At 47.8% G+C, this 138,907-nt stretch overlaps 9 protein-coding genes, 1 non-coding gene and 1 pseudogene across 22 annotated transcripts; 3 read left to right on the top strand and 8 right to left on the bottom strand.

Moving 5' to 3' along the window:
* Positions 1 to 8,875: 8,875 nt before the first annotated feature.
* On the bottom strand, positions 8,876 to 8,955 carry Trnav-uac (transfer RNA valine (anticodon UAC)). Its single transcript has one exon. It is a non-coding gene; the product is annotated as a tRNA-Val (tRNA).
* Positions 8,956 to 19,610: 10,655 nt separating this feature from the next.
* Positions 19,611 to 24,606, bottom strand: LOC124980911 (uncharacterized). Its single transcript, XM_047546969.1, has 3 exons — positions 24,037 to 24,606; positions 22,078 to 23,556; positions 19,611 to 21,777 (listed from the first exon to the last, which is right to left on the bottom strand). Exons 1-3 carry the CDS (start codon positions 24,604 to 24,606, stop codon positions 21,430 to 21,432), a joined length of 2,397 nt encoding a protein of 798 aa, XP_047402925.1. The 3' UTR covers positions 19,611 to 21,429.
* Positions 24,088 to 26,770, bottom strand: LOC124980924 (extensin-like). The gene is made up of 3 exons (XM_047546991.1): positions 25,600 to 26,770; positions 24,816 to 24,950; positions 24,088 to 24,221 (listed from the first exon to the last, which is right to left on the bottom strand). Exons 1-2 carry the CDS (start codon positions 26,755 to 26,757, stop codon positions 24,921 to 24,923), a joined length of 1,188 nt encoding a protein of 395 aa, XP_047402947.1. The 5' UTR covers positions 26,758 to 26,770; the 3' UTR covers positions 24,088 to 24,221; positions 24,816 to 24,920.
* A 451-nt stretch (positions 26,771 to 27,221) lies between these two features.
* Positions 27,222 to 80,057, top strand: Zdhhc18 (zinc finger DHHC-type palmitoyltransferase 18). 11 transcript variants are annotated; one of them, XR_007107897.1, is made up of 13 exons: positions 27,339 to 27,934; positions 28,022 to 28,143; positions 28,305 to 28,846; positions 28,891 to 29,105; positions 46,636 to 46,785; positions 48,198 to 48,335; positions 48,451 to 48,499; positions 49,013 to 49,115; positions 50,874 to 50,986; positions 51,806 to 51,905; positions 64,662 to 64,729; positions 67,912 to 68,070; positions 78,364 to 80,057. XR_007107897.1 is itself a non-coding variant. In XM_047547015.1 (12 exons), exons 3-11 carry the CDS (start codon positions 28,488 to 28,490, stop codon positions 54,247 to 54,249), a joined length of 1,269 nt encoding a protein of 422 aa, XP_047402971.1. In that variant the 5' UTR covers positions 27,341 to 27,934; positions 28,022 to 28,143; positions 28,305 to 28,487; the 3' UTR covers positions 54,250 to 54,285; positions 54,837 to 55,562. The 11 variants fall into 11 exon arrangements, 8 of the variants coding, with proteins under 8 accessions (XP_047402997.1, XP_047402961.1, XP_047402971.1 ...); XR_007107896.1 differs by having other exon boundaries at positions 78,268 to 80,057; XR_007107898.1 differs by lacking the exon at positions 78,364 to 80,057 and having other exon boundaries at positions 67,912 to 68,072.
* Positions 59,099 to 61,286, top strand: Sfn (stratifin). Its single transcript, XM_047547103.1, has one exon. It carries the CDS (start codon positions 60,037 to 60,039, stop codon positions 60,781 to 60,783), a length of 747 nt encoding a protein of 248 aa, XP_047403059.1. The 5' UTR covers positions 59,099 to 60,036; the 3' UTR covers positions 60,784 to 61,286.
* On the bottom strand, positions 72,062 to 78,880 carry Gpn2 (GPN-loop GTPase 2). The gene is made up of 5 exons (XM_047547089.1): positions 78,466 to 78,880; positions 77,569 to 77,725; positions 75,644 to 75,804; positions 74,497 to 74,627; positions 72,062 to 72,443 (listed from the first exon to the last, which is right to left on the bottom strand). Exons 1-5 carry the CDS (start codon positions 78,874 to 78,876, stop codon positions 72,371 to 72,373), a joined length of 933 nt encoding a protein of 310 aa, XP_047403045.1. The 5' UTR covers positions 78,877 to 78,880; the 3' UTR covers positions 72,062 to 72,370.
* Positions 79,717 to 87,641, bottom strand: Gpatch3 (G-patch domain containing 3). The gene is given in 8 exon segments (XM_047546981.1): positions 79,717 to 79,933; positions 80,691 to 80,818; positions 80,948 to 81,069; positions 81,871 to 81,930; positions 82,773 to 82,947; positions 83,431 to 83,468; positions 83,471 to 83,854; positions 87,183 to 87,641. Coding segments are annotated over 8 exon segments (1,575 nt in total). The 5' UTR covers positions 87,634 to 87,641.
* A 4,226-nt stretch (positions 87,642 to 91,867) lies between these two features.
* Positions 91,868 to 92,471, bottom strand: LOC124965713 (putative tripartite motif-containing protein 61; annotated as a pseudogene).
* A 3,808-nt stretch (positions 92,472 to 96,279) lies between these two features.
* On the bottom strand, positions 96,280 to 99,115 carry Nr0b2 (nuclear receptor subfamily 0 group B member 2). Its single transcript, XM_047519911.1, has 2 exons — positions 98,475 to 99,115; positions 96,280 to 96,838 (listed from the first exon to the last, which is right to left on the bottom strand). Exons 1-2 carry the CDS (start codon positions 99,013 to 99,015, stop codon positions 96,597 to 96,599), a joined length of 783 nt encoding a protein of 260 aa, XP_047375867.1. The 5' UTR covers positions 99,016 to 99,115; the 3' UTR covers positions 96,280 to 96,596.
* Positions 99,116 to 107,021: 7,906 nt separating this feature from the next.
* On the top strand, positions 107,022 to 122,762 carry Nudc (nuclear distribution C, dynein complex regulator). The gene is made up of 9 exons (XM_047564705.1): positions 107,022 to 107,216; positions 111,272 to 111,349; positions 119,272 to 119,475; positions 119,568 to 119,633; positions 120,102 to 120,221; positions 120,317 to 120,511; positions 121,751 to 121,834; positions 121,929 to 122,047; positions 122,491 to 122,762. The coding sequence occupies exons 1-9, from the start codon at positions 107,136 to 107,138 to the stop codon at positions 122,540 to 122,542; spliced, it is 999 nt and encodes a 332-aa protein (XP_047420661.1). The 5' UTR covers positions 107,022 to 107,135; the 3' UTR covers positions 122,543 to 122,762.
* A 275-nt stretch (positions 122,763 to 123,037) lies between these two features.
* On the bottom strand, positions 123,038 to 133,254 carry Kdf1 (keratinocyte differentiation factor 1). Of its 3 annotated transcripts, none has more exons than XM_047564688.1 (4): positions 133,184 to 133,254; positions 126,168 to 127,235; positions 125,576 to 125,650; positions 123,038 to 125,092 (listed from the first exon to the last, which is right to left on the bottom strand). In XM_047564688.1, the coding sequence occupies exons 2-4, from the start codon at positions 127,201 to 127,203 to the stop codon at positions 125,010 to 125,012; spliced, it is 1,194 nt and encodes a 397-aa protein (XP_047420644.1). In that variant the 5' UTR covers positions 127,204 to 127,235; positions 133,184 to 133,254; the 3' UTR covers positions 123,038 to 125,009. The 3 variants fall into 3 exon arrangements, with proteins under 3 accessions (XP_047420644.1, XP_047420637.1, XP_047420652.1); XM_047564681.1 differs by having other exon boundaries at positions 133,124 to 133,234; XM_047564696.1 differs by lacking the exon at positions 133,184 to 133,254 and adding an exon at positions 128,257 to 128,279.
* Between the last annotated feature and the right edge of the window lie 5,653 nt (positions 133,255 to 138,907).

Genomic DNA, 138,907 nt, shown 5'->3' with positions numbered 1-138,907 from the left:
TAGTTAACTATTCTTCCCCTACCCTTACTGCCCCCAACCTCTGGTACTGGGGATTTAACCCAGGGACTCTCTACCACTGAGTCACATCCCCAGCCCCTTTTATTTTGAGACAGACCTTGCTAAATTGCTGATGCTGACCCCAACTTGCAACCCTCCTGCCTCAGCCTCCCGAGTTGCTAGGATTACAGATTTGGGTCACCACACCCAGCATAGTTAACCATTCTTTATATTAAATTCTCTTTGTCAATAATTGGTGTGGTTTCTGTTGCACTGACTAGATCATGATTGATACAGAAATTAGTACTAGGATTGGTCTCAGGAAATAAATCCCAAAAGATGAGATTAGAAAACTGTCTTGGTTGGGTCACCAGATTTGAATGTGCTGAGCTCTTTGTCAATGAAAAATGTGATTCTATCAATTTGTGTCATGCTATGGCATTACAATTAATCAAATTAACACCTGTGATTATTTGTAATGAAGTGCCAATCAAAGCAAGTGCCTTGGGGACCCAAGTAGTTATATTTGACTATTATGGCAGTGATAATGACTATAAAGACTATGGTACGGGCCAGATTCTTCTGACTATGTCAGGTTTCTTTCAAAAAGAAAATGACAAACCTAGGTCTTTAAACTCTAAACTCGTCATGGTCAGAGAACTGTAGTGCTTCTATGTATTAGGAGTTCAGGGACACCTAGATGGTGGAAGCAGGGTACAAGAAAAATGCTGAGGAAGGACAAGAAAGGAGATGAGTCATCATGGCCCTGTTTACAGTCAGACCCATCACCATGACAACTCCTACCACTGAGGACTAATTGCCCATGATAACTCCCAACACAGGTTTGGCATTCCAAAGTAACCATTGGGGGAAAATTGGGAAGTATTCTAATCAGGTATCATAAGGTAACCAATGGGAGCAAATGGGGTAAGGGCTTCAATGAGTCCTCATAGGGAAGAGAACATCTCACAGTTCAGCATATAAGGTACCAATTTTCAGACTTCAGGGCCTTGAGTCTCTCTCTTGCTCCGCCCACTCTGCTCTACCTTGCGGGGTGCTACGTTCACCTTCAATAAATTTGTTCTTTGCCTGTTACTTCTGTGTGCCTTGCTCAGTTCTTTGCTCTGTACACCAAGGACCTAACCCCAGCTGGATACCCCAAAAATAATGGTGAGTCAGCCAGGAGGTAAGCCCCTCTTCAGGCACCCCCACATTGCAACCACCTAAGTCGACTTCTCTGTTCTATCAGGCTCTCGGATACTACTATATGTAGTCTGAGGAGCAGCTGATGGTCTCTCGGGGCTTCGAAGGGTGGAGACCCAAGACTTTACTGAACTCTAGGCACTGCTCAGCCTCCCCACCGGGGCCTCGACCTGACTTGTTGGGATTTTCAGTTTCATTCTTTGCGTTTTTTAACCTCCTGATAGCCTCTGTGCTCTTCTTCCACTTCTCAACCACTTCACTTGCTCATAATGTCAAGTCAGGACTCTTGGTTCTTTGCCACACTCTCAGTAGGCACAGTTTGGGCAGGTAAGTGCCACTAGGGAACCCCCCACTTGAAGACTCCTGTGACAGGATAATCTGGTAGTGAGCTGCAGTTAGACTTAGTCTGTGTCGGACACAAGACAAAGCTCACCAATGCAGGCACATTACGCAATCATCCAGTTACCCCAATCCTGTGGCTTCTCCTGAAGGAAATTAGCTGAATCAGAGTTCAACATGGTGCTGGCTGTCTCTGTTCCCACTCTATTTCCAGCCTTCTTCCACCTCCTGTGGGCTTTTATTCCTTTTCTGTCAATTAATCCTTCTTGCTTGTGGGTGTCACCTTCTCCAAAAATCTATGGCTCTTTTTTTGAAAGGTTTATCCAAAATTCTTCCCTATGAAGGATGGGACCTATTGGCTGTGGTCATCACCCATATCATTTATCATCAACCAAGAGACAATAGGCCAAGATTAAATTGGTATTTTCTTTTTCTGGGTTTAGGATAGGGACAACTGGGATGCCATTGAGTGGCCCTTCACAAATAGGGTTTCATTTTGGCCTTTGAGTAAGAAGACTAAATACCACCGGGAAAGAAAGAATAATTACCAAGATGCTAGGAGCAGAGGAAAACATCCAGGAGTTACACAGCCCCTGGAAAAGAGCCAAACCAAAAAAAAAAGAGAGAGACTATATTCCTATATTCCAAAGGGAATGAGGCAAATTGTGTCCCCAAACTGGTAGACAGGTGGCTCATGGTTCTGGTCATAGGAACTCAAAGGAAGTGATATGCGCCCACCACAGGGGTCAGAGACATTCATCTACAAAGGTTATTGCAGGGTTTCTATGCCGATGCCTGGGAAATACACAGTCCCCAGGTCCCCAATTCCTCAGAGTGATGCCTCAGGCAGAATTCAGGGCCCTAATTATAGGATCTAAACTGTAACTTCCAGAATAGCCGACAGGGGCGGGACTACCTCCATTCTGTAAGACTCTCCACTTGGATATATTCTCCATCACTGGAAACACTTCCATCCTACAACTGGAGGGGAAAAAGGACTTTTTATTGTAATAATACTTGCTCCAATATGAGATAGGGGATTCAAATTGATGGTTTCTGAATGGAAGTCAAAATTACAATACCATTCTGTAACTAGACATCTTCTGCAGAAGAGAAAGCAAGTGATCAGAAGTCCCTTACACCCAAACCTCCATGGCGCTATACAAAACCCACTCCTATGCAATGACAAGATCCCACAAGGGGCTCCTAAGGCAACTGGCCCAAATCACCACATCCTGGATGACCCATTAGTAAATAACCCTCCTGTTTCTCAGGGGAACAACTCTGACAGCCTCCTTTAGCTCTTTGGGTCAGGATGCCCTAGTTAATGCTCCTTGCCTCTCACACTCAAAATGGCCACTTTCCTTACTCCTTAGCTTTCTGCCAGGATCTGTCTTTCCAAGGTTTGCATCTGGAATGTAAGCTGCACAGGCAATTGCCCAAAACCAGTTTAGGAGTGTCACTTTTAAATTCAAATTGCCATGAGATATAAATGGCTATTTTTCTCTGTCCTTGTACTCTGAAATTCTGCTCTCTCAATAAAATCCTCCCTAAATGCTAAAGCACAGGGAGAGATCATGGAAAGAGCCTGTGTGTATAAGTCTTCCTTTTCCTTGAGAACTTTTTCCTGAGGAACTCATGGGCTCCCATATTCTTTAAATATCTGGACTGACTCTAATCTGATCCAAAAGTGCACCTTGGTCTGATATAGACATTCCATGTGATCCTTTACAAGAGTAATTACAGCTGCATCCTTTTTTTTCAAAACCTCTTATCTTTTTCTGAACTCATGTTTTTTTGTGTAAATTGACTTTTCATCTTGCATACCTAAATTAATATATTTTGTTCTGCTCAGTCATGTTTTGTCTGACTGGAGGTTTTTTTTTTCCCCTCTGTTTTTCCTTTTGTCTTTGTTCAGAGGTCAGTAATCAAGGGTTAACTCTCAAATGCACTAGAAAAGGAAAGAGATGCTCCCCTTTGGAGAGTCCTAAGTAGGCAGATTAACAGTGGTGATGGTGGAAGTAAATCTGCTCCCATGGAGGATGAATGGCCACCTGAACCTTTGATTTCAACATCCACCATGGTTGACAGACTCTACTCCTGACGTTCCCCAAAGCACAGGCCCTATTTCTGAGTCATACTGTAAAAATCTGTGACAGGCTCTATTTTATTTTCTAAAGGGTTAAATCTGATAGTAGTTCTTTTGTCTCCTACCTGTAGGAATTTAATACCTGGTAAAAAGCTATAATATCCCTGTTTCTTGTCTGCTTTGTGTATATTTGTCACATCTGTGTATTGTATGTTGTGTCTACATGTGTGCTTGTGTTTATATATCATTTACATGATACCAAAATTAGCATAAAAATAAATGAGCACTCATACATTTTTTTAAAAAGGAATGAATGCAAATGCCTTTTGGTTCACAAGTCTTAAACTGGTTAAATAAGAGTAAAGATGTCTTTAAATTAACCCACAGTTTTTCTAGGAGGTCAGCTAATTGAGAGAGCATTGGTTTCTATAAAGTGTTTCAAGTGTAATGTTTATTGCATCTAGGATTTTTCTTTCTTTTTAAAAAAAATTTTTTGATTCATTGTACACTAGTGGGGTACAACTTTCATTTCTCTGGTTGTACACTGTTTGCGTAATCATACATGTACATAGGGTAATGATGTTTGTCTCATTCCATTATCTTTCCTTCCTCCTGCACCCTCCCCACCCCTCATTTCCCTCTATATAATCCATCCTTCCTCCATTCTTCCCTTACCTCCCACCCCCATTATGTATCATCATCAACTTATCAGAGAAATCACTTGGCCTTTGGTTTTAGGGGATTGGCTTATTTCACTTAGCATGATATTCTCCAACTCCATCCATTTACCTGTAAATGCCATAATTTTATTCTTCTTTATGACTGAATAATATTCCATTGTATATATATGCCACAGCTTCCTTATCTATTCATCTATTGAAGGGCATCTAGGTTGGTTCCACAATCTAGCTATTGTGAATTGAGCTACTATAAACAATGATGTGGTTACGTTACTGCAGTATGCTGATTTTAAGTCCTTTGGGTATAGGCCAAGGAGTGGGATAGCTGGGTCAAATGGTGGGTCCATTCCAAGTTTTCTAAGGAATGTCCATGCTGCTTTCCAGAGTGGCTGTGCCAATTTACAACCCCACCAGCAATGTATGAGTGTACTTTTTTCCCCACATCCTCGCCAACACCTATCGTTGCTTGTATTCTTTTTTTTTAATTTATTTTTGTTTATTTTTATATATTTATTATTATTGTAAACAAATGGGATACATGTTGATTCTCTGTTTGTACATGGAGTAAAGGCATACTATTTGTGTAATCATACATTTACATAGGGTAATGTTGTTTGATTCTGCTTTTATTCTTGATAATAGCCATTCTAATTGGGGTAAGATGAAATCTTAGGGTAGTTTTGATATGCATTTCTGTTATTACTAGAGATGTTGAGATTTTTTCATATATCTGTTGGTTGCTTTTAGATATTCTTAGAATTTTTTCTTCAGCAAAAAAAGATGACTTAAAATGTTAACTAGGCTTGATTTTCATGGGTAACGTAAGTTAAAAATAGGTAAATTGGACAACATAATTTGGATTAATCTTCATAAATATGTTTGCTAGAAGAGACATTTGATAAATTTGCAAAGTGAAAAATATTAAAACATCAACTTCTTAAATTCTATAAGACAACATACATTTGGGTCTATTAAGTGTGCTTTTATAAACTGTTGGTAAATAACAATTTAAGATTGCTTTGTTTTGGGGTCTGCAAAAGCAAGCTTACTAAGAGTTAAAATTCTACCAGGTGTAATTCTGTATGCAAAGAGTAAAAAAGTTTCAGTTATGCTTTGATTAATGTACTATACATAAATATTTCATCTTACTAAAAGGGAATAATTTGTCTAAATTCAGAAATTTCATAAGGATTGTTTCATAATGTGAATCTTTTTTTTTTTTTTTTTTTTTTTTTGGTATCAGGGATTGAACTCAGGGGCACTTGACCACTGAGATGCATCCTCAGCCCTATTTTTGTATTTTATTTAGAGACAGGGTCTCACTGAATTGTTTATCACCTCACTATTGCTGAGGCTAGCTTTGAAGTCATGATCCTCCTGTCTTGGACTCTTGAGCCACTGGAATTACAGGTGTGTGCCACCATGCCCAACTCATAATGTAAATTTAAGAAAGAATCAGCGACTTGGACAAAGGAAATATAAGAATGTTAAGCTTGTAAGATGGAAGCTATGCAGGTTTAATACAGGCGAGGTAACCAATAAGTACTCTCTTTTATACATTGCCTCTGACATAAAAGGGCCACACTGCCATTTGAAATTTTGGCTTACATCTGTTTGCTTTGACTAAGTCTATTTCTAATCATTAACATTGTTTCCTGAATTTAAGAGATTTAATATTATCCTTTGATTTTTGTCAGTGTTATTAACCTGTGCAGACCTATGATTATAGTTATCCTACACTATGGATTCTAAATTTTTCTTTAAAAGTTAAACTTTGGGGCTGGGGAGATAGCTCAGTTGGTAGAGTGCTTGCCTGGCAAGCACAAGGCTCTGGGTTCAATCCCCAGCACCACAAAAAAAAAGTTAAACTTTGTTAATATAAGGACATCTATATAAATGTGACACTTGTTACTGACTTCTTTGTGTATTAGATGTATTTATGTCCTCCAAGTATACAAGTCCTTTAAAATGTAAAGCTTAGGAGAACACTTTGTTAAGCTGGTCTTCTCCAAACTAAAGTTTCTGTAACAACAATTTTTTTCAGACATATAAAAATAACAAAGTTAGCTGGGTACAGTGGTGCACCCCTGTAATCCCAGCAGCTTGGAGACTAAGGAAGGAGGATCCTGAGTTCAAAGCCAGCCTCAGCAACTTAGTGAGGCCTAAGTAACTCAGCAAGACCTTGTTTCTAAATAAAATATAAAAAAGGACTGGGAATGTTGCTCAGTGGTTAAGCACCCCTGGGGTTCAATCCTCAGTACCAAAAAAAAAAAAAAAAAAAAAATCAAATTTAGTTAGAAACTTACTTATGTTATTTTAATGTTTTGTAACTGGATAAAAATAACATCATCAGCAGGAGCAATGGCACATGCCTGTAATCCCAGCAGCTCAGGAGGCTGAGGCAGGAAAACCACGTTTAAAGTCAGCCTCAGCAACTTGGTGAGGCCCTAAGCAACTTGGTGAGACCCTAAGCAACTTGGTGAGACCCTAAACAACTTAGTAAAAGCCTGTCTTGAAATAAAAGTGCTAGGGATGTAGCTCAGTTGGTGGGGTTCCTGTCTCGCATGCACAAGGCCCTAGGTTCAATCCCCAGCACCATTAATAAATAAACAAGTAAATAAAAGATAAAAAGGTCTGGGGATATGGCTCAGGGTAAAATGTCCTTGGGCTCAATTCCTAGTATCAAAAAAAAAAAAAAAAAAAAAAGCAATGAGGTTTTTTTGGTTTGGTTTTGGTACTGGGGACTAACCCCACGGTCACTTAACCACTGAGCAACATCCCCATTCCTTTTTTATTCTTTATTTTGAGGCAGTGACTCATTAAGTTGCTGAGAGCCTCACTAAGTTGCAGAGGCTAGCCTCAAACTTTGGATGCTCCTATCTCAGCCTCCTGAGCCACTGGGGTTATAGGCATGAGCCACCACACTGGCTCAATTGCTCTTTTAATGTAATTTAAGATTACCCTTGGGGGCTCAGTTGGTAGAGTGCTTGCCAGTATGCATTAAGGCCCTGAGTTCAATCCCCAGCACTACCAGAAAAAAGGGGGAAAAAAAAAGATGCACCCTTGTATCAGCCCTACCAAAAGTAAAGCTGGAGGTTGTAAAGAAAAGGTTATTAGACAGGAGTGCTTGATAAGTATCACAAAAAGACTGTCAGAGTCACAAGTTTGTTTGTTTGTTTGTTTTGTCCATTTGAGACCTACAAATCTTCTTAATCTCCTACATAGTTGGGCTCGATCTGTGTTTCTGTGTTTTGCTGGTATGATTATGTAGCCTCTATATTTATCACTCAGATTGATCTAAAAGATGCAATGTGGCACATAAAAGCCCTAACTAACTACCAAGAGAGCCCTAAATGACATAGTTTAAGGGATTCCTCTATTAACACAGAGGTAATGCCAATGAGAAAGCTAGTTTACAAAAATAAGATGGCATTAGCTATTTTAATTACAGCTCAAGGAGATACTTGTGACATTTTAAAACTAAATGTTGTTACATGTTTCTAACAACTCTGCTGATGTGTGTCATGGCCTCACTCACAAACCAATACCACATTGGACTCACCTTAAACTTTAATGAGTGGCTGTCTTGATGGTTTTCAGAGACTGACCGATAATATTGCTTTTGTGCTAATTGTTTGCAAGGAAAGGATGTTTGCTGTCTTGTTTGTTGTTGTCCTACCATGATCTCTGCTTTGTGTGCACCTCACCCAGCTGCCCACCTGCTGCCTCCATGGACCTCTGTATTCTCCTGATGCTGAATGCCCTTAACTGTCCATGTCTCACCTGATAGAGAATCATAAAAAAATCTGGGTCATCAAAATCCACTTGGTACCAAGGCCAGTCTACAAACCAATCCCACAAATGGACCCCAACACCCCGCTGTTTGATCTTTACCAGATAGGGCAACATTTCCGTGAAATCCCAAATAGGCAGGGACAACAGTCCATTGCCAGCCTAAAGCAGCTATAAGAAGATGAGATCTCTAGCCCCTCAGCCACCCAAAAAGAATTGGGGGATCACGTCTCTTAGGGGGAAATGTTAGGTAGGAGCTCAGGGTCAAGATGGTGGAAGCAAGGTATAAGAAAAATGCAACTGAAGGACAAGACAGGGAGATGAGTCATCATGTCCCTATTTACAGTATGTCCCATCACCATGACAACTCCCACCACTGAGGACTAATTGCCCATGATAACTCCCACCACAGGTTTGGTATTCTAAAGTAACCATTGGGGGAAAATTGGGCAGTATTCTACTCAGGTTTCATAAGGCAACCAATGGGAGCAAATGGGGTAAGGACTTCAATCAGGAAGAGAAGGGCCCACAGATCAGTGCGCAAGCGCTAAACTTCCAAACAATGGGGCCTTGAGCCTCTCTCTCCTAGTTGGCTACTCTGCTCTACCTTGTGGAGTGCTACTTTCACCTTCACCTTCAATAAATTTGTTCTTTGCCTGTTACTTCTGTGTGTCTTGCTCAACTCTTTGTTCGGGACACCAAGGACCTGGACCCCAACTGGACATCTCAACAATAACACATGCTATGTCATTAGAGAATCTTTTTTGTTTTTTTCTGGGCGGGTGCTGGGGATTGAACCCAGGGCCTTGTGCTTGTAAGGCAAGCACTCTACCGACTGAGCTATAACCCCAGCCCAAAATAATCTTTTATTGCTTGTAACCAACATTTATTTGCTGTGAACAAAACACAAAATTGTGTATGTTGAAGAATTATATCAGTGGAATTCATAGCTTAAGTTTTTCCTGTGAATGAGAAGGAATAGATCCTGAAACTTGGAATGGGAACATCTGATTTGACTTGGACAAAACTGAAAACCTTCAATTCCATTTTTCTCTGAGCTTCCCTTGCCAAGGAAGCATCTTGTCTGCTTGTGTCTTAGAGACCAGCCTGCCTTTGCTTGAAAACTGTAATATCCTTTCTGGGGCCGAAGACATGCCTTGCAAAGATCCCCTCACGGTCTAGCTGGGTCACCCTTTGTTGCCATCGACCCACAGCTAAGGTCAAATATCAATATTCTCCAAGGTGACAAATACAAAATCTGACTCATGAGAAAGTAACTTATACACTAGAATAATTGCAAGTTTTCACTGACACATAGTGACTTCATAGCCATTTTAATATTGCAGCGCATAGCATTATGTACTTGTTTGTAGTGATGTTGGTGTAAACAAAGCTATTGCATTTCCAATTTTATAGAAGTATAGTACAAGCCTGCCATGGTAGCTCATGCCTGTAATCCCAGTAACTCAGGAGGCTGAGGCAGGAGAATTGCAAGTTCAAAGCCAGTCTCAGCAATTTAGTGAGACCCTGTCTCAAAAACTAAGAAGGGATAGGGATGTGGCTCAGTGGTTAAGCCAGGTTTCAAGGACTTCCAGGACAGGATAATAGTCTTGTTTGAGGGTAACATTTCAGGCATTGCAACACTGAAACTTTTTTGGCAAGGTGGGAACCCCAGGACTTTGAAGTTCATCACTAAGCACAAACTGCCGGTGTACTTCAGGAGCAACAGGAAGTCACGGAAGACCCAGCTCCTCTTCCAAGATGCCCTCGTGAATTGCTATGCCAGTGAAATGAAGAAATAATGTTGGCAGTGCTGAGAATGAAGCCCAGGACCTTGGGACTGGGGATATAACTCAGTGGTAGAGCTCTTATGAGTCGCTCTGTGTTCCATCCCCAGTAACTGCAAAATAAACAAACAAACAGCAATAACAACAACAACAAAAACCCTAGGGCCTTGCACATGCTAGGCAGGTGCTCTACCACGGAGCTACACTCCCAGCAAAGTACTGTTTGGAGAATAAAATACCTTTGTAGATTCTTCTCATTGTTGATATGCTCCCGCACATCCTCCTTTTACTAGTGATCTTCATCCCAGTATCAAAATGGTGCTTCCTATAAACAATACCGCTCTGATTCAACAATTGGGTCAAGGCGTTATAGCAGCTTTTAAGGTCAATTACCCAAAGAGGACCTTTGCCCAGGCTATTGCTACAACTGAAGAAGGCACTGAACAGACACTGATGTAATTCTGGAAGGATTACAACATCTATGACTGAATCAAAAAAGTTTCTTAGGCTTGGGATGATGTTACCAAGGACTGGCATCTGGAAGAAGACACTCAAGACTCATCTGTGACTTCAAAGGATTTGCCAAGAATGAGGAGGTTGCAAAAATCAACAAGGTTGTGGTTGAGATGGCAAATAACTTTAACTTAGGTGTCAATGAACATGACATTGAGGATATCCCAGAGGTTTTTTTTTTTTTTTTTTTTGTACTGGGGATTGAACCTAGGGGTGCTTAATCATACCACAGAGCCACATCCCCAGCTCTTTTTTTATATTTTATTTCAAGACAGGGTCTTGTTGAGTTGCTTAGGTCCCGAGGCTGGCTTATGAACTTGCAATCCTCCTGCCTCAGCCTCAGAGCTGCTGGGATTACAGGTGTGCACCGTTGTGCCAGCAGAGAGGTATTTTTTGAGGAATTGATTAATGAAGCATTGTTGCAACTGCACATTTAGTACAGTTGAAGAAGAGTCAAGAGAAAAGAAAACTGCAGGAGATGATAAAGATGAAGAACTGGGGCTGGAGACGTAGCTCAGTGGAAGAACTTGTGTAGCATAGCGTGTGTAAAACCCTGAGATTGATTCCCAGTCACTGCAAAAAACAAACACCCAACATAACATAACTATTTAAGGAGACCCCCCCAAAAGAATTCACAGTGAAGGATTTAGTAGAGGTGTTTTAAATATATATATGTGTATATATATACATATATATATGTGTGTGTGTGTATATGTACATATATAAAAAATATATAAATATTATATATAAAATATATATAAATATTATATATAATATATAAATATTATATATTATAATATATAAAAATATATCTATATATTATATATAATATATGTATATATATTATATATGTATATGTATATATATGTGTGTGTATATATATATATTTTTTGGTTCTAGGCATCAAACCCAGGACCTGAAGTGTGCTAGGAAAATGCTCTACCACCGACCTATACTCCCATTCCCCTCATGGAAGCTTTAGGAGACTTCATCAAGCTCCTTAAAAAGTTCAATAACATGACTGGGCATGGTGGTGCACACCTGTAACCCCAGCAGCTCAGGAGACTGAAACAGAAGGATTGCAGATTCAAAGTCAGCCTCAACAACTTAGTAAGATCTATCTCAAGAGCCTACAGAGTGGGAGAATATCTTTGCCACTCATACTTCAGATAGAGCACTAATTTCCAGAATATATAAAGAACTCAAAAAACTCTATACAAGGAATACAAATAACCCAATCAATAAGTGGGCTAAGGATATGAACAGACGCTTCACAGAAGAAGATCTACAAGCAATCAACAAACATATGAAAAAATGTTCACTGTCTTTAGTAATAAGAGAAATGCAAATCAAAACTACACTAAGATTCCATCTCACCCCAATTAGAATGGCGATTATCAAGAATACAAGCAACAATAGGTGTTGGAGAGGATGTGGGGAAAAAGGTACACTCATACATTGCTGGTGGGGCTGCAAATTAGTGCAGCCACTCTGGAAAGCAATGTGGAGATTCCTTAGAAAACTTGGAATGGACCCACCATTTGACCCAGCTATCCCACTCCTTGGCCTATACCCAAAGGACTTAAAATCAGCATACTACAGAGATACAGCCACATCAATGTTCATAACTGCTCAATTCACAATAGCCAGATTATGGAACCAACCTAGATGTCCTTCAATTGATGAATGGATAAAGAAACTGTGGTATATATATATATATATACAATGGAATATTACTGAGCTATAAAGAATAATAAAATTATGGCATTTGCAGGCAAATGGATGAAATAGGAGAATATCATGCTAAGTGAGATAAACCAATCTCAAAAAACCAAAGGACAAATGATCTCGCTGATAAGTGGATGATGACACATAATGGGGGGTGGGAGGGGGGCAAGAATGGAGGAAGGAGGGACTGTATAGAGGGAAAAGAGGGGTGGGGGGAAGGAAAAAATAACAGAATGAATCAAACATCATTACCCTATGTAAATGTATGATTATGCAAATGGTATGCTGTTACTCCATGTACAAACAGAAACAACATGTATCCCATTTGTTTACAATAGAAATAAATTAAAATTTAAAAAAATAAGATCTGTCTCAAAATAAAGAGAGCTGGGGATGTCACTCAATGGAAGAGTGCCCCCTGGGTTCCATCTCCAGTGTGAGGTCAGGGCCAGGGGATGAGAAATGTTCATTGTATATTGTTTGTTTATATCAAATCTATGATGAAGGAAAGAAGCAACCAACTGGACATACTTATAAAGAGTGATACTTCTTCAAGAAGAGCCTTGGGACTGTGCACAGTGGCACACACCTATAATCCCAGTGGCTCGGGAGGTTGAGGCAGGAGGATTGTGAGTTCAAAGCCAGCCTTAGCAAAAGTGAGGAGCTAAGCAACTCAGTGAGACCCTGTCTCTAAATAAAATACAAAAATAGGGCTGTGGATGTGGCTCAGTGGTTGAGTGCCCCTGAGTTCAATCCCCGGTACTCAAAAAAAAAAAAAAGAAGAGTCTTGCATCCTTCTGCAGATATTCCAGAATCATAGGAGATGACAATTTTATGCAAGATATATATGGTATGCAAGTAGTGTATACCTTCCAGTGGGATAAGAAGTGGATATGGAAGGCAGGAATATTAATTACTCTCACCCTGTATAGGTCTAGGCTAATGCATATTAATGTCTTGATTTTTAATGGAAAATTTTTATAAGTAAAGAAATAAAAAATTGAAAAAACTTACAGAATAATGACATAAAGAAAACAATTTTGTAAAACTGCATCATATGTTTTTTTGTTTTAGTTCTGGGGATTGAAGCCAGGAGTGCTTAACCACTGAGCCACATCCCCAGCTCTTCTTATAATTGTTTTAGAGACAGGCTCTGGCTAAGGTGCTTAGGACCTCACTGACTTTGACCTTGCAATCCTCGTACCTCAGCCTCTCAAGTCACTGGGATTACAGGTATGTGCCACTGCACCTGGCTATATGTTTGTTTTAAATGAAGTGTTATTGCTAAAGAGTCAAAAAGTTAAAGAAAATTTAAAAGTATGTAAAGTAAAAAAGCTAAGATTAATTTATTATTGAAGAAATAAAATGTTTTTAAAAAACTTAGTGTAGCCTGCCAGGTGTCGTGGCATATGCCTATAATCCCAGTGGCTGGGAAGGCTGAGGCAGGAGGAGTGTGAGTTCAAAGCCAGCCCCAGCAACTTAGTGAAGCCCTGAGCAACTTGGTAAGACCCTGTATCAAAATAAAATGCAAAAAGGACTGGGAATGTGGCTCAGTGGTTAAGCACCCCTGGGTTCAATCCCCAGTACTAATAAATAAATAAATAAATTAGTGTAGCCTAAGTGTACACTGTTTATAAAATCCCCAGTAGTGTACAGTCATTTCCTAGACCTTGACATTCACTCACTCACCCACAACAACTTCCAGGTTTCCATACTCCATTGATGATAAGTACCCTATATAAATCTACCATTTTTTATCTTTTATTCTGGATTTTTCTATGTTTAGATACATGAATACTTACACTTACCTACAGCATTCAGTACAGTAACATGCTATACAGGTTTGTGGCCTAGAAGCAATAGGTTAATAGCCTAGGTGTGTAGTAGGCTATTCCATTTGTTTGTATAAGTGCACGTACCCTGTGATGTTCATGCAATGGCAAAATCACCCAAAGATAAATTTCTCAGAATGTGTCCCCAACATTAAGCAATATATGACTGAATTTTGCAACTAATGTAGTCAACTAACCTGTTGAGTAAGAACTATTATGACAGGAAGGGCTCAGTGGATTCCTCTGGAACTTCCTCTCTTTATGAGGACAACAAACCAGAAGTAAATTGAATACTGGGGTGTTATGGACCGAATTTCGCCCCCTGCCCCAAATTTATAAGTTGAGGTTCCAATCCTTCAATCAATAAAGGCCTTAAAGGAGATCGTTAAGGTTAAATGAGATAATAAGCATGGGACCCTAATCCAATAGTCCTGACATTTTTTCTTTTTGTCATGCTAGGGATTGAACCCAGGCCTTGTGCATGTGAGGCAAGCACTCTACCAACTGAGCTATATCCCCAGTCCTAGACCTGATATTCTTATGAGAAGAGGAAGAAACATCCAAAGTGTGTGTGTATAGGAGAAAAGGCGGTATGAGGACACAGCGAGAAGCCATCCATCTGCAGACCAGATGGACGCCTCATCAGAAACCAAGCCTGCTGGCACCTTGACCTTGGACTTCTGGCCTCCAATACAGAGAAGCTGACTCATACATTAGGGGAAGTGCAGACAGTAGTGTCAGATCAGAGATGATATAGACAGGTGTAGTGGTACCCGCGTGTAATCCCAGCTACTTAGGAGGCTGAGGAAAGAGGAGTGCAATTTCAAGATCAGACTCAGCAACTTAGTGAGACCCTGTCTCAAAATAAAAAATGAAAAGGACTGGAGATGTGGCTCAGAGATAGAGCACCCCTAGGTTTCCCACATGGTTGGTTTGTAGACAAGGCAACTGGATTGTGGAGAATGACTATGACTTATCAGACAATGCCTCCAATTCAGCTGCTGTCGCAGCTGCAGTAGTACTACTGGCATTTGGTACTCAGCTACTGACCTGGCAAATGATGTTTTTCTTTGTATAATTTGTAAGAAACACCAGAAGTTTGCTTTTACCTCGCAGGGCCTGAAGGACACCTGCATAGTGTGTTAATGCTGTATCAAGTCTTCTGTTCTCTGTCATAATATAGTCCACAGAGATTGTGTGTGTGTGTGTGTGTGTGTGTGTGTGTGTTACTGGGGATCAAACCCAGTAACACAGGCTAGTCAGTCTTTACACATACTGGATAAGTGCTCTAACACTGAACTACACCCCCAGCCCCTAATCCACAGAGATCTTCATCATCTTGATCTTGATCTTGTATATAACATCACTACATTGAGGACATTTTGCTGATTGTGTCTGACAAACTAGAATTAGCAAGGACTTAAGACATCTTAGTCAAATATGATAAATAAAGGACTGGATGACAAACACCATTAAAATTCATGGAGCTATAACTTCAGAGAAGTATCTGGTGGTCCAACATGCTATAAGCCCAAACTATAGTACAAGCTGCTTGAACTTGGACTTTATGAACCAGTCGATTCAATGAAATTCAGTCTTTGTTAAATAGGGTTGTTATATGGAGTCACCAATAGGTGAATCACAGCACAGACCTCTAGGATCTTGGAGTAAATCCACACCCTTTTCTCCAGATAACCATTCTCTTTGTGCTTCTGGGCCTTGGTAGAGGCTGAAAACCTAAATACAGGATATCAAGTAGCCATGAGACCTGAGTGTCCCATCAGGAGTTGGTTGATATATCTCCTCCACCAAGCCATGAGGTTGGGCATTCGCAGCAGCAATCTCTCTTCAGGTGAGAATGGTATGTAAGAAGTAAGGCTCAAGCACATCTGGACGAGGAGGAGTGAGTAAGCTGCATGGGCAGGTAATTTTCCCTAGACCCCAGCGCCTGCTGCACTGCCTCCTCCTGGGGAGTTCCTTGTGACAACAGCCTGGTTCACAGATGGTTTGGCACCACATGTTGGCACCATATGAAGGTGTATGGTTGACACAAGACAGCTCCACTCACAGGTGGCCCTGAAGGACAGTGGTGAACTCCTGCTGAAGACCCAGATTCCTGAGGAAAGATTTGGATCTCCCTGCCAGGTGAAACAACAACAACAACAACAACAACAACAACAACAACAGAAACCTTAAAACAGCTGAGACCCCAGCAGAGGGCAAAGGGAATATGAAAAGAAGATTAGAGAAATAAAACCGTTAAGTATCAACCATGGCCTTGTGACCTGTTTCAGAAATAAGAAATGTTAAAGCAATGCATCTTTTCTTCCATTTGTTACGTAATATTATAATTATAATTTACAAATAATATAATAATAATTATAAATGTAATTATAATTTATAATTACATATATAAATAAAGTATGCATATAATTTTTCCTCTTTTCCCTCCTATTATTTCATGCAGATTTTGTTCAAAGTTAATGATACGATTCACTTTTTAGGTAACATAATTTTTAAGAAGAAATGTGACTGGTTTTGAGGAATTATTAACATAGCCCAGATATAGATAGAGTGATTGTTAGGATTTTGCATCTCCTTATTTTGGGGAGTAGGTAAGGACGTATTTGTACAAAAAATAATTATACCTCGTTAGGTGGAAAAACAGAGTTGTCTTGTATGGAAGTTTAAAAGTAGGGATACAAGTACACATGGATGCTGAGTAGTAACAGAGGTACAGCATCACAGAACTCTCCCTCCATCCAGCCTGTTAGATCTGTTTCCATGTAGTCCACTGCCTCAACATTAAAGCAGTGCCATATATTTTTGCTTTTATTATACGGGCACCCACCTCCCAGTACCAATTTCTATTCTTATAAGGGTCAGCTAGTTGGGCCGGGTAATCCCAGCAACTCAGGAGTCTGAGGCAAGAGAATCACAAGTTTAATGTCAACCTGGGCAACTTAGTGAGACTTTGTCTCAAAATAAAAAACTAATAAGAAGGGTTGGGGATATAGCTCAGTTGGTAGAGTGCTTGCCTTGCAAGCATAAGGCCCTGGGTTCAACCCCCAACACTGAAAAAAAAAAAACAGCAACAACAACAAAAAAACAATTAATAAGGGCTGGTGGTATAGCTCTGTGGTAAAGCACCCCTGGTTTCAATCCCTGGTACCACAAAAAAAGGGGATTGGTTAAGTGTTATGGTAAACAACCTCCCAAATTCAGGGACTAATACAACAAAAGTTTATGTCTTGCTCACATCAGAATTCAGTAATCCTGTAGGGAGAGCTCTGCTCTCCACAGTTATGCAGGGACCCAGATTCTTTTCATCTTGTGGTTCCACCCTCTTCTAGGTTCTTGGAATCTTCTCGATTCTGCTAGCAGAGGGGATGGAAAGCAAGAATCAGCACCTGGAAGTTTTATGGTCAGGCTGGGAGTAGAACCTATCAACTCCACTAGCCAGAATTCATCACATGGCCACACCTATTGGTGACAGGGTCTAGGAACTGTGGTGAGAACAAGTAATTTTTACTACAGCAAATGGGTCATTGGTACCGTTGAAGGTAGAAATTTTGGGGGAGTGATGTAGACAGAGACCATATTGTAAAAAGTTAAGAAGTGACAAGACAGTGGGCAGCTTTCTTCCTTCCTTCTTCCTTCCTTCTTCCTTCCTTCTTCCTTCCTTTCTTTCCTTCCTCCTCTCTCTTTTTCTTTCTTTCTTTCTCTCTTTCTTTTCTTTATTTTTGTTCTGGGGTTTGAACTCAGTGGCCCATGCACTCTAGACAAGCAATCTACCCCTGAACTACACCACCAGACCCACATCCTTCAAGTTGGGAGGGAAGAACAGATAAAAACAGAATGTTGAGACAGGAGGAAACTAAAAATCAAGTAGGATAACTTTGACTTCTATAAAGTGACAAGGAGCAAGACAAGCTTTAGAGTTGTTAAGAGGACCCAGTTGAAGTGGGACAATAGAAAACTGCTGTACTACAACCACTAAAGTCTAGTTTTGTGACTCTGCTTCACAGCCAAAGAGTGGAAAGAGAGGAAGCTCATACAAAGTGGTTCACTTCAAGGTGGGGCTTATCAAATCCAGAGCCTTTGGCACCAGGGATGTGGCCAGGCAGCCTTCGGCATATGTACAAATTAGTAATCCTTGAGGTCACTGTTGGCTTCCTACCTGTCCCCAGTGTGTATTCTGCCTTCCTTAGTCTCTCTTAGTCCCCAGCTCTCTTACTATTCTTTTCCTTAGGGTATTGAGTGACTCTAGTGTGATGGACAGACCCCCAATGATTTCTGCCTCTTGATATTCACATCTTTGTATAAACCCCTCCTCTTGAGTGCAAGTGGAACCTGTGACTTGCTTCTAACCATAGAATAGGGAAAGACAATGGCATGTTATTCCTGTCATACATATAAGGCGTGTCAGGGCTGAGGGTGTAGCTCAATGATAGAGAGCTTGCCTACTATATGAGGTCCTGCGTTTGATCCCCAATACTGCAAAACAAAACAAAACTAAACCGGGTCTGGAGTTAGAGATCCTACTTGTTAGCTTCATGAGCTAAGTGGCCATGTTGGAGAAGCCTACATGGCAAAATAAACGTGTTCTCCAGGAACCCCAGGTGGAACTTGAGGGAAGAGGCCTCCTGCTGACAGCCAGCAAAAATCCCAGGCCCTCATTGACAAAATGTTAATTCTGCCAACAACTTGAATGGACTTGCAAGTGGGTTCTTCCCCACCCCCCTTTGTGTGTGTGTGTGTGTTACTGGGGATTGTACCCAGGGCCTCATACAAGATAGAAAAACTTTTTACCACTGAGTTACATCCCCAACCCTTCTTATTTTTTATTTGGAGACAGCATCTTGCTAAATTGTCCAGATTGGCCTGGAACTTGTGATCCTGCTTCAGCTCTTGAGTAGCTGGTATTACAACCAGCCCACCACGTGGGGCTCTGGGTTCCATCTGGATTGGACCGGTGTGAGACTCCAAGAAAAGGATTTAGCTCAACTGTTTCTGGGTTCCTGACCTGGAACCCATGAGATAATCGGTGTGTTGTTTAAGTTTGTGGTAATTTGGTCCACAGCAGAACACGAATATATCCAGAATTTCTGCGGGGAGGTGAATCTCCGAGGCCCTCAGGCATGACCCCTGCATTATGGGCTGAAAGACCCTCCGTCCCCCTGTCCAAGGAAGATCACGCGAAGACACTGGCTGCAAGAGCAAGAGACTGTTTATCGATACACAGGCGCCTGCAGGTGCTCAGCAAAACCTCAGCCGGAGCTTCGGTGAACTGGCACACCGGGCTTTGGGGTACAGGTTTTTTATAGGGTAAAGGGGCAGGTTTCGCGCGCACAGTAAGCAACAGGTTTCTTATTGGCTATTTTGAATCCAGCACATAGGTCACCTAAAGGGTAAGGTTGTTTTTCCTACTATGTTCCCAGAAATTTTTGCTTGACATCTTCATGGTTCCCGCTTATCAGTTCCTGTTTGTTCAGACGATGATCTGTGCTTTCCCAACCGCCCTGTTCTTTCTCAACCTGTTTATCAGTTTAACGACCTCCGGGTAGGTCGTGCAACCTTCCCAGGGGGGTTGGGTGGAGTGACCTAGGTCATGGGTTTAAGACATGGAGCTGGGGCCTTTCATTCCCCCCTTTTTCTTTATCATGGATAGAATCCTATATCCATTTGTCCATCCTGCCTCGGTTATGGAGAGTATTCATCAGTTTGCTTAATCATTTGGTACTGTTGAGTAAGGACCATAGTTTGGATTGTGGAAAGACGGTCCCTCATAAACTGTACTAGTCTGTTCAAGATGCAGGGCCCAAAGGTGAAAATTAGTATTAAAATTATCAGAGGGCCAGCTATAGTAGATAGCAAGGTAGTCAACCAGGGGGACTTACTAAACCATTGTTCAAACCATCCTTGTTGTGCCTCAAATTCTTTCTGCCGTTTGGCTAATCTTTCTGTTACCTTTTCCATGGTTTCTCTGACTACTCCTGTATGGTCAGCATAGAAACAGCATTGTTCCTTTAGGGCCACACAAAGACCACCTTCCTGTAGGAACAGTAGGTCTAATCCCCTTCGATTCTGCAACACAACTTCAGAAAGGGAAGTAAGAGATTTTTCTAGGGCTGTAATAGATTTTGCCATAGCAGCTAGGTCCTCATTCATGGCGGCCTGTAGATATAAGTATTGATTTCCCTGTACTATTGCAGCTGTTCCTGTACCGATTCCTGCAGCAATTCCCCCTACTCCTAGTAACAGAGCTATGGTCAGGCTAATGGGTTCCCGGGGGTACCTCTTTTGGCCTTCTAGGTGACCCAGAACATACTCTGATTGTAGGTAGGATATCCTAGGCCATAGCTGGACTAATACACAGAAATCGGTTGTGACATTTAGAATGGCAGTGGACACACAAGGGGTCAGTCCTGTGTTACATGCCCAGTAGGTCCCATTAGGTCCCCAGATATATTGGTGGCCGTCCTGAGTTGGGAGGGTCTGATTACAAAGGGAGTGATGTGACCTAGGTACCTTGCCTATACATAGGCCTTGCCCACTGACTTCAGGGATTGTAAGTTTAGAGCTAGGTAGGGAGGAACACTTACTATTAGGGGTACTACTATTTGTCCAACTAGCTGTAGTGGCAATTCCCTCATAATAAGGTGGGCTAGAGGCTAGACATAACCATCAGTCTAGGGTTTTGTCTGGACTAGTGGAATTAAGGGCTTGGAAAGCTCCTTGGACTAGGCGCAACAGCCGATCCCCAGGGCCTGGAGGAGGAGATTCAACAAAGGGGGTTCTAGGAAGGACGCTATCTGTTGGTGTGGACGCAGGGCTAGTAGGTGGGGGTACGGCCTTGGAGGGTTCTTTCTGTTCGGGGACTGAGGGTACCCGCTGGTCTCCAAGAACCAAATTGGGGCCTACTGGGGTTTTTGTTTCTTTAGCCTCTACCTGAATTCGGAATAGGAGCCCTGGATCGCCTTGCCGAGTGTATAGACGAACCCCCCATAAGTACCCTTGGAGCCATGCTATCTGTTTCCTTCCTTCCTGGGTAAATCTGATAGTTACATTAGATTCACCTGGGATTGTCTCTGAAAATTGCACGTAGTCATTTCTAGGTTTTCCCTTGAGCCAATACCCATTTGAACTAGTCTCACAACCCCATGAGGCACAATAGTAGGCCTCTGGCCCCCCACATTGATAGGTACGGGTGCGCCCGGGGCAAAAATACCAAGATCGGAATCTGCAGGGTGGATAGGAGTCCCCTTTGGTTTTCTGAGTGTGTTCCCAAGATCCTTCAGCTAATTTACAAAGATCAAAAGTCAAGTCCGGCCACCAGGTATTTAGGGCATGATGCCCTTGAGCCAGGACCAGTTTCTTTCCAGTTTCAATATTGTGAATAAACCAAACTAGATTTCTGGATACATGTGGACTGCCATAGGACATCATGGGAAACAAAGCTAAGATAATTAACAGCGTGAAAGTCTTATCTTTAGTGGGTTTTGGGTGCGTTGTAACCTCCATGTTGATTTCTGGGGTGCAGGGGTGGAGTCTTGTGGATGTGCAGCCTTCGCGTGGGATGCGTGGACCCAAGCTGCAATGCCGTCTACCTTGATGGCGGTAGGGGTGGTCAGCAAGACGGTGTAAGGTCCTTTCCAGCGAGGTTCAAGGTTTTTGTTCTGATGCCTGCGGACCCAGACGGTGTCCCCTATCTCGAAGGAGTGTGGCACTGTTGGTTTCTCCAGTTGTTCCTTGTAGGCTGCCGCTAGGGGCTTCCAGACTTCATTTTGGACTAACTGTAATGCGCGTAAGTGGGTCTGCAGGGTAGGGGTAAATAGAGCAGAAATCTCAGTTTCATAGAAATTTACAGCAGGTGGTGGTGCGCCATACAGGATTTCAAAGGGGGTTAATCCCTGAGGACCAGGTGTGTTCCTGGCCCTGTACAAAGCTAATGGCAGGAGTTGTACCCAGTCTCTAGTGCCAGTTTCAAGCGTTAATTTAGTTAAAGTCTCCTTAATGGTTCTATTCATTCTTTCTACCTGTCCTGAACTTTGGGGTCGATAAGCACAATGTAATTTCCAATTAATCCCCAATGTACTGGCCACTAATTGACTTACCTGAGAGGTGAAGGCAGGCCCGTTGTCTGATCCAATGGTCCCTGGGATACCATACCTCGGAAAAATTTCTTCCAACAGCTTCTTTGCCACAACTTTGGCCGTTTCATGTCGGGTAGGGTACGCTTCTACCCATCCAGAGAAGGTATCAACAAAAACCAAAAGGTACTTGTATCCATACATACCAGGCTTGATCTCCGTAAAGTCCACTTCCCAATTGGTCCCAGGTTTATGTCCTTTGGCCCGTACCCCAGCTCCTGTGTTGATCTTGCCTGCATTCACCTGGGCACAGGCTTGGCAATTTTCTACTGCTTGCTTAATAAGAGAGTCTCTATGGGGCAAGTATAGATTTCCTTCCCCTCGATCCAAGAGGTTTTTCATTTTCTTTGTCCCTAAGTGTGTGAGCCTGTGCAGGGACTTAATCAATTCCTTGGCATTCCTGAGTGGCATTATTGTCGTCCCTTGGTATTCCCAGGTGTTCTCTGCTGAGTTATAGTTAGCCCCTAGGTTTTGTACAATGTCTAGGTCCTTGTCCTCGTACACCCATTGTTCATCAGGGTCAATGGAAGTCTTTGTGGCCTTTTGGGGCAATAGAGTAGTCACCAGGAGCTGGGGGCCTAAAGCTGCATTCCTAGCAGTTTCGTCTGCCAGTCTGTTTCCTTTTGCCTCTAGATGGTCTCCCTTTTGGTGACCAGGGCAATGTATTATACTTAGTCTCTTTGGCAGAAAGAGGGCCTTTAATAAGGCTAAGATTTCAGTCTTATTCTTGATCTCTCTTCCCTCTGAGGTTAATAACCCTCGCCGCCGATATATTTCTCCATGGATATGGGCGGTAGCGAAGGCATACCGACTGTCTGTGTATACACTGAGTTTCTTCCCCTCAGCCAGTTTTAATGCTTGCGTCAGAGCTATCAGCTCTGCTCGCTGGGCTGATGTTCCTCCCGGTAACGCGCTCGCCCAGATTACCTCTGATTCAGTGGTGACGGCTGCTCCCGCTCGTCGTTCCCCATCTAGCAAATAACTACTCCCGTCAGTGAACCAGACCAACTCTGCGTCCGTCATGGGTCGGTCTGACAGATCTGGTCGAGTTCCTTGGGTCTCTGCAAGAATCTGTTGGCAATTGTGGGGGACGGGTCCCCCGGGGAGGGGCAGAAGCGTGGCTGGGTTTAGAGTTACTAAAGGACCGAACCGGATTCGGTCCGTGTCCAGCAATAAAGATTGGTAGTGGGTAAGCCAGGCATTGGAGATCCAGCGGTCAGGAGGTTGCCGGATTACTGCTTCGATGGCATGTGGAGTTAACAAGGTTAGTGGTTGTCCCAGAGTCAGTTTAGTAGCATCCTTAATCAAGATTGCTACTGCCGCTATCATCCGGAGGCAGGGAGGCCATCCTGAAGCCACAGGGTCCAACTTCTTTGACAAGTAGGCGATTGGGCGTCTCCATGGTCCCAATTTCTGGGTTAGGACCCCCTTTGCATATCCCTGCTTTTCGTCAACAAAGAGGTCAAAAGGCTTGGTGACGTCCGGTAAACCCAGGGCAGGGGCAGATAGGAGGGCCTGTTTGATGTGGTCAAATGCCCTCTGATGTTCATTTGTCCAGGCGAAAGGGCTGTTCTGCTTTGTCAATAGGTACAGAGGGGCTGCTATCTCTGCAAACCCAGGAATCCATAGTCTACAGAAACCTGCTGTCCCCAGGAATTCCCGTAGTTGTTTGGGATTCTGGGGAGTGGGAATACTCGAGATAGTCTCTTTCCGGGTGAGCCATCTCTGACCATTATGAAGCTCATACCCGAGGTAAGTAACTTTCGTCTGACAGATTTGTGCCTTCTTTGCAGAGGCCCGGTACCCCAATTGCCCTAGAGCCTGCAGTAATGCTTTGGTCCCTTCAGTACATTCTTCTTTGGTAGGGGCCGCCATTAGAATGTCATCTACGTATTGGAGCATTATTAGGGAGGGGTTTCTTACCCGGAAATCAGCTAAGTCCTGATGTATGGCTTCATCAAAAAGTGTTGGACTGTTCTTAAATCCTTGTGGTAACCGGGTCCAGGTCAATTGTCCTGAGAGTCCTTCCTCAGGATCCTTCCATTCAAATGCAAATAGGGCCTGGCTCTGGGGACTCAACCTCAAGCAGAAGAATGCATCCTTCAAATCTAGGACAGTATACCAGGTATGGGTGGGAGGCAAGGTACTGAGGAGGTTGTAAGGGTTGGGTACCGTGGGGTGGATGTCTTCCACTCTCTTGTTTATTTCCCTTAAGTCTTGGACCGGGCGATAGTCTTGAGTCCCTGGCTTTTTGACTGGGAGTAAGGGGGTGTTCCAGGGTGACCGGCAAGGTATCAGTATGCCTTGATCTAGGAGCCGCTTGATATGCGGTTTAATGCCTAGGTAAGCTTCCCTGGACATGGGGTATTGTCTAATATTGATAGGTATTGCAGTGGTCTTGAGTGAGATCACTATGGGGGCTTGGCGTATTGCCATTCCCATTCCCCCAGTTTCAGCCCAGGCCTCTGGGTAGGAGCTGAGCCAATAGTCCATATCTTTGCCAAGTTCGGGGAGTTTGTCAAATAGTCTATATTCATCTTCCAAGTTAAAAGTCAATATGTGGAGAGGCACCCCGTTGGGCCCACTTATAGAGGCCCTTCCATTCTCAAAACAAATCTGGGCTTTTAGTTTGGTTAGTAAGTCTCTTCCTAGTAATGGGTATGGACAGTCGGGCACATGCAGGAATGAGTGGGAGACCTTACCTGAGGCAAGGTGGACTTCTCTTTTAGTGGTCCATCGATACGGTTTGCATCCGGTGGCCCCCTGGACCCATGTTGTCCTTCCACTTAGGAGTCCGGGGTCCTGCGTCAGCACTGAATGTTGGGCTCCTGTGTCCACTAGGAAGGTTACCGGTTGCTCCCCCACTTGTAGAGTTATCCGGGACTCAGCGGGGAGCTCCTGGCCCTGACGTCCCTAATCTTCATCATCCAAAGTTAGTAGTTGAGGGGTTTTGTTGGGGTACCTCCTTGAGTCGGGCAGCCTTTTGGGATTTTTTGGACAGTCTTTTACCCAATGTCCTTTTTCCTTATAGTAGACGCATTGGTCGCGTTCCACTTGGGGCCTGCTTCGTCCCCTTTCTTTCCCTGGCCTAGTCTCTTGTGGCCCTGTCTGAGCTATTGCGGCCAGTACTTTACTCATTTCTTTATTACACTTTCGATCCCTCTTATCTAATTCCTCTCGGTATCTCAAATCCCTTTCCTCCTGCACTTTCCTAATCCTCTCTTCTTTTTCTTCTGGAGTTTCCCTCTTATTGTAAATCTTTTCTGCTTCCTTTAGTTAATCTGCTAGGGAGAAATCCTGCAGATTATCCAACCTTTGTAACTTGCTTCTAATGTCAGGGGCAGATTGCCAAATGAATGCCATAGAGACATTGCCTTTCTGTTCCTCACTATCTGGGTCGAAAGGAGTAAACCTTCGATATGCCTCCTTCAATCTTTCTAGAAATGCAGTAGGGGTTTCGTCCGCCCTCTGAACAGTTTGTCTTACCTGAGCCAAAATGGTGGGCCTTCGTTCAGCTCCATGGAGACCCGCTATGAGTAACTGGCGATAGAGACGTAGGTGGTTCCTACCTTCATCAGTGTTGTAATCCCAATCAGGCCGCGTCAAGGGAAAAGCCTCATTAATCAGATTGGGGAGTTGGGTGGGACGCCCATTGTCCCCAGGAACATTTTTACGGGCTTCTAATAAGACTTTTTGTCTCTCCTCGGAGGTGAGGAGAGTCTGGAGAAGCTGCTGGCAGTCATCCCAGGTCGGTTGGTGGGTCACTAGAATGGACTCAATCAAAGAGGTTAAGGCTACAGGGTCACTCGAGAAGGAAGGGTTATGGGTTTTCCAGTTATAAAGGTCAGAGACAGAGAAAGGCCATTGATATTGACCGTTGGGGCCTCCAGTCTGTCTCAAGGGGAAAGCCTTTGAGGTTTCCCCAGAAGTTGTAGGCTCCTTGCGCCCCCGGAGTCTTCCCACCATCGGAGAGGGGTCTGGGAGGGTCCCGGCAGTTGGGGGTTCCTCATCCTCCTCGGAGGAATCCGGATGAGGGTTGGGGTCGGGGAGAGGTTGAAGATGGTAAGGTGGGGGTTCCTCTGTTAGTAGGTCTATCAAGGTATTCTCCTCGGGTGGAAGGACAGTCCGAGGTTTTGACTTAGGAGGAACTGAGGGCTTGGATTTATCCAGTATAGGGTATAGTCTAGAGGTTTGGGCGGTCTGAGGAGGGACTGGAATAAGAGGAGCGGAAGGGGGAAGGGAGGGCTCATTAGGAAGGGAAGAGAGGAGGGGTTTTGGGGTAGAGAAGGGGGTGACCCATGGTGGTGGGTCAAAAACCAGGTCTTCCCAAGTCACGATGTATGGAACTTGGTCAGGATGTCCTTTAGGGCCTGGAATGAAGATGTGGGATTTGACCTGTGAAACAAGATCGGGATTAAAGGACCCTTCTTTGGGCCAGCCTACGTTGAAGGTTGGCCATTCAGAGGTGCAGAGGGTTACCCACTTCTTCTTTTTGACCTCGACCGACAAGTTGCTGGCACGGTTTCGGACGTCTTGCCAATGGTCGAGGGTGAGACTCAAGGGGTGTATGGAACATTGCTGAAGTGAACCAAACAACTTCCATTTTGCTTTCTGACCCCATTTTGTGAAACTTATAAGAAACATGTTGCTTGCTGTGATAGATCAAAACAAATTGTGTGTGTAGTGTTAAGATAAGTAAAGTGACGAGCGGTGACGCACATAGTGACTATGCAGCCGCTGAGGAAAAACATTTGGCAGTTTGTTTACACCAAATTTACATTAGTTTTAATGGTAAAACTGGTAAAAATATTTACTAGATGAATTTGCAGAATCCAGGACTTGAAAAACAAATTAGGTAATGTGTGAACTTGTTTTGATGTGACTATATAAACTGCAGACTGATCAGGAGCGAGCGGGCACTACTCCACCGACAGAGTCTGTCACTATGTCCCGCTGACAAGTGACAAGATAGTGCTCCCCAGCTCGAGGCCCCTGGTCGCTGCATGCTGTTACTCCGATGACTGATTGCTGTTTGCTGTGAACCGAGCATCAATAAAACCTCATCTGAGGACCAACAACCGGCTACGTGAGTGTTACCTTATTCCTACCCGGTTCCTGATCCAGCACAGGCCACAAGTGTTGCGACGTGCTTGTGACAGGGGGGTTACCATGGATTGCCCCATTTCAGTCTCGCTAGCGGAAAGGAAGTTAAGGAACAGGCACAAGAGAACAAAGACAAGATAACAGATCACAAACGCTGCGCCTCTTCGGCACAAACCGAAAGTACCAAGTGGTGTCGAAGAGCGTAAGTCCCTCCGGCCAAAAAAACAAGGTGACGTATCCCTCGGATATGTGTGGAATCCCGAAGAATCGGGCACTTAGGTCCCCTGGGACGTCTCCCAGGGTGGCAGGGGAGAAGTCTGAGTTCGTCAACTCCTTCTCGGGCTGCCCAAAGTACAAAGTGACCACGCGTGATCAGACTAACGCTGCGCTCAAGAGACGTGGAAACAGACATGCAGAGATTCAAGAAATATGACAATACGACAAGGAGCTCGAGCTGGCCAGCTTACCTCCCAGTAGGTCTTCCAGAAGTTCCTCGGGCAGGGATTTGGGGCAGCAAGAACACCGGTCTCGGTGGGACCTCCAGATGAAAGACCCTCCGTCCCCCTGTCCAAGGAAGATCACTCGAAGACACTGGTTGCAAGAGCAAGAGGCTATTTATCGATACACAGGCGCCTGCGGGTGCTCAGCAAAACCTCAGCCGGAGCTTCGGTGTGGTACAGGTTTTTTATAGGGTAAAGGGGCAGGTTTCGCGCGCTCGGTAAGCAACAGGTTTCTTATTGGCTATTTTGAATCCAGCACATAGGTCACCTAAAGGGTAAGGTTGTTTTTCCTACTATGTTCCCAGAAATTTTTGCTTGACATCTTCATGGTTCCTGCTTATCAGTTCCTGTTTGTTCAGACGATGATCTGTGCTTTCCCAACCGCCCTGTTCTTTCTCAACCTGTTTATCAGTTTAACGACCTCCGGGTAAGTCGTGCAACCTTCCCAGGGGGGTTGAGTGGAGTGACCTAGGTCATGGGTTTAAGAACTTCAGTCTGGGTCGGGGCCCAGGACAGAGCTGGGTGAGGGTAGCCAGAAAGTGGGCCTATTAGGTCATTTGAACTTTCGATGTGTCCCCCACTCTCAAGCATGCCTACCCCCGGAATGCCTTCCAGTCAGTCCTCAGGGATGGGCGAAGCCTGGCTCTGGAATTATAAATTGGGCCACCACCTGAATCTCGGCGCTTGGCACAGTGCCTGGCACACAGTGGGCTCCTAACAAATGGTTTGATTGCAAAAGAAGAGAAAGCGCCCTCGAGAGCGCATCTGCTGATGGCTCCCGGTGCAGAGCTGCAAAAGGCGGCGCAGGGGCGCAGGACTCGCCGGGGTCCAGCTGCGGGCCGGGACCGCCTCGGCCGCGCCATCCCGGGCCCCGGCGGAGGGGGCGCTGCGGCGGGAGGCCGCGGCGGCGGCGGCGGCAGCGGGCCGGGGGCGGAGCGGCGGCGGGGCCGCCCCCAGCGAGCCAGCGAGCGAGCGCCGCGCGCGCCGCCGCCGCCACCTCCGCTGCTCGGCCCGGTCCCGGAGCGGCCCGGCCGGCCCGCGGGGCGCGGAGCCGAGGCCCGCGGCCGGCCGCATGAAGGACTGCGAGTACCAGCAGATCAGCCCCGGGGCCGCCCCGCCGCCCGCCTCCCCCGGGGCGCGCCGCCCCGGCCCCGCCGCGCCCCCCGCCCCGGGGCCGGGGCCGGCGCCCGCCGCGCCGCGCTGGAGCGGCAGCGGCAGCGGCAGCGGCAGCGGGAGCCTGGGCCGCCGCCCGCGGCGCAAGTGGGAGGTGTTCCCGGGCCGCAACCGCTTCTACTGCGGCGGCCGCCTCATGCTGGCGGGCCACGGCGGCGTCTTTGCGCTCACGCTGCTGCTCATCCTCAGCACCACTGTCCTCTTCTTCGTCTTCGAGTGAGTTCGCGGCGCCCGCCGCGCCCCCTCCCCGCCGCGCGCCCCTCCTCCCCCGGCACCACCTGCACGGCCCCGCCGGCCACCCGCCCTCTCTCCCCTGAGCCTGCCGGCAGCCGCCGCTCCGCTCCAGCCCGTCCCGAGGCCTCCCCTGGCTCCCGCTCATCTCTTGTCTGCCCGCCTTGGTCCCCCTCCGCTTGCCAGCCACTGCCCTCGCCCGCTCTGCCTTGGTCCCCTGCCTTTGCCGGCCTCTGAAGGAACACCACCCTCCTGTGTCCTTTCACCGCCCCCAGACTCCCAGAATCAGCCCCCCAGGCCCCCGTGGTTCCTTCGGTAAGTCCTGCTCTCTCATCCCTGGACCGTCTCTTGCCTTGCCCTCGCTCTCTCTGACCCCTCAAGGCATCTTTTCTTTTTAACCCTTCCAGACAACTTCTACATTTCTGTGTCCTTTGGCCGTGTACATACCACCCTGAATTTCCTTTCTTACTTCCTGCAGCAACTCCCGGGGTCCCCTCTCCTTTCAGGCCCCTCCCTCTTTGCTTTCCCTGTCATGCTCCCTAGACCCCAAGGCATCCTCCCTCAAGCATCTCTGGGCCCCTCCGGCTGCCCCTTTCTTTTCCCTTTTCTTCTTCCCTTAGCTCCCCCAGAGCTTCCTGTCCTTCCCTCAGCCCCCTGGACCCCCCAGATGTCTTCCAGGCCCCTGCCCCCATTCCTGACCTCCTGGCTTTCTTTCCCTTCCTAGCATTCTGGAGCATTCCTGTGGTCTGTTCCACATCAGGAACAGCTGTGTGCCTTGTTATTTTTTTAAAGAAAGAATCCAGAGTGCTTTGGTGTGACAGGTCCTTTTTGCCCCATGGGCTTTTGACCTCTTTGTCTCCCCAGTGACCCGGGATTGTCCTGCACAGGATCTCGGTTTTGTGGATGAAGGAGTTGGTGTTTATAACTTTACCAGGACCACATATGTGATCGGAAGTTTCCACCCCATCCTCAGTCTCTAGCTGGAGCCACCTGCCCCTTGATTCCTTGCGGAGTCCCATGCATGCACACCCACTTCATGAGCCACACCTTCCCCCCAGCTCTTTTTATCTCTTGTGGTCCTCTTCCTTTATTATATATATAGTGTGTGGTTGAGAACTCTGTCTCTGGGGCCAGAAGCTCCACCTCACACTAATTGGGTGACCTCAGGGCAGTCACTTCACTTCTCAGAATCCCTGCTTCCTCATCTGTAAAGTGGGGCCTTTAATAGTACCCACCCAGAAAGTGAGCATGAAATTGACTTGAGGTTACACATGCAGGCTTTAAGCCCAGTAACACACACCTGATGTTGGCTGCTGTTAGTATTTGTTGTCTTCACCAGAAAAACACTTCCCAAGGGCATGTGGCCATGGCGAGGCTGTCACAAAGACGCCAGTTCCCAGGTCCTTTTCCAGTTGCCAGATCATGTAACTGCAACCTCAGATTGCCCCTTGAAGCAAGGTGAAGACTTCCTATAAATTGGCTTCTTCTTTTTACCCACTGAACACTCTGCTCTTTCTTTTTGAGTCTTTGTGGATAAAAGTTCAGGGATGATTTAGAAGCAGAAGCGCTGGATTTCCAACCCACAGAGTGGCCCCTGGGCTGAGTTTCAGATCTAGCTCTCTAGACCAGACACGTGGATGCTATGAAAGTGCCTTTTCCAGAAGCCCTGGGCTGCTCTTGTTGCTGTTGCCCAGGGCCGAGGCCCAGGCAGGAGGAAGCAGTGCTTGTTGTGGTTGGCCCTGTGACCTACAGTGAGATTCAGTTGTTCAGAAGCAGGACCTTTGCTGGCTGAGTGGGTAGCTTTGCTGGTGACTTATTTGTCCCCTGCCAGGGAGAAAGCAAGGACTTCAGACTCATAGAGCACTTGTGAATCATCTTGGCTTTTGTCTCTGCTTGTCCTTGTCCTTACTTGAGGTGGTGATTTGGCAGCAGGGTTTGGTGAGGACCTGGGTCTGGACCAGAGTGAAACCTTAGTAAGAACCTGGAGTGGTGGAAGTGCCCTTAGTGAGGACAGGGAAGGAATGTGGAGATGCTCAAGCGCCCCCATTGCTCTGGGAAAAGGTACAGGTGGCCATCTCGGGTCTTTTCTGCTGTAAATGGTTGTGCTTTCTTGTTTGGTTTGGTGGATCGTTGTGCCCGCCTCCTGGCTTCTGCCTACTTCCCACCCCTACCTAGCAGCTGGAGTGCCCCTTTGACTCCTGGCTTTCTGGGTAGGAGCCAGAGCTCTGATCCCTGCTCCCCTTCTGTCTGCTTCTGCCGCACTACCCTGGTGTGCATTCCCATCCTGGCACCTCGGGTCCTTCACACCACTTGGAGTGTCCTTCCTTCAGGTAGCCTCGTGACTTACTTCCCTTTCCACACCCTTGCCTGCCATCCATACTAGATGGATACTTGTTTGGTAGTGTCCTGCCTGTCTTTATACATGAGAGCAAGGTTCTGGTCTCACTGGTGTGTCCTCAGTGCCTAGGACCAGTGCCTGGTGTATGGCAGGTAGTAAACACAGCAGCTACGGCTTGAATGAATGAATGGGCAGATCATTTTTTGGGAGCCCAGAGACTGTCTGTCGCTGGCTGGCTGAGTGACCTTGAATCTAACTGTGGGCCCAGGAGTCCCCCTCTAGAAAGTCAAGAGGCTAGGACTTCCTGTTTCTTGAAGGTTCTACAAGCTCAGGTCTTCTCCATCCCCCAGAGAAGTCTGGTTGTGCATGAGCTGGATGAGTTGCCAAGTAGGTGACACCGAGGGCCTGGCTGGTTCTTTTTGAGAATCAGACCTGGGAGTACTGAGATTTGTGGAGTAGCGCTTGGGCCTCTTGGAGCCCATGTCCTTGGCAGTCCCTGCTCCTCACGGGAAAGGCCTCCGGGGAAGCCACAGCACCTGATGCTAGAGGCTTCAGAAGTCATGTGCAGATGGCCACAGTTTGCTCCCTGCCTCTGTGCTGGCTCTTGGACCATTGGCTGTCCTCAGGCCTCCAGCCTCCAAATAGCTGCTCCCCACTCCACTAGTTCACTCTGTCTCTAGGAGGGAAAGCAGCATATGACAGTGATTAATATAGTATGGGCCTCACAGTCAGTTCTGACTTGGTCCCCATTTAGCCTGAGCTGTGTGACCTAGACAGGTTACCTAAGTTCTTTGAGCTTTAGTTTCTTCGTCTGTAAAGTAAGAAGCATAACTTCAGAGGGTCGCTGTAAAGATGTCTGTTTGTTTGTTTGGTACTGGGGATTGAACCCAAGGGTACTGTACCACCGAGCTACATCCCCAACCCTTTTTATTTTTTATTTTGAGACCACATCTTGCTAAGTTGCTGAGGCTGGCCTTGAACTTATGATCCTCCTGCCTCAGCCTCCTCCTGCTTGCCCTCCTGCCTGGTGGAGGAGGAACATGTCCATCTAGCAGGGCTGGGCTGTTTTGAGCCAACTAGGGTCAGGGGGCCTGACAGGTTCCCTTGGAGTTACTGTCCCTTGGGTGACCGTGGCCATGACTGACCGTGCTGTTGCCCCCAGCCCTTTACTCATTCTGGTTTCAGCTTCAGTATCTCTCCTTCAGGGAGCCTCTCCCTTCCCCTGTTAGCACACACAGCACTCTGGTGGCCTTTCCCTGTTTACGTGTTTTTTCCCACTAGACCATAAGCCTCATGGGATAGGGACTCTTGTCATATTTATGGCCATCACTCCTGCTGTTTATTAAAGTGTTGCCTGGCACAAAGAAGGGCTCAATAAATATTTGTGGAGTGAGTGACGAGGTGAATGAATGAACATGGCCGTGGGCAGTTCATCAGACGGGATGGTCCACTTAATTCTTAGTGCTGCCTGGAGCCCTGTGTTTCGAAGGATCCTGAGGCTGCAGCTAAGCACGGGGGTTCAGAGTGCTGGGATCTGAGCTTGGTGTAGTAGCACGACTGTAGAACCAGCATCTATAGTGGGGGCATCACTGGAGCCTAGCCAGGAGTTCAAGGCCCGGTGGGGCAATATAATGAGACCCTGTGTTAGTGGGAAAAAATAAAAAGGTGCTGGGATCTGTTGATCACATGTTGCATGAGCTCAGCGGGGAAGTGCAAGAATCGATTAGTGATGTCTGTTATGGGCACTCAGATGGGAATAGCTGCACTCACCTGGGAGCCATGCCTCAGCCTCAGCCTCAACTCTATTCAAGAATGTGATACCTAGTGCTCCAGGGAGTTCTTGGGGTATCTGCTGATCTCTCTCTCTCCATCTCTCTTTCTAGCTGTCCCTACCTGGCTCGCAAACTGACCCTGGCCATCCCCATCATTGCTGCCATCCTCTTCTTCTTTGTCATGAGCTGCCTGCTGCAGACAAGTTTCACTGACCCCGGGATCCTGCCCCGGGCCACTGTCTGTGAAGCAGCTGCCCTGGAGAAACAGATTGGTAAGGCTCATTTATACTCCCAGCTGAATCTGTGTCTTCCCCAGCTCTACGTTCCCGGACTCAGAAGGAGGCTGTTTCTCTTCTAATACTTTGCTAGGAACTGGGGATACATTAGTGAGCAAGGCAGGTGAGAGTGGACACTAGAGTAGCAAGAGCCAGATGATTAACAAGCAAGAAATGCTAGCTAGCCAGGGCTAGGGATGTGGCTCAGTGGTTAAGTGCCCCTGGGTTTAATCCGCAGTACCAAAAATAAATAAACAACAACAACAACAACAACAAAAGAAATGTTGGCCAAGAAAGACTGTTTTGGCAGCCAGCATGGAACTGTGCTTCCTCAGGCCCAGGCACTATTTTAACCTCTTCATATGCATGATCTTATTGAATGTCCCAATAATCCTATGAGGTGTACTATTGTTATTCCCCTTTTACTGATTGGTTAAATTGAGTCACAGATAGATTAAGTAAATGGTCCAGGATTACACAGCAAGTGGGAGAGTTGGACTGAGAGCCCAGGCAGTCCGGCTAGAGCCAGGCAGTCCGGCTACAGCCCTCCTCTTAAATAGTCACATATCCATTCATTTATTCATCAAACATTTATTGAGCTCCTGCTGTGTGCCAGGCACTTCTAGATGCTGGTGCTACAGTGGACTTAACCCTTGTCCTCATGGAGCTGACATTCCAGGGGAGGAGAAAGACAGTAAACAAATAATTAAATGTCCAGGATTCGGACAGAGAGAGGAGGAAGAGAAGACGAGAGCTGGGGGAGGGAACAGGGTTTTAAACCCTGGGAAGGAGGTGACAGCTGAGCAGAGATATGGGCCTGTGGAGATGAGCCCTGGTGAAAGGACAGCAGAGGGGCACAGTAGACGTGGGGCTTGGGCTGGTCAGGAGGCCTCTAGGTAGGAGTACGAGGATCTTCAAACAGTGAAGGGAGAAACCCAGGAGGGTGAACAAACTGAGTGGATGTGAGGGACAGCAGGCCCCTCAGGAGGCCCTTAATTCCTCTTAGCCTGCTGTCAGGTTCCCCCGGACTGTTAGGCCCTGGAGACAGGGCCTTAATCTCAACTTGCCCCACCCCACCTCCTTCCTGCTGAGAAGTGACGTGGGTGTTTGCACACCTTGGGGGTTTCCGGTTTGTGGCTGGTTCCTTCCTCTCACTGGGTAGCATTCACACAGACTTTTAAATGCCCAGCTGGCCCTGAAGAGATCTAGTGGCCTGCAAATGTCAGAGCCCTACTGCGCCCATCACTGGAGATAATTTCACTAATTCTCTGGAGCAGCTTGGGAGGGCTGCAGGGAGAGAGAGGGTGTTCTCTCCAGCTTTTGTCTGTAGTCTCATTCCCTTGCCCAGGCCTGTCCGCAGCCACACCCAGGGCTGCTGCCTGACTGTCATCTCCATCCAGCTTCCTTCCCTTTGTACCCCCAGCCACTGGCCACACAGTCTCCTAGATCCAGCTCCTTCAGTATCACTAGATCTGACCCCGGCTGGTGCACCTGGCAGCCAGGGGGCCCAGCACCTGCTTTCTCCTTTCCTGCAGGTCAGGGCTAATCATAAGGCAGGATTATTGTCCTACTCAGCTGGACTCAGAGGTCTGGCTGCCTGGAATCCTCTGACCTCCTGTGAGTTGCTCCGGTGATAATGACAACAGTAATCCCTGTGTTTGGGGAGAGTGTGACCATTTGCTCAGTGCTTTCCCTCCATTATCCACACAATTCTTCACAACATCCAATGAAGGTGACCCTGTAGGCCAGGAGTGCCACACGGACATTGAGCAGGTGATCACAAGGCAGAACACAAGGTGAAGGAACAGAGATGAAGTGTGTCCTCACCCCCGAGCCCCTTACTTTGTCTTCTGACATGGAGGTGGAGACACATTCCCTCCATCCTCTGCACTCTGGTGTCCTGTGCTTTGGGAGCCTTGCTGACCCTGGCTAAGCCAGACCATCCACAACCTTCCCACGTGCTGTGAGATACACAAGTGGCTTGTTCACCTTGTCATGTGGAAGGGTCAGTGATGTTGGCTGACAGGGTGGGTGATCCACTAAGAATGAGCCTCCAGGAAGATGCTTCTTGCTGCCCGTGGGGCCTGGTCAAGAGATGGTTGGCATGTCTCCCACGGAGGCACTGTGGCTTTGTGCCTTTGTGTGGGAGTTCTACGTGCTGCCTCCTTACAGCAGAGGGGTGAGGAATCTGAGGTGTGCCCTGGCTGGTGGTTTCCAGTGTAGGTCAGTGCACAGTGGAAGGCCTGCCCACCACAGGCAAGGTCAGGTTTTGGGAGAGGATCGCAGGAATCAGATGTATCTTCCACCTGAAGGACTTGGAGAGGCTTCCTGGAGAGGTTGACATTTGAGTCAAGCCTTGAAGTTTGGGTGGGATTCAAGCACAGGAAGATGGAGGAGAAGGGGCCTCCAGGAAGATGGAACAGAGAGAAGAGAGGACAGGAGTGGGAAGGAGGAGGGACGGGGTCACTGAGCGGGCTGTGTAGACCATAGCAGGTGAGAACACTGCAGTTGGAAGGATGGGGTGGAATTGCCTTGTGGAGCCCAAGGCTTGCTTTTGAGAACAGTCGTCAAGTCTGAAAACAGTATCTTTGGGACCTTTGAATTCTTAAGCTAGAACCGAAGCCAGATTTGGGGGTGTGGCCAGGAGGTTTCTGATCAAGGTGGAAATGTTTTCTTCCTAAGGATTAAGGCTGTGGGACCTTTCTGAGAGACTGAGGGTCTACTCTGAGGCGGTGGTCATAGATGCACCGATTCCTGGTCCGAGGCCCACGCAGACAGTGCAAACTCCTCCTCCTCCTCTCACCCCTCCCCCAAACTGGGGATTGAATTCAGGGACCCTTCACCTCTGAGCTACTCTCTAGCCCCTTTTTATTTACATATTTTAAAGTTTGTTTTGCAGTCCTGGGAATTGAACCCAAGGGCATTCTATGACTGAGCTACATTGCCAGCCCTTTTTAGATTTTATTTCAAGACAGGATCTCACTAAGTTGCTTAGGGCCTCACTAAGGGCCTCAGCTGAGGTTGGTCTCCAACTTGCAATCTTCTTGCCTCAGCCTCCCAAGTTGCTGGGATTACAGGTGTGCAGTACTATTCCTTGCAGCAGTATAAAGGTTTTTCCCAGTGATAAACCCAGGGGTGCTTAACCACCGAGCCACACCCCCAGCCTTTTTTTTTTTTTTTTTTTTTTTTAATTTTGAGTCAGGGCCTTGCTAAATTGTTGAGGCTGGCTTTGAACTTGAGATCCTCCTGCCTCAACCTCCTGAACTGCTGGGATTACAGGTGTGTACCACCATACCCAGCTAGTATAAAGTTCTTTCTTCTGCCCCAGAGACCAGCAGCTTCCATCCTATAGAAGTCCAGGGCACCTATCCAGCAGGGTAACCAGCTCCTTCTAGTGTGTCCAGGATGGCTATGTTTTAGCACCAAAAGTCTAAATCATCCCAGGCAAACAGGGGCAGCTGGTCACCCAAATCCGAAATCTGGACTTGTCACCTGGTGGCCATGTCACTGGATCAGCCTGCAGGCTCTGAGCAGTTGGAAGAGGTAGAGTGTGGGACTAATATTCCCGAGAAGCTCCTGATCTGATGAGAAACAGCAGAGACCTCTGAGTTTGAGGGACAGACGCACACCTAGACCCAGCTAGACCCAGCTGCACTCGTGGACAGATGTGGTCTTTCCCGTGCGCTCCTGCGTGCCAGCTCACAGCCATCCTGTCTGACTCCCTGTCTGGTCCTGAAGGCCGCTTCCCAGGGCAGCCCCCCTCACCTTCCTCCTGGCTTGACCCAGGCTCTGCTGGCCAGGCCCCCAATCCTGGTCTCACCCTTCAGTTGCAGTTGTCTCTCAGAGACCCAAATCTGTCCCCCGCCCTCCTGGACTGGGCGCATGGGTGACTCCTGGGGCGCTCAGCATTGTTTCCTGTCAGTCATGGGCTTCAGCCTTCGTGTTTCTTGCCCTTACTACATCCACACGTACCTTCATTTCCCTAGTATTTTCCTTTAAATGGCTGACTTTTAAATACAGTCATACCACATTCCATCGTTTTGGTCAGTGACATACTATAAAGGACTGTAGTCCCATAAGGTCCTATTGCCTAATGACGTCTTGGTCCTCTTCGTTTGTGTAAGTACACGGGATGGTGTTCTCACAGCGAGGAAATCACACCTAGTGATGCAGTGACACACTTCTTGGAATGTAACCCTGTCCTCAGGCAGCATGGGGCTGTATATTTTGAAAGGAAAATGTCTGTCACCCCTGTTAAGTGGTGAAAAGCCAGACTCAACTTCCTCTTCATAGAAGATAAATCACATAAGCAAAGGCCATAATGCTAGGGGTTTCCTGGTGGTTGTCTGTGGAAAGCCGTCCCTTTGAAGTGCAGGAGGTTCAGGGTACCAGGTATTAAGAGGTGAGGCGTTCCCCTTGATGGAGTCTAAGGCTTGAAGGAGTCATGAAGGGAATACTTTCTCATCACGTCATGCGTCCTGGCAGGAAACAGATCATCCATCTTCCTGAATGTTCGCTGGCAGGGGCGGAGCCAGCAGGAGGAAGCCAGCTGCACCCCTCCCTGCCCCTCATTTCCTCCCACTCCCCAGTACCCGCAGCTTTGCCTGTGCTCAGGCCGTTCCCTCTGCTCTCAAGCCTTCTCGCCCAGTGAGCCTACGGCCTCATTCTCTCTGGTCCAGCATAATCGCCACTTCTGTTGACTTGCAGGCTGCCTCCTGTCTCCATTCCCTGCTGTATTCTCAGGGCATCATGTGTAGACAGCAGCATCAGGAATTGACTGGTTGTGGGTTAGACCTTGCCGTTATGTCATCTCATCTGCGTAGTCTCACAAGGTTGATATGATTGCCCATTTTAGAGGTAAGGAAGCTGAGGTTCCAGGTGCTAAGCAGCTTCCTCAAAGTCACAGGCTGACAAGTGGCCATACCAGGTTTCAAAATGAGGGGGAGAACATGAGATGAGGCTGGTCCAGAGTCACTGCGTGGGGCGTTGACTCAGTGCTTGCTGCGCACTCCTCTACCTGACTGCCCTCAGGCCAAGCTCTTCCTGTATCCCCAGGCCAAGCACTTCGCTTGTAGGTGACAGGGCCTCTGGGAATGAACAGAGTGGTCTTATGGGGATTACGGTGACCCAGCCCTAAGACCTGGGCACTGTGGCTGACCTTGAGCTGGCTCTGGGAGCTGGGAGACCCCAGTCCTGCAGCTGTTACCCCCGTAGGTGGTGACAGTGGGGCAGTAAGGCAGTCAGGGGCTCCCCTCACTTAAGCCTTCTCAGGGGTTGGGGTGGAGCTGAGTGGTAGACAGCTTACCCAGCATGCCTGAGGTCATGGGTTCCATCCCTAGCACTGAAAAAAAAAAAAAAAAAAAAAAAATCCTTTCCATTAATCTAGTACCAGCCCTGAGTGGCTTCCACACCAGCTCTGGGCTTTAATAACAACCTTAGCCATTCATTACTTGCAGCATGTCCCTTGGTCAGGAGAAAGGTATGAGGAAATACATCTGCTTCTTGCAGCCATTCGCTAGGAGAGGATGAGTCCCTTCCCGCGTGATGAGATCCTCAGAGACGTTAGATACCCTTGTAGAAGGGGCAAGGGGCCTTGCTAGCACAAGAGCACCTATTTGGGGGGTGAGGGGTGTAGGAAGAACCTGACATGGCAGAAGGAGCCCTGGAGCAGGCCTTAGGTTCCTTAGTGCAGAAAAGCATCTCTCATGATCAGTCCCTCCTCCTTGAACAAATATTTTTTGAATACCTGCATGTGCCAGTCAGGCACAGGGTGAGCAGATATCTTTGACTTATCTCTGTGTACTTTCTCCTTACCTGTCACACCCAGGCCTTACGCAGTAACTTGCACAAAGTGGGCACTCACGTTTAAAAGATGAACAAAGAATGCCTTGGGAGGCAGGGATTCTAAGTTCAGCACTGCCTTACTCTGCTGGAGTGAACTCTCCCATCAGCAGAATGTGGGCACTTGTCCTCTTGCCTAGCCTAGAGCATTCTCTGTGATCCAGTGAAACAGGGAATGTCGGTACACCTTGAAGTCATGTTTGTCTATCAAAGCTCAAGACTTGGGGTGGGGGTGTGGCTCGGGGGTAGAGCACTTGCTTAGCATGTCAATCCCCAGCACCCTATGGCTATGCACACACAAATGAACCAGCTACAGGAAAAAACCCCACGATCCTACTGGAAAAAGAGAAAACTACAAAAGAAATTGACGAGCAATTTGTTGAGAATAAAAATGGCATCGTTAGAAAGAAAGAAAATTAGGAGGCTCAGCCTTTTGGTCAGGAATGGCCCAGGGACTTGCTACAGGTGCTAATAAGCTGCCATCGGCCATAGTCACTGGGAGGAGGCCCTGGAGGAGGGTCGTGAGGCTGAGTCTGGGCCAGTGAGTGGTCAGCACTGTTTGGCCTGAGAACAGGCAGCAAGACAGCTGCCCCTGCAAAGCCTCCTTTGACCCAGCTCTAGCGACCTCTGTTCCCCACCTGGCTGGTACCCCACCGCGCTCTGCCTCCCTGTCTCCAGACTGTCTAAGGCAGTTGTGTGAATAGAGCTTTACTTCCTCTTTCTCAAAGTTTAGATGGAAAGAGGCCTTGTTGCTGGAGGCCAGAACATGCTGGACAGAGCTCCCTGCCTCCCCTGGGGAAGAGTCGCAGGCTCCCCTCTCTCCTGGCAAGGACCACTGGGAATCCAGTGAGGATTCTGGTAACTTCTCTCAGGGCTGAAGAGGGCCTGTGGCTGTCCTTCACTCTCAGATAAGTAGTACTCTGAAGGTCTCCTCGTGACTCCATGTGTGGAATGTAGAGTTTCATAGAAGAATAATAAGAGTAATGGCTAAGCCAACCCAAGGCACACTCCTGTAATCCCACCATTTGGGCAGCTGAGGCAGGAGGAATGCAAATTCAAGGCCAGCCTGGGCTACTTAGTGAGGCCCTGTCTCAAAATAAATTATGGCTACTCTTTATAGGTTGGGCATTCCTAATCTGAAAATTCAAAATCCAAAACTTTTTGAGGCTGACATGAAACCAGGGTGGAAAATTCCACACTTGACCACACTAAAAATATTGTGTAAACTTACTTTGAGGATGTGTGTATAAGGGACATATGAAACATAAATGAATTTCATGTTTAGACTTGGGTCCCATCTCTAAGAGATCTCTTTATGTAATGCAGATAATCCAGAATCCAAAAAGAAAAGAAATCCAAAGCAAAGATTCTTCTAGCGCATCTGTGTGGTGATTCTGGGCCTGCACTTGTGTTGGGAATGGAGGGTGAAAGATTAGGAAGGAAGATGACAACCAGACCTGGAGACTAGTCAGGTAGGGATGAGGAGAAAGAAGATGTCTGCAAAGAGATTCCAGACTGGACTTTCTGCTGCTGCCACTCTGTGACCTTGGGCAAATACCCTAACCTCTCTGTTTTCTCAGCTCTAAACTGAAGAGGTTAGAAGAGCCAAGCACAGTGGTACACATCTATAATCCCAGAGACTCGGGAAGTAGAGGCAAGAGGATGGCAGACTCCAGGCCAGCCTCAGCAACTTAGTGAGACCTGGTCTCAAAATAAAAAAGACTGGGGATGTAGGTGAGTGATAGAGTGCCCCCAGGTTTAAAAACAAACAAACAAAAAAAGTCAGCAAAAGGGTGTTTACCAAGTATATACTCAGAGGCTGTGTTAAAAGCCCCGCCAGCCCTTGGTTTGTGCCATTGGTAGAAATGAGGAACCAGGCAGGGATAAATAGCACCCTCTAAGACACTTTAAAGTCTCCCAAAAGACCACAAACCCAGACTTTGAAACTGGTTCACATCCGGGTTCTGCTGTGGACTAGCTGTGTGGCCTTGGGCTCGCCACTCGACCTTGCTGAACAAGTGTCAGCTGTGACCTGGAGATGACGAACATGGTCTTACCTTGAGGGGACGTTTTCCGGAGGGAAGGAGGTATGTCTGCAGAGTGCTCGGCACATAGCCCTCAGTGAAGTGTCCCTTTCCCGCGCCGCTTCCCTTCCTCCTCTCCGCCGTTCTGGGAGCTGACAGTGGTAACCCACACTTAATCTTTGTGACAACCCTGCGAAGTGGGTACTTCTTTCAGCGATTGGGTACAGGGAGGCTAGATGATTTCCTCACACGCGTATCAGGAGAAACCCAGGCAGTAAGAAGTGGAACCAGGATTCGTACACCATTCTACCTTTTATTCCTGTTCTACAGATGAGAAATGGAGGCACAGAGATGCTCACCTGACTCAGCCTCACATACCAGTCAGTGACCAAACCAGGTTCCCCAGGGTATCCATTGACCTCTAACCCCTGCCGTCTACTATGCTGCTTTTTGTTTTTGAGAAAGGGTATTACTTTGTTACCCAGGCTGGCCTCAAACTATGGACTCAAGTGATCCTCCCACCTCAGCCTCCCCCACAACTAGGACTGCAAGTGTGCCCCCACCACGCCAGGCTCATGCTGCTGGTTTTAAGGAGGTGCACAGATGCTGGGTTCCATTTTAAACGTGCCGTGGTCAAGGGGGTGGTGACTAGCCAGGAGCAGTGACACACACCTGTAATCCCAGTGACTCAGGAGGCTGAGGCAGGAGGATTGCAAGTTCAAGGCCTGCCTCAGCAACTTAGTGGGGCTGTAAGTGAGAACTTGTGTCAAAATGAAACACTAAAAAAGATTGGGGATGTGGCTCCGTAGTAAAACATCGTGGGTTCAATCCCTTATGCAAAAAAAATAATAAGTGCTGGTGAAGCGACCTCAGGAAGTCTGTCTGGTAGCCGGCAGCGTGAGACTGGAGTCTCTGTGGGTCACCAGTGCATACCGGGCACTTAGAGTGGTGCCTGGCACATGGTGGGCACTCAGCGCATACTCATGGGAGGCAAGCCGCCACGCTGAAGGCTGGAGGTGGTGACTGGGGGCACAGTGACAGCCGGGGGTCCCTGGCTGCCCCGCGTGACTCTCAGGCTTCTGTCTGGGAAGGAGCCACTGCTCTGGGACTTCGTTCCTCGGTGGCCTGAGGTACCTAGAGGCTTAATGGGTAGAACCTTGGACTTGGCACATGGCAGACCTGGGTTCAGATTCCTGCTCTGCTCATACGCCGACTGTGGGACCTCCAATCAGTTACTTCAGCTTTTCTTGTTTTCTTGTTTTTCTCTTTATTTTTTTATGGACGTATAATGAGTTTAGCAAAAGTCTGCTAATTATAAGTGTTCTTTTGGGTGCGTGTGTGTTCACAAGCCGAACACACGAGATCAGTGCCAAAATAAAACACTGTATGTGACCACCACCTCAGGAGCCCCCTTTGTGTCCCTTTCTGACTACTGTCCCACCCCCAAGGATAACTACATCTTGATTTCTAATCAGTAGTACTGATTACTTTTGCCTGTTTTGAACATTTTGTGATTTGAGGTGTCTGGTTTCCTTCTGTTCTTTCCCTTTCTTTTTAAAGAAAAAAAATTTTTTTAGCTGTTGATAAACCCTTTATTTTATTCATTTATTTATATGTGGTACGGAGAATCGAACCTAGTGCCTCACATGCTAGGCACACGTTCTACCACTCAGCCACAACCTGAGTCCCGTTTCTTCCTTTTTTTGTGATTTGAACCTAGAGTGCTTTATCACTGAGATACATCTCCAGCCCTATTTATTTATGAATTTATTTATTTATTTATTTATTTATTTTGGACATCAGGGATCGAATTCAGGGGCACTCGACCACTGAGCCTCATCCCCAGCCCTATTTTGTATTTTATTTAGAGACGGGGTCTCACTGAGTTGCTTAGCGCCTCGCTTTTGCTGAGGCTGGCTTTAAACTTGTGATCTTCCTGCCTCATCATCCTGAGCGACTGGGATTACAGGTGTGTACTACTATGCCCAGTGTAGTGTCTGGTTTCTTTATGTGATATTTATAAGAGTTGTTTATATTGTACATAATAGAGAATCATTCATTCTCATTGCTGTTTAAAATTATATTGTGTAAATATACTTAAAAAAAAAATCTGTGGGGGTATTTGGGTAGCTCCAGAGTTTGCCTGTGATGTGAATTGTTGCTGTGAGCACCCTTGTACACGTCCCTGGGCACCTGTCACCTCACGCACACCTCTTTCTGGTGGATGGAGCAGAGTAGATGAGTGCATCTGCCAAAGTAGAAAGTAGTCATAGATGTCAAGTTGCTTTGCTTTTTTTGGGGAACATTTTCTTTTTCTTTCTTTTTTTTTTTTTAATCTTTATTTTTATTTATTTATTTTTTAAAATTTATTTCTATTGTAAACAAATGGGATCCATGTTGTTTCTGATTGTACATATGGAGTAACAGCATACCATTTGCATAATCATACATTTACATAGGGTAATGATGTTTGATTCATTCTGTTATTTTTTCCTTCCCCCCACCCCTCCCACCCCTCTTTTCCCTCCATACAGTCCCTCCTTCCTCCATTCTTACCTCCCTCCCACCCCCCATTATGTGTCATCATCCACTTATCAGTGAAATCTTTTGGATTTTTGAGATTGGCTTATCTCACTTAGCATGATATTCTCCAATTTCATCCATTTGCCTGCAAATGCCATAATTTTATTTTCTTTATAACTGAGTAATATGCCATTGTATATATATACCACAGTTTCTTTATCCATTCATCAATTGAAGGACATCTAGGTTGGTTCCACAGTCTGGCTATTGTGAATTGAGCAGCTATGAACATTGATGTGGCTGTATCTCTGTAGTATGCTGATTTTAAGTCCTTTGGGTATAGGCCAAGGAGTGGGATAGCTGGGTCTAATGGTGGATCCATTCCAAATTTTCTAAGTAATCTCCACACTGCTTTCCAGAGTGGCTGCACTAATTTGCAGCCCCACCAGCAATGTATGAGTGTACCTTTTTCCCCACATCCTCTCCAACACCTATTGTTGCTTGTATTCTTGATAATCGCCTTTTTATCAATACTTGGTATTTTTAATTTTTTTAATTTTAGCCATTCTGGTACATGTGTAATAGTAGCATATTATGGTTTGAAAATTGTATTTCCCTGCTGATTCATGAATATAATAAGCACCTTTTTATGTGCTTATTGGCCATTAGGACAACCTTGTTTAGGAAATGCCTGCTTATGTGCTTTTCCACATTTGTATTCTGTTGTCTGACTTTTCTTACTGACTTACTGGAATACTTTATATATCCAGATAGAAGTCCTTCATGAGATAAATATTTTATAAATATTTCCTCCTACTCTGAAATTGCCATTTCATTCTTTTAATGATATCTTCAAGGAAAAAAAAATTCTTTTTTCTTCTTCTTTTTTTTTTTTTTTTAGTTGTCAATGGACCTTTACTTTATCTACATGTTATGCTGAGAATCAAACCCAATATCTCACACATGCTAGGCAAGTGCTCTACCGCTGAGCCACAACCCCAACCCAGGAACAAAAATTCTTAAAAGTGCTTTTTCCAGGCACAGTGGTGCACAACTGTGGTCCCAGCTATTCAGGAGGCTGAAGCACGAGCATCATAAGCTTGAAGCCAGCCTCAGCCACTCAGTGAGACCCTGTCTCAAAATAAGGGACTGGGGTTACAACTGTGGTAAAGCACCCCTGGAACCAGTCCCTAGTACAAAAGAAAAAAAATTAAAAATATTAAAAAAATAAAAAGGTCTTGGAGCCAAGCATGGTGACACATGCCTATAATCCCAGTGACTCCAAAGGCTGAGGCAGGAGAATCACAAGTTCAAAGCCAGCCTCAGCATCTTAATGAGACTGTGTCTCTAAAAAATAAAAAGGACTGAGGTGTGTCTCTGTTGTAAAACGCCCCTGGGTTCAATCTTCAGCACCAAAAAGAAAAAAAAAGAAAAAAAATTCCTATGCATTAACCATCTAGATTCAGTGACGTAATTCTTAATAGTGTCTTATTTATGTCATATGTATGTATTCTTTTTCTTTTTTAGTTATAGATGGACACAGTACCTTTATTTTATTTGTTTATTTTTTTATGTGCTGCTGAGGATGGAACCCAGTGCCTCACACATGCTAGGCAAGCGCTCTACCACTGAGCCACAACCCCAGCCCCTGTATATTCTTATTAAACCATTTCTCAATATGTCATAGAGAGTTTACTCATAAGTATTTCAACACACATCTTCAAAATTTAAGACACCTCCTATACAACCCGTTATTCCATTGTCATACCTAGGAAAATTAATAGTTCCCTTTTTTTGGTACTAAGGATTGAACCCAGGGGTGCTTATCACTGAGCTACAACCCCAGCCCTCCTCAAGCCCTTTTTAAATTTTTTAGTTTGAGACAGAGTCTTGCTAAGTTGTTGAGGCTGGCTTTGAATTTATCATCTTCCTGCCTCAGCTTCCTGAGTTGCTGGGATTACAGGGGCCACCACTGTGCGCAGCTAATAATTCCCTAATTTTTAACCCAGTCAGATTTGCCTACTTGCCCTCCAAATACCTTTTGTTGCTGTCGGACTTTTTGTTTTGTTTCTTTTCTCAAAAGAAGATCCACTCAAAGATCATGTATTGCATTTATTTATGTCTTTTTTAAAAACATTTTTTAGTTGTAGATGGACACAATATCTCTTTTCTTTTTATTTTTGTATGATGCTGAGGATGGAACCCAGTACCTCGCACGTGGGAGACAAGTGCTCTACCACTGAGCTCCAGCGCCAGCCCTGTGTCTTTTCTTAATGTTGAACCATTTCTCCTCTTTTTATAAGTGATATTGACTTTTTGTTAGAGGCCAGACCAGTGGTCTGCTAGGCGTCTGGTTTTAGATCTGATTGTTTCCTCGTGGTGTTTACTTTGTTCCTCTATCTCCTGAACCTCCCGTGAACTGGGACCTAGATCACACTTGATAGGATGTGCCTGAACTGATCTCACTCAACCTTCCTGGGAACTCCATCTCTGGTGGCCCTTCTCAGAGTTGAGCAAGGCCAGCAGGAGTGTGAGGAGCTGTGTTAAGCATCAACAGAGTGCGTGGTGCATGAGAAGCCTCAGGACCTGGTAGCAGCTCTTCATATTTGTCCCTGCCTTAGGCCAGGGACAGACACACCTCCATTTGTTCCTGGGACACAGTTTCCCTGAGGCTTCTGTTGTGGCCAGGTCCTGCCCTGGGCTGCCTGGGTACCCTCTACCTTTCTCTCTTCCTGCCCTCAGACAACACAGGCAGTTCCACATACCGGCCGCCCCCTCGGACGCGGGAGGTGATGATCAATGGGCAGATGGTGAAGCTCAAGTACTGCTTCACCTGCAAGATGTTTCGGCCGCCCCGGACCTCACACTGCAGCGTCTGCGACAACTGTGTGGGTGAGTGGGAGGCCGCGGAGGGATGCAGGGATGCCTGAGACAGACTGAGTCCTGGGGACAGCAGGTCATGTGTAGGGCACGGTGGGCAGTGTCTGAAATCCAAGGCAGGGCAGGAAGTCTGGTTTGCTCAGATTTGCCGTGACGGAGGATGGGCTCTGAGTGTGACCAGTGGCATCAGGATTGGCAGGTCCCTTAACCCCCAGCTCTGAAGTGGGGGGCAGACAGAGACCTTGAACATTTCTCCTGGCTTCGGTTGGTCCTCAGTCATCCAGCTTCTCACACTTCATACATTTGGACCGGAAAGAGAATGGTTTACCACCCAGCGGTCCAGGGCCAGCGGTACTGTAGACTTTGCTGTGATTCCCAGTGTTGGGGAGGGTCTAGGGTCAAGCTGGTGAAGTGGTGAGGATGTAACTGCGACTGGAAACTGCACCCCTGACCCCCACTTTAGTGCTTGCTTTGTCTCCTTGCCCTGCTCTCCAGAGGCTGTGCAGCTCTGATGGGGACCCAAGGAGGTCCCCTGGGAGTGGGCCATAAGGGAGACACTGTGCAAGGACCCAGGCGAGCTGAGCCATGGTGACAGTGCACAGTGCTCAGGGCAGTGAGCTCACTGTGCCAGCTCAGCACGTCCCACGCGGGAGAGCAGTGGGGAACACCCATGACGGCAGGCAGCACAGGGGGTGACTCAGTGGGCGTCACTCACCCCTGAGAGTCTGCCCCACCCGCCTCCTCTAAGGGCACTAGTCTTGGCCTGAAGCCTGCAACGGGTTTGTGACCCACATTCCCACAGGGACTTTCCTCACCAGTCTGGGTGTGGCCCACCCCAGGGACATAGCCCCAGTGTGAGCTCAGCCCTGGCCCAGATGCCTGCTCTCTGAGAGGTACATAGCGGCCCGGCCCCTCCCTGGACCTCTAGTCCTAGAAGAGGGGACAGGGTCATTGGCTGATGGCATGTGGCTGAAGTAGCAGGTCAGGCAGCCTGTACTTTTTGTAGGTCATTGTCCCAAGGACAGTGATGAACCCTGGGGATTCAGCACTGTATGAGGTCACCACAGCCCCTCTCAGGGCTTATAATCAAGCAGGACCAGTTAGCCAGTCTGGTGATCATGAGTAGGTATCTAAACACACATGGGCCCAGTGCTGTGAGAGGAGCAATGGAGCAGACAACAGGGGGCCTCCACCTAATCTGGGGGCCGAGGGGACTTTTTAAGGAAGTGGCTTTGCAGCCAAGGCATGAAGGAGGCATCACTGCTCACCAAGAAAAGAGAGGGACGAACGTGTCAGGCAGTGGGAACCAGTGCGTGGCAGACCCAAAGGGACGGAGCCTGCTGGTGCGGAGAACGCGGGGGTTGAGGACTCTAGACACCCGAGTGGAGGCCAGACACACTAACCCATCCCCTGGCCTTTTCCAGAGCGGTTTGACCATCACTGCCCCTGGGTGGGCAACTGTGTGGGGAGACGGAACTACCGCTTCTTCTATGCGTTTATTCTCTCCCTCTCATTCCTGACGGCCTTCATCTTCGCCTGCGTGGTCACTCACCTGACTCTGCGTGAGTTGGAGGGAGGGCAGAGGGAAGCAGGAGGGCCTGAGCGGCAAGCTCAGTGGGGTCAAGGCCTGGGGACACCGCCCCTCTGAGCTGTGTCTTCTTCTGTTTCTTCTCCCAGGCTCTCAGAGAAGCAACTTCCTCTCCACTCTGAAGGAGACACCAGCAAGATATCCTTTGTTAGCTGGGTGGGAACCAAGGCCCCTGCCCTGGAGCAGGTCCCTGGAGGGAGCAGTCAAGTCTGTATCTGACCTCTAGAATCCCATGGACCAGCTGCTTCTGTTCATGCCAGGCTGGGGCCCATCCTAAATGGGGTGGCTTGGGGGCTGAGTTGACTGAGAACTCCCAGGAAGCTCTGTCCCATCTTCAGGGTCCTGAAAGAAAGCACACTGAGCTCCCTGGGCTGTGTTATGTCTGAGGCTCCACATTTGGGATCCTCAGTTTCCTCTGCTGTCCATCATCCCACTCTTGTCTTGTTCTGGAGGAAACTCCCTACCCCTCCTGGGGAACAGCAGGTGATCCTGCTGAGAAGTGGTGACTGGGCCACAGAAAGCTTCCAAAACTTGTCACCTGTCTGGGAAGTAACTCCAGAGAAGGATGTTGAGAAAGGAGGAGTGTGGCAAGCTCCCAGGCCCAGGGAGGCTCCCACCCCACTCCTCCGTGTATGTCCTTGACTGTCCCACTGTGCTGGAGTTGGTGATCTGCTTCTTCTCCATCTGGTCCATTCTGGGCCTCTCAGGGTTTCATACTTACCTCGTCGCCTCCAACCTGACAACTAACGAGGACGTGAGTAAGGCGGAAGCTGGGCCAAGGGAGCCTGGGGTGGCCAAGGGCAGCCCGGCCTGGCAGACTGCTGGGGCAGCCTGGGTGGAGGTGAAGGGTGGCCAGACCTGTTCCCCGGCCTGGAACTCTCGATGCGGGCTCCTGAGATCCCCATGTGCTTTGGCCCCTCAGAGCAGCCTCCTGAGTTCCCCAAGTTCTACTCAGTGCCTCACAGAGGCAGCACTCATGGCTGGCCAGTGCGTGGCCACTTATGGAGTCCCTGAAGTCCCCATCATCTCTTCAGGTCCTTTTGCCTAGCCTATGCAGAAGCGCAGGAATGCCTTTCCTCTACTGGATGGCTGAGAGATGTGCCTCAGGGTCACACGGCCTGGAAGGGGCAGAGCCAGGGTCGGTGCCCAGAAGTCACAGCCCTGCTCTACTCTGCCATGCCGCCCCTGTAGGCAGCAGCACTGTGACTGTGGCTCCCTGAAGGATTCATATTGAGAACTGCAGAGAGACAGGGCAGTGGGACTCCACTGACCCTCCCTACCCAACTCCAGACCTGCTCTCCCCTCCCCATCCTCCAAACAATAAAAAGCAAACCAGAGCATGTGCTCCCTGGTCCACCATCTGATACTGATCAGAGACCATTATCCAAAGAAAACACATTCCATGACCTCGGCCTCTCATCTGGGGAAACAAAATTCAACACGCATGATGGTATCCTGTGCTGGGTGATTGGCAAGAGCAGAAATGACATCAGCCAGCATGTCCCAGAGTGGTTTCCTGGGTGCTGATTCTGTAGGGTATTTCCAGCTTAAGCAAAAGGAAGTGCTACGGCACGATAAGTTTAGGGCCGTTTGGGTTTTAGTTAGGCAGGTCTTCACTGCTAAACCCCTCAGTGCCTTTGATAGCTGACTTCACAGGGTTAGAGATCGGCCAGATTTTGTCTAATGATTCACTAGTCTGAGAATTAGTAGTATTAGCTGAGAATTAATATTGTCCCTGTTTTTTCAAATGATGACAGACTGAGAAATGATCTACCCAGGATTAGGTAGCTAGTGAGTGGCGGGGTCAGGGTTCACAGCCAGGTCAGCCTGAGCCCTGTGCATTAAATACTACCCAGAGGAGGGAGAGATTGACCCACAGACTTTCCTCTGGAGACTTCTCTTTGGTTCTATTGTCTTCTGTTCTGGTTAAGACCTTCTGATCTCTGCTGGGGACCCCTGACATCTGGTGATCTCCCACATTGTCATTGAATAACCTGTGTTAAAGACATGTCCCTCTAATAGTTCAACCAGAACTGGTTTGACAGTTGGTAGACTTTCCCCAGCCTCTAGAAAACCAGACATTCATACCGGTGATCTCAATTACTTGGGATGCTAAGGAAGGAGGATCACAAGTTTAAGGCTAGCCTCAGCAACTTAGTGAGAGCCTATCTCAAAATAAAAAATAAAAAGGACTGGGAAATGTAGTTTAGTGACAAAGCACCCCTGGGTTCAATCCCCAGTATTAAAAAAAAAAAAAAAAAAAAAAAAAAAGCAAGCAAGAAAAATGGACCCCAAAAAGATAGCTGTGGGCTCTAGCTCACTGGTAAAGCACTTGCCTAGCATGCATGAGGCCCTGACTCCAATACCCAGTACTGGAGGGGGAAAAAAAAAAGGTAGGGGGAGGAATCTAGGGTAAAGTGTGTGCTTAACATGCACAAGGCCCTGGGTTCAATCTCCAGCATCATGTTTAAAAAAAAAGTAGAGCTGACCCAGGCCTCCTTCATGCTTGCAGATCAAAGGCTCATGGTCCAGCAAGAGGGGCGGTGAGGCCTCTGTCAACCCCTACAGCCATAAAAGTATTATCACCAACTGCTGTGCTGTGCTCTGTGGGCCCCTACCTCCCAGGTAAGCCACAGGGTACAGGAGAGAGGTCCCCGTGGAGGGAGGCTCTGTAGGTCCACAGATCCACGTCCTCACAGAGGTTCTGGACCTTGACAGACTCCTCCCTACACTAGACATCCTCTGCCCACTGTCCTATGCAGAATGCATTCCGCCTTTGTCACATAAAGAAATTTGTGCAAGTTTGTCATTTTTGGTCACATGAACTCTTTGTAGGAAAAAATTAAGTACAAAATATTAAGGACTATTAGATATTCTATATAATCCTACCCTCAGGGATGATCACAGGGACTGTTGTGGCCACACTTGAACAATGCTGCCTTTCCAGTTGGCACTGGGTGGGGTGTCTATCCTGCTGGGAAGTTCCCTGTCCATCTTGACACCAGGGGGCACCAGAGCTCCAAAACAGGAGTGAAATTGCTGAGGACACTCTGTTCTCCCCCATCCTTGCAATGCTTGGTCCCATCCAGTATTCCTGTGACCTGGCCTGCATGGTGGGGAAGGGACAGTAGGAATTTCACAATTTCCAGATGCTTATGCCTTGCTTTTCCCTCACTTGCAGCTTGGCTTGTTAGCCAATCAGACAGGTGGGTCAGTTTGAATTAACAGTGGATAAATGTTGTGGCCAAAACTAGGTGTCCAGAGACAGAGAGGCCTTTCAGAGGGAGCACCTTAGCCCCAGACAGAGAGCAGCTTCCCTTTCCTCAGCCTTGCTAGGACCAGTCTTTCCCTGGCCAAGTGTTGACGCTGCCATCTAGCTCCTGGCCTGGAGCTTTGGCATTGGACGCGGTCCTCATGTATCATTGTGCCCTTGTGTTTTGGAAGCCTGATTGACCGGAGGGGATTCGTGCAGTCTGACACCGTGTTGCCCTCGCCCATCAGAAGTGATGAGCCAGCCTGTGGAGCCAAGCCAGATGCCAGCATGGTAGGAGGCCACCCTTGAATGTGGCTCAGTACTTGGTGCCTGCTGGCCTGTCCACCCCTCCGTATTCGCCTGCCGCCCTCCACACCTGCCAGGACCCTCCCCATTCCATCCAAGGGAAACAGAGCTGCCAAAGACTGAGTCTTTTCGTATTTATTTTCCACTCTGCGTGGCTTTTCCTGAACCGTTCCCTGGCTGAACCCTCTGCTCCCCAAACCCAGGTTCCCACAGCCTTGGGCCCTAGGTCTCAGCTGATCAGTGGCAGGAATGATAGGAGAGCCAGAGCCTCAGGAGGCCACAGGGGACTCTGTGAAGTCTCCGCCAGTGCCAGGGTGAGCCTGTGTGAGAGAGGCGTGAGTTAAGCGGGAAGCCTCCCAGGTGGGCCACTGCCTGGGCCTTGCTGAGCTGGGGCCTCAGGTGAAACAGGACTACTGAGCAGCAACTCTGGACCTGAGACCACAGAGAGGAGGTGTCAGTGGGCTGCTTTGGTGTGGGGGCTCCTGCATTCTCTTTATGATGATCATTGTTCTTTCTACTATTGGGGGTTTGGTCTTTTGTTTGTTTGGAGTTGACCAACAGGATAGGGCTGGGGTTCCAGTGGGCAATCGGGGGGCAGCCAGCCAGGCAGCCAGAACCTCAGCTCCTGTAGAGTCCTGGGCAGCACAGTAGGAAGGGGGTCCTGGCCCTTGCCCTGCCCATGGAGGCTCTCTAAAGGATCCCAGGCTGCCCTACTATGTCTCTCCCGAGTCAGGGCTGGGGATAGGCGGGTTATTCTCATGCTGGCAATACTTGAAATGGGTTTATTACTGCTGGATATTTTGCACAATTTTATAGACCTCTTTTCTACATAGCCTTTTTTTAAATGGAAAAAGTAGTCAGTCGTGTTGCTATCTGTGTAGTGGCCAGGTGAAGGGGTATCAGCAGGCTAGTTGGTTTTAATAAGTTTACTACAAGAGACCTTCTGGCTGTGAGTGCGTGTGTGTGTGCGTGTGCTCGTGTGCTCTTGTATGAGTGTGGCTGGCTCCCACATCCCCTGGGCTGCCCCTTTTCCCTGCTCCCCTTGGATTCAGGAGCACCTTAAGCCATGGGATAGGGAACATGCATTGGTCACAGGAGACCCCTGTCCTCCCACTGGGACTCAGACACCATCCTCTTTTCCTCCTCTATGGACTTCAGACAGCCAGGGACTGGAGACTCTACCATCCCATCTCTTGCCACTCAGCCCCCAGGTTAGGCTTCCAGCTAAGACCTGTCCAGACTGGCTGAGGCTGGGTGTGGTGGGTGGGGTGATGGCTTTGGGGAGTGGCCGCCATTCATCCTAAAGCCACACCCCCTCCTCAGAGCTCTAAGTGTGGAACCCAGTGCCAGGGACTAGAGGACAAGGTGTTTCTGCCAGCTGGGGGCTTCCACCCAGAGAATAGGAAGGAAGGAGCAGGATGGGCCAAAAGGCCTGTGAAGGGTGACCTAAATCTGGGCCAGAAGCTCCGAGGATGTCCCTCCTGCTGGAAAATGTAGTTTCTTATCAAAATAGAGAATTACTGAGAGCTGGGGAGATAGCTCAGTTGGTATAGTGCTTGCCTCGCAGGCACAAGGCCCTGGGTTCAATTCCTAGCACCACAAAAAAATAAGAATAAAGAATTATCCCCTAGTCTCCTCCTTGTCCCTTCAAGTGGGCTGAAGCCCTTGGAAAGTGACATAGGAAGTCACCTGATCTTGTCCTTCCTTGCTCCAGAGGCCAGTGGGTCACAGAACTGGAAAGTGGGCCAGCAGAGGGCCCTTCTGGGAGAACCAGCTTCGCCCCAGCCTCAGGCCCCGGGCCCTCATGCAGTGACCCTGGGAGGTGGGGAGGAAGCTGGCTGGAGGATGGGGCTCCCACCTGCCTTTTATTTAAGCCAGTATTCTTCTTTGTTTCTGCTTGTAATAAAACTTTTGTTTTTAAGAGTTGATTTGCTTTGGTTTGGTTTTTGTTTGCTTTTCCTTTGCGCAGGCAGCTGGCAGCCCTTGGTTCGATCTTGTCTTCCCTGGGGAGACAGAGAGAAAGGTCTGACTGAAGTTCCCCTCATGGAGCTCTGTCTTTGGGAGGCAGAGTAGAGGAGGCTGTGGCTAAGCCCTCCTGTCCCCTCTTCACCCCCTCCCCCTTCCCCTGCCTCAGAGACTTGGAGCCCTCAGATGCTAAGGAAATGTTTGAGATGGTCGATTCCAGTTTGTGAGCAGAGCCTCCCTGGCACCCCCAACCCCCGCCTGGGCAGTAGGGCCCAGCCAGACAACTCGTAACCCTGGCCCACCTCTCTGGTATCTCCCCCAGGAGGACACCTGTCAGGATTTTGCCATCTCCTGCACAGCCTGAGGGGAGCTAACAGGCCTCTTTGCAGAGGGTTAGCTGGTAAGACGTATCTCGCCGGCGGCCAGCACTGCCCGCTCCCCTCACACACCATTTCATCTTCACCGCATGCCTCGCCAACCCCATGGAGCCCATCCATCTGTCCGTGTGTGGTGCGGTGTGTGTGCTGGTGGTGGCAGGTCCCCAGGGCTCCCCTCGAGCGGAAGGATCTTAGTCCTGCCCTGGGCTGGGCTGAGAAAGTGACTTCTCAGAGCAGCTGTCCTGCTGGACAAGGAGGTGAAGGGTGAGGTTGGGGAGGATGCGGCACCTTCTCTGAGGTGCCTGGGCCTGTCACGGTGGTGTCCTGATGTACAGGGGCCCTTGGTCACTAACACTCCTGGTCCTGGCTTTCTGTCCCTGCTGAGCTTTCTCTCACCTGCCTGTTTTCTCTCCTGCTTGGTTGCCTGCTGCCCAAGCCCTGGCCCTTCTCTGATGGAGAGGCAGGCGCTGTGGTAGCCCCTGTCCCCACCATGGGCCCCTTAGGTCCCCTCTCTCCTCCCATCCTGCTAACCCTCTCTCTTCTCCTTCTTTGCCGTCCTGCCCGGGATCTCCAGTGTGTGCAGGGGCTTAAGGACCTCCTGAGGACCGCTGCTCTCTGCCTCTCCAGGAGTGGCCTGGGGGGAGCCAGGCACCCGGCACCTCCACCTGCCTAACCTGTGGCCCACCTGCCACCATCTGTGCCTACAGGCTCTGCCCCTGCCTGCCCTACAGTGTGTGCTCTCTAGGGCCCCCAAGAGGGGGCGGGGTTGGCCTCTTTGCCCCGCCCCCACTCCACGCTGGCCAGAGTGTAGGAAGCCATAATGCAGCCGTCAGCACAATACCTGTAACATGATGCTGAAACTCCCTCCCTTCCGCCCCTTCCTTCCCCTTCCCCAGATTTGTGAAGTGTCAAGACTCTTCAGGAATCTTGCCTTACAGCCTGCACCCCCCCGCCCCCCAAATCAGGCATAGCCATAGTCAAGCTGAGCAGGTTTCATAAGGAGCCGTCTGGGGTGTTGATGACGCTGCTGAACAAGTTGGGTGACTGTTCTAAGCACAACCAGATTGACACTGTTCCCACGGCCCCATCCCCTCCCCCAGTAGGTAGGATGCAAGGAGGGAGCCTGTATCCTTTGCCCCAGGCACTGAGGGATGGAGCTGGCTCTGCACAGCACCGTGTTCCTTAGAAGACCTAAAGGAAACCAGGCCAGGTGTGGGAAAACCAGCTGAGCCCAGGACTGGGGGCTGCTTGTCTTGCAACCTTTTATAACCAAAATAAAGATTCCCCTCTTCTTGCCATACCCTCGACTGTGCTGCTTTTTACTTTGGGGCTGTGGGGAATGCAGAACATTTTGGCTGACCCTCACTTCCAGCTTTGTTCCAACCTGTCCCCAGTGCTCTGGAAACAGCAAAACCAGGAGGGAGGTGGGAGAAGTGGCCTTACAGCCTCTACTCTATCCCCCAGACACCTTGGAACTTCAGCTGACCTCTGAACTCTGAAAGGCCCCAACCCAGACCAACACAGGAGTTAACTCCGGTCTGGAACTCACACCCCCTGAACTGAGCCCAGCCCAGTGAAACAGTCTCATGGAACCTTCCTCTCCCCAGCTGCTATCCCACATGGAGAGAGACACAGGCATGCACACCGTACCAGCAGCCGAAAACTACTAAACCAGGCACAGTCTCATAATCCCAGCAACTCACAGGAGCTCACAGGAGGATCACAGGTCTGCCTCAGCAGCAACTTAGTGAGGCCCTATCTCAAAATAAAAAGTAAAATAAGGGCTGGAGGTGTAGGTTGGTGGCAAAGCACTCCTGGGTTCAATCCCAAGTACCAAATTAAATTACAAACTAATTACTGCTGTCATTCAGCAAGGGCTTGCCAAGTGCCAGGTCCCATTTTCTCACCGTAACCCAAGAAGATGTCAGCCTTTGTTCTGTTTGTCTTTAGTACTAAGGATTGAACCCCGGGATGCTTTACCACTAAGCTACATCCCCAGCCCTTATTTGACTTCATTTTGAGACAGAGTCTCATTAAGTTGCTGAGGCTGGCCTTGAACTTTTCAATCTACCTGCCTCAGCCTTCCAAGTAGTTAGGATTACAGTTGTGTACCACCGGCGCCCAGCTGATTTCAGGCTTTTTACAGGTGAGGGAACTGAGACTCCAGGAAGGTGCAGGAGCTGCTTAAGGTCACCCAGCTGGCAAAGCACCAAATCCAGGTTTGGAACCTGGTCTATGCCCCAACTGCTAACCCTTCTGCATACCCCAGGAATAGATGGGGTCTTGGAGAAGCCCTAAACTCTACCGGGGTTTGGAGCTGGTATGGGCCACCTCCTACTAATGGGAAAGTTGAAGCCTAGGGGCAGGAAGGGACCTGTCCAAGGCCTTATAACAGAGCTGGAATGCAGTCCAACACCCTGACCTCATTCCATTCTCCTTCCATAAATTCCACATTATCTCCTAGACCAGACCGGAGATGTGGGGTACTTTGAGCCACAGCACCTTGAAGAGAAAAAGACTCATGACGGCTGAATCACTTAAAAGTAATCTAGGATCCATTCCTAAAGGCAACTAGTAGAGAGAGCCCTTACCTACATAACTGGACTCTTACTCACAACTAGCCAGGAAAAGGTGTTAGAGCCTTCTCTGGTCACCTGTTTAATTTGATTATTTTAAAGACTGAGAAATTTACTTTGAAGGTCTTTCTGGAAGCTAACTAGAATCCCTCTAGTTGCAAACAGAAAACTCCATCTCTGTTCTCAGAGAAGGTAGATAGCAACTGGCTGCTGCTTTCTCAGTAGCACGGCTCTTCAAAGTCTGTTCCTACCAGTGAAGAAAGGACTGGTTGAACGTGGACCTGGGCCTTGAGTACACTGGTAGGATGGATGCTCCAGAAGGGTGGGACGGTGGCAGGCAGGATGAGGAGAGCCCACTTGGGCTGCAGCCCCAGCTCCTGTCCTGCTGACTCAGGCAGCTGATGTAGAGCTTTGTGCCCTGCTAGGTAGGGCCTGCTGCCTCCTGCCCGCCTGGGCTCCTGGACTTGGGAAATGGAAGCCTGGAGGCAAAGGGAGGTAACAGACAGGAACTGAGTCAGGATCGACAGGCCAGAGCTGGCAGGAGGTGTCAGGCAGCCTGACTCCAGATTCATCCCTGAGCCTCAACAGAGGAGAAGGGGGATGAGAGGGTTTCCTTTCGTCTGCTTGGGTGTACTCAGGGCATGGAACCTGTGCTATGACCACCAGGCCGCCTGGCTGAAGCATGGGAAGGGAATGCTTCTTGGATTTAGAAGAAACTGAAATTCCTAGGCCTGCCAGGCTCTCACTGTCCTGGGATCCCCAGGTTTCCCCCAGAACTTGGGGAAACCCAAGCTGGATGATAGTGCAAAAGAAGGTCCTTAAGGGCCCAGGGCCTGCTGAGACCAGAGGAGTGTCCTAGATGGATAGGAAGGAGGCAGTGCTGAGGGCCTCCCCATTCATGGATCTGGAGAGGAAAGGCTCTGGGAAAACTGTCCCCCCCTGCTGTGGACACCCACCTGGGCAGGATCTGGTCTTCAACTAAGGACTGATTTGGGGCCCTTCCTCTTTTCATAGACCTTGGCTCTTGGTTAGTGCTTTGTTTGTATATGTTTGTAATAATAAAGTTGGCTGGCTTTTTCACATAGTAATAGTTACCATCCACTCTACTAAGTGCTTTTCATTAACTAATTTAATCCTTACTAGCCTCATTTTACGCCTACAGGAACTGAAACTCACAGAGGTTGTCATTTGGCCAAGGTAACCATGACTTGTAAGAATTGAACTCTGGCAGTTGATTCTAAAGATACTAGTTTCCTCTGTCTCATGGAAAACAGGACATATTAATAGTTTGGAGATAATAAAAAATCAAAAGTCTGGGAGTCTGTCTGCTTAAAGACATTCTCTGTAAGTTGGTATTCTAATATAATTCCTTCCTATCATTTTCTATCCGTGCTCTGATTAGAGCAAAACCCTCAGGGTGTCAGGCCTAAAATCCCTTCTGCTTTCTTGTAAACCCTATAACATTAGCCCAGAAGTCCCTACTTTTTCTTGTGGCAAAGAGGCAGATCTCAGCTTCAATTCTCAGAATTCTGGCCTCCAGGTGGGCAAAGTGAGTGCTCAGACACTCAGAGAAGCTGGGGAGACACAGGCCTGCGAAGTGGCCCTGGCTCAAGGATCAAACTAGCTGGATCCCAGAGGGGAATTTCACCTCGGAGCCCTCTGAGCCTTGGGTAGGGCAGGGCGGGGCGGAGAAGCCGGCAGCCACTCTCATGGGCTCACTGCCACACTCTTAGTTGATTCTTGGTGAAACCTGAAGACAAGACCCCTGACTTGCAATGACAGAAGGTTGGCAACAGAGGAGTCTCCATCTCTGAGGCCTTTCTGCCTCTCTCAAGGGGTCAGGGGTAGGGCTATGGTCAAAGAGAAGGGACAGGGAAACTTCTAGAAGATAAGCTGGGGGGAGACATCACTCAGCTAGAACTGCCGCCCCATAAAACAAAATGATATGTGTCATTGCCATCTTCTTTTCCTCAGCCCTGTCTCTCCCCAGGTTGCTAGCGTCCCCCCCGGGGGACCAAACTGGACTGAGCACCCCGGTGGCCTGCTTCCCAGCCTCTGACAGAAGGCAGTCTGAGTCAGGCAGGAAAGTGGGACAGCCAACCAGCCGGGCCCCCACCCTGGGTGAGCCTGGCTGATACATGATAGTAGGCAGCTCCAAGGGGGCAGGTGACCTGGCGTGGAGAGCCAGAGGGTAAGTCCTCAGACAAGTGGCAACAGGCCACCAACTTGAAAGGGAAAATTGTGCTGTGATGGGGAAGGTGTTGAAGGAACCTACTGGGTGACTAATTACAAAGGCTGGGCCTGAGCGTCAGAGGCCACTTGTTAAACACTTCATTAAGTGGCAACCTGAAAGCTGCCACCTATGCATTCTGGGAGCTCAGAGGGTACCCGGAGAGGGAGTGAGGACCAGGGGTTGGGATGATTTTCAGGTAGACTCAGGAAGAAGCCTGGATCTCACTTCCAAGTAGAGGCTGACACTCACAGGTCAGAGGCTTCAATGGGAGAAGAGTCAAAGGAAGAAGGGTGTGGGGGAAGCATCTTAGGGAGTTGGTAGCTGTGTGATCTTGAGCAAATTTCACCCCTCTCTGGCACTTAGTGTTCCCATCTCTGTGGACCTGTGTACGTAGACAGATACCAAGGGAATGAAGTGAGATCGGGGATGTGAAAGTGCTGGGGAAACTAAAATTCTATGGAAATGAGCTATCTAACCTGAGCCAAGGAGGAACCACATCCTCCTACTCCTGGCTCACGGGGCTCTTCCTAGAGTGAAGTAGCAGGTAGCTGAGGCCATTCTTAGCCCTAGAAAGATGCTGGGAAGGAGGATCCGATTCGGGAATCCGGGCCACTTCCTAATGTGGGCACTCTTGCATTGCAACCCCGAACAGCAGGAGGCAGCCTGGAGCCCCCATAGGTGCCTGCCCAGGTGGGGCCCACACCTGCATTTCTCCTGCTGACTGTCCTGATGACTCACTGACACATCCCAGCCCTTTTACCTTTAAGGAAGAGCCGGAAAGGGTGTGGGCAGAAATGGAGAAGGAGGCAGGTCCTGCACCCCAGTCCCGCCCCTGCTCCTCCCCACCCTACCCTGGGCCAGGCCACCCAGCCAAAAGGCAGACCGAGAGTCGGAGAGGCACAGAGTCCAGCATTGGTCCCAAGGCAGCCAGTTAACCCGCCGCCAGTCTGTCTGTCCCCAGAGCCATGGAGAGAGCCAGTCTGATCCAGAAGGCTAAGCTGGCAGAGCAGGCCGAACGCTATGAGGACATGGCAGCCTTCATGAAGGGCGCGGTGGAAAAGGGTGAGGAGCTCTCCTGTGAAGAGAGAAACCTGCTCTCTGTGGCCTACAAGAACGTGGTGGGCGGCCAGAGGGCTGCCTGGAGGGTCCTGTCCAGCATTGAGCAGAAGGGCACGGAGGAAGGCTCTGAAGAGAAGGGCCCCGAGGTTCGGGAGTACCGGGAGAAGGTGGAGACCGAGCTCCGGGGCGTGTGCGACACCGTACTGGGCCTGCTGGACTCCCACCTTATCAAGGAGGCCGGGGACGCCGAGAGCCGGGTTTTCTACCTGAAGATGAAGGGTGACTACTACCGCTACCTGGCCGAGGTGGCCACTGGTGACGATAAGAAACGCATCATCGACTCTGCCCGGTCAGCCTACCAAGAGGCCATGGACATCAGCAAGAAGGAAATGCCGCCCACCAACCCCATCCGCCTGGGCCTGGCCCTGAACTTTTCCGTCTTCCACTATGAGATTGCCAACAGCCCCGAGGAAGCCATCACTCTGGCCAAGACCACTTTTGACGAAGCCATGGCTGACCTGCACACCCTCAGCGAGGACTCCTACAAAGACAGCACCCTCATCATGCAGCTGCTGCGAGACAACTTGACCCTCTGGACAGCCGACAACGCCGGGGAAGAGGGTGTGGAGGCTCCCGAGGAGCCCCAGAGCTGAGCCTGCCTGCCACCTACCTGCAGCCCTGTCCTCCAGTCCCCGGCCCTCCAAAAGGACTAGTATGGGGTGGGAGGCCCTGCCCTTCCAAACCCTTTCCAGTGCTCTGCCCCGACTCAGAAAGCCTTGGAGGGAGCAGTGGAGCGGAGCCCGCCGTGGGCTGGGGATCCCACTCTTCATGCAGCTGTCAGGTGCTTCTAACCGCTGGTGGTCCCACCCACCCCTGCTCTCTGCACCCTTTTCCCTCCCGACTCCACCCCTGACTGGGCTACCCGACCCGCGCTGTCTCTTAGGAATTGAGGAGTGTCCCACCCACCCCTGGCTGAGAATGGACTGTGTGGCAGAGGCCAGAGATGAGAGGAGAGAGAGTGTGTGACTGTGTGTGAGATGGAGAGCGAGAGCGAGAGCGAGAGCGAGAGAGCGAGCGAGAGAGCGAGAGCGAGAGAGAGAAAGAAAGAGAAAGCATGTCTGCTGGGTGTGACCTTGTTTCCTCTCAATAAAGTTCCTGTGACACTCCTCCTGTCTTTTCTAGTCATTGGCCATGGGCTGGGAGGACTGACTTTGGCCTTCTGGTTTAGGGCATGACATCCATTGGGGCTGGCTCGCTGAACAGAGACCGGGGGACCGGTGACTCTAGGTGAGAGGCGGGGGTCCAGCTCTCACTGGAGGGGCCCCGAACTGGTCTGGTCTGGGGAGAGTCAGGTGAGCGCTGCTGAGGCTCCTCTGCCCAGCTGAGAAGATGAAAGGGTGCTGCGGGGCAGGGGAAAGAGAAGCTCAGATCTGGAGGATCCGGGAACCAGTAAGGTCCCAGGTGCGAGGTGTGAGGGCAGCGCCGCGCACCCCAGACTCGAAAGCGGGGAGCCTTCCCCTCGATGCACAGATCTGAGGTAGGGGTATGGTGCCATTAAAAACCTAGATCTAAGAAGGAAACGCACCCAGCATATGGAGCTGGGGATAAAAGAAAACGCGCGGGCAGGGAGCAGGGCTAGCTGGGTGGGAAGGGCCGCGGGGAGCCCGGCCGGCCGAACCCGCAGCCTCCTAGCCCCGCAGGCAGCAACACGCCGAGACCCGTTGCAACCGAGCTCCCTCACTCCTTTGCATTCTCGAACTGGAGGCGGGTCCTGGGGCCGCTCCCACCCAATCACAGGAGGGAGCCGCCCAGGGTCCCGCCCCCGGGACCCTCCTGGCCAATCAGGGAGTGAACCGCGGTGCACAAGCTGCTAGTGGTTCAGCCGCGATTCCTGCTCGGCAGACGCTAGACGAGCTGACTGACGGAGCGGCTTCCCAGCCTCCCTCCGAGCGCCGAGGGGCGGTGCTTTCCCGGTTTCACTCAGACAAGTTGCTACCTGCCTGGACCAAGAGCTCGGCTACCTCAGAGCAGCGGGATCCGGCGAGGCCGAGCGCAAAACCTAGTCCCCGCCCTTTGAGTCACCCGTTCACCCGGCGGTGCCTGGGCCAGGCTGGGCAGCAGGATCGGCTGGAACAAAGCCACCAAGACGCCCCCACCACACTTTAGAGGCAGCTCTGTACCAGTCTCCTGGAAGCTTGTGGCCCTGACTGGCTTTGCCACCTTGGAAAAGCCATTATGCTTCCGTGGGCCTCAGTTTCCCTTCTGTATCATAAGAGGCTTGAACTAAAGGCTCTCCAACTGATAAAAGCAAAAATGTGGGGTTCTGGAGTGAAGTTGCCTGGTCTTGGTTCCCAGCGCACTTTGCCCAAGCCTCTTGACCTCGCTTGCCTTTGGGTCCTCTTTAGTAAAGGGTTGGGAGTGGTGATTAAAAAACAGTACTTTCGAAACTCTTAAAGTTGCTGTGAAGTTTGAGAAAAGAAATGTGTGTAAATGGCTCAGGATATGTGCTCAACAAATGTTAGCTATTAATCCTTCCAACATCAGTGAGTCTAGGCTTTCTGCAGCATTTCTGGGCCCAAAGCAGAATAATCAGCCAGGGCCAGCACTGAAGAGCAGCTTTAATCCAAAGTTGACTGATTGCTTTCTTGCTTGCTGGACCCTGCAGAAATGCAGGCCTGGCAGGATGAGGGAACTCAGTCCAGCCTCATCAGGTTCCCCAGAATCCAAATTTGACCACATTCACAGGACTCAAATCTAAAAGGCTCTTGTCACAGTCCCTAATTCTACAGGGGATGCTTTGGTACATTGATACCTTCTGGATTTCCTGTTATCTCCCCTCCTTTCCTGGTGGCGTATTGAATTTCAAGGTTCCAAACCTGACAGAGACTCTGTGCTAGGGCAGGTGACTCCCCTTAGCGCTGGAGGTGACCTGATTTCTCTGACCAGACAGGTCTGGTGACTGTCTCTTAATGGTGTAGGTCCTGGGAAAGGAACTTCTTTCTTCTTTTCTCTCAGCCTCTGACTTTTCATCTTGGCTCTGGCCACTCATGGTTGCACTATATATGTGAGAAGAAATGATGTCAGGTGTGGTTGTGCGCATCTGTAATCCCAGAAGCTCTGGTACCAAAAAGAAAGAAAGAAATGAGCTGTCCTAAGGTAGTGTGTGGCTGTTGAAGGATTTTTTTTTTTTTTCAAAAACAGCAAAAGCAGATGCTGTGGATCACCCAGTCAGACACTTACTAGGGCTGTCTACAATGGTGCAGACCTCTTTGTCTGTGACATATTTAACCACCACCCCAAAACCTCAACCAAACCAAAAATAAGATTTACTACCTTCTTTTCCTGGTCTATATTTGACATTTTGAAAATTTCAAGTCATGTATAATGGCACATACCTGTAATCCCAGCTATTTAGGAGGCTGAAGCAAGAGGATCACAAATTCAAGACTAGCCTCAGCAACTTAGTGAGACCCTGTCTCAAAATTAAAAAAATAAAAAGGGCTGGAGATATAGCACCCCTGGGTTCAATTCCTGGTACCAATAAATAAGTAAATAAAAACTTCAGTCCCACTGCTAATAGGTGCAGAGTGTTTTTGGTTTGGTTTGGTACTGGGGATTGATCCCAGGGGTGCTTAACACTGAGCCATATCCCCAGCCCTTTTTATTTTATTTTTAAATTTTGAGACAAGATCTCATTAAGTTGCTTAGGGCCTCACTAAATTGCTGAGGCTGGTCTGGAACTTGTGATCCTACTGCCTCAAGTCTCCCGAGTTGCAAAGATTATAGGCATGCACCACTATGTCTGGCAATACAGGGTTTCTTTGGGGGTGATAAAATGTCCTAATTTTAAATACTGTGGATAGTTGCACAATTTTGTGAATTATGAATTGAGCTGAACACTGTAGAAGGGTGAAATTTATGGTATGTCAGTTATTTCTCAATTGAAAAATCTGTTTAGCGGCTAGAGGTATAGCTTGCGTAGAGTGTTGCCTACCATGTGCAAATCCCTGGGCTCAATCCCCAGCAGTAATTAAAAAAAAAAAAAAAAAAAAAAAAATCTGTCTTAGAAGGCAAAACAGATAAAGATGCCACGTTCCATTGGAAATTTCATGGTGGCCATTCATTCCTTTCACTTGATCATGTTTTTTAAAAAACTTTTCCAAATTTCAAAACCATGTTACATCAAAATTTGACTAGCCACCTTCCCTTTCCCATTAACATATAAACAGAGACTTGGATATGCTGTTTTACCAATACAGTACATTATTATTATTATTATTATTTATTTATTTATTTATTTACCATACTGAAAATTGAACCCAGGGCCTCATGTATATGAGACAAGTGCCCTGCCATTGAGCTACACCCTTAGCCCTAACCCCTTACATTTATGTACGTGCATTTATTTAATTATAATTTCATATCTACCTGATTCTACCTCTGGGTTTGCAGCTATGTCCTGGGTTTATTTCTCTCCTAGAGAGTTCCCTAAAAATGGTAAGTGTGTCCCATTATTCCTTTCTTCCCACAGTGACTCTGGCAAAATTTGTACCAGAAGACAGAGCTGGAATTTAAAACCCTCTTAAGGCCTGGAGCCAGGTAAGTGCCAGAGCCTCTATTATGGAAAAAGAGATAGTGCTGGTCCTAAGATGAGACAGGGCTGTCTAGACAGAACCAGGCTCACAAAGATTCAAGCAACCCCAGGCCCATCCTTTCTACACTGCTGGATTCCCTCCAGGAATTTGAGACCCAGGGCTTGTGAACTTGTTACTACCCAAGAATTTGAGAAGTAACAGGGAAAATTTGCAAACTAAAATTCTCTAGCAAAGGTACTATATTTTCTCTCCTATATAGTTACTTCAGAGAAAGAAATTCAAACTGGCTCAGTAGATCCAAAGGCATAGTTGATGAATGCCAACACTGCCTTCTTAGAACTAGGCAGGTACTTCAGGTAAGGCCAAGTCACTGAGGTCAGGCAGGCCACTGTGGTTCCTTCCAGAAAAAGCAAGGTACTCCTCCCAACTGCCCACACACACACACACACACACACACACACACACACACACACACTATTCAAATATCCCTTGCTTTTTAGGAAAACATTTCAGATGTTTGCACCAAGATTGCTCTTTTGACCATCAAAAAGAGCTGCACTTTTCCAGCTCTTTACTAGAGATCAGAGATAAGAGCAGCTAGCATCATTTATATGTGCCAAGCAATTTTATACCTTAATCTTCACAGCAATGTATATGACCATGTTTTCTTCGCAGAAACTGAGGCTCAGAGCAGCTAAATCACCTAATAATCAAGATCACAAAACGGTGTGCTGGGAGGTGGAGGGGGCTGACTTCAGCCTCACGATCTTTAAGCAACTACAGCTATTTTCAAACTGTTTAGAGAGCGTTCTAGAAGCTGTCATGGGGCAGAAGCACAGGTTGTCTGGGTTTCCTATTTTCACACAACTTTGGCTAAAATAGCCACACATATGTCTGTTTTGTATATTGGAGTTTCATGAGTTAAAAATAAGTTTGAAAAGAACCACATCATGCTGTGATACCCTGCTTCTGTTTTGGACTTTCTAAGAATCAAGAAAGTCTTTTTCTTATACTACTCTCAGTCTAATTCCACTCCAGAGCATGGCAGAAATTGTCTTAAATGATTTTTCAGTGTACCAGTTTTCTGGCTCTCTCACCAAGTTTAGGTTTCCTTGGCCTGGTTCCATTTCCTGTTCCTTTAAATGCTTCACCCTGTTCACAGGTCCCACTCATCTCCACATCCCTGCTTTGCATGGGGTAGAGAAGGAAGGTTTCTGCAGGGCAGGTTCCCCTCCCCTTAGGACCCCCCAGCCTCACCTACTCACTGAGTCAGGGGCCAGGAATGTCTGTGGGGGCAGCAAACAGGTATGTCAACCTGGGGGTGCCAGAAGATGATTCATTTCTCGTCTCCACCCAATCTTCTTACAGCTCTGGGAAATTTAACTCTTTGTCTAGAGATAAGAGAAATCCTGGACTCGCAAAAGCACGGAGGCTTCCAATCTGAGTGGCAGAGCATTTAAAAATCAGATTAGGGTATCCAATAAACATTTATTATAAGGGAAGAATGGAAAGATGGAAAGAAGAAAAGGAAAAGAGGGAGGGAGGCAGATAGGAAGAAGGCAGGCACATTTTCTCTTTTATTCTCCACAGTGAAGCTGAAATCTCCTTGTCTGACTACAGCGGGGACTGACTTTTAGCTCAAAATAGATTATTTGACCTCAGGTGTGACTTACAAATTGGGGGAAATCTTTCTCACATCCTGATTTCCCTTCCTGGCTATTTCTGTGACTCCACAAAGCAGTGTGGAGGTGCCAGAATTAAAATACTGGAAGAATTTAGAGGTGACAATCTAGTGCAAAGAGAAGCACCGTGAGATATTTCTTGAGAATTGATGTTTATTTGGGATTTTAAAATTTTATTTAAAATTTTTTTAAAGACATGGTCTGAGCTGGGTGTAGTGGCACCTGCCTATAACTCCTAATGACTTGGGAGGCTGAGGCAGGATTGCAAGTTTAAGACCAGCCTCAGCAACTAAGCAAGGCCCTAAGCAACTTAGTGACACCCTGTCTCAAAAGATAAAAAGGGTTGGGGATGTGACTCAGTGGTAACGTACCCTGGATTCAATCCCCAGTATTGGGGAGGAAGGGGGAAAGACAGGGACAGGGTCTGGCTGTGTTACCTGGACTGTCCTTGAACTCAGGCTCAAACAATCCTTCTGCTTCAGCCTCCCAAGTAGTTGGGACTACAAGCTTGTGCCACATGCCCAGCTCTTTTGGGGATGTTTTTTAAGGGGCCTCTTATTTCCCTCCTCCACATCTACTTTGGGGTTTTGGAATGAAGGTAGAACTAAAACCCTTCTGTGTATTCTCATCAGAGCATTTTATCAGTACTTATCTTTTTTGACCTCAGAGGTGCCGAATGCCCAGCCCATCCAGAACCCTTAGTCTTAGCCAACCTGGCACTTGGGCCTCTGGAACTGTCTGGAGCTAGTTCCCTGGCAGGAAATTAAGGGATACAACTGGTGGGAAGTGAGACACATGGCTTCCCTCATCCTGGGGAGGCATGAAGCCACAGGAGATGTATGCTAATCTGGGGTTCTCTTTTCTAAACAGGACAGGACGAGGGAGTGGGCAGCCCAGATCAGGCTGGGTAAGGGCTTAATAGCCAGGGGTAAGAGAAGAGAAAAAAGATAAAGGAGAGGAGGGAGTCGGGAGTCAGTAGGGGACTTAACAGTGTTGGGTGGGTCTGAAGTCATGCCCTCCCCATCAGGGTTTTTTTTTTTTTTTTTTTTTTTTTTTTTTTTGGTGGCATTGGGGACTGAACCCAGGGGCCCTCTACCACTGAACTACATCCCCAACCCTTTTTATTTTTTTGGTACCGGGGATTGAACTCAGGGGTACCTAACCACTGAGTCACATCCCCAGCCCTTTTTCATATTTTGAGACAAGGTCTTGCTAAGTTACTTATGGCCTGGTTAAGTTGCTGAGGCTGGCCTTTGAAACTTGCAATCCTCCTGCCTCAACCTCCCGAGTAGCTGGGATTACAGGAATGCACCTGGCCCTTTTTATTTTGAGACAGGGTCTTGTAAATTGCCCAGGCTGGCCTCAAACTTGTGATCCTCCTGTTTCAATCTCTCCAAGTAGCTAGGATTATAGGTATGCACCACCCCACCTGGCTCCCTCTCAGGATTCTTGAGAAAAGGACAGAAAACCCCTCAAATCTACCTTCCCTTTCTTCTTCCCACAGGCCTTCACCGGATCAAACTTCTATTATCAGCCAACTGTTGGTGAGCATTTTGTTAATTCGTGCAGACTGGATGTGCTTCAGCACTGTGGGCTTTAGGACTCCCTCCCTCCTAAGCCTCTTTGTCAAGCTGGGAACCTTTCCAAGGACCTGTGATCCCTGGTGAGTTCTTCCAAATTTTACACTATCTTCCCAGTATTGGAGTCTCCACTTCAGAGTCAAGAAATGCACAGATTCTAATGGCGATTGTCAGCAGGGATATCAGGATGGATGACTCAGTGAGACATAAAGTGGCACTCTCTTAGGAAGTATTTCAGTAATATGAATCCAGAACCTGGAATATGTAAGCTATTTTACTTGCAGGACTTTATTATAAGTTAAAAATCAGAGACTCAGACAAAGATCAGGGTACAAAGATGTTAATCACAGCACTATTTGCAATAACAAAAACTTGGTATATTAGCCTTGTGTTGCTGTGACAAAATACCTGAGAAAGTCTACTCTGAGATTTACTTTGGCTTATGGTTTCAGAGGTTTTAGTCCATGGTTGGCTGCCTCCACTGTTCATGGGCCTGTGATGAGGCAGTACATCATGGCAGGAGTGTGGCAGAGCAAAGCTGTTTACCTCATGGTAGCCAGGAAGCAGAGAAAGGGAAGGGGCCTGTGGACAACCACACCAAGAACTCCCTTCAACTGGGTCCCAACTCCTACAGTTTCCACCACCTCCCAAAAGTCCATTTAAATTATGAAGTCATAAATGGACCAATCCATGGATGAGATCAGAGTTCTCATAATTCAGTCACTTCCCAAAAGCCCCACCTCTGAACACTACTACATTGGGGATCAAGCCTTCAACCCATAATCCTTTGGGAGATACTTCAGACCCAGCATAATACTTGGTAGTGACTTACAGGCTAACCATGGAAGTCTGGATAGGTAAACAAGGTTATAGCCATACCACCAAATATTACATACACATTAAAAAGGTTTTTATATATTTTTTAATTACATGGAATAGTGTAACACAAAAAAGTGGGCTACAACTGGGTGTGGCAATCCCAGGTACTTAGGAAGCTGAAGTGAGAGGACTAGAAATCCCAGGCCAGCCTGGTCAACTTAGCAAGACCCTGTCTCAAAATAAAAAAGTGTGGGGATATAGCTCAGTAGCAGAGCACTTGCCTCAGCTTGCACAGGTCCTGGGTCTTATCCCCAGTACCAAAACAAACAAGCAGCAAGCAAGCAAAGCAATTATAAAATATCCCACTTATATGTTATCACCCTTATGTACGTATAGTAAAATAAGACTGAAATAATATATAATATGTACAACATTTGAATCAGAAGTTTATTAATGGCTGGGCATGGTGACCCGTATCTGCAATTTCAGCTACTTGGGAGGCCGAAGCAGAAAGAGGGCAAGTTCCAGGCCAGTCTCAGCAACTTTGCCAAACTCTGTCTCAAAATAAAAAATAAAAAGGGTTGGGGATGTAGTTCAGTGGTAGGGAGCCTCTGGGTTCAATTCACAGCACCCTCCCTGGCAAAAAAAGGAAAAAAGAAAATTTATCATTAATTATAAATACTAATGATTATTTCTGAAATAGGATTGTGGGTGACTTACTTTCTCTTTTCATTTTCCAAGTTGTTTTTTTTTTTAACTTTTCAATCAGGAAAAAAAAAAAAAAATCCTTGCACATTTCACACTGAATGAGCCTCACCGGGCGCCCAGACACCTCTCCCTCTCCATACTCTGCTTTTCCTACCCCATCTCCTCAGTGCATGCACAAAGAACTGAAAATCATTTTTCTCAGAAACTACTTTTTTTTTTTTATTTTTCCCCTCCCCCCACCCCTCCCACCCCTCTTTTCCCTCTACACAGTCCTTCTTTCCTTCATTCTTACCGCTCTCCTTAGCCTAACTCTAAACCTAACCCTAAACCTAATGCTAGCCCCTCCCACCCCCCAGAAACTACTTTTTTTTTAAGGAAAATTTTTAGTAGTAGATGGACACAATGTCTTTATTTTATTTATGTGGTGCTGATGATTAAACCCAGTGTCTCATGTATGCTAGGCAAGCACCCCCAGCCTAGAAACTACATTTATTGAGGAAGAAAATATACTTGCTGATATACTGAGGCCTGAAAATAAGGTTGTGGATTATTTTCCATCCATCTCTCTCCATGACTAGAGAGAATAAATGTGTAGGGACTTGGATATGAGGCCATAAAGTTGTAAATGATGCCTTTTAGCCCCCACGCCTGGCTTGTTTTGGAGGGAGCTGGGGCTTCTGATGGGTAAGCATTAAAACCCATGACCACAACTATTAGTACTGTTTAAAAAACACAGCACCCACCTCATGCCCTGATGAAGGACTTGCCAGCAGCCTGGGCGTCAGGATTCCTGGGCTCTAGGCTCCACAGGTGACTCATAGTCAGCCCCAGGCTGTGCCTCCTGGCCTCAGTTTCCCTGACTTGCTCTGTTGGTAGTCCCCACCTACTGTGCAGGATATTAATAGAGGTGAGGTGCTTTGAACTCCTCAGATGAAAGAGGCCAGGGAGGGAGCACCCAGTTATTACCCCTCTAAGGTCAGGCGTGGGAGCTGAGGCCGTCTGCTTTCATACTGTTCCAGCTACAGGAGCCTCCTCATAGCCCCCCAACTCTTCTGCTTTCAGCTCTAGCTACCAAAATTGGGAAGCAAAGATCAGTTGCTTGTTTTAATGCCAATTCAGAATAGATTTTCCTAAACTGAATTATCCAACTGTTCAAACCACCAGTGACCTATCTTCTCCTTGACTTTCGATTTAGCAGTATTAAATCATTTACAGATGCTTAGATTCTTTTTCATGTTTGGCCACAAACATTGTGGTCTAAGTGGTTATCTAATTCGTCCCCTTTGAAGTCTGGGGATTGAATGTGGGTCCTCACACATGCTAGGCAAGTGTTCTACCACTGAGTTATGTTCCAGTTCAAAGGCTGCGAGTATCAGTTTCGAAAGAGAGACACACACAATTCAGTCAGAAAAGTGGAAGACAGCAAGGCTGACTGAAGTTCCAGCTCATCTTTCTGTTTTCTCCTTGTAAAATGGGGTATTGGTTTAGTGAGAGTCCCTGCTTTGTCAGTCTCCAGGGACTGCCGTGAGAACCACATGAGAATGTGTGTGGAAGCACTTCGTAAAATGTCAAATTATTCATAGATGTTAACTAGCTTGAAGACCTACAAATGAGACTTCTGGTACAACCTTCCCTAGGCTGAGTCCCCTTCAGCCTCCAAGTTACAACCACAAAAATAAATCTTGGGTGCCACCTACTGGTTGAAAACATGAATCGCATTCTCAGTCAGCAGTAAGAATAGCAAAGGAAGCACACAAAACTATTTCCTAGCTGCAAACCATCTTAATTTTTTTATGCCATCATAACAATTTTTTTTTTTTTTGTACTGGGGGGTTAAACTCAGGGGCACTTTACCACTGAGTTGCATACCCAGAGGTTTTTTTTGTTTTTTTTTTTTTTAATTTTGAGATAGGGTCTCGCTAAGTTGCTGAGGCTGACCTAAAACTTGCAATCCTCCTGCTTTAGCCTCCCAAATTGCTGGGATTACAGGTGTGTACCACTGGCTATTATTTTTATTTAAACAACTCACTTTGCGTACATTTTTCATATCTGAAGCAAACAATCTTTCAAACTTTAAAAAAATTTTTTTAGTTATAGATGAACACAATATTTTATTTATTATTTAATTTTTTAGTTTAGTAGATGGACACAATGTATTTATTTATTTATGGGTGCTCAGGATCGAGCCCAGTGCTCTACCCATGCAAGGCAAGCGCTCTACCACTGAGCCACAATCCCAGCCCCTCAAACTTTTGACTAGCTAACACTTGCCAAAAATAGAGTAAAGTCATGAAATAAATGCAATGGAAATTAAAAACATTAAATAAGGTCTAGTCAGGAAGTGTCACCTGTGAGGATTTGAGTGTGAGGCTGTTAAAACTGAAGACTGACCGAAGCATGTGACTGGGGAGTAGATGTCAATCCTCTAGTATGACAGATCCTCTGGGAAACACTGACCTGTATGAAAAAAGAGGAGCCTCTGGAGGGTCCTTTGTTCTGCCCCAATTCCCTGGGCCTGAAGGATTGAAGAAAAGTTTGGAAGCCACAAAAAGTAGAAAATAAAATCTATTATAGTGCATTTTTCATCACAGCCCAAGTGGAGCCAGTGCTCAGCTTCCTGGTGGTGACTTCTGGTGTGGCAGGGCACAGACTCCAGGCATCACTGAGGGCACTGTAGGTGCTCTGCTCTTTGCCATGCTGGCTTTTTGTCCAGAAGTCCTCTGTAGAGCTGAGTGTCCCCTTGCCAGCTGGGAGGTCCCGCTCCTGGGTCTGCAGCCTGCTGAGATGTCCGCTGCTGCTTACCAGGAGCCTCTGCTTTCCCCAGTACTGGATCACGCATCCTGGGCCCACTTGTTGTTATAGCTGCATGGCTTCTTGTTCCACTGACTGGTCTGAGGGTGCCAGGTACTTCTCCTGGATGCCCAGTGTGCTGAGGAAGGGTGAGTCAAGGCTGACAGGAGGCAGAGGATGGAGGACTGGTCTGGGCAGTGTCTAATCTCTACTGGTGCCCACCCTCCAACCATGTCTAGCAGACTCCTCCCATCCCTCTCTCTCCTCATAAATGTAGTATCAGGTCACAGGTAAAAGGGACCAATTGTGTCTGAGAAGCCTCCGAAACATCCAGATGTAAAAGTGTCTATATTTGCTTCTTCCCCACACAGCTAAAGATCAAAGAACGAGAGAGTACTAACCTTCCAGCTTTGTTATGGCACATACTACGCAGCCAGAGAGAAGGGGTACAAATCCTGATTTCTGTCATTCCCTTTTCCTTTTCTTTTTTTTTTTTTAATTTTTAAAATATTTTTTTCTTTTAGTTGTCAATGGATCTTTTAATTAATTAATTTATATGTGGTGCTGAGAATGGAACCCAGTGCCTCACACATGCCAAGCAAGTGTTCTACCACTGAGCCACAACCCCAGCCCTTGCCATTCCCCTTTTCTGCTCTTTAAAATATCCCTTGAAAGCTGTTGTGAGGATCAAATGGAGACTGTGAATATGAAGTTCCTAGGAAACTTCTGGAAAAGAACTTATGGCGGCTCAAAGAAAATGATGCATTTCTGCTTGGGTGCAGAAAGTAGCTGCATGTGTGAAGCAGCTCCTTAGTCCTGTCATCAAGGACTGCTCACTCTACTGCCATAATGAATGAATGAATGAATTTTTTGAGACAGGGTCTCACAATGTTGCCAGGGCTGGGCTTGAATTTGCATTCCTTCAGCCTCAATCTCCTAAGTAGCTGAGTTTACTGGTGTGTGGCACTACACCCAGCTTACTGTCATCATTTATAACTCATCTGCCCTTGTGTTTTGTTTTCTACAAGTAAAATGGCCTCAATAAGTACAGCTAGAATTACTTTCCTCTATACCTATGAACTCTGGAGTCCTCTTTGTCTCCAGGATCCTATGTAGATGCTGAATCTCTCAGACCATGGCCTCTGTGACCTGGGGCACATCCCCCCACTGGACAATATCCAGTTCCAAAGGTCTAGCTGTCTCTTAGACAGCTCTGGACATCCAATGGTCCCCTCAAACACAGCACATCTGCTAGTTCCCATCCCTTCAAATGACAAACCTGCCCCCTCTTTTTGTGTGTGTGGGGATACTAGGAAGTGAATCCACAGATGCTGAATCTGAGCCACATCCCCAACCCTTATTTTTTTATTTTAAGATGGGGTCTTGCTAAGTTGCCCAGGCTTGCCTCGAACCTGGCAGTCCTCCTGCCTCAGCCTCCCAAGTTGCTGGATTACAGGGGTGCATCACCACACCCACCCACCCTCCCCCTCCTCCTCCTCCTCCTCCTCCTCCTCCTCCTCTCCTCTTCATCTCAGTAACTGGCACATCCTATAGTCTAAGTCAGAAACTTGGGGGTCCAACTCTTATAGCCTATCTCATTCATATTTTTCCAATCCATACCCTTCTTTCTCTTCTCACTATGGATATTTCACCTTCTCTCACCTTGCAAGATTGTAAAACCTCTCCTATCCATAATCGAATCCCTTAACTGCATTTTCCATGCTTGGAGGAGCTTATCTAAAAGGTGCATCTGATGGGCCATAACTTGTTCAACAGTACTGACCGAATGCTGGCTCTCTGCCCTGAGCTGAAGTCCACACTCTAGTGTGGACTCAAGCCCTCCATTGCCAGTCCTGCCCACCCTCCCCAACCCCAGCATCTCCCTTGCCCCACTTCATACGCAACACACCAGGCACACTGAACCCTTTCGCACTTTTCTCCACTGATCAAGTGCCCTTTCATTTCTAGGCCTCTGTATCTGCCACACTTCCAGTCAGTGTCCTCCCTTGTTCTGAGTACAGCCAACCCTGAAGTATTCCAGGGACCCGTCTTTGCATGTAAGAAAGAGAGTCACCAGAGAGCCAACTGGTCACCACCAGGGTGGTGATGGCACCCCCCGTGACCATTCCTGCACCCCATGCTTTACCCTCTGACGTAGCCATGAAGCAGGTGAGGCTACGGAGCAAGGATACGAGGAGAAATGGAAGTCAGCTCCCACTGCAGCAGACATCATGGCCTCCAGGCTTCGCTGCTCTTGGATCCCAAAACAGTAGCCATTGGCCTTATCCACAGCCTGTAGGACCCGCTGGATGCTGTCCTTGTCCTGAGCAGGGAGGATAAATAACTCAGTGAAAGAGAGGTATGCAGAATTGAGGCTACACCAAACTGCCTACAATCTCCAAACACACCCTCCTCACTCCCACCTCATAATGCCCTTGTGCATGTAGCTTCCTTGGCCTGGAGTAGTTCTGTGTGTCCCAGAGACCTGTCTAAATCCCATCTTTCCTGACTACCAACCTACTCAGATCAGAACAGATAAGCTCCTCTGCACACTCAGTCCACTGGGTTTATTCCAGCTACCTGAGAGGCTGAGGCAGGAGGATCACAAGTTTGAGGCCAGCCTCAGCAACCCACTAAGACTCTGTCTCAAAATAAAAAAAAGAAGCTAGGTGCTAAGGCACACGCCTATAATCCCAGTAATTCTGGAAGCAGGAGATTTGCAAGTTCAAGGTCAGCCTCAACCATTTAGCAGGACCCTCAGAAACTTAGCAAGACCTTGTCTCAAAATAAAAATAAAAGGGACTGGTGATGTAGCTGAGGCCTGGGTTCAATCCCCAGTAACTAACACAAACACACCGCCCCCGACCGAGAAAAAAAAAAAAAGGAAAAAACACATTAGTTCACGTCTACCAACTGCAAAGGAACCTAACATGCATCTGTGTCCCCTACGTATCTTTTCAGAAGGCAAGGTGAGAGGCACAGGGGTTGAATACTGCTTTGCAATGTCAACATAGTTACCCAGATGAATGGGCCTAACATGCTTGTTCCTGGTCAAGTCCCTTGTTGATAACTTTCTGCACTCATCCATTTTCACACTGAAGAGAAAACACGTAGAGGATCCCAGTGATAAGCAACAGATAGGGCAAAAGTTTAGTCTGCCTTTTTTACTGGAATCCTGCTCAATACAGGCCCTGGTACAGAATGCAAGGGAGTCCAAAGATAGACTCAGGATAGAGACCACTGCTTAAGCTCTGAAAGCTTTATACACCCTTGGCTAATGAATCCCAGGCATGTCAGAGCCTATGGCCAAGGGGAAGAGAGGTCTCTAAGTACCAGTACCTGGATGTTCAGAGGGATAAAGGAGACCAGGCTGTAGTCTTCGATGAGCTGCACCAGTTTCTCGTTGAGCTGGCGGTAATGGCGGAAGAAAGGGTCAGAAGCCAGGTGGTCAAGCAGATAGGAGAGGTCAAGGACCTCTGTGTAGTAGTCCAGGTTGAAAGCTAAGGGGAGAAAACAGGTTTCAGGAGCAGCCAGCATCAGGCTAAAGACCTGAGGACTGGAAGGCTGAGGATGTAGCTTGGTGGTAAAATAGGCATTTAGTAAGCATGAGGCCCTGGGTTCCAACACCCAATGGGGGCGAAAAAAAAAAAAAAAAAAAAAAGGTCATGATATATGGGCTGTGAGTGTAGCTCGGGGATAGTGTTCTTGCCTAACATGTGCAAGGCTCTGGACTTGACCCCAGTACTGCCAAAAAAAAAAAGAAAACCCTGAGGACTGGGACAGACATATTTTCTTCAAATACTTGTTGCTGCAGCAAAATGAAGTTAATAAGAAATACCTGGTTTCACCAGCTGGCTCTCCCATTTCCTATGGATAGGTCTCCATCTTGTGGGACCACTGCAAGGATTAAATGCTATAAACCTCGGCAGCTGGTACACAGAAGCGCCTGATAATGGCAGTAAATAAATAACCATTTCAAACAGGTATTGAGAACCATGCTCAATCCCTGCCTCGTGAAGCTCAGACAGGTAGGACCTCCAGGGCCTGGAACACACACTGCAAGGACTCTGTAAGTGCTGGTCAAATTGAATTACTGCTACATTTTAGCAGCATGGCCTCTTGGGTAAGTCACTTCCCTTTCTAAGACAGTTCCTTCTTCTTTTTTATTTATATTTTTAAAATTTTTTTTAGTTGTAGATGAACAAAATATTTATTTTTACATGGTGCTGAGGATCGAACCCAGTGCCCCACACGTGCAAGGCAGCCCCAGCCCCTAAGACAGTTCCTTCTTAATATAAAATGAGGAGATGCTCTGAGGTCCCTGGTTCAGCTCTATGAATAACTTCCTACTGAAAGAAGGAAAGTAGGTTTCCCTATACAGCCTATTCTGCCCAGAAAAGTCTTGCTCCTTGGCAAGACTACCCTAAGCTGAGATGAGGTGGCTCCTCTCAGGTGCTGACATCCCTTCATGTCTTAAGTAGCAGTTAGCTTCCCTGAACAAAGTCAATGTCTTATCACTTCCCCAACAACCTCCCTCCCTAATCATGTACTGATCATTTTAGCTTTTCTTCTGTAAGTTCCTTTATGGCTGGAGATGCTATTTAGGGAACCAACACCTCAGGTACAACAAAGCACTAATTTGCAGGAGAAAAATGCTGGCCTTTAGGACCTGAAACAATAGACTGCCTGGAACCAGTCTATTTCTCCCCCAAATTCCCCCACCTCATGCCTGTCCCTCCACCTGTGTCTCTGCCATGTGAGGATAACACCACAACATGGCTATCCACAAGCCAGGAGCAGGTTCTCACCAAACCTTGGATCTTGGACTTCCCAGCCTCCGAATCTGAGAAATAAATGTTTGCTGTTTACACCACATGGTTAATGGTATTTTGGTTAGTGCAGCCCAAACCAAGACGAAGCCTTTACCCCTACTGGACCCTCTGCCTAGAACAGTCCTCCTTCAGTTGGCTCTTCACCATTCAGGTGTCAGCTCAAATATCACTGCCTAAGAGCACTAAGGCATTCTTCACTCCCAGCCACTCCCTGTCATATCACCATGTTTCCTTCACACATCACCATGTGTAGCTCTCTTATCTCCAAAATCTACAACAGCATGTGGCACAAGATAAATGCGCAGGTGTCAGGACCTGCTACAGCTGCTACTATGCATGGTCCTGGAGGCAGTGTCCTTCAGCTGAGATCTATTCCTCACTCCAACCCAGTTGCTGCCCAACTCCTTGCCAACCCAAAATAGGAACTCTTACCCAGCTTCCCATAATGCTCGATGAGGTCCATCTTGGAGAGGAGGTTGACGTGTGGCAGCTCCACATGCAACATGGTGGCCAGAGAGGTACACAGTACTGAGATGAACTTGGCTGGGTCTGTGCAGTAGTGAGAATCCACAAGATGGACAGCTGTCAGCTGGGAGGGGAAGAGACAGGGTGTGACCTAGGGAGACAGGGAACATTTTGGCCTGTTCCCTCATCATATTAGAAGCTTGAGGACAGACTGTAAGCCTTCTCTAATAGTGTCCTCCTGGTTCTGTTTTTTCTAACAACCATCCTCATGTCCTTCGCCCAGAAGATATGGAGGCACGTTTTCTCTTTCTCTGTTCGCAATATTGGGATTGAACCCAGGGATGGTTTGCCACTGAGCTACATCCACAGTCCTTGATTTTTGGACAAGGTCACACTAAGTTTCGAGTCTGGCCTTGAACCTGCAATCTTCCTGCCTCAGCCTTGTGAGTGGCTGGGATTACAGACATCCTTGACTCTCTTTTTTCTTTATAAAATGCCTGGCACAGAGCTCTAAGTGGACAACAAATTCAAATCCCACTACATCTGACTTCATACTTTCACTTACTTTTGCCCACCAACTTGCGACAGTTACCATGCCACTTTATACATAACCCCTTCCATATTTCCCGAAGTGTCAAACTAGATACTAACACATCTGTTTTACAGGTAAAAAACTGAAGTTCAAAGAGATGATACCCAAAACACACAGCAAGTCAGTGGCAGAGACAAAACTGGAACTCACAACTGTTTTTTTTTCCAAAGCAACCTGCCCCTGGCTCACTGTGTGACGTGAGGGCGTGACACCTGTCCTCCCTGTCTCAGTTGTTCCACCTGCAAAATGGACCTGCTCAACCTGAGACGCACCCTGAGGTCCCACTGAGCCATCTGAGAGAAGATGCTGCGAAGGGCGCCATGGTGCGTGCAGAGCTCCACCTGGCCTGGGCAGTCGAAGAGGAAGTAGTGGCCGCGGAGGGGGTCAAGCTTGGCCCGCAGCCAGTCCAAGTTGGCCTCCAGGTATTCCATGCAGTAAAGTAGGCCGCCGTTGGGTCCCAGCCTCAGCGCATCCATCACATCGCCCAGTCCCACCAGCTCGCCCACGTCCACAGCGCACTCGTAAGGCAGCCCTTCGTTGGCCGGGTCCAAGTTCACCACTGCCACGCGCCGGCCCAGCGCGCGCAGGAACTCACTCATGCCCAGGCAGTACGTGGTCTTTCCTGAGCCGGGAGGGCCGATCACCGCCTGCCCGAAGGCCGTGGCCGGAGCGGCTCCCGCCATGGGCAGTACGTGGACCAGAACCGAACAGGTGAGCCCAACGGGAAAACAGGGCGGACAGCCGCACGGGAGATGTCGACAAGGGTGGGAGACCACCGGCGTGCTTTTCGCAGGGGATGACGACCGCGACCCGAAAACCGGCGCCAGGAAAGGGAAGCAAACGGGCCGGCATTGATGGCTCCAGCTCCCGACTTCCGGACGGCGTCAGAAGCAGCGGGTCGGGGAGAGGAAGTCCCGCCCCACGGCAGTGACGCTTCCGGACTGGGCGTGGCCATGGGACGGCCTTTCTCCGTGGGAGCGTGGGACTCCTTTGGGACTCCACCTGCCAGACCGCCTCAGTCCCGGTCCTCCGACTTTTCCCACCCCGAATTAGAAGAGAAAGCGTCGTCCGGTCACAGACCTCTTTATTCTCCCCTTACGTCGCAGGCCCCGGCCACCTCCCGCGGGCTCTCCGTTGCTGGGCCGCAGCCAGAGAGGGTACAGGCGGTGAAGGGTCCCGCCCAAGACCTTCTCTTCCAGGAACCACAACTCCTCTCCTTTTCGTCCTTTTGCCTGCTCTCTGCCCTCCAAGGAGGCGTCCTTCAGACCCCCAGGGAAGACTGTGCTGATGGTCTCAGGCAGTCAGCGCAAGGTACTGCGCAAGCCCAAACAGGGACTAGGGGTAGGAGACTTCGGAGGAAAGGTCATTAAGCCCTAATATCCAAGGAATGGGGGCTGTAAAAATGCCCTTGAGGTAGAGAAACGGCAGGCAGCCGGGGACTGCTGATCCCAGATTCCTTTCTGCTTCAGTAGTAGACAAGGCCCAGGCAGAGGGCTGTCATCCTGCAAGAAAGCCTCCAACTCTCACTTAGGCTCTGAGGAGCTCTCCAAGGCACAGGTGGAACCCTTCACAAAGGCCATGTCTGTCCGAAACTTCATGCTGGTGGGTGGCTGACGTCGGAGCAGTGATTCCCTCTGGTCCTGGGGTAGAGGCTCATCATATATGGTGGAGATGAGTCCCAAGCCAGTTCTACGGGGTCTCTTCTGTTGTCCGAATGGCTGTAGCTTCTCTCCATGGTACCTGGAAAGAGTTTTCAATAAGAGAGCTGCTCTCTCTCTCTCTGAAAACTCAGGAAAGGGGTTGGAAAAGGACAGGAAAATCGCCACTACATATCTGTGTCAAAGACAGAGTTGCCTTTTTTTTTTTAAATGGGTTCTCTTAATTCTTTTTTTTTTTAATTTTATATATGTGTGTGTGTGTGTATAAATATATATATATATATTTTTTTGTTGTTGTTGTTGTTCATGGACCTTTATTTTATTCATTTATTATATGCGGTGCTGAGAATCTAACCCATTCCTTCACACATGCTAGGCAAGCGCTCTACCACTGAACCACAACCCCAGCCCCACAGATGCCTTCCCCTGCCCCACTGTGCTGGGGATCCAACCCAGAGCTTTGTGCATGCCAGGCAAGCGTTCTACCACTGAGCCACACATCCAGCCCTAAAGACAGAACTTTAAATCTGGAGTTTTGCTCTCTAGCCTCCAGATCTGTCAGTGCCAGCAACCTTCTATCACATCACTACAGACTCCCTAAAGTTCTCAAGTCCAAACTCAAACTAAAAGGAAAAACTCTCCCAGGGGATCAATGACTACATAGGGCTTGGTCTAAAATAAAAATGAATAGGGCCAGATCCACTTTTTCCTTCTAATTCTGCTTTGAAGTTCATCCCCTAGGAGTACCCAGCACCTATCCCAAAACCATTGGAAAGAGGAAAACCAGGTCACAGCAGAAGGCTGGCTGGGTACCTGGGAAGTCCCTAAGCCACACTTACCCCAATCCATGCTTGCATCTGGGATGCTGGCCATCACCATCCAAGGCCTCAGGTACCCCCGAGCATCTGCTGCCCAGGCCCTGGCCCTCTGCCCAGCCCTGCCGCTCCATCACCCTCCGGCCAATGCCCTGCAGAGGGAAGAGACAAGACTCAAGAAATGGAGCTCCTTCCTGGGGCATGGGGATTGGGGATGGGAGAAGGAATGGAGATAAAGAAGGAAAAGAGAAGGGTCAATGGACCGGGCAGTGTTTACTCACCTTGGTGTGGCGCTCAAAGGTGCCGACCTGGTGTTCAGTCACAGAGCCATGTTCCTGGCCATCTCGGAGTCTCTGTTCTAGACGCATTTGCACAGAGTCTCGGGCATCCTTGTCTCCACCATCTGAGGAACCAGAACTGAGTTTGCAGAAAGGTCCTTCTCAGTGGAGGGGAGGGGAGGGAGCAGGTTTCTAGGATCCCCTCACAAGACTTACTGATGTATTTTCTTGGTATCCTATATATTTCCTTCCCTCTCTCTCATTAGAGGGAGCTTACCAAGAGTAGGAACCATGGCTCTCCTCATCATACGGATAAAGAAACTTTGGAGCGAAAACTCACAGAGTCAACAGAAGACAGAGATGAAATCAGAACCCAGGTCTCACCCCAGTCCCAGATCAATTTTCACTCTAGAGCTATGCTCTGACCAGGGCCTGAGTAACTGATTATCCCACTCCACCAGCACCTACCATCACACTTGGACCTCCCTGAGGACTGTCCTCACATGTCCTTTCTCCTCACACAGAAAGAAAAAAGGCTTTGATCACAACCAACACTTAATATACTCATGACTTCTTTTTTTTTTTTTTTTTTTATGGTGCTGGGGATTGAACCCAGGGCCTTGTGCTTGCAAGACAAGCACTCTACCAACTGAGCTATATCCCCAGCCCTGACTTTATTTTTTTAAAGAGATAATTTAAAGTATTCCAAAGGATGTGTGTGGACTGTAAACAAATACTGTGCCATTTTAGTACATAAGGGACATGAGTATCTGCAGATTTTGATATCTGTGAGGATCCTGGAACCAATCCCCTTGAGGACAGCAAAGGACAAGGGAGCTAGTCTCCTGTCTCAGTCTGCTAAGCTCATCTGGCAAACTGTCACCCCAGGGCCAGGACAACCTCCCTTACCACCCCTTGCCCCGTACCTCTGTCATAGTACACACTCATGTCCACATCCCAGTCATCAGCTGTCTGTTCATCAAAGTCTGCAGAGATATAAAAGCACTCAGCAGTGAGTTAAGGATTGCCAGTTCTGTTGAGAGCTAACCCTAGAGTCAGACACATGTTCCAGAACCTGGGGCTTTTGTTTGTATTTTTAGGTCTCTCCTCTGGGAAGGTAATTCAGAATTGGAGTTGAGGCATTTTTCTGCCCATTCCACTGATCCCTCACTCCAAAAAGGGATGATGACTCTCTCATATACAATAAAAGTAAGTCTATTCCCTAGCTTTTTGTTTGGGATCAATCAGGGAATCCACCAAGTGGAACCAAGAACCTTGAAAGAGCAAATAGTCCTCACCCTGCCCTTGCCTGGGTACTAGCCTCCTATAATTTGGAGCTTGTTTCTCTCCCCAAAACCCATGTGTGAAAATTAGCTCGATCCCCAGCTTGGTCTTACTGGAAGGTGATGGAAACTTGTAAGGGTAGAGGGCCTATGGCACAGTGGCATGTGCCTATAGTCACAGCTACACAGGAGGCTGAGGCAGGGAGATCACCTGAGCCCAGGAGATTGAGACCAGCCTAGCAACACAGGGAAACCCTACCTCAAAAAAAAGAAATGGGGCCTAGTGAGAGGTTTTTAGGTTATCTGGGGTGTGCCCTCAAAGAGGACTGAGACATCCTGGTCTCTTCTTTGCATCCCAGCCATGAGTGAATGGGCTTGCTGCACTATGTGCTTCTCTGTCAGTGTGCTGCCTCACCACAGCACTCCCCTCCAAAAAAAATGACAGGGTCAACTGACCTTGTGAGCCAAAATAAACCTTTTCTCACTAGAAGCTGATATCTCAGATGCTTGTTATAGCGACAGGAAGCTGACTAATACCCCCTTACCTCCTTCTTCCTCCTGCCAGAACTGGGCATCTGTGTAGAATACCAGGCCAGAGCCACCCTTTTCCCACTTAAGCTCAATCTCCTCCTCAAAGAGCCGTTCAGTAGTGCGCTCCTGCCTGGTCACATCTTCATGTAGTGCTTCGTGTCGTTCCCATTCCTCACCCCGGTCATCATCCTGGAAAAAAGCAGGAAGAGGTGACCTGCCCATCCAACTTCCTGACCTCAAGTTCCATCCCTAGAGCTGGGCATGGTGGCACATGCCTGTAATCCCAGCAGCTTGGGAGGTTGAGGCAGGAGATCAGGAGTTCAAAGCCAGCCTTAGCAACATATATATGTATGTATGAATATATATATACAGATATATACATACATACGTATATAGATACATACACAAATATATGTGCATGTGTATATATACACATGTGCATGCACCTATGAATTTGCATGCATATGTGTAGTGTGTGTGTGAATATACACATACATATATATACATGCAAATCCAGTTTTACAGTCAACATCAGGGAGTTCTCATACTCCTTGGAAGCCTCCTGAGGACCCCAGGTTGAGAACCCTTGTGATATAGGACTGAAACATGATATTATTAATGCTCTGGCCTCTTCAAGCTGCAAACAAGGACAGGGTGGCATTCTGTACTCACATCATCTGAGTGAGACTCCTCTTCTTCTTCCTTTTCCTTTTGTCCTCCAGCTCTTCATAGGAACCAGCTGGTACATCTGCCAGGCAGGTTCCCTGGGGTATTTCCTCACCCTCAGCTGTGTACACATGCTCTTCTTGTTCCACAGTCTCTGAGTCCTCGTACTCAAAGGGTACGTTGCCGTAGCGCCGGGAGGAACCCGTCTTGGGGAACTGGAGCTGCAGTTGGGTAATGATTCGGGGTGGGAGGCGGCAGGCCCGGATCAACTCCAAAAAGACCCGTAGGGGAGTCCCCACATTTCCATTAGGCATCAGCACTGGTGGGTTCAGTTCTGGCAGCTGCCTCAGGTCAGCCAGGGTGAAGACTTCATTCTTGGCCTTCCGATTCTGTAGTTCTTTCCGGGTCTTAAATGGAAAAGAGCCCAGACCTTGCAAAGGAAGAAGAATGGACTTTGAAACCCAGAAGCTTCCAGCAATACTTGAACCAGAAATCAGTCAAGGTTTAATTCCATTACCCTAATGATGTTCCCTTTCAAACTTCTCTGGAGTCCCTCTCTACCTTCCTGACAGAACCACCTAGTAGTTTCATACCCTTGGCTGAGCATAAAATGCTCCTGCTGACTTTTTTCTTCCTCCTCCTTTTTTTTTTTTTTTTTTTTTTAAATACTGGGGACTGAACCCAGGGACACTTTACCGTTGGGCTATATCTTCAGTCCTTTTTATTTTTTGAAACAAGATCTCACTAACTTGCTTAGGGTCTTGCTGAATTGCTGAGGCTGCCGTTGAATTTGTAATCCTCCTACTTCGGTCTCCCAAATCACTGGGATTATAGGTGTGGACCACTACATCCAGACTTTCTTTCTTTTTTGGTGCTGGAAATTGTAGGGCCTTGCACATTCTAAGCATGTAGTATGCCACTGAGCCACACCCCCAGCCTCATGCTGACCTTCAGAGTCTCAACTATCACTCAACTCTCATCCCCTGCACTCTCATGACCAGTATTCTAGCCACACCAAACAATTTAACATACCCTGAAAGTTTCACAGAATTTTTCATCTCTGTGTCTGCAAATGCCATTTACTACAAACACCATTCTTTCCAATAATTCCTACTTATCTTTCAATATCCAGATTAAAAGCCACATTTCCTAAGCTCTCTAGGAAGTCAGTTCCTCCCTCCTGTCACCTCACAGTACTTAATAAGAAGCATAGGCTCTAGCGAGGTATGGTGGCGGTGTGCACCTACAGCCCCGACTACTCAGGAGGCTGAGGCAGAAGGATCACCTGAGCCCAGGAGTTAAAGGGCAGCCTAGAATATACAGTAAGCTCTTGTTAAAAAAACAAAACAAAACAGGTTTTTCAGCAGAATGCCCAGTTTTGTATTCTGGCTCTGACACTTATTAGCGCTACAACCTTGGGCAAGTCACATAACCTCTGCATCCCTCAGTTTCCTCACCTATAAGATGAGAATAACAATAGTTTCTGTCTCACAGAATTGTTGTAAGAAGTCAATAAGAAAATAACAGGCTGGCCAGGCATGGTGGTGCACACCTGTAATCCCAGTCATTTAGGAGGCTGAAGCAGGAGGATCACAGGTCACAGGCCAGACTCAGTAACTTAGTAAAACCTTGTCTGGAGGAAAAACAAAAAGACTGAGGATTTAGCTCAGTGGTAGAGTGCCCCTGGAATGGATTCCTAGTACTGTGATGGAAAGGAACAAGAAAAGAAAAGAAAGAAAAATGATGGGCTGGAAGTGTAACTCAGTGATGGGGTCCGAGGCTCAGCATACATTAAAAAAAATAAATGTAGCGATTTGGGTCAAAGAATTGGTTGAGGCAGGAGGATTGCCTCAGTGTGGGCAACAAAGTGAGACAGTCTCTCTCTCTCTCTCTCTCTCTCTCTCTCTCTCTCTCTCTCTCTCTCTTTTGGTACTAGAAATTGAACCCAGAGGTGCTTTACCACTGTTGTCACATCCCTGGTCCTTTTATTTTTCTTTTAAGGCAGGGTCTCACTAAGTTGCTTAGAGCTCCGCTAAGTTGCTGAGGTTGGCTTCACACTTGAGATCCTCCTGCCTGCTTCAGCCTCCTCAGTCGCTGGAATCACAGGTGTATGCCACCACGTCCCATTAATGACTCTCTTAAATCCAGGTCCAGTGGTGCATGCCAGTAATACCAGCCATTGAGGAGGCTGAGGCAGGAGGATCACAAGTTTGAGACCAGCCTGAGCAATTTACCAAGACTCTGTCTCAAAATTTAAAAAAAATAAAATGGGGTGGGAATGTAGCTCAGTAACACAGCAGACCTATGTTCAATCTCTAGTGCCATATACCCAAAGTAAGAAAATGAAAGGCTTAGTACAGTACATAGAGCTTACCCAGTTAGTTAATAATCAGACTGACATCTCCAACAATTAACTTTTTCTAAATCTATCTTTCTCTGTGGATTCTGAGCACAGACTGTGTCCAACTGTTCTCTGCATACCAGCTAGCATCACAGTGGCTCTAGAAATAGAGTTATTTGTGGAGCTGGGGTTGTATCTCAGTGGTACAGTTCTCACCTAGCATGTGTGGGGCACTGGGTTCAATTCTCAGAACCTCACATGTAAACAAAGTAAAGGTTCATTGACAACTAAAAAAATATTAAAAAGAAAAAGAAATACAGTCATTTGTTGAATTAATAAATGGGAGGACTATGCAATGTATTTCCTGTTTCCCCAAATGATTTCCCAAGCAAGTGGGAACTATGCAGAGAAAAGAGATTGGAAGGGGAACACAAAGAGAGTGCAAAAGAGAAAGATAATAAGAGTCATGAGTTTTCTAGCTATGCATGATGGCCCACACCTGTAATCCCAGAGACTCAGGAGGCTGATGCAGGAGGATCACCAGTTCAAAGCCAGCCTCAGCAACTTAGCAAGGCCCTAAGCAACTCGGTGAGACCCTGTCTCTAAATAAAATATAAACTATGGCTGGGGATGTGGCTCAGTGGTTGAGTGCCCCTGAGTTCAATTCTTGGTACCCAAAAGAAAAGAAAAAAAAAGAAAGTTGTCAGATCAAAATGGAGTCACTTATGCCAAACGTTAACAAAATAGACAGTAGGTTTTCACTCATATTTGCCTGATAAAAGGCACTATTGCAAAAGACTGCCAAACCACAGCCTTGCACAAAAGCCACCATGACCTTAAACAAAAATACTTCTATGAGGACACCTACCCAGCAAATGCCTGTTCAACCTTGAACTGGCTCCACCCTTGTTATCGATCCTTGTAAGCAAGGATAATTGTTTCAAAACAACTTAGGTAACCTTCCACATTTTGCCTTTAAAAGCCCTTGCCTACCTCGGCCTCCCTGATACACTTAGGGCTCTCCAAGGTTCACCATGACACAAGTATCGCCAATTGCAATCCCTCTTTGCTCCCAAATAAACTCTTTTATTTGAAGAGCCAGTCTCTTTACTGCTTATGTCAGGTTGACAGAAACCTGATTTCCTTTTTTGTCAGTGCAAAATTCACTTTTCAGAGAAAAGGATCTCAGAGAAGATAAAATAAATTGAAAAATGGATAATAATCTGAATAGGCCTCTCTCCGTTGTTATTAATTCCTAAGTTAAATTAAGGTTCAAGTTGGGCCTGAAGCTCTGCCCAGAAATGACCTAATCTCTGAGTGGAAACAAGAGAGGTCTGACTTATCTTAACCACCCTTCGAGAAAGATGCCCTTGTCTTTAAGCCTGTAGGCCCAGTACATTATCTTTTATGCTTGTACCTGATGCCTCAGTGGGTAGCCTAAGTCTGTGGATGAGACAGCGACCCGGAAGCCAAGTCCCTTGAGAATCCAGCCACCGGCGTCCTGAGTACATGTGAAGAAACCTCTGGGCTTTAGCCAACCCCCGTACTGAGATGACGCAGCAGCAGGTGCGGGTCTGGGTGGGGGCAGAGTTCCGAGTGGAAAGAGTTCGGGCATCGGTGGCCGCAGTCTGGGCGAGAACCTGACCCTCAGCAACAGGATCCGCAGAACTGAGGACAGAGTCGGAAGTGACCTGGGGAGGGGCTCGCTCCGGCCGATGCCGGTAGTGGAAACAGAGAAAGCCATCGCCCGGCTGTTCCCGGAACTGGCTAAAATAGCTCCGTAGCTGGGCCGAGCGTAGCCCAGAGGGGATACCGCTCACTACCAGGTAAACTGCCGCCTCTTCCTCCGCCTCTCCGGGCAACGCCATCTTGGATTGTCACATGATCTGCTGGAACAACTCTCGCGAGAGCACCGTGAGACTTGCTGGACCTTCCTGTCGCGAGGTTGTGAAACCCGTAATCCGACGGGTGAATTTGAGAGGTGTTGCTGGGAAGGACCCAAAGAAGTCGTTCACGTCCCTTTCCCACAGGGAACCAGCACTTTTGGAAAAACTCACCTGAAAAATGGAGTTATAGAACTCTTTTTTAAAAAGGCTCCTGCGGGACGCGGTGGCGCACGTCTGTAATCCCATCGGCTTGGGAGGCTGAGGCAGGAGGATTGCGAGTTCAAAGCCAGCCTCAGCAAAAGCGAGGTACTAAGCAACTCAGTGAGACCCTGTCTCTAAATAAAATACAAAATAGGGCTGCGGATGTGGCTCAGGGGTGGAGTGCCCCTGCGTTCAATCCCTGGTACCCGCCCCCGCCTCAAAAAAAAAAAGCTCCAATGTGGATCAAGTAAAAAACCTGCAGGAGAGGTCATTTTAAAGATATTTAGCTGTTGTGGGTCACCCAAACCCTTATCAGTCTGATTCATTTCAGGATCTTATTAGCCATCCATCATTCATTCTTCCAAAACATTAACGAACTTCCATTTATTAGTAAGAAAAAGATAACGCAGTAGGAAAATGGACTGAAGATACTTCATAAAAGAAGGAATACACCTGTAGTTATAATGAAAGACAATCTCAATACAAATGGAACTGCAGTAAGACCCATTTCACATCCACCACATTGGCAAAATTTTAAGACTCAGTATCAGGGACGATGTGCAACTGGAGGTATTATACACTGTTGGTGGAAGTGTAAATTGATAGAACCACTTTGGAAAACAATTTGGAGTTATCTGATAAAGCGAAGCTATATAAGCTGCACCTCCAGCCCCTCACTAAATATCTTTTGATCCAGCAATTCTACTTCTAGGCATATGCTTAGAAGAAATTGTACATGTTTATCAGGAGATGAAATGACAGTGTGCAACTTGACCACAGTCCTGTGATCCTGGATAACAAGGGAAGTTAAGGGCTCCTGCCCCTCCCCTATTCTTCTGTGTTCTGGAACAGAGTTGCCTGGGAAGAATCACCCTTCTGCATATGACTTAGAGAAGATTTGTGGATGTCTCTGTGTTGACCTATAACAAAGCCAAACACAGATTCCAAATTCCAGTTCTTTGCCTCATAAAAGTTTAGATGAACTTAGTGTCCCCACTGATCAATCAGAACAAAATACTTGTTAACCAACTTTGGTTTAACTTCTCTCCTTCCCCAGGTCCCTGAACTGTGGCCCAACTCAGTTTGAGCCAGCACGCAAGTCCTCCTTAACAGCCCCTCCTGAAGATAGGTTGACTTCAGGGTTAAACATTCTCTAATCTGCTGATCCATGATGCTGCTTCTGGTCATCCCACCTCCTCACACCCATTATTTCAAACCTCATTTACTCTTCCTATGAAAGAAAATCCCTGTTTGCCTAACCCTTACCGATCTCATGGTTAAGGTTGGAGTCCCTACTGCAAAAATCCCCCTATCCCTAATTGCAATAAGGCCTTTCTTCCTTGGCAGTAATTCAAGCCTCGTATTGAATCTAGATTTGTTTTTTGTTTGTTTGTTTTTGTTTTGTTTTTTTGAGGGGGAGGTTTGGAGGTACCAGAGATTGAACCCAGGGCTTCAGACATACTAAGCAAGCATTCTACCACTGATCTACGTCTCTAGCCCCTTTTTATTAATATTTTATTTTTATTTTGAGACGGGGTCTCTCTAACTTGCTCGGGGCCTAGCTAAATTGCTGAGACTGGTTGGCCTCAAATTTGCAATTCTCCTGCCTTAGCCTCCCAAGTCTCTGGGATTACAGGTGTGGGATTACACAGCTTTAGAACTTTATTTTTTTATTCATCACATGTGTATCTATATGATCATCACAAAGTAACTACTACCTTTAAAAATCTGGAAATAGACCAGGTGTGGTGGTGTACACCTGTAATCCCACCTACTTAGGAGGCTGAGGCAGAAGGAACACAAATTCAAGGCCAGCCCTGGCAACTCAGTGAGACCCTGTATCAAAATTAATTTTTTTTTAAAGGGCTGGGGTTGTAGTTCAATGGTAGAGTGCCCCTGGGTTTGATATGCACCACTGCAAAAAAAATGGAAATGGAAAAATGAACGCTTGGGCTGAGATTGTGGCTCACTGGTAGAGTGCTTGCCTAGCATGAGGGAGACACTGGGTTCGCTTCTCAGCACCACATGTAAATAAACGAATAGAAGAGAGGTTTATCAACATCTAAAGAAATAGTTTAAAAAAGCGAAATAATAATTGTGCACTTACAATTACTCATAATTGCGGTTTGTGGAACTAAATTTCTTGGACCTAGCATGATGCTCAGTACTAGTAAATCATCACTGATGGAATGAATATCTCTGGCACTAACATGGGGATGTGCCCCTGGGTGTGGCCATGAACTCCCTCTAGGTAAAGTGGGGCCACTTTCCTGGGAGAATACACAGGCCATATATCTCATCATTTCACCTCATAGTGGGGTGAGGAAGAGTTTAGTTACTGTTTGTTCCTCAGTTGATCATCCCTGACTCTTGGGGTTTTCTTTTTTGTTGTTGTTTTGTTTTCTTTATTATTGTTATTTTGTGGTGCTGGGGACCAAACCCAGGGTCTCCAACACGATAGACAAACTGCTCTACTACTGAGATGCAACTGTGACCCTTAGCCCAATTCTTGTTTTTTTTTTTTTTTTTTTTTTTTTTTTCCTTTTGGTACTGGGTATTGAACCCCAGGGCACTTAACCACTGAGCCACATCCCTAGCCCCTTTTTGTATTTTATTAGAGACAGGGTCTTGCTGAGTTACTTAGGACCTTGCTAAGTTGTAAGATTGGCTTTGAACTCACAATCCTCCTGCCACAGCCTCCTGAGTCACTAGGATCATAGGTGTGTGCCACCACACCCAGGCTAGCCCAACTTTTTTTTTTTTAATCTAATTTGCTTTTATTGACAATCAATGAAGTAATACAGTTTAGAAAGTAATACATTTTTCCCAGTATCTAAGAATTTCTAAAGCATTTCCTAATCAGATCCCATAATATGCCTACAAAGCAGGTACTACAACTACATTTTTATGAACTTGCTGAAATTTTTACATGAAATAATAGTTTTTTATAGTGAAAACAGATTTTTTAAAAAGGGAATTGTCAAACAAGATTCACTGGTTCAGTTATATCCACTAACTAAAAGAAAAAAAAAATGAATCTTTTAATACATCACCATTCAGAATCTGTTACAGTACAGATTTTAAGAGGTTTTGAGTCAGTTCCAGTGTAGAAATAAGGCCAAAGTGTTTCTGTAAAATAATCATCAGAAGTATAGAGAAGAGCTCTATCATCCACATTATAAAAGGAAATCTTGGGGCTGGGAATGTAGCTCAGTAGGCACAAGGCCCTGGGTTCAAGACAGCACCGCAGGAAAAAAAAAAAAAAAAAAGGAAATCTTAACCATTTCAGAGTCTAAAAAAATACCAATCTTGCTAGGTATTACTTTTGGGAGAAGATTAATTTTCTTAGTCCCCAATGCAACATAATTAGTCTGACTACATTGTCCAATTCCCCATAATCCATCCTTCTCCTGGAAAGAGACTCTTTGCAGACACCCACGATCCATTCAGGCTTGTCTTACACTTCTACCTGCCAGTACTGCCTGTCTGAATTATATCCCTCAGAGCCTAAAACAGCTGGGCAGAGATAAACTCTTCTGGAATTAGGAGGTGGTTTTTGCATATTTCCATATTGTACACTTTTTCTGTCTTCAGACACAATAAGTTTACGATTGGCTGTTTCAGGATCTAGAACTACATTTACTTGAAATTGCTTAATAATTCTGTTTAGGCCAGATTATTGTGGAGGAAGCTGGTAAGCATAATCTTTGAATTTGAATGAAAAAGATTCAGGGCATTTTGAGTTTTTATATCTGTGATAGATACTCTTAACATTTGCCGGTAATTCCACTTCTGATTTTACATATTTGCTCTGTATCTCCTTCAACAGATATTTTAATGAGGAGGCCTGGTCTGAAAACTATTAGGTTTTCCTGTAGTTTTGCTGAACTATCCATTCCTTCATCTTGTAATTGCCCAAGAGCAATCTCATGCTCTTTTTTCTCCCCCGCTTGAGGGACCGGGGATTGGAACCCTCGGTTTTTGCACATGCTAGGCGAGCGCTCTCAAGAAGGAGCTATTTCTTCAGCTCCCTCATGCTCATTTTGAAGAAACAATGCAATTTGCCAAATTCAGACTTGACTTCTTCTCTCCTATGTTCTGCCTTTTTCTTCACTTCCAGGGATTTTCTACTTTGCCTACTAATCAGTTTTTCAGTTTGTTCCACTCTCTCCTTCCATGGGTCAATGTCGTACTCCAATTTTTTCCTGTAATAGAGGGCAGCCTTCTCTATGGGTCAAATGTAGTGATGCTTGTGATTAGTGGAGAAACTGCACTGTGGACATAAAACCTCTAGGTCTTTCTGGCAGTAAAAAGTCAGACTCGTTTGTGCTTCTCACACATAAACTTTCCTTCCTTTTTCCCTTGCTTCTTCTTAATGGGAGTAGCTTAGCGATTTCAGTCAAATTACCCAGCTGGTAATTGTTCATGAATTTCCTTTCCAGACAGAGAAAGTGACAAAAAGGGCAGGGGAAACTATTCTCTAGATCCTTCCAGGACACACTGATACAGGAGAGACAGAAGTTATGCCCACAGTTGATGGTCACTGGGTTTTTCAAGTGCTTCAAACAGATGGGACATTTAGCTTCTGTTAGGTTTGCTAGGACTGTTGTAAACTCCATTAAGCTTTGGACAAACAAAGGTGGTTGGCAAAGTAATATCTTTTAGGAAGGCCTGGCTCTGTAGCATTTAAGACCTGGTAAGCAGTGGAAATCTTCCCCAAGAACTTCAAAACTGAGTAGCTTTTGGTTCCACTACCCTGGCACACCGATGGCAGCCTTTAAAAACCTGTTTAACCTTCTGTGACTTACCCCTAGAGTCTACTACCAATAATACTTCTAAGCCTTCAACCTATTGCATATTAGAACATATTAACTAAATGATCTGAAGTCAAGTTTATTTATTTATTTATTTATTTATTTATTTTTTGCAGTGCTGGGGATCAAACTCAGGGTCTTGTCCTTGTGAGGCAAGCACTCTACCAGCTGAGCTATCTCCCCAGCCAAAGTCAAGTTTAATATTCTTCTTGCTCAAAAGAAGTACCCTTGGATTCACAAGGAGAAATTCTTCCTATCATTCCAGCAACTTGGGAGGCTGAGGCAGGAGGATCAAAAGTTTGAGGCCCGTCTCAACAACTTAGTAAGACCCTATCTTCAAGAAAATCCAGGTATCTTTTTTTAATCTTCTTGCTTTAACCTAGAACAGACGGCTCAGCATCTCAGGCCGGAGACTCGCTGGAATCCCCTCTTTTAAAAAAAAAAAAATTTATTTTAGTTCTAGATGGACGCAATACCTTCATTTTATTTAGTTAGTTTTATATGGTGCTGAGGATCGAACCCAGTGCCTCACACATGCTGGGTGAGCACTCTACCACTGAGCCACAACCCCAGCCCCTAGCCCAACTCTTTAAAGATGCCACAACCTGAGCTTTCCTCTGGCCATTCCCTGTCAGGATTAGGAGGTCCCCTTTGTTAACCTCGATTCCCCTGGGATCTGAGCCTTGTCTCCACCAGTTTCGTTGGAATTTCCTTTCTCTGCTGTCTTATTCTGTGACGCAGTCCCTGTGAGCATCTTCGTGCTGATCGCCTGCCGTTCTGGGCCTCACATTCCCTAGGGTGCTACCATGAGCACCCTTTGTTCTCTGACACCTCTGTGCCTTGGCATATGTCATTCCCTCTGTTCAGAATGCCCATCCTTGCAAACCCTTATTCATTCTCAAAAGAGTCACCAATTGAGTGAAGCATTTTTCCTACCTCTAGGCAGATTTAATTATTCCAGCTGCCCATCATAGGTGCCTCTATCATGGTTCAGATGCCTTTGTGTTACAGTAGTGATGACTCTTCCTCTGCCAGGGGTAGGATGTTGCATGAGGGCAGGAACTGTATCTTCTTTATTGTGTGCTGACTCCTGGCATCTGGTACAAGGTCTGGTACAGTGGAGGTCAAGAGCCGTTGAATGACGGGATGAACGAATGGATGAATGCATAATGGGTGTTGACTTTTTGCAGGCATCATTGTTTCTAGGATATGCACATGCCCAAGGGCAGGGTGAGTCAGTGAGGGCACAGCACATGTGAGTGGCCCGGCTGCTTAATAAGCACGCAATGATTTGGCTAATGAGGATAGAGATAATGAGGCAATAAAATGGTAACAGGCTGACCCAGAGTCACAGCCGCTGTCCTGCTTTCCGGTGAATCAGCCCTGGTTGGGCCTCAGGACAGGGATCGTGGCTGAGAGGTAAACGGTCAGTAAGCTGTGGCCAAGCTGGCTCCAGACAGCCTGATCCTGGCCATGACTCATGCCAGCCTATGCTGTTGGCAAGAACTTGGCCTCCAGAATCACATGGGTCTGAGCTCAAATCTCAGCACAGACAGTGATCAGCCCAGACCATGAGTAAGTTCCATACCCTGTCTGGACGTGTTTCCTTCTCTTCCCTCCCTGAAAGTGAGACACAGCTCTCACCTCAGGATGGTTGATAATGGAGACACAGTCCCCCACCTTTGAAAAGCCTCTGGTCTCATGGAGAGAGCAATATTGCCCTTATTATATTGTTCCATAATTGTCTCTATAGTTTTGTTATATCCCTTATGTTCCTAGCACAAGACTTAGCTAGGGAACAGGGAATGACTCAAGCAATAGAGACAAAAAATAGTGTGGCTCCCCATCCCCATGGAGGGATAGGAAGGAAATTTGAAAAGGAACATCTTTTGTTGTGTGAATGTGTTTGGGTCTGCAGCATGTTGCTGACAAAGTATATCTGAGCCATGCTTTTCTGTGCTGCGTGGTGTCGGATGGAGATCTTTGTGTGTGTGTCGGGTTGTGTGTGTGTAAGAGAGACAGAGAGAACCATAGAGACAGAGGGAGTTGTATGTGTGTGAAGACGTGTCAGAGTTATACACCTGATTTGCATGTATCTTTGTTATGGGATCTGAGCTGTGTGTTTCTGTCTCTTTCTGGTGTCTGACTTATGAACCGGCCACTGAGCAAGAGACAGGGGTACCCTTGCTGCTGGCATTGAGTACCCACAGTGAGGACATGGCCAGTTCAGTAAGGTCCTAACCCAGGACCTTCGAAAAAGGCCAGAATGAGCCAGGCACTGTGGTACATGTCTACAATCCCAGTGACTTGGGAGACTGAGGCAAGAGGATCACAAGTTCAAGACCAACCTCAGCAACTTAGCCAGACCCTGTCTCAAAATCAAAAATAAAAAGGGCTGGGGATGTAGATCAGTGGTAGAGTGACCCTGGGCTCAATCCTCAGTACAAAACGAAACAAAAAACAGGAAATAGTCCTGAATGATGAGAGAATAACCTCTCGCTGAGCAATAATTAACTTGGTTCCCATGAGAAGAATCCAGACTGTGGTGGTGATGGAGGTGGGGTCTGGTCAGGGCAGACCTTTTTGCTGGAGAAAGGAGGAGGCCTGAAAGTCCTATGGGCATGCGTGTTGTTATCATTGCCTCCTGTCCACCCTTCAGGTCATTCACCCTGACCGGGGTGACCAGGTCAAAATATTTAACAAACATTGAGAAACAGATATTGACCAATTAGGACATCCCCAAGCTGTACTCTGAATGAAGCAGTGCTAGAGGCCATGGCTCAGCCTCTGGAGTGGCTAGATAATGGTAATGTCCAAGAGGAGGATCCTAGGATGGGTCAGGGCAGAGGGGCAGTGGAAGGGAACTCAGGGGGACTCAGAGCAGTGACTGTGAACCAACTGTCATGAAAATGTTTCAAACTTTAACAACCGCATGATTGTACCACTGTGGCCAGCTAAACCTTGGCCTGTCTCAGCCTCCAAGCAGCTTCCAAGCCAACCTGGGTGCCTTGTCCCCTTGCATTAGAAGAATAATGGACGATTCTCTTCTGATGGCTACAGAAATGGTGGATGTGAGTGATCCAAACTCCCAAACTGTAGAAACTGCAGTGACCTTGTCTATTTCAATTCGAAGTGGGCTGCTTCCTTCATTACCGTTTTTCTTTTTTCTGCCCCACCCCTCTTTCATTCTTTGCTGTGCTTGGCCTTCTGTATGCCAAGCACATGTTTTACCACTGAGCTGCACCCCAGGCCACAGGGACTGCTTCTTAACTGGCTGCGATCCTACTTTCCCTCAGATGAGAGGGAGCCTGGTAGGAAACGGGAGCCCAGAGGGCTTAGTTGAGGACGTGGGGATAGGAGAGAAACCCTGTCCTCCAAGGAGGTAAAGGGATTGTGAACTGATACTATCTCCTGGATTCATACCCAGATGCAAAATAAATCTCATCCCCAGAAATGGAGTCACCATCCCAGTGAAAAATTAATGCCCCAGTTCTCTGAGGCTTGACTCCTGCACCCCTGTGTTTCCTTTCCCTTGGGGTTCCTCTGATAGGGGGAGGAAGGGGCTCCAGAGGTGAGCTGGTCCCTTCCATATGCACAAACTACAGTGTCAGGCTCCGAGAGCATCGCACCTTTTATTACAAAAAACAATAACTTAATTTAGCTCTGTACAAAGTCAGGAGGAATTCTGCCCCAATGAGCAGTCTAAATTTCCAACCTATCAGCATTCTTGGCCCAGAGGCTGGGGACCACCAAGGGCCTACCAGATGGCTGGAGTACTGTGTCCAAACGGAGGAAGTCCAAGTTGGGGTGTGGCTGAATGAGAGGCTGCTCCTGGGGGGCTGAGTGCTGTCTATTAGGCTTTCCTCTCCAGGGGCATTGGCTCCCTACTGGGGACAGCCAGGCCAAATCAGCACTGCCAGCCTCTGCAGGTCACCTCAGCAAAAGCATGTCCTCGAGGAGTCCAGTGATGTCAACATCTCCAATGATAGGGCGAAAGAAGAGATCCCCAAGAAGGCTGGACGGAATGCTCTTAAGGGTGGAGGCCATGAGGAGGACCCGTGCTAAGCGGCCTTGGCCCGCTGGGTACCAGGGCTCCAGGACTTCACACAGCGCCCAGTGAGCCTCCTGCTGCAGGTGCCCAATGTGGGAGGAGGCGTGGAGGCCTGGCACATCTGCAGGAGGACAGGGTGAAGTGGGTGGTGAGCACCCCGCTCCCAGCTACCAAGATGAGGCTGGCCCAAACCTGAGCCACCAGCAAACACCCCTCTGCACCTCCCCCTCCCCCGCTCCTTGCTCCTCTCAGTACAGGGGACGGAACCCAGGGGTAGCTTCTCGCTGAGCCACATCCCCTGCTCTTTTTATCTTTTATTTTGAGATAGGGTCTTGCTAAGTCGCCTAGCTTGGCCTCAGACTTGTGATCCTCCAGACTCAGCTTCCCAAGAACGTTGCTCAAGTAGTTTTTCTTTTCTTTGGAGGCAGGGAGGGTGCTAGGATTGCAGCCAGGCACTGTGCATGCCAGGCGAGGGCTCCCCCACTGACCGGCACTCCATCCCTCAGCCTCCTTTGCTCAGCCTTCCAGGCCCCACTCTTGCACCTCCATGATTTATTTTATCATTTGACTCACCCATCCGTTGAGGGAGAGGCAGAATGTAATAGTGGTTAAGGACCAGACTGCCTGCGTTGTCACTGATCAGCTGAGTAATCAAGTTACTTAATCTGTGCCTTGGTTTTTTCCTCTTTTCTTTTCTTAAATACTGGGGATTGAACCCAGGGCTTTGTGCATGCTAAGCAACCGCTCTAACAACTGAGCCACATTCCCAGCTATTTTTATTTTTTATTTTGAGAGAGTCTCACTCTCTGCTGCCTCAGCCTCCCAGGCAGCTGGGATTTCAGGTGTGCGTTAACATGCCTGCTTGCAGTTTCTTCATCTGTAAAGGGGGAATAGCAAAAGTACTTGTCTCAGCCAGGGGCAGTGGTACACATCTGTAATCCCAGCTCCTCTGGAGGCTGAAGCAGGAAGATCCCAAGCTTGAGGCCAGCCTTAACAACTTAGCAAGGCCCTAAGCAACTTAGCAAGACCCCATCTCAAAATAAAAGTCAAAAGACCTGGAGGTGTATCCCAGTGGTTAAGCACCCCTGGGTTCAATCCCCTGCACTGGAAAAAACAAACAAACAAACAAACAAAAAACCTGAGCCGGTATATGTAAACCCTTAGATGGGGGCCTAACATATGGTATGTGTAATACGAGTGTTCACTACTATTATTACAATTAGCTGCTATGCATTATGGATGCCACAAAGGCCATTGGGTGGGGAACTCCCACCTCATGCTCTCTCACTACAAAGAACGTGCTCCATCTGTTGCTCTCCCGGCTGATTCCACAGGGCGTCCTCCCTGTCCCCTCCCCACTTCATTCCTCTCCTCTCTGTGGTCTTTCTGAACCCGTACAGGAGTTTAACCTTCAGAACTTCACCATGCAGTCTGCCCCTGAAGATGTGAGAGACACAGCTGTGCTGTGTCCCCCACCCCACATTTCCTAAGGCACGTAGCAAATTTCTCAGGCACAGTGGCAATGGCCAGTCTCTGGAGTGAACAGACCTGAGTTCCCATCCCTGCTCTGCTCCTACCTGGCTGTGGGACCTTCAGTTAGTCACTTAGCTTCTCTGTGCCTCCAGTGTGAGATGGTGATTTGATGATACCAAGGACCCAAAGTGATAATGGTTGTCAAGCCCTTAGGAGGTCCTTCCCTGGCTGGGCCCTGGCCCCATCCCACGGTGGGCCCCTCCCAGGAGCATCTGGGCGCTCACCTGGGTTGAAGAGGATGGTTCCTTTCAGGTAGGCGTACTCTTTGGGGCCCAGCTTGAGACTCCAGAAGGACTCCAGGCAGCACTGAAGCCACTGCACGGCAGCCAGGGAGGGCTGAGGCCTGTCCGGTAGCTGCCCCCCGCCAGCACTGCTGCTGGGCTCCTCCAGCAGGATCTTCTTGAGTATGCTCGGCACTGGGGCCTCGGCCACCTCAAAGGTCACTGTGTCTTGGGCCAACCCAAGCAGGAAGAGAGAGCCCCAGCAGCCCTGCAGCAGCCGCCGCTGATCCTCCAGGGGGAGCTGGTAGAAGGACGGCAGGTTCCTGAGGAAGGCCACTGTTTTGGCCAGGACATCCAGGGCCTCCCGGCAGGTGCGGTGAGGGGCACACAGGCGGACGGGCCGGTGCTGCAGGCACAGGCAGCGGCTTGGGAGTGGGGGCACTGAGGGCCTGGGCCTGAGGCTGGGGCTCAGAAGTGCGTACAGGATGGCCGGGCGGCCTGCAGCGCCCTGGCATGGGCAGGCCTCCGGTTGGCTGGAGCTCATGGTGAGGGACTTGCTGCTACCTCTTCCCCTCTCTCCGGCCCTCTATGCTGAGCTGCTGGTGTTATTTATACCGCCCAAGGGCGGGAGGGAGGATGGCCCCACAACCTTGACTCCAGAAGTCATGTTCATTGAGAAAAACATGCGCGGCTGACCCTGGCGGGCCTGGTGGGGAAGTGGAGGAGGAGGGGCATGGGGAGCGCCACGTGGCACTGCTATCGCTTCAGTCAATGAAGTGGCTGGTGCAGGGCACAGGGCTGCCGGCCTGCTGGCCTGGCTGCCCCTTATCGGATGACTCAAGTGGATAAACAGGGTCATTAACCCAGGCTGTACCAGGGCACCAAGGCCTCAGGTGCACAATCAGCAGGTGGCTGAGACTGGTGTTTCTATTGGTGCCCACTCTTACGTGTACACAAGACCAGGGTTCTTGCAAAGCCAGGAAGCCAGCCACAGGGCTGGACAAGCCTTGAATGCAAGGCCCACCCTGGAAGTGCCTTATCACTAGCTTGTTTGTGTAACCTTGGGGCCCTGCTCCTGTTGTGGCAAGGAACGGACAGGTTGCACGGAAAGCAGCCAGGACCCTGGGGGACTGGGAGGACTTTGTCCACTGTGCAGGTAAAGAGGTCCCCTTCCTCTGACTCCAGTTCTGGGCTCCTGCAGGAATAAGGTCCTTCAGCATTCTCTGTCCCAAGTCTGGATTCCTCCAACTTCCCAGAGGCTACGTCTGCTGGGAAACCCTGGGAGAATGATCATGAAATATGGTTGCCATTTACTGAGCACCTACTATGTGTCAGTTACTCTCTACTGATATTGACAGCTTCCCTGTGAGGCTAGATACTTACTTTGTGAGACTCAAAGAGGTGAGATGCCTTGCCTAAGGGCACTCCAACACAAGGGGATAGAGCCCAGGTCTGTCTGACCCAAATTCTTTTTTGTTCCCATGGATCACACCCACAGCCTGAGTTGTCCATCTCTGGTGGCTAGCTGCTCACTCTCCTCTGCCCCGACTGCTGCCTGGTCTGCAGATGCCCCCTGGAGACCTGGATAGAAATGTTGCTCTGCTGCCACATGGCTCCTCTGTCCTGGGCATCTGTCTCAAACAGTAGGGCGTGGGGGGAAGGGGACTGGGAGGTCCTTGGTTGTGTCATTTCCCTGGGCCTCGGCCAGTCCAGCCTGGCAGGCCTTCTGCTGCTACATGCTTGGGCAATCTGGTGCCCTGGATGGGGAGACAGGATCTGGCATCATCAGAGCTGGTATTTGCTCATGGCTCCGTTGCTTCTCAGCCAGTTGTGTAACTTTGGGCTGATCCTTGATCATCTGTCCATTTGTCCATCCATCCGTGATCCTGAGGCCTTCCTGCAGGACTGTGTGAGGACAGAGCAAGGTCCTGGATGTCAAATTCCAAGTAGTTCTGAAATGGAGTGGGGGGATTTAGCTTCCCACTCTCTTCTAGCGAAGGGGCCAAACACCCGCAGACAGGCAGACGTGCGTTTTCATTTGTTTATGGATGATTTGTGTGTGTCTGGGGGATACTGGAGATTGAACCCAGGGGCATTTTACCACTGAGTACATCCTCAGCACCCCCCGCCTTTTTCTTTTTAAGACAGGGTCTCACTAAATTGCTGAGGCTACTCTCCAACTTGCTTGTGATCCTCCTGCCTCAGCCTCCACATAACTGGGATTATAGACATGGTCAGGGCTGGGGATATAGCTCAGTTGGTAGAGTGCTTGCCTTGCAAGCATAAGGCCGTGGGTTCAATCCCCAGCACCGCAAAAAGAAAAAAAAAGAATAGACATGGTCCACCATGGCCAGCTTAATCCTTATATTTTTAAAGTTGCTGTGATGTCCTTCTATTTCACAGAAGCTTCACAGTTTCCCCTCAAAAAAGATTCTGGAGTCAGACTGCCTGGATCCAAATCCTGTTTCTTCCCTTAGCTAAGGGACCTTGAATAAGCCATTTTTATTTCTGTGGCTTGGTTTCCTGAGGTTCCCAAGTTGTTGTGATTATTTAGCATGTGCCACCATGTCCAGCTGGATTCCTCAGATTTAAAAGAGTGACATGTTGCTTTAATCCTAGCAACATGGGAGGCTGAGGCAGGAGGATTGCAAATTCAAAGCCAGTCTCAGCAATTTAGTGAGGTCCTAAGCAACTTAGAGAGACCCTGTGTCAAAATTAAAAACAAAAATGATTGAGGATATGGCTCAGTGGTAAAGTACTCCTGGGTTCAATCCCCAGTACCAAGAAAACGCACATACACGTACACACACACACACACACACACACACACACACAACATAAAAACCCCACAAGCATCACAAATCCTGAATAACAAAACACTTTAACTGGTCAATTGCCTGAAAAAATTTGCCTCCATGGTTTAACTGCACATTCTTTGCTCTTCTCTTTACAAGTAGGTCAGTGATCTGCTTTTTTTAATTTTTTATATTTTTGGGGACTGGGGATTGAACTCAGGGGCACTCAACCACTGAGTCACATCCCAGCCCTATTTTGTATTTTATTTAGAGACAAGGTCTCATTGAGTTGCTTAGTGCCTCACTGTTGCTGAGGCTGGCTTTGAACTCATGGTCCTCCGGTCTCAGCCTCCTGAGCCACTGGGATTACAGGTGTGTGCCACCAAGCCGGGTTCTTTATTTTTATTTTGAAACATTTGCAAACACAGAAAAGTTGCAAGGACAGTACAGGGCTTTGTTTTTGCTTTTTGTTTTTGTTTTGTTTTGTTTTTCTCTGCATTGGGGATTGAACCCAGGGGTGCTCTACCACTGACCTACATCCCCCAACCCATTTTTGTTTCAACATAATCTTGGTAAATTGCTGAGGGTGGCCTCCGATTTGTGATCCTCCTGCCTCATCCTCCCAAGTTGATGGGATTACAAATGTGCACCACTGCCTGGATATTTGGTATTGTTTCTATCAAAAAAAAAAAAACAAAAACCAAAAAACAAAAAACAACTGGGGGTACATCTATGATTACATATGCTGTATATTCTTTAGTTCTGTCTTTGTTTTTGTAGTGCTAGGGGAATCAAACCAGGGCCTCATGCAAACATCCTATCGCTGAACTACAACTCCAGCCCTGCATATTCTTTTTCAAAAATATTTTTAGATGTTGATGGACCTTTATTTTAGTCATTTATTTATACATGGTGCTGAGGATCCAACCTAGAGCCTCACACATACTAGGCAAGTGCTCTACCACTGAGCTGTAACTCCAGCCCCCCTGTATATTCTTTATAAGAGAGAACTTCCTATTTGAGTTGGTGTCAATATGAAACAACAATTTACACGTGATGCCTGAAAGATTTTGCAAAGATTTGTATCTTGCGTCACACCTACACTTTTTCTCCTCCACCACCCACATATTTCAGGTGTCTTGGGAATCATTTATATTGGAATAACATCTCTGGCCCTGCACAGCGAGGGTCACTATGTACAGTGAATGGTAGGAATGTTCCTGAAAGCCCTTCTGACACCAGAACAGACACAATAGTACACAAAAGTAACTATATGCAAACTAAATGCATCTCTGATTTCCCCTTAGCTGAATCTCCAAATCCTTACAGCTTCTCTAATTCAAGGGAAAGTGGCATAGAGGAGGAAGCGATAGCACTCTTAACTAATTGTAGTTTATAAAATTTACTTTTGCATGTTAAAAAGTATTTGACCTGCTGAAGACATTGCTGGAGTCTCTCCCAGTGCCTAGAATGGGTCTATGCAAGTATGCGGCCCTAAAATTGAAGCTTCCTGCCGGAGAGGTGGCGCACACCTGTAATCCCAGCGGCTTGGGAGGCTGAAGCAGGAGGATCTAGAGTTCAAAGCCAGCTTCAGCAAAAGTGAGGTGCTAGGGGCTGAGGTTGTGGTTCAGTGTTAAAGCGCTTGCCTTGCATGCATGGGGCACTGGGTTCGACCCTTAGCACCACATAAGTAAATAATAAAAAATAAATAAAAGGACATTATGTCCATCTACAACTTAAAAAAAAAAAAAAAAAAGCGAGGTGCTAAGCAACTCAGTGAGACTCTGTCTCTGAAGAAAGTACAAAAGAGGGCTGGGGATGTGGCTCAGTGGTCGAGTGCCCCTGAGTTCAACCCCTGGTACCAAAAAATAAATAAATAAATAAATTGAAGCTTCCTTTGTGTATATGTGTGTTGTGTGTGTGTGTGTGGGAGGCGTGCTGGGGATTGAACCCAGGGCCTTGCACATGCTTAGCAAACACTCTACCTATCACTGTGCTACAGCCCCAGTCCGAGCTTCTTAATCTGACCCTGACAGTGCCTTTCCTTGGTGCCCATGAGGTTCAAAGAAGTGAAGTGTCTGATGACACAAGGCACCTGGCACTTAGCAAGTGCTCTGTAAGAGGTGGCACTTGTCATCATTGTTGCTATTGCCTTCATTTTCTGGAAGAGGAAGTTGAGGAGGAAGAATTTCTCTGCTGGACTGGAAGCTAGGTCCCTGGTTTTCACGTCTGGGACTTTTTTTTTTTCAGTCCTACTGGGTATGCCTTTCCCTTATCCTATGTGCTTGGCAAACTGCTGGGCAACTGTGGTCTAGCTCAAATGTTACTGCTCTAGCACAGGGTTCATATTCCCTTTTAACCTCCTGAGAAGAAGAAAGTGTTTCTTTCCTGGTCCAGTTCACCTGGTCCATACCTGATAGTGCACCTAGCACAAAGTGTGAAGGTCACCCACTTACCTGCTGTGGGGAGTGTTCAAATGCAGATAGAGCCGGAGGTCACCAGACTTTCCACTGAGAGGGTTTCTTGGGCACCATCTATTATCTTGGTGAATTCACCAGTCTTAAGATCAGGCCTTGGTCTCTTAGGGAGGAGTCACACTATAGAAGTGCCTGGGACTGATCTCTAAAATCAGAACGTCAGTTCAGGGAGGTAGAACCCTAAGGTGAAGTGGCAAGAAGTGAATTCTGGAGTCAGGCTGACAGGGTTGAATCCTGTCTCTCCCCTTCCAGCTGTGTGACCTTGGGTACATAACTTCTTTTCTCTTCACTGCATTTTCAAATGAGACTTAAAACAGTATTTATAACATAGGAGCACTGTAAGGGGGTTTTCAGCCAAATAAGTATTTAGTACAGTACTGGACACTTAATAAGAAGTCAGTAAACTTTACTGATATTATATACAATTAGTCAATGACATCAGGCAAAGACCATTTATTCATTCCTCCATTTTTTTGGCGGGGGGAGTACCTAGGATTGAACCCAGGGCACTTAATCCCAGCCCTTTTTATGTTTTCTTTTGAAACAGGGTCTCGCTAAGTTGCTTAGGGCCTCTCTAAATTGCTGAGGTTGGCTTTAAACTTCTAATCCTTCTGCCTCAGCCTCCTGAGCCACTGGATTACAGGTGTGTGCCACTGTACCTGGCCCTCCAAATATTTTTTTGAGGTTCTACAATGTTTGGGGCTCTGAGCTAAAAGCTCAGATGAATCACACAAGTGCTAGCTTCTATGAAATTTATATTCTAGTGAGGGGAAATGGATGTGGAACCAAAATTTCTTAATTATATATTTCAATTGTAGTAAGTAATAAAGAAAATGAACAGAGCGTACTTTGAGTTTTTTTTTTTTTTTCCGATACTGGGGATTGAACCAGTGGTTAATCAGTATTTAACCACTGAGTCACATGCTCAGTCATTTCTCTTTTTTATTTTGAGACAGAGTCTCTCTTAGTTGCTAAGGGCCTTGATCAATTGCTGAGGCTGGTGATTCTCCCAGCTCAGCCTCCTGAGCTGCTGGGATTACAGACACACACCATGGCGCCCGGCTGAGCAGAGGGCACTTTGAAAGCAAAAAATCATGGCAGTGGAGACTTCATCTATATATCAGGTTCAGTAAAGCCCTCACACAAGTGGCATTTGGGTTGTGACCTAATGGATGAGAAGGAGTTGGCAGGGAAAGGCCTACGAGTTATGGCAGGACATGTGAGGAGCTGAAGGAAGCTAGTGAGAAGGAGGCCGGTGAGTAATACGGAGAGCAGGACAAGATGAAGAGGTGGGCAGGGCCCTGATGGTGTTGCTCCTTAGGGGGTCACGCCTGGAAGTTTGGAATTTATCCTGAATGCAATGGCAATTCATGGAAGGGCTCATTTTAAGCAAGGGTGGAACAAGATCTAGCTTATACTTTAGAAGGACTGCTGTGGTTGCTGGGTAGGATGGACGGCAGAGGGACAAAGAAAAGAGGTAAGGAGATCAGTGAGGAAATTGTAGGTATGGTTGCCCAAGGAAAAGGAAAAGGTGACCCTGGCTTAGACGGGAGTACTAATGGCACCTTTCTTCACAGTAAGAGAGGGACAGAATCCAGGTATATTTTGAATGAAGTGCTGACAACTTACTAAGAGATTAGATGAGCTACATTTGAGCTTGTGCAAATGAGTAAATGGGTGAAAGTTTTGGTTTAGGCCAAGGGGGACTTGAAGAGATCATTTAGCTCAATGGGGAAGACTCTGGGAGGAATTCATTTGTTGTATGTGGTGGGGGGGAGTTATCAATGTTGGTCATGTTCTCAGCTGAGAGGTCTAGTAAGATAACTGTGGTTCATTAGCTTTGGCTGATGTAGCATTGTAACCTTATTTGAGTCTTTTAAGGAAAAGAACAGTTGAACCAGGTGTAGTGGTGCATGCCTATAATCCAAGCAATTTGGGAGGTTGAGGCAGGAGCATCACAAGTTCAGGGTCAGCCTCAGCAAATTAGTGAGGGCCTAAGCAACTTTGTGAGACCCTGTATCAAAACAGAAAAATAGGAAGGACTGGGAATGTAGCTCAGTGGAGTGCTCCTGAGTTCAATACCCTTATCCAAAAACAAAGGAAAAAACCCAGTTTGAGTAAATTGAGAGAGATGGAAGGTGAGGAAGTGGAACAACAGGAACAGCCATCTTCAAGTCTTGCTGTGAACATGCACTGAAAATTAGGAAGATAACAGGAGAAACTGAGGTCACAGAATTATTAAAAAAGTAACATTAAAGCATGCCTGTAAGTTGAAGGGAGTAATCCAGAAACAAGTTACAGGAAAATTCCTTAAGACTAAGACGATAAGGTTAGTCGCACAAGAGGACAGTTCGGACCTGTCCCTCATATTAACGGGAGTGAAAGTCAATAACAGCACAGGTCACATAATTTGTGGGGGCCAATGCAATTCCTTTTTTTTTTTTTTTTTTGCACATATAAGTTCAGTTCATCTGGACAAAAAAAATTTTTTTAATTAAAAAGTTATTAAGAATTTCAAGGCTGAAACCGAAAAGCATTCAATATTCAATCTTTTGATTAAAATAAGTGTTTATGGCTCCTATTAATTTCTAACTTTTTCCTCTATCTTAGCAACTAATAAACTTTTGTAGAGAGTGAATGTCCTTTACAAAATCAGGTAGGATATGTTTACATTCATACAAAAGAAGCTCTTATATGAATAGCATAGCCTTCAAAACCACACTCATTTTAATATTAGAGCAATGTGTGTGTGTTGTGTGTGTAAGAGAGAGAGAGTGTGTAAAAATACACAAGTGTAAAAACCTTCCAATCCTGGGGTCGTGTGCAACTACAGTTTGAATGCCCATGAAGAGTGATGACAATGATGAAGATAGGTTGTCCCTTACACAACTGCCTTCTATCTGGGTCTCAATTACTTCATGTAGTTGGAAGAAATGACAAAAGACATTTTCAGTTCCATTGTTCTATAAGTTCTGGGAGATCACAAGCAAGGTAGAGGAACAAAGTTTGTCCTTTTGTAACTGCCATCTCCACCACATTTGAGCCCAGGGCTTTCTAGAAGGCTCCAAAGCATCCGGTGACTATAGCAACTCAAAACCAAACTCCCGGGCCCTCGGCTCCGCCCACCGCTCCACGGACGCACTCGTTGATTGGCTCAGCACGTCGACCAATGGCCGGCCAAGCGGGCTATCTGCCGCGCGGTCAATGGCCGCGGATCGGAAGGGAGGCGGGAAGAGACGAGGAAGGCGGGCCTGGACGGCCGGACGCGTGCGTGTTTCCGGCTCCTCTGCGGAAGGGGGACTAGTGGAGCCGTTGGGCCCGACGCGACTCGAAGGAGCCGGGAGAGCGCGGGACGCAAGTGCGGAGCTTGGAGCGTGTGTCGGGCCGGCGCAATGGGCGGGGAGCAGGAGGAGGAGCGGTTCGACGGCATGTTGCTGGCCATGGCGCAGCAGCACGAGGGCGGCGTGCAGGAGGTAACGGCCCGCGCGGCGTGGGCCCGCCTGGCGCTGCGGCCCTGGCCACGCTCCCTCCGCCCTTCTCTGCCTGTGCGAGCCGAGATCGACCCCTGGGGCTCGCGGGCCCGTGGGATCTCCCGCACTTTCTCGCCGTGCACCAACTTCCCGTCGGGCCACCCCGCGGGGGGCTCACCCCTCTGCTATCAGTCCCGGGCCTCCGGCGCTCTTTGGTAGTTATTTTAGAAATTCTGGCGTCCTCGAGCTCGCCCCTGGGTCGCCCCTAAAGCCGTAGGATCCCTCCCTGGGTTCTACACACGCTTCTGGCCCCGTTTCCTTCTCGATGACCGAAGAGCATCCTTTGAACTATCTCAGACATTGTGATTTTGCATCTACCCAGACTTGGCGCTAGCTTACCAGTCTGTGCGGGGTGTGGGTAGTGGGGGCGGGCGGACAGAGTGGTGTTAGCACGTGTCCTTTTTAGGTTTGGGGGGAATAGGAAACGCATATTCACAATTGGTTTCCACCACCTTATCAACTGGGGACCTTACCATTTGTCCGATCTTCAGTTCTTTGTGAGATGGAACTGCAAATCCCTGTTTTCTTGAATTGGAGGAAAGTTGTGTTTTGAAGTGAAGGATAATGAGTTCTCAGTAACAAGACGTGTTCATTCAACAAGTATTTGTCATGAGTGGTTAATGTGTGCTAGACATTCCGGAGACTGGATCCTGGAGATACAGGAGTGGAAACCTGATCTTACCGTCAAGGAACTTAGAAAGAACATTTCTAACACATAATTCCTGTTGATTGACCAGACCCAATAAAACATTGTGTATGAATGATAAGGATCAATTAGCACAGATTCTGTCTGTCTCTGTCCCCCCCCCCCCCCCCAGTAGTGCTGGGATCAAAGCTAGGGCCTTGTGCATGCTAGAGCAACCACCCCAGCACTGAGCTACACATTCAGTCCTGTACCTGGTTTTTTTTGAACAGAAAGAGGTAGAAAAGCCTATTGAAATCAGGGCAGAACTCTGAGTTCTATAATGTAGATGAGGGTCAGAGAGTAATAGGGATTTGTCTTAAGATCATCTGCCAGTCTCTTGACTTAGGCAGGACCAGGCTCCTTAGGCCAGTGTACTTTCCACAGTCCATTTGCTGATTTTGTGTCTCACTGGGGACAGGTTTTCTCTGAGCTTTCCATTTCCCTTAGGTTCCTGTGGTAACCATGTATTTCTAAACCCTTTGAGGAGGAAGGTTTTGTTTTTGTTTTGTGGTGCTAGGGATTTAAACCAGGGCAAAGGGTGTACTTGGCACATACATGCTGTACCCCTGAGCTGCATTCCCATCCATTTTTAAAATTAAAAAAAATTTCTTTGGTACTGGGGATTGAACAACTCAGAGGTGGTCACGGAGCTACATCTCCAGTTCTGGTTTTTTTTTTTTTTTTTTTTTTTTTTTTTTAAATTTTGAGATAGGTTCCCACAAAATTGTTCAGAGCCTACCAGAGTTGTTAAAACTGGCCTCAAACTTGTGATCAGCCCTTTTTATTTGGGGGACAGGGTCTCACTAAATTGCTCAGGTGGTCCTGGAACTTGGAATCCTCCTACCTCAACCTCCTGAGTAGCTGGGTTACAGACATGTGCCATTCTCAGGACTGGGAAGAGAAGTCTAATTTGCAAGTGTGAAAAGTCTCCTTGCAGGATTTACGCCTATGTCTGTAATACCAGTGGATTGGGAGGCTGAGGCAGGAGGATTGTGAGTTCAAAGCTAGCCTCATCAATTTAGTGAGGCCCCTCAGCAACTCTGTGAGACCCTGTCTCTAAGTAAAATACAAAAAGGGCTGGGGATGTGACTCAGTGGTTAAATGCCCTTTGGTTCAATTTCCAGTACCAAAAAAAAAAGTCTACTTCTCTCTGTTTCCCTATATTTTTGACACAAAATTTAAATTTTTTTTTTTTTTTTTTAGTTGTGGGTGGACACAATACCTTTTTTTATTTTTATGTGATGCTGAGGATTCAACCCAGTGCCTCACCCATGCTGGACAAGTGCTCTACCACTGAGCCACAATCTCAGCCCCATGGATTTGTCTTTTTTTTTTTTTTTTTTGCGGTGCTGGGGATTGAACCCAGGGCCCTGTGCTTATAAGGCAAGCACTTTACCAACTGAGCTATCTCCCCAGCCCTGGATTTGTCTTTTTAATTTTATTATTATTTTTTTACAAAATGGATTTGGAAGTGAGTTCATTTTTGAATGAATTGAAAAAGTGTTTAAAAGGAGGAATTGGAACTGTTAAGTTATAGTATCTGATTTGGAGCCACTTGACAAATAAAAGGAATTTTCCTTCTGGAGGAGGTGGGGCACACCTGTAATTCTAGTGACTCCGGAGGCTGAGACAAGAGGATCACAAATTCAAAGCTAACCTCAGTAATTTAGTGAGCCCTAAGGAATTTAGTGAGATCCTGTCTCAAAATAAAAAATAAAAAGGGTTAGGGATGTGGCTAATGGTTAAGTGCCTGTGGGTTCAATCCCCAGTACCAAAGGAAAAAGGGAGTTTCCTGCATGCTAGGCAAGCATTGTACCACTGAGCTACATTTCTAGTCATTGTTAAATTTTTACTTGAGACAGGGTTTCCCTACATTGTTGAGGCTAACTTGCAGTCCTCTCAGCCTCCCTGGGATTACAGGTATGCACCACTATGCCTGGCTAGCATGTGCAGTTTCTCTTTGATTTATGATGGGGTTGTGTCCTGAGCAAGCCACTGTAAATTGGAAAGACTTTTTTTTTTTTTTGTGCTGGGGATTTAACCCAGGGGCACATTATCACTGAGCTATATCAGCCATTTTTATTGGGTTTTTTTTTTTTTTTTTTCAGTGCTGAGGATTGAACCCGGGGCCTTGTACTTGCGAGGCAAGCACTATACCAACTGAGCTATCTCCCCAGCCCTTTATTGTTTGTTTTGAGACAGATTCTGGCTAAATTACCCAGGACCTCCCTTAGTGCTGGGACTGGCCTCAAACTAGGGATTCTCCTGCCTTACTCTCCCAAATCATTGGGATTACAGGTATATGCCACCACACCTAGCTAAGTTGGAAATACTGAGTGGCAAATGCATTAATACATCAAACCTACTGAATGTCATAGCTTAGCAACACGGTACACTGTGGATTGCTGGTTGTTTCCCCTCATGATGGAGTGTATGACTGGGAACCGAGGATCATGGCCCAGTATTGCAAGAGAATCACACCACATATTGCTAGCCCAGGAAAAGGTCAAAATTCAAAATTAGATTTGTACTGAATGCAAATTGCTTTCATGTCATTGTAAAGTTGAACTGTCGTAAGTTGGGGACCACCATGTCTGAGTCACAGATGTAGAAAGAATATGCCATGGTTCATGGTTCCTACTTGGGAAGTGTTTACCCTCTGTCAATGGGCTGTTTTGCTAAGAGAGACATTGCTCTCCTCCATTACCTCATTTGATCCTCCAAGGATCTAGATCTAGGTTCTGCAGTGTTACAGGGTTTAAAAAAAAAAAAAAAAAAAAAACTTCCCCCAAGTCACCTAGTGAATCAGTTTAATGTGTAAACCCATGCACTTAATGACTTGGTTATTTGGTACCCCAAATGGAGTTAGTCCATCTTAACTTTTGAAGTGGTTTCATTTGCTCCCCTCCTCTTGGCTCTGTCCTAGTTACTTAAGTAGATTCTCAATAAACCTTTTTTTTTTTTTTTAAATACTTTCTGAAGACAAAAGCTGGGCCCAGGCATGTGAGGCTTGGATGTAGAGGAACAGTGTTCCATAGGCTCAGGCTGCTTCTGCACTACAAGGAAAGTGAGGTGGGCACACAGATACAAGTAGGAAATGTGAATCCTCTTTCAGGTGGTTTAGATAAGGTTAGGGTAGGCTTTCTGGTGCAAATGGCCAAGGGGCTTGTTGGGAAGATTCTCATTTGGGAGGCTCAGAGATGAAATGATCAGGAACCAAGTTTCCTCCTAGAGTAAGAAGTTAACATAGATGTAGTTGAGGGCCCCTGTCACGGCACCCCACAGTCCCAAGTCTTCCTCCTCTGTCTTTCAGCTTGTGAACACCTTCTTCAGCTTCCTTCGACGCAAAACAGACTTTTTCATTGGAGGAGAAGAGGGAATGGCAGAGAAGGTGAGTGCTGGGGACTCCTACTTGGGCAGGTATTTCTCTTCAGAAGAAAAGGTGACCTGATCTCCTTTTAGCATAATAGAAACGTGTAGCAAAAGCCTGACAGAAGGGAAACAGGTTGTCATTAAAGCCCTACCCTTGCTGGGTGCTTTATCAACCTATTTCCTATGATTTTTTTTTTTTTTTTTTTTTTAATTTTCTTCAGTGGTGGGGATTGAACCTAGGCTGTCACCATGTTGGGGAAGTGCTCTACCACTGAGCTATATTCCTACACCTTGTTGTGATTTTGGGGGAGGGGGTGCGCGGTATACCAGGAATTAAACCCAGAGGAGCTTAACCACTAATGACTGAGCCATATTCTCCAGCCCTTTTATTTTCTGTTTTGAGACAGGGTCTCACTAAGTTGCTAAGGCTGGCTTTGAACTTGAGATCCTCCTGCCTCAGCCTCCTAAGCCACTGAGATTACAGGCATGTGCCACTGCTCCTGGCTGTTCAGTGAATATTTACTGAATTCTTAATACTTTGTGTTAGGTTTTAAGGCACACCCTTCAAGATTACAGTGGTGCATATAGTCATGGTCTTTGTTTTTATGGCCCTCATATTGTAGCCAAAAAAAAAAAATTGCTGTGTAAAAGTAGTGAGTGGAGGGCAGGTGATCTGGAGACACAAAACAAGGACTAACCTAGGGACTAACCTAGGTTGGGGCTTGGGAAAGATTTCCTGATGAAGTGATATTTGACACGTGAAGGCTGAGTTGGAGGTAGCTGGGAGAAGAGACAGAGGTGATTTTTTTTTTTTTTTTTGAGAGGTGAATTCAGTAACATTGATTTTTATTAATTTATTTATATGCGGTGCTGAGAGTTGAACTCAGTGCCTCACACATGCTAGGCAAGTGCTCTACCACTGAGCCACGACTCCAGCCCTCAATGACATTGAGAAGTAGTGTTTCAGAACTACCCTGGGATGATGGTAGCTACTGTATAGTAAATGCCTACTGGTCCCTTCTTAGAGCTTTTCATGCTTCTAGGCTGTCTTCTCTTGGGATCGATCACTCTTTCCCAGGAGATTGGTGAGATTTTGAGGCAGAAACCTATCTAGCATTGCCACTCGGTCATCATTTATAGCACGATAACTGTTCAGTTGACCACATACTATGCACAGAGCCACCAGATGCGTCATTTCCAAGTGCAGAGATTAAGGGTGTAGGCTCTGGAGTTGGACAGATGTGTCTGGATCCTGTCTCCCCATCCCTTCCACTTCACAACTGTGTGGCCTCATGACCACTAAGTGTCTGAGCCTAATTTTCCTGCTTGTGAGGGGGGGATCTTTATATCAGAGGGCTGTTTAGAAGATAAGAAAAGGCAATAATTGGGGCTGGGGAGATAGCTATGTCGGTAGAGTGCTTGCCTTGTAAGCACAAGGCCCTGGGTTTGATCCCCAGCACCCCCCCCCAAAAAAAAAAAGAAAGAAAAGGCAATAATAGATAAAGTGACAAGCATATGAGAATACAGCCCATAATTGTTCTTCCTAACTCCTTGGGGCCAGATGTGTTTGGGATTTGGAATTCTTTGGACTTCAGGGAGCCAAGATTAATGCATATACTGTGCATATTGCATTCAGGGTACCCTGATCCAGGGGTCAGAAATAGCATCCTGTAATTAAATGCATTAATATTTCTATAGAGAAATTATATCAATCTTCATACCAAATCTTGAGTAATCAAGACTTGTATCTTCATACAAGATACAGTCTTAATCAAGACTGTATCTACATATCACAAACCAAAAATATAAAATATTTTTTAATAACATTTGGGGCTAGGAATTACAGACTTCAGTAAAGCCATGGTGATCAAATCAGTGCAATATTGTCTGAGGGGAGAAGTGGACCAGTGAAGCAGAATGGAGAATCCAGAAATGAAGTCTAGTATACACGAGGGTTGAATGAGGCCAGTGTGGTAGTTTAGTTCAGTAGGCAAAGGATGACCTAATAAGTCATGTTGCTAGAACTGGATATTTATTTGTAAGAAAACCAAATTGGACCATCCGTTTTACTCATATATGTAAATTAAATAGCTGATCAAGAAAAGTCTGCGTAGGAGGTTTTTTTTTAAATCTTTTTAGTTGTAGATGGACACAATACCTGCATTTTATTTATTTTTATTCAGTGCTGAGGATTGAACCCAGGGCGTCAAATATGCTAGGCAAGTGCTCGCTCACTGAGCTACAACCCTAGCTCCATGAGTGGGAAACTTTTCAAAAATACTTTTGTGACTGGGTGTGGTGGCACAAGCCTATAATCCCAGCAGCTTGAGAGGCTGAGTCAGGAGGATTGCTAGTTCAAAGCCAGCCTCAGCAATTTAGCAAGACCCTGTTTCAAAATAAAATATAAAAATGGCTGGGGATGTGGCTCAGTGGTTAACTCCCCTGGGTTCCATCCCTAGCACTACAAAAACATTTTTTTTATAGTGCTCAGGATAGAACTCAGGACTTCACATATGCTAAGCATATGCTCTACTATTGAGCCAAAACATTTTTATTTCTTTGCAGTACTTGGGGTTGAACCCAGGGCTACTCTATCACTGAGTTATACCCCAGCTCTTTTTATTTTATTTTAAGACAGGGTCTTACTAAAGCTGAGGCAGGCAGGCCTTAAATTTGCAATCCTCCTACCTCAGACTCCCAAGTAGTTGGGATTGTAAGTGAGTGCTGTACCTGCCTATGTTGCTCAGGTTGACCTCAAACTCTTGGTTTTGAGTGATCCTCCTTATAGGACTTGGGACAGTGCTTTACTCACTGCTCTGCTTACCATTATGAGAGTGTTATGAAAGACACAACTCATAACAGCCAAACAGATAATGGTAGGGCAAGTGTGGGGTGCACAGCCACTCTGCCCTTTCTGGACTCTCACTTCCTCTCAGCACTTGGATGTGTCCACCAACCTGGAAATTCTCCAAACCCCATCGTTAGGGTTTTGTTTTGTTTGGTATCAGGGTTTGAACCCAGGTGTGCTTAACCACTGAGCCTCATTCCCAGCCCTGCTTTTTTAATATTTTATTTAGAGACAGGGTCTTGCTAAGTTGTTGAGGCTGGCTTTGAACTTGTGATCTTCCTGCCTTAGCCTCCTGAGCCACTGGGATTAGTACATGTGCCAGCACAACCAGTATTAGGCTTTTTTATGGAAGTTTCATTACATAGGTGTGATTGATTATATCACAGGCCACTGTCAATCAACTCAATCTCCATGTCTTCTCTCTTACTAGGGGGTTGGGGAGTGGGTCTGCTAGATCCAGCCCTCTGATCCTGGTTGGTCTTACTGGCAACTAGTCTTTATCCTGAAGTTATGCTTGTAGAGTCCTAACAAGAACAGTCTCATTAGAATAAGAGAGGCTCCTTTTACTAGGAAATTCCAAAGGATTCAGGAGCTCTGCACAGGAACCTGGGACAAAGATTGAGTACTGTTTATACTACTGATTGTATTCTGCATCCCTGTGGTGTTTTATATGTATCTTTGTCCTTTGGGTTTCCTGTATGTTGGTAGGTATATTTCAAGGTTTGATTTGCTTCAGGTGAGTTTTGTTTTCATTTTTGTTTTTCCTCTCCCCAGAGTTAGTTTTTAGATGGTTTTGTGTTCTCTATGAGGAAACACAGAATGGTTGTTTCTCTCTCCCTCTCTCTCTCTCTGTGGTACTGGGGATTGAACCCAGGGCCTGGTCCTGGTAGGCCAGCACTTACCACTGATCCCAGTCTGATCCCCCTCGGTTGTTTCTATTTTTTGTGATGTTAACACTTACTAATCATTCCTACATCTATTTCATTCCTGAGGTTTGCAACGTGCTGATACTTTCATTCTTATTTTCCTTGGTAACACTTTCCTCACCAACCATTTGGTTATCTGAGACCTGACTCACAGACAGAGTACACACAGGAAAAGCTCTTTCCTCACAGCTTTTGGGATGATTACTTGGTTCCCAGTCATGTTCCAAAGGTGACCAGTGAGGTGGGTTTTCCCCCATTGTTGTTATAAACTCATGGATTCGAGTAAACTGTGTTTCAGGCACTTGGACTTGTTCTTACTGAGTTAAGCCAAGAGGGAAATCTGTGTCAAAGGACACGGGCTAGTTTGGCTCCTGATAATAAGATGAAACTCTGCCAGCTCCAGTCAGGCCCTCTCTCCACTCCTTGTGCATGCCGTGTGGATTACTGTCATAGGCTGCATCTCCGTTATGCCATACTACAGTTCTCAAATCCTTTGTCCCTACTTTTAAGTGAGTCTCATTTCTGTGTGTCTGTCCGTCCTTGGCTCTCAGTAGTGGCTATACAAGGATTCGTTGTGTCATTGTTCTTTAAATTTTCTATGTTTGTATTCCCAGTGGATAAGCATTTTAGTAAGAGCTGTTTCATAAAATTCTTCCCCCAGAAAAATGTTTGAGGTATTTGGGGTGCTGCAAAGATTAATCAGGCTAGGGTAGTGTTTCTAAGGGCCTTGTGGCAGAGTCCCAGGCAGTTCAACTCAGGGGGGGAAGGTGCTCTCAGAAGGGTTGAGGTGGACTGTAGCGTCATCAGGAAGAGAGAAGGCACTTCGTTGGTGAGAATCAGGAAAGGTTTTGGGGAGGAGGCAGCACTTGAGTGGTGTGAAAACTGAGGTGGGACGGACAGCTGAGGAGCAGGTCAGCGTCCCAGGTGTAGGAGACACCATGAGAAAATGCACAGGCAGGGAAACTTGTGGTGGGAAAAAAATTCTAGAGGGCAATTCTTTTTTTTTTTTTTTTTTTTTTTAATTATTTTGACTTTTAGTTGTAGATGGACATAATACTTTATTTTGTTTAGTTTTTTATGTGGTGCTGGGGATTGACCTAGTCCCCACACATGCTAGGCAAGTGCTCCACCACTGAGCCGCAATCCCAGCCCTAGAGGGAATTTCTTAGTCCGCAAGAGAGGACATGCCTATGACCTGCACAAATTGGGTCTGATCTGAGGAGGAAGAGGAACTTGCAGGAGGTCAAGGTCAACAAAGAACAGACAGAAGGACCTGGGTAGAGAGAGGCTGAGGGGCTAGGGCCGCACTGTGGGCCATGGGAATTGTGGTGGTCCTGCACTGGAGCTGCTTCCACTTTGCTGAAAGTCCAGGCAGGGAGAGCGACGGCGTGCAGCCTGAGAGGGCCAGGATGGCAGTGTTAAGTCTGGTGAGAGTGGTACCAGCTGGATGCTCACAGACTACTCTGCTGTGTCCTTGGGCACATGAATGGTAATTCCACTTCTCAAGATGGGAGCCTTAGGGGAGGAGAAAGTTGCCAAGGACACTGGATTGTGGGTGCTGATGCACAGGTTGGCTCTGGGCATCACAGCAGTGGCCCCCAGTGATGTTCTGGACTTGGAGTGTTGGGGACCTTTGGATCTGTGCTTTAGGTGAGGACCTGCCTCCCCAGGCTTCCCCCAGCTGTCACCTTTCAGTCCTTCTCCAGGGGCCCCTGTTGGGCAGCCAGGAAGTGGTGAGAGGCAGAGGTGAGTGCACTGTTCAGCCCCTGGCTCTGGTGTGGGAAGGGGGAAGGGTGGGTGGGGCGGGGCAGGGCTAGGTGACAGGAGAGTTGCTAAGGTGGGGAGGAATTCAGTAGGGTTGTTGTTGAGAATCCCCACCAGAGTCAGTGCTGTTGTCTACTATTAGAATGTGTCCTCTCCCTCCTCTGTGTTGGGGTGCCCTCCCTCCAGGGCGTGGGGTTCAGGTTCGGTTTAAATGACTTTGAGGTCTGCCCTGGCCAGACTGATGAGAACCGCTCTATTCCTCATTCCTCCGACCAGCCAGGGAAAGCCTGTGCTCACATGTGCCCACCCAGCAGGCCCAGCCCCCTCGATCATTTCCCAACCTGCTGGGCTGTGGTTTCCAGAGGTGTGTCCAGTGACTGAAGCTTGACTCCATAACAGCCTCTGAGTTGGCTCCTCTGAGGAGGCTGCCATTCTGGTGGGAGGAGATCAGGAGGAGGGGTCAGAGGCCACTGTGATTGGCACAGTGGTTCATCTCTGCCCTCACTTAACCTCCAGGAAGGTATAGGACAAATGGGATGTGACATGATTCACAGAGCTGGGAGAGGGAGGGCCCTGTTCACTCCTCCCCTTGGCCACTAGTTGGCAAATGACTTGAGTTCAAGGTCCCCCCAATTAGGGACTTGGGCAAGGCCCTGTGGTGGAACAGTCTGCTGTGTCATGTCTCATGACCTGTTGTTCCACTTGACAACAGAATGGCTCTCAGGTGGCTCATTTCCCACCCTCCCCATAGTTTTATTAACTCACGTGCTTTGGGGGGGCTTTTGGTCTCCGTCAGCATTTGAGTGTGGCACTCCTATGGTGTGGCATGTGGCTGGGGGATTGGGAGTAGCCAGAGGAATGGGCACAGATGAATGAGAATCCACGGGCATTTGGCAGAACCCCAAGTCTGGCAGCCTGTGAGTGCCTTCTGTCATCCTGAGCCCTCGCAGACCCCTTCCTCCGCCTGGTGTGGTTCAGGGGTGTTTGGAAGATGGTTTGTGTACGCTGATCACATGGTGGGTATTCTGTGAGGCCTCTAAGTCAGGTGCTTCTGTGGGTGTCATGTGTTGGTGGCCAGGGAGTTGGGTTTCCTGAGGGTATGTGGTGCCTGCTGAAGAACTGGAGGGGAAAGTGAAGAGACATTTGAGCTAGTCTTGGAGGGTGAGTAGGAGCTTGCCGGGTAACCTGGGAGTGGGAATGAAGGCATTCTAGGGAAGCGTGGCAGGAGCTTTTAGAGAGGCACTGAGATGACCTCAGGGTTGCACTCCTGGTTCCTGATTGAGTAGGTCTGGAGTGGAGCCTGAGATTTAGCATTGCTAATTGGTTCCAGGTGATGCTGGGACTGTCATTCAGGGATCCCCAATGGGAGCTGCTGGCCTGCCATTGTCTTTCTATCTTGGTGAAGGTGCTTAGCCCAGTCCTGCCAGTTTATGCCCGTGCAGCCCCAGCTGGCCAGGGAGTGTGGGAAGCCAGCACTTTATGTGTGACTTTGATGAAGCAAGGACTGACTGTATGTGGGGTGGATGGTTGCTTTCATATTCAATCTTCCTGACAGATAAGGAAACTGAGGCTTAGAAAGAGTCACATTTGTTCACTTGTCTGAAGTCTCATAGCCACATAGTGACAGGTGACAACAGGGGGCACTTTAGTGGCAGAGAGGTCACTTAGCAGGTTGTGGAATGGATGCATCCTGGGAAAGCTTAGTGGGAGAGGAAGGGATTGAAACTGATTGCTTGCTGTTAGGGAGAGGGAAACTAACCTCGTGCCTAGGAAAACTCTGGCTTCTGCTAATATGGCTATTCTGTGTGTGGTGCTGCCCAATGGGGCTTCGCTTCTGGGGACAGGACACATAGGTAAGAAAAGTAGAGGAGCAACAAGCATAGAGCTGAGAGCTCAGGAAGGGCTTCTTAAAGGGGCTGATGTTTGAGTTCTGCTTGTAACAGCTTTACTGTTTTTTTTTTCCTGTGGTACTGGGGATCAAACTCGGGGCCTTCAAGCATGCTGGGCAAGTGCTGTACCACTGACACTGAACTATGCCCGTAACTCCAGCTTCACTTTTCTTTTTGGTACCAGGTGCCTTAACCACTCAGCTATACATGCAGCCCTATTTTATTTTGATGCAGGGCCTCACAAAATTGCTTAGGGCTGTACTAGGTTGCTAAGACTGGCCTTGAACTTGTGATTCTTCAGTCTCAGTCTCCCAAGTCGCTGGATTACAGGTGTATGGCTGCAGGTATTCTCATTACTACTCTCTAAGCATACTGTCTCCACTTTGCAGGCAAGGAAATGGGTTCTGGGTATAGTGTTTTGCCCTGTGCCCAGCAGTAGAGATGAACTTGGACCTTAGGTCTTGGGACACTGTCCCCTGCTCTGATGCCTTACTGTCTTCTCTGCATTTTCCAGCTTATCACACAGACCTTTAACCACCACAACCAGCTGGCACAGAAGGCTCGACGGGAGAAGCGAGCACGGCAGGAGACTGAGCGACGGGAGAAGGCAGAAAGGGCAGCCAGGTTGGCCAAAGAAGCCAAAGCAGAGACCCCCGGGCCACAGATCAAGGAGCTGACTGACGAGGAAGCAGAGAGGCTGCAGCTGGAGATTGACCAGGTAAGGGTGGGCTTCCCTCTTCATCCCCCTAGATTTTAATTGGCACTGGAAAGTGGGGACTCTGTTGCCAACTGCTATGCCCTTTGCCACAGAAAAAGGATGCAGAGAATCATGAGGCCCAGCTCAAGAATGGCAGCCTTGGCTCACCAGGGAAGCAGGTGAGATGGTTTGGTGGCACTTAGGAACCAGCCTTCCCCTCTCTGGAATGCCCTCCTTTGTCACTCTCCCACCCCCCAGCTTTAGGGATCTTCCCCATACTTCAAGATCCGATTCACAGATGTGGAACAAATGGATGTGGGTTCAAAAACAAAACAAAACAAAAATGCTCCCATTAGCCTTAGTCCTTGTGTGGAAAACCAAGAACCAGAGAGGGCAGTGCCTGTGTAGGGCACCATCCAAAGTAGGCTGGGGTCTGTGGGCACGTCTTTTTGTCATGTGGTATAATAGTCTGAGTTCCCCTTAGAGATCAGAACCAATTTTACCTCTGGTTCCTGTGGACCAGGGTGTTGGGTCTGTCTACCCCTGGACCAAGTAGGCAGGGGCCAGGTCTGTTTGTGGCTATATGCCCAGTGGGGTTTGGTCTTTGTCTGTGAAATAAGTAGCTGAGCACCTCTGATTGTGAGCAGGAAGCTGAGGAAGAGGAGGAGGAGGAGGATGAGAAGGACAAAGGGAAACTGAAGCCCAACCTGGGCAATGGGGCCGACCTGCCCAACTACCGCTGGACCCAGACCCTGTCGGAGCTCGATGTGAGTGATGGGAGCCAGGGGTGGAGGTCAGGGAAGCAACCTGGAGTTCTTGGCAGCCCCTTAGGGACCTCTCCTGACTGCCTGTACCCATGCAGCTGGCAGTGCCCTTTCATGTCAACTTCCGGCTGAAGGGGAAGGACGTGGTGGTGGATATCCAGCGGCGGCACCTTAGGGTGGGGCTCAAGGGACAACCAGCAGTCATTGATGGAGAGCTCTACAATGAAGTGAAGGTGGAGGAGAGCTCGTGGCTCATTGAGGATGGCAAGGTGGTGACAGTGCATTTGGAGAAGGTACGTGAGACCTGGCTTCCTAGCATGGGTGCTGCAGGAAGAGGGGTGGGGTCTGTGGGCCCACTTGGGCCATGCTGGGGGGGCCTTTGGAATCGGGAAAGAGCTGTGATGAGTCAGCGTTGAACACTGGTGCCAAGCCTCTGCCTTCCTGTCAAGTTTGCACATGTGTTCAGTTCCACACATACTTGAACACCTACTATGTGCATGTGCTTGCTGTTCTATAGACTGGAGAGAGAACAGTGAACAAAATGTAGAAAAGTCGCCTCCAGGAAGCTGACCTTCTCTACCTCACTCCCTTTTTGGAGAGCTGAGACACAGAGACCAGTAAATAAAGGGGGTCTTGCAAGGCCTAGGGGGGTCCAAGGACAGCTTCCCCTGGCCCAGAAGGTCTGCCCAGCCTACCGGCAGCCCTTGGTGCTGCTCTGTCACCCTCTGTGCCTGCTGTTCCTCCCAGTGGAGTGTCCTTCCTTGTTTTTTCCCTTTTTTTCCTTCTGGTGTACTGCTTGTGTCTTAGGCTTAACCCAAGTGTCACTCTAACTTCTTTTTAAATTTTTAAATGCTTTTTACAGTACTGGGGATTGAACCCAGGGCCTTGCACAGGCCAGGCAAGCAAGTACCACTAACTAGCCCTTTTTATTTTGAGAGAACATTTCACTGAGTTGCCCAGGCCGACCTTGAATTGCCATCCTTCTGCCTCAGCCTCCCACTTAGCTGGTATTATAGCATGTGTCACCAGGAAGCCTGGTTCCTCTCTCTAGCTTCTTTCCCTCCACCCTAGATGATTGTCTCCCTCCATACTTTTTTCTTTTCTTTATTTTTCGGTATGGGGGATGGAACCCAGGGGCACTTAACCACTGAGCCACATTTGCAACCCTGTTTAGTTTTAATTTTGAGACAGGGAGGGTCTTGTTAAGTGCTTAGGGCCTTGCTAACTTGCTGAGGCTGGCTTTGAACTTGTGACCCTCCTGCCTCAGCCTCCTGAGCCACTGGGATCACAGAAGTGCGCCACTGTGCATAGCTAGCTTTTTCTTTACTGTTGGCCTCTGTGTCTGTCTCCCCAGCTGCTCAGACAACAGAGATCTGGCTCCTTTGTATTTCTGGTCCCAGCATAGGCTTATGGGAGTCTCAGGTGTAGGATGTGGATGGGAGGGAATTTGGTTCTGGAATGGTTGAAGGGTGATTGGTGGGGCAGAGTGAAGGCTCCCAGCCTGCTACCACTGGGTGTCCTCTTCTTTACAGATAAATAAGATGGAATGGTGGAGCCGTTTGGTATCCAGTGACCCTGAGATCAATACCAAGAAGATTAACCCCGAGAACTCCAAGGTGAGCCCTGACTGGTTGGGAGAGCTTCGGCAGGGAGATGAGGGACCTAGGTGGTCTCAGAGATTGACCCATCATTGTCTTTGCCTGCCTGTAGCTATCAGACCTGGACAGTGAGACACGCAGCATGGTGGAAAAAATGATGTATGACCAGAGACAGAAGTCCATGGGGCTGCCTACCTCGGATGAGCAAAAGAAACAGGAGATTCTAAAGAAGTGAGCAACTCAAGAGATGGGGACTTGGGGAGTGTGGGTAACTGAGGGCTCAGACCTGGGTGACAGCAGCAAGTAGGGTTACCCAGCAGGACTTGGGAGTTGATCTGTCCCCTTCTAGCATGAGCCAGCCAAGTTTATGGCTTTATGACCTTGGCTTGCCTACCCTAATCACTTGCTGAGGTCACCCTTAGGGCAAGGCTGGCTCAGGGTAGGAAGCAAGGGGTTACAGGCGGTCATTGCCTCCTACAGGAAAAGTTTTTACAGAGTTGGCATCTGTTTCCAGCCACGGGCTCAAGTAGGCATCAGGCACCTGGGACCCTACTCCTTCCCAACCTGCCTCCAGGTTCCTTAGGGTTCTAAAGAGGTTAGACCTGACATCTAAACTGGGAGACCACTAGCTTAGGGAGGATTGCCTGTTTTACTTTCTCCTTCCACTTCTCCAGGTTCATGGATCAGCATCCGGAGATGGATTTCTCCAAGGCCAAATTCAACTAGCTCCTGTGTTTGCCTCCCTGAACTCTTGGGGCTGAGCCCCCAGCCATCCAACTTCCTTTCCCACCCTTCCCTGGGACTAGGGAGCCTCCGGGTTGGGGCAGAGGCAGGACTGGCCCAGGCACACAGGTCCCAGGGCATCATGGGAGAAGGGCTGGGGCCTTGGGGTCTTGTCCTCCCACCTGGCCTACTGTTACACATTAAACCTATTCACCCAGCTCCACCTGTGTCCTCTCCTCCTTCTGGCTTTTCCCCGGGGCAAGCCTCTTTTGGCTGCTGTTGGGAGCTAGAGTTTTGGCTTCTAGCCCAGATTCTGCCATGTGACCTAGGGCAAGTCCTTGCCCCTTGTGGGGCCTCAATTTCTCATTACTTGGAGGATTACAATCAGGTTTTTAGTCTGTATGGTTCTGAACAAAGGTGAGCTTTTCTGGCAGAGAGCAGGACATATGTCAGATTCTCAAAGGGGTCCAGGAACCAGCAAAGATTAAGGCCCGCTGGACTTCATTGATTTTATTTTCATCTCTAGAACTCCTACTACCCCCAGCTCTGAATCAAGTGTTTTCAAACTATGGGCTCTTTCCCAGGGCAAAAGAGCAACAAGGCCTGGGCGACCCTGCCTAGCTCTGGTGAGGAAGATGATGGGACCACCCATGTGTCAGATCTGCTCTGTGTGGTTCAGGGACCTGCCCTGGAGGACAGGGTAGAGTCCAGTGAGGCCCCACCCTTTGTATCTCTGACCTGGACCTCTGCAGTTTTTAGGCCTCAGATCCAGCTCCTCAGCAACACCAGAGCTGAGGACATGTTGCCTCTGTGTAGCCCCAGGACCTTGAGCTGGCCCTGCCCTGCTTCTGCCAGAGGGTAAAGGTCATGCAGGCGCCATAGACTTTACTGCAGCACCTATCTTTGTCTCTTTCCCAAATTTGATATATCCTGTTTTTGGGAAATGCAAGTGGTAGTTCACAAGGCTATTTATTAGAAAATGGTGCCTTACAGCCGAGGCTGGTGTCAGGGGACTGGTGTCACTCTCCTACTCTGGTGCTCTGTAGTTGTGTGTATGGAAATTCAAACCCAGCAGAGCCTCATGACAACCAGACAAATGTTCTACCACTGAGATACACCCCCAGCCTGGTTATTTTGTTCTTAGAGGCCTTGACCTAGATGGAACAGCAGGGCCTAAGGAAAGGGTTCAGTTAGATTGCAGGAGCTGCAGCTGGGCCCTGTGGTCATAGCCCTAGGGGAGTATCCTGTGTATCTAGTAGGAAACTGGACAAACAAGTACAGTTTGTCTAGTCACTTTCCAAAGGGTGCCCATGCGGGACACAATAAAAAGGGCTACAGGTAAAGGGTAAGGATGGAAGACCATGAACATCCAGCTTGTTTTTCAGTTGGGGATGGGTTGGTGGACCTGCACCAGTCTCTGCAGAAAGGATTCTAACACGTGGCTGCTTGGAGGAGCAGTGAAGGCTAGGCTGGATGCTGGTGCCCAAGCAAGGAGTCTCCTGCTGCCCCAAGGAGGTCAGCTTCCAGGTCCAGTGCCACAGTTACCAGCTGTGTGACCCACTGATTTCGTGGCTTTTCAGCCCCAGGTTCCCTTCCACTCCAGGGTTGCCAGAAAGGTCAAGGTAACTGAAAACCACTGTGCTCTTAGCACAGGGGAGAGGGGGAGGGGAGCAGCAGGCTTAGGCTGGGTGGGTGCTACTGACAAATGACCAGGGATCTGCGGAGACCAGGATGGCTGAAAGGCCAGCCTGCAGGCACTGGATGGGGGGGGGGGGGGGGGGGCAGGGACAGTGTAGACAAGCATCACTAGAACTAGGAAGTCAAAAGCCATTTGTCAGACCCTCTTCAGGTACTGACATTGTTCTTGGCCCTTTACCTCAGAACACAGGCAGTATTGCTCCCATGTCCTAACTTCAACTCCACCACACAGCCCAGCCTCATACCTGTGTCCTGTCTCCTGGGCGGCAACCAAGGCAAGGCAAAAAGGAGTACATTGCAGCTCAGATGGTCAGATAGGAGTCCGTTACCTTTGTACTGGCAACTATGGTTGGTAGCATGTACAACATCAGCCAAGAGCTAGAACAGACTGCTCAACAGAGAATGTGAAGTGGGCACTGCCCACAGTTCTACAGAGACCCTGCCCACCCATAACCCAGTCTACTTATGCTCCAAGTTTGTGATGATTGCTTAGTGGGATTCAGTTCCAGAAGGTAACTCCTAAGTCCTTGTTTTCCATGATCAATCCACAGGAAGGAACAGGCCCAGGCAGGGGTCAGGCCAGCTGGAGATGCGGGCACCTTGGCCCTGTGAAATGCACGTGGTCCAGGAAGCAGTCAGTGAGGGCAGGAGAAGCCAGAGTGGGCACTGCTTCTGGGCTCATAGTCCAGCCTCCCTTAAAGGGGTCCTGGTGCCTGTATATTGTAGGCTGTGTTGCTCCCAGGAGGGGTGTGCCTGCTGTACCCAGCAGGCATTAGCAGTACACCTGGAGCAGGGGTGCCCCTGAGGAGTCTGTGTCGGTGCCCTGGAAGGCCGAGTCATGGCTGGCTGGGTACCCTGGTGGGAGGAGGAAACAGACTGAGAGAGGGGAAGGAGTTCATCCAGGGCCCACTGCCAGGGAGAAGCCTGCCGAGGGAACAGAGCAGGGCTTGAGCCTGGTCAGTCATTAGGCTTGGGCGACACATTCAGGGTGTTTTTAACCTCTGAATCCTAGCCTTCCTCTCCCAGGGGGTTGTTGTGAAGGGCCAGAAGACAGTAGAACCCACACAGGCGCCTTTGTAGCAGAAGGCTGCCTTCTGTTTTCCTCAGTGACAGACTGAGAGATTGGGACTGGGTCACTTGTAGCTCATCTTAGAAAAGATGCACCTGCCTCTTGTTTCAAGCCAGTTTATAAGCCTGGGATGAGTTTATGGTTGCTCAACCCCCGTCCCTTCTGATTTTACCCATACCCATCCCAAAAGGTAGCTGGGAAAGGGGCATGTGAGGGGCCCCAAGGATAGTCCCCCACCCTCTGTGCTCCTCATGGGGTCAGGACCACACCTGGGCCTCCATATGGCCTCAGCTTCCGGGCAATGGCATCTGCTGTCGTCTCCTGGGAGATCTGCACTGTCAGTTCTAGGGAGGAAAGAGGAGGGAGCAGTGGTCGTTATCACATCCTTTTATCCCCACCCCCATTTCTATCTGCAGCCTAATGAGAGGGGTCCCGTGATCCCTGGGTAGGGCTAGAGCAATAATGCTTAAAAACACAAGGATGCGGTTAACTGCGCATGTGCAGGTGCAGCGGCAGATTGGCAGGTGGGCATTTGGTTAGGCCAGGCTAGGTTAGAGGTTCAAGTTTATATGGGCCCAGGGGCTCTGCTACCCAGGCAAGGTCTGGAAGCGAGTCTGGCAAGTAGTAGGGGAGGAGGAGCTTGTTAGGTCAACTTGTCGACGGGGTCACTGCACCGTCCCAGAAGTGCGGGGAGAGAGCAGAGAGTGTGCGCACGCTCCTCGAGCCTTTCTCAGAACTCACTGGGAAGGGCAAGAGTGGGAGCTGGCGAGGGGAACGCACCAGAGTTAGGAGGACCCACAGACCCGTCCAGCCTTCCTCTGGCCACAGCCTTCCCTGCTCTGCCCCCCTGGCCCCACCTACCATCCTGGCTGAGACCTGAGCCCACCATAGTCTCATGGCCACTGTCGGGGGCGGCAGTCGCGGGGGCGGCAGTCCGGGCGGAGCGCCCCTCTGAGGTCTGCGGGCGTGCGCGGCTCTTTCGGGTGCTAATGCGAATGATGCCGCGCACCAGGCGGCCCTCGGCGTCCTGCTCGTCCAGGTGGTAGTCCTGCGTGATGCTGCTGATCAGGTCCGAGATCTTACTGGTCTTCTCCAGGAACACTGTGTCCGACGTGCACTTGGCCAGCTCGTCGATCTGGTGTACGCTGAACAGCTCGGTCAGCTTCTTGAAAATGAGCACGTCGATCTCCCGGCTCGACATGGAGCCGCTGCCCATCTCGGGCAGGTCCAGGTCCGACTCGTGGAACGAGTAGTACTCCTCCGAGCCTCGGGGACTGCTGGCCAGGGTGCTCGGCAGGCTGTGCCGCGTGGGAGGGGGCTGGGCCAGCGGCTCCTTGCAGCAGGAGTCCGCGTCGGGGGCCGGGCAGGTGGTGCGGTAGGGGTACACAGGGACGCCTTTGAGCTTGACGTCAGGGTAGCTGAAGCTGCTGCCCACGGCAGACTTGAGCCGCTGGCCGTCCCGGCGGCTGGGGGGTGCGCGGTCGGGGCTGGGGGGCACGCCATTGTGCTCCTTGGCCCAGCTGGCTTCGGCAGCCTCCTCCGTGGAGTCCCCAGCAGGCAAGCAGGGGCTGCAGCCGCGCACACAGGCCCCGCAGCGCTGGAGGCAATCCCGGCAGCGGCGGAAGCAGAAAGCAGCCCGGCACCAGTCCCACCCCCAGGGGCGCCAGAGCAGGCAGCAGGCTGGGGGCTCGGTGGCCGGCTCTGCGGAGCCGGAGATGAAGGTAATGCTCTCTGGTCCGTGGTGGCCGGGGTCCTTGGGGTCTGGCCTGCGTGTGCGGCGGCCTGGTGGGGGCTGGGGTGTCTCATTATACGCCTCCAAGCATAGCTCTGTTGGCTGCTCCCAGGGTCCCAAGCGTGGTGGCCCAGATGATGGGCGCGTCTGTCCTGGCCGGGGCATGGCTCACTGCATGGTTTCCTGCAGCCAGGCACCTGCGAGGAAGAAGTCGGACGGGAGGTCAGGGACAAGCTCGGGGCTGTCCTGAGGAGCACTGACTGCTGACTGCTGAGAGGCCAAGTGTGCCCATTAACCATGTTTGTGACCTTCTCTTCCCAAAGAGAAACTTCTTTGGTCTGCCTCAGATTTCAAAATCTCCTGGGACTTCGTACCCACTGAATGACTGTTTAAACAAACAACAACAAAACCCCCGAAAACTACAAGTGTTAACAGGATGTAGAGAAGAGCCCCATGTGTTGCTGGTGGGAAACCGTGGGAGTTCCTTAAAAACTCAAACACAAGGGTTGGGGACAGAGCTCAGTGATAGAGCATGCAAGCTAGCATTCATGAGGCCCTGGGTTCCATCCCTGGCACTGAGAAAAAAAAAAAAAAAGAAAAAAAAAAAAATATATATATATATTATTATTATTTTGGTACTGGGGATTGAACTCAGGGGCACTTGACCACTGAGTCACATCCCCAGCCCTATTTTGTATTTTATTTAGAGACAGGGTCTCCCTGAATTGCTTAGCACCTCCCTTTTGCTGAAGCTGGCTTTGTACTCTCTATCCTTCTGTCTCAGCCTCCCAAGCCTCTGGGACTACAGGCGTGCACCACCATGCCTGGCTGAGAAAAATATTTTTTTTTAATAAAACACAGAATTACCATATAAGCCAGCAATTCCAGTTTGGGGCATATACCCAAAAGAATTGAAAATGGATTTGAATATCTATTAGTATATCAATGTTCCCAACAGCATTATTTACAAAAGCCACAAGGTGAAAACAACCCAAATGTCCCATTAATGAATGAATGAATGACTAAACAAAATATGGTCTATGCAGACAATGGAATATTATACAGCCTTAAACAGGAATGAAATTCTGATAATACTATAACATGGTTAGCCCTTGAAGACATTATACTAAATGCTATAAGCCAGAAAAGAAAGAATAAGTATTGTATTGCTCCACTTACATGATACATCTAGAATAGGTTGGGGACAGTGGTGCATACCTGTATCCCAGCTACTTGGGAGGCTGAGGCAAGATGATCACAAATTCCAGGTCGACCTCAGAAACTTAGTGAGACCCCGTTTCAAAATAAAAAATAGAAATAAAAAGGGTTGGAATTACAGTTTGGTGGTAGAACATCCCTAGGTTCAATCCTTAGTATTATAAAAATTAATTAATTAATTAATATCTTGAACAGCTAAATTTATAGAGATAGGAAGGAGAAGGGTGGTTGCTAGGAGCTGGGGCAGAGGGAAATGGGGAACTACTGTGAATAGGTCCTGAATTTCATCTGGGGACACTGAAGAAATTCTGGAGATGGATGGTGGTGACGGTTGTATAAGAATGTGAACATACTTAATGCCATAGAACTGTGAGCTTAAAAGTGGTTTAAAAAAGAATTAAAATGGTGATTTTAATGTATATTTTCCCACAAGGCAGAAAGACCTCCCAGATGGCACTTGACGGGGAATGCCTGCCTAGATCCTTCCTGCTGTTGGTACGCCTGGCAGGGTGGCTGAAGGAGCTCAAGAAATGCCTTTCTATCCACATGCCATGGAACCTGATCATCACCACTGCACCTTCCTTCCTTTTGTCCGTTGTTTCAGACATGGCAATGCAATAGTCCCCGTCAATACTTCAGTCTGACTCAGAACTGCCCTCCTAGCGACACTTAACACCAAGCAGTTTTGCTTCCTCTGATTAGACAAAATGGAGACACAGAATACATCTTCATTCCCTTTTTGACTTGGTTGTTAGGAGGCTCAGAGCTAAGACTTTATTCACGAATAATCACTAAGCCCGGCCCTGTAGAAATAAAGATTAATGAACTACAGACCCTGTACTTGATTCACACACTTTTTTTTTTTTTTTTTTTGCGGTACTGGGGATCAAACTCAGGGCCTTGTGCTTGCGGGGCAAGCACTCTACCAGCTGAGCTATCTCCCCAGCCCCACACACGTTTTTGTAGGAAAAACAGATTCCTAAAAGTCTTTAAGGTGGAAGATATATGAGGTATTATAGGAATAAGTAGCTGCCTGAGGAAGATTAGGCAGTGGTGTATTGGTTTCGTTTGTTTGTTATTTCCATAATGGCAGAGTGCTGGGGTCTCGAACCCAGGCCTCCAGCATGAGAGGCAGGCATTCTACAAGATGGGCTATATGGCCTCCACTGTATTGGGAAGGCTTTGTTTTAGGGGAGGGCAGTATGGTGGATTGAACTCAGGGGCTCTTGATCACTGAGCTATATGCCTAGTCATTTGCATTTTTTATTTTTTGGCAGTGGTACTGGGGATTGAACTCAGGGGCACTAGACCACTGAGCCACATCCCCAGTCCTATTTTGTATTTTATTTAGAGACAAGGTCTCACTGAGTTGCTTAGAGCCTCACTTTTGCTGAGGCTGGCTTAGAACTCGAGATCCTCTTGCCTCAGCCTCCTGAGCCTCTGGGATTACAGGCTTGTGCCACTGCACTCAGTTCATTTTAAAATTTTGAGACAAGGTCTAGTTTGCTGAAGGCCTTATTAAATTGCTGAGGATGGCCTTGAACTTGTGATCCTCCTGCCTCAGCCTCCTGAGCCTCTGGGATTATAGTCATATGCCTCTGTGCCTGGCCTTGGGGGGCGGGGTTTGATCACATATAAGGATTTGCTGGGCACTAAATGTCCTTAGCCTGTATTTTCTGAGATACTATTTCTTTTTGTCCATGATTTAATGACACTTGGGTTCTAAAACCTGGTGAAGTGTGAGGAAGAAAGGACTGGGCACCGAGGTATCTTTGTTCTGGCTCCATGGTTATGTGCCATGGGCAAAACAATGCCACCTCCCTGATCAGGGCCACCATCGTCTCTAACCCAAGTACCAGTAAGGCTTCCATCCTGGCCACCTCCATTCTCTACTACTTGCAGCCAATGAAAACTTTGAAAAACCACAAAGTGGAGAAATCTGGCAGACACCAGCCTAATCAAATGATCAAAGTGAATATAACCAACGATGGGATGGAACAAGCGCCTTCTGGTGCTACGAGCTAGGAAGGATCCACCATTACAAAGCACACCTGCTCAGCCTGAATGTGATCATGAGGACATGTCAAGTCCAGTTTGAGAGACATGACAACAAATGCAGTGTAATCTTGGATAGGATTGGAGGAAAATTTGGAAAACTAGAAATGTGAGTAATTGTTGGAATTAGAAAACAACCTTATTTAATAGTAATATGTCAATATTAAATTTTCTGAATTTGATTGCTATGATCCTTTAAGATACTGCTCTTATTCTTAGGCAACATACACTAAAGCACTTCGGGTTTAGAGGCACGTCTGCAACTGATCTCAAATGGTTCAAACCAACCAACCAACACAAACCTAGGAGGGAGGAGAGTTGGCGAGTGGTGGTGAGGATGGGGATTTCCTGCTCCGCCGCTCCCCCTCCACAGCTCCCTCAGCACTCCCGCAAGGACCTGGAGAACTGCTAGGCACGCGGAAGCCCCTCTCCCCACAGCTGTCTCCTGGCTCTCTGTGGGCTGGGTCAGCCTTGTGCCCGCTGTCTCCCCCAGGACCAAGACCCAGAAGGGCAAGGGCTGCGCCGGCTTCCTTTCTGTTTCAGTGTGGAGCAGGGTCAGGTCCAGGTGTTTCAGGGATCAGACACACTTTGTGTGGCATCAGGGTAGAACTAGGACCACTGGGTAGAAGAAAAAGGACCTGGGCTGACCAGAGTGGGACGACAATCCAGAGGAGGGTGTGTGTGAAATCTCATCTCTGAAGTGTGTAAACTGAAATTATAATAAGTGACTTTAAAGTCTCTCACAACCCAGGAACAACTAAATCTTTGCCTTGGTTTGAGCAACGTGGGGTTATTTATTCTCTCTCTCTTTTTGTACCAGGGATTGAACCCGGGCACTTAGCCACTAAGCCACATCCTCAGCCCTTTTTCAATGTTTTATTTTGAGACAGGGTCTCGCTTAGTCCTTATGGCCTCACTAAGTTGATGAGGCTGGTCTTGAACTTGTGGTCTCCCTACCTTCCAAGCCGCTGGGATTATAGGTATGCACCACCAGGCCCAGCTTATTCACTAAATTAACAAATATTTACTGAAGGCCTACTATGTGTCAGACATCATTCCAAATTCTGTGAATACAGTGGTGAAACAGACAAAATTCCCTGCCTCAGGAGTTCATACTCTAGAGAAAGTGATTATTGTTGCTGGCATTGTTCTAAGTGTTTTGTTTGTAATAAACCAATTAATTCTGATCACCCTGTTTATGGTGTTATTATACAGAAGCACAGAAAGGTTAATAAGTTGTCCAAAGCCACACATTTATTTGTACCCAACTGGCCTGTCCCCAGACTGTCATCCACTCCCACCCCAGTTTTTAAAAGAGGACTCTTATCCACCACCCCACCCAATTGCTTCTTGTGAGGAAAGGGGCAGTCAAAGTTGCCAAGTCTGTGGACAGTCCTGCCCCAGGAGGTCAACATGTGGATCCCTGAGCGTGCCAGGCTCAGGCCTTGATCTGGAGTGTGGGATGATCTACACTGTTCAACCATACTGGGCTCTGAAGGCCTGGGTTTGTAAGAGCATCTGGAGTCCCTGGTGATGGCTAGGTCACTGTCTCCTTCCCCACGTCCCACGCTTTAGGACTTGCTACTGTTGATTCAATTAATTTACTAATTTACTGTTAGTACTAAATTAAATGCTGAGGAAATAGCAGTGAATGGTCCAGAAACAGCTCTAGCTCAACAGGACTTTCACAATTGCCCTGTAGTAGAGCCCCACTTTACAGACTGGGAACCTGAAGCTCAGAGAGGTCAAGTGCCTTGTCACAAGACACCAAGCTGGCAGGGGAAAAAGCAGGATTTACGCTATGACCTGCCAGGCCCTGGAGCCCATGCATTTTGCTCTGTGCCATGCACATCTATTGGGGGGTAGGATGGTGCGGGGTCCAAGACCTGGATCAGTGCCTGGCTTCAGTCCCCCTCATCCGCGAAGTCAAACAGTCTATTTCTTCCAGGCTATATCTTCCCCTCCTTGCTGCCCACCCCCGCAAATCCTAACAACACTCTCTTGGTTTAGTGAAGGGGGCCTCTGTTTTGGCCTGGGGCGAGACTCCTGGCCTCAGTTTCCTCATCTTTTAAAAGGGAAAGATTAGTACCTTCACGGTCTTCCTACAAGTGTCAGTGAAACTGTACACGGGGTCAGCAGAGGGCCTGTCAGTGACCACTCCAAGGCAGACACAACCCCGGGGTCGGCCCACTGCGCACTGAGGCTTCGCCTTTCCGCCACAGTCCCACGAACACGTACGCCCCAGTAGTGGGCCCTCGCCCAGGACCCCGGGGCAGGCCGGCCACACAACGTCTGCCCCACCCCTGTGCCCAGCGGGAGGAGCAGCCCGGCTCACCCAACAGCCGGCGGCGCGGGCGGGGGGCATCCGTGCACCCTCGGCCCCCGCCCCAGGGTGCAGCCCAGACTGCCCGTGCGCGGGCGCCGGTCTTGGGCGAAGGGAGCCAGACCCCGCTCTGCCCCCGACGGGCGCAGCCTCCAGGCCAGCACTGCCGCGGGGCAAGCGCCACCCCTGCGGCTGCACCGGCCCTCCGCTCGCGGCCGACGCGGCCGCTCGGGGTCCGACACCGTTCCCCCGAGGCAGCCGGCCCTCGCCCCGGCGCGGCCCCAGCCCTCGGGCGAGCGCGGCCCCCGCGCCCCACTCCGCCTGCCCAGCCGCTCAGGCCGCTCCCGGCCCGGCCCGCGCACCCCGGAAGTGGGAGGGAGCCCCCAGGGGCCGCGGCCTGGGACCCTCCCCCACGTTGGCGCTGCCTCGAAGGGCTCCCCCGCCGGCGCCGTCCTGGTTCGCGCCCCCTCGGGCCCGCGCGGGGCTTACCTGTCCCGCCAGGTGAGCCGCCTCCGGCTCAGCGCTTCCCCCGCCCCCCTCGCCGCTCACCTGGGGCGCAGGTGAGCGTCTCGCGGGAGCGTTCCACGGGCCGCCGCTGGGGACACACTTCCTGCCTCCGCGAAGTGCAGCCGCCGCTCACCTGGGCCGAAGCCCCGCCCCGGGGCGCTGGGCGGGCACCTCGGCGGCCCGGCGCTCCACCGGCCTAGCCCGGTGAGTGGGGCCTGGCGCGGGCGCGGGCGCGGGGCGCAGACAGGCGCCGGGTTCGGGCTCCCCTTCGGGCAGTGGACCTGCGTCCCGGCAGCCCCCGAGCGCCTGCCAGGCCTCTGAGTCCAGCTCTAAGGGCCTGTCTCGGGGGGCCCTCCCTGACCCCTGAGCCCGCCTGTTTTCCGTTAAGTGGAACAATTCCGGGTACTTCTCGCACAGTACTCAGCAGGTTGTTTTCTTGTCTTTTCCCCTCTTTTTAGGCTCTGATCTTGAGGATAGGTCTCATCTTCTTTCCTGATGTTCCTGGTGGCCTGCACAGGCCTGGCACATTCTACGTTTTCAGCAAATACTCCACTGAACGAATGGCTTGACGCCGAGTTCTTCCTTTGCTCTGAGGCAGAGCAAAGGACCCGAGTTCTCTGCCCAGTAGTCAGTTCACCCTCTCATCTGTTCGGGGAGATCTACAGGTGAAGCTCTGCTCCAGAGCTGCCAAGTAGGATGGAGAAGAGTGTCAGGTTGTGCAGCTCTGAAAGGCACATCCTGGATCAGCAGAGCAAGCCAAAACCACTGCATTCCAAGGGTATTAAGGGGGTCCCTGCAGGAGGCAACCCCATCAGGTGTCAAGAAGTCAGAATTCACACTACTCTGTGTTCCTGCTACTCTTTTTTTTTTTTTTTTTTTTTTTTTAACAAATCATGGAACTATTTTATTAGCACCACTGTAACTGCTCCCAAGATACAGATGAAGCAAAACAGGGGCCTGGACATCGGTCTGTAATAACAGCTGCCAGGTTCACAGGTCAGCTATGACTGAGGGTCTCTTTCTCTGCTGTTTGTAATGCACAGTGCAACTTGAAGATGGTTCTGATCTCATGTACAAATGAAGATCCCAAAGCACAGGAGGTGATTTGACAAAGTGCTCTTAATAACAATAGCGCTGATGACTTAGGGAGCATCTCCAGGATTCTTGCTGAACTCCTAACTTGGATAGTATTAAATCCTCTAATCTGTGAGGAGTCAGGTATTATCAATCCCATTTTACTGATGTGAAAACCAAGTCCTAGAGAAGGGAAATTATTTGCTCAGGCGGTTGGCACAAACTATTTGACTTTTGAACAGGCACTTTCCTTCTCTCAGCCTCATCTGTGGAGAGATAATGGTACCTCTCCCCAACTAGGAGGAATAAAAAACAGATGAATGATGAGATAAAAGATATGCAAAAAGTTCACTGGACTGAGTTAGACATAGGTGTGCCGTTTCCACCAAAGACTATGGCAACCCTCCCAACACATTTCATCCACATTCCCTCCTCGGGCAAGTGGCACATTGTATTCTCATTTGGAGCAGAGAACACATAGACAGTGCACATCTGTGTTCTCTAGGACCCAGCAAGCAAGTCCATTTCTTTTTTTTTTTTTTTTTTTTTTTTTTTTTTGGGGTGCTGGGGATCAAACCCAGGGCCTTGTGCTTACAAGGCAAGCACTCTACCGACTGAGCTATCTCCCCAGCCCCAGCAAGTCCATTTCTAAGGCACAGTCATGAAAATCTCTTGCAATCAGACACTAGGAGGAAATGTGTAAAAGAATGTTGACAGAAACATTGTCCATGGTAGCCCTCCATGGAAAACACACAATACTGCTGACAGGAGGTTAATGTGGAAAAATCAAGCAAAGAACATAGCAGAAAATGAATGAAAAACAGCAACCTGGCTGAATTGGGGTAACAAGATGTAGAGTGGAAAAAGGCAAGTCCCAGGAAATTGCTTATGGAATGGGATCCTCTTTATGCAATTCAAAAATAGCTAGAACTGCTATGTGTAGGCATGATTAGGCTGAATCATGAAATTGCTGTTATTTGACCTAAAAAAGTGACATTCATATAGTTCAGTCTAATTTACATGTTAAAAAAAACTATTATAAAAGGGGATGAGGAACTCAAGATTGAGAATAATGATTACTTAGGAGTAGAGTGGGAGAGAGGCCAAGGATAGGAAACCTGTAGATAGATTTCATTATTAGTAATGGTCTGGGCCTTGAGTAGGGTGGTAGGTTAAAGGGTTTTTGTTTTATAATGAAAGAAAACAAATTTGTGCTCTAATTCTAAGTAATTAAGAATGCTATTGCTTGCAAAGTTCTTCAGGGAAGCAAACTTGTGAGAATCTCATTTAGGTTTTTTTTTTTTTTTTTCTACTTATTTATATATTCATTCTTTCTTTTTCTTTAAAAATCAAGGTATTGGCCAGAGATGTAGCTTAGTGGTAGAGCATTTGCCTAGCATGCAGGAGGCCATGGGTTCAATCCTCAGCAACATGCCAAAAAAAAAAAAAAAAAAAAAAAAAAAAAAAAAAATTAAGGCATAATTTGCAGAGTAAAATCCACCATTTTTAGGGTACAGTTCTATGAGTTTCGAAAAAATGCACACAATTGCTCAACCACAATCAAGATATATATCAGGCCAGGTGTGGTGAAGCATTCCTGTAATCCCAGTGGCTTGGGAGACTGAGGCAGGCGGATCGCCAGTTCAAAGCCAGCCTTAGCAATTTATGGAGGCCCTAAGCAACTCACTGAGACCCTGTCTCTAAATAAAATACAAAAATGGGCTGGGGATGTAGTTCAGTGGTTGAGCGCCCCTGGGTTCAATCCCTGGTACCCCACCCCTGGCAAATAATAAGATACATCAGTTCCATCTCCCTCCAATATTTCTTCACACCCCTTTTTGATTAGTCCCTCCCCTCAACCCCAGTCCTTGGCAACTGCTGATCTTTTTTCTGTATCCATAGTTTTGTTTTTCTAGGACTAGTTCGATTATAAAAATGCAGAGTTACACTACAAAATTCTAATCCAGTGGTCCCTAAAATGCTGGAGATTAAGATTACAACTGAAGCAGCTCAGAGCTACTTTATTTACCTAGAAAGAAAAAACAGGAAGAAAGGAAGGGAGGGAAGGAGGAAAAGGGAAGGGAAGGGAAGGGAAGGGAAGGGAAGGGAAGGGAAGGGAAGGGGAGGGGAGAGGAGGGAAGGGGAGGGGAGGGGAGGGGAGGGGAACATTCCATCTCTGAACCACAGGCTACCTCTGTGGCATGTGAAGGAACTTTCCTTTAGGGCTCCAGCCCAGCCTGCACTGTTGTGGGGCCTTGGGGGAGCCATTCCCTTTTCTTCTTCATAAAAACAGGAAAATACTTCCCCTATGGAGTGTTATGCGGAGTGTTAGTTATGTAGTAGGCAAACAGCTTTTCTTCTTTGTACTGGGGAATTGAACCTGTGATGCTTTACCACCGAGCTACATTCCCAGTCCTTTTTGAGACAGGGTCTTGCTAAGCTTCCTAATGCCTCACTATGTTGCCCAGGCTGGCCTTGAATTTGTGATCCTTCTGCCTCAGCTCCCTAGTCCCTGGGATTACAGTCATGAGCCACTGTACCCAGCTTGGTAGCTGTCATTCTTATCACAGACAACTGCAACTTCTTTCCATCTTTTCCCCTGTCCCTTTTGAGTGTGGAACACTCAAAGATACTGAGCCCTGTTCCAAGGGCCCCTCCCCTGTCACACTACATGTTAAAAAATGGTCAAAACCAGCAATAATCTAGACACATACCCAAAAGAATTGAAAGGAGGGACCCAAACAGATATATGCCAATGTTTGTTGCAGCATTATTCACAATAGCCAAAAGGTGGAAAAACCCACATGTCCATTAACAGGTGGATGGATAAAAAATATGGCATAAACATACAGTGGAATATTATTCAGTTGTAAAAAAAGAATGGAGGTCTAATGCATGCTATACTATGAATGAACCTTGAAGACATTATGCTAAGTGAAACAAACCACAAAGACAAATGCTGTATGATTTCATTTATATGAAGTATTGAGAAGAGTTTATTCACAGACCCAGAAAGATTAGAGGTTATCAAAGGCTGAAGCAAGGGGGGAACGAGAAGTTATTGCCTAATGGGTACAGAGTTCTGTTTGGGGTGATGAAAAGGTTTTTGAAATAGAGGTGATAGTTGCACAACATTTTGAATATAATTCATGCTATTGAATTTATACTTAAAAATGGCTTAAATTGGGGCTGGGGATTTAGCTCAGTTGGTAGAGTGCTTGCCTTGCAAGCACAAGGCCCTGGGTTCAAATCCCCAGCACCAAAAAAAAAAAAAAAAAAAAAAAAAAAAAAAAAGCTTAAATGGCAAGCTTTGTTTTATATAAATACCATAATTTTAAAAACCAAGGCTAACATGGTGGTCAGTCTCTTCCCTCAACCCCAATCCTTCGTAGCACATGCCTAATTCTGGCTACTTTGGAGGCTGAGACTGGAGGACTACAAGTTCAAGGCCAGCCTGGGCAATTTAGCAAAACCTGGCCTAAAAAAAAAAAAAAAGAAAAGAAAAGAAAAGAAAAAGGTTGGGGGTGTTGCTCAGAGGTAGAGTACTTGTCCGGCATGCACAAGGCCCTGAGTTTGATCCCCAGCGCCCAAACAAATGAAAACTCGAAAATCATATACACAATTTTTCTTGTCAGTTAAAACAAACAAAAAACACCACACTTTTTGGAACTAAAATAGGGCATCTCATTGATCCAGCATTCAGCATGACAAAGGAAAGGGAGGTCTTCTAGGATGGAGGAAAGTTCCAGATTAATGATCCACCTTTTATTTGATCCTTACAACGGTGGGGAGGGCCAGCACTTTACAGATGGGAAACTGAGCCCCTTCAAGGTCAGACTGTTTACCCAGGGCCGTGCGTGACTGGGTCGTGGAGTGGGCGAGAACCCCTTCCCCTGGCTCTCTATCCAGTGCTCCTTGCTCCAGGCCCTTCGGGCTGTGCTTGGACTGCTTTCTAAACAGACTGGAGAGTTGCTTTTTTTTTGGGGGGGGGGCACCTTGGGTGAACCTAGGGTCCCCTGCATGCTACGCACCCACCTGCCACTGAACCACAACCCCCCTAGAGGCCTGCCTTTGCAACTGAGCTTCCCAAGCTCAGTGTGCCTGTCGGCCTTGACCTGGGGCCACTGTCCTGACTGCTTTCACCAGTGATGCTCCCGTTTGATTTTTACATTTCTGGTCACCTTCCTCAGCCACCATGCAGGCTTTTGGGCTGGTGACCCACTGAGGTTAAGAGGGAGGTGTAGAGGATGAGTGTGGATTTCTGGCTTGGGTTACTGGATGGACAGAGATGCCTTGGAGTACAAGTTTCGGGTGTAAGAATGCACACAGTGTTAGACCTGTGGATTTGAGAACTTGTGAGACAGCACATCACACTCGTACATATGGATGACACCCGAGTGTTATTTAGAAGCTGCAGCAGCCTGGCTTTAGGGCTGGAGAAGGGCAGTGGTCAGGAAGCCTGGGTGGTGTTGTGCAGAGCCAGCGCCAGGGGGCCTAGCTTCCCAGGACGCCCTTCCTCTAGTGTCTGAACTTGCCTCTCATGAGCTTCACCCAAGGGACACTAGGGGGCAGCACACAGCGGTGGAAATGGCCAGAATTTCCGCGTCACAGGATCAGAGTTGGAATCCTTAGTGCCCGAATCAGCTGCAGTGAGAATATAACCGTTTTCATTTTTAATTTTTTGTGGTACTT

This window comes from Sciurus carolinensis, chromosome 1 (assembly GCF_902686445.1).
Source record: "Sciurus carolinensis chromosome 1, mSciCar1.2, whole genome shotgun sequence".
NCBI lineage: Eukaryota > Metazoa > Chordata > Mammalia > Rodentia > Sciuridae > Sciurus > Sciurus carolinensis.
The sequence above is the reverse complement of the archived record's forward strand: the minus strand, read 5'-3'. Positions and strand labels throughout refer to the sequence as shown.

Bases quoted from the DNA above. Each gene is read 5' to 3' on its own strand.
- LOC124980911 (XM_047546969.1), bottom strand. From the start codon at position 24,606: ATGGACTATTGGCTCAGCTCCTACCCAGAGGCCTGGGCTGAAACTGGG. The intron at 23,557-24,036 runs GTAAGAAACCCC...GTTGACGAAAAG, and splicing joins AGGACTTAGCTGATTTCCGG to CAGGGATATGCAAAGGGGGT. The intron at 21,778-22,077 runs GTAAGTCAATTA...CCTACCCTGCAG, and splicing joins GGCCTGCCTTCACCTCTCAG to ACCCACTTACGCGCATTACA.
- LOC124980924 (XM_047546991.1), bottom strand. From the start codon at position 26,757: ATGTTTCTTATAAGTTTCACAAAATGGGGTCAGAAAGCAAAATGGAAG. The intron at 24,951-25,599 runs GTAAGACAAACT...TAACCTTCCTAG, and splicing joins GGCCCACCATTTTGGCTCAG to TGGACACAGGAGCCCAACAT.
- Zdhhc18 (XM_047547005.1), top strand. From the start codon at position 28,488: ATGGCTCCCGGTGCAGAGCTGCAAAAGGCGGCGCAGGGGCGCAGGACT. The intron at 48,500-49,012 runs ATATCCTTTGTT...TGACTGTCCCAC, and splicing joins CTGAAGGAGACACCAGCAAG to TGTGCTGGAGTTGGTGATCT. The intron at 51,906-54,836 runs GTAGGAGGCCAC...CGGGATCTCCAG, and splicing joins CCAAGCCAGATGCCAGCATG to TGTGTGCAGGGGCTTAAGGA.
- Sfn (XM_047547103.1), top strand. From the start codon at position 60,037: ATGGAGAGAGCCAGTCTGATCCAGAAGGCTAAGCTGGCAGAGCAGGCC.
- Gpn2 (XM_047547089.1), bottom strand. From the start codon at position 78,876: ATGGCGGGAGCCGCTCCGGCCACGGCCTTCGGGCAGGCGGTGATCGGC. The intron at 77,726-78,465 runs GTGCGTCTCAGG...TTCCCCTCCCAG, and splicing joins TGGCTCAGTGGGACCTCAGG to CTGACAGCTGTCCATCTTGT. The intron at 72,444-74,496 runs GTATCCTTGCTC...ACCCTTCCTCAG, and splicing joins GCTGACTTCCATTTCTCCTC to CACACTGGGCATCCAGGAGA.
- Nr0b2 (XM_047519911.1), bottom strand. From the start codon at position 99,015: ATGAGCTCCAGCCAACCGGAGGCCTGCCCATGCCAGGGCGCTGCAGGC. The intron at 96,839-98,474 runs GTGAGCGCCCAG...GTCCTCCTGCAG, and splicing joins AACCATCCTCTTCAACCCAG to ATGTGCCAGGCCTCCACGCC.
- Nudc (XM_047564705.1), top strand. From the start codon at position 107,136: ATGGGCGGGGAGCAGGAGGAGGAGCGGTTCGACGGCATGTTGCTGGCC. The intron at 111,350-119,271 runs GTGAGTGCTGGG...TGCATTTTCCAG, and splicing joins AAGAGGGAATGGCAGAGAAG to CTTATCACACAGACCTTTAA. The intron at 119,476-119,567 runs GTAAGGGTGGGC...CCTTTGCCACAG, and splicing joins TGCAGCTGGAGATTGACCAG to AAAAAGGATGCAGAGAATCA.
- Kdf1 (XM_047564688.1), bottom strand. From the start codon at position 127,203: ATGCCCCGGCCAGGACAGACGCGCCCATCATCTGGGCCACCACGCTTG. The intron at 125,651-126,167 runs GTAGGTGGGGCC...TTTCCTCCCTAG, and splicing joins CTCAGGTCTCAGCCAGGATG to AACTGACAGTGCAGATCTCC. The intron at 125,093-125,575 runs GTGTGGTCCTGA...TCCTCCCACCAG, and splicing joins GAGGCCATATGGAGGCCCAG to GGTACCCAGCCAGCCATGAC.